The sequence below is a fragment of the Scyliorhinus torazame genome, chromosome 9, assembly GCF_047496885.1.
Source record: "Scyliorhinus torazame isolate Kashiwa2021f chromosome 9, sScyTor2.1, whole genome shotgun sequence".
Lineage (NCBI taxonomy): Eukaryota > Metazoa > Chordata > Chondrichthyes > Carcharhiniformes > Scyliorhinidae > Scyliorhinus > Scyliorhinus torazame.
In genome coordinates, this window is record NC_092715.1 from 40005333 (window position 1) to 40128547 (window position 123215).

Genomic DNA, 123215 nt, shown 5'->3' on the forward strand with positions numbered 1-123215 from the left:
CATCCATTGAAAATGGAGGTGGATACGAGCTGCCTTTGCCTTAAAAACATCACAACGTCTTCACCTTCGACAACAAGTTCTTCATCCAGACGCACGGAACAGCCATGGGGACCAAATTCGCACCCCAATACGCCAACATCTTCATGCACAAGTTTGAACAGGACCTACTCACCGCACAGGACCTTCAACCGACGTTATACACCAGATACATCAATGACATTTTTTTCCTTTGGACCCAAGGCGAAGAATCACTGAAACGACTACATGATGACATTAATAAGTTCCATCCAACCATCAGACTCACCATGGACTACTCTCCAAAATCAGTTGCATTCTTGGACACACTCGTCTCCATCAAGGACAGTCACCTCAGCACTTCGCTTTACCGAAAACCCACGGATAACCTCACGATGCTCCACTTCTCCAGCTTCCACCCTAAACACATTAAAGAAGCCATCCCCTATGGACAAGCGCTCCGTATACACAGGATCTGCTCAGACGAGGAGGAGCGTAACAGACATCTACAGACGTTGAAAGATGCCCTCGTACGAACGGGATACGGCACTCGACTCATCGATCGACAGTTCCAACGCGCCACAGCGAAAAACCGCACCGACCTCCTCAGAAGACAAACATGGGACACAACCAACAGAATACCCTTCGTCGTCCAGTACTTCCCCGGAGTGGAAAAACTACGTCATCTTCTTCACAGCCTTCAACACGTCATTGATGATGATGAACATCTTGCCAAGGTCATCCCCACACCCCCACTACTTGCCTTCAAACAACCGCGCAACCTCAAACAAACCATTGTTTGCAGCAAACTACCCAGTCTTCAGAACAGTGACCACAACACCACACAACCCTGCCATGGCAATCTCTGCAAGACGTGCCAGATCATCGACATGGATACCACTATTACACGTGAGAACCCCACCCACCAGGCACGCGGTACATACTCGTGCGACTCGGCCAACGTTGTCAACCTCATACGCTGCAGGAAAGGATGTCCCGAAGCGTGGTGCATTGGCGAGACCATGCAGACGCAGCGACAAAGAATGAACGGACATCGCGCAACAATCACCAGGCAGGAATGTTCCCTTCCAGTCGGGGAACACTTCAGCAGTCAAGGGCATTCAGCCTCTGATCTCTGGGTAAGCGTTCTCCAAGGCGGCCTTCAGGACCCGCGACAACGCAGAATCGCCGAGCAGAAACTTATAGCCAAGTTCTGCACACACGAGTGCAGCCTCAACCGGGACCTGGGATTCATGTCGCATTACATTCATCCCCTACCATCTGGCCTGCGAAATCCTACCAACTGTCCTGGCTTGATACAATTCACACCTCTTTAACATGGGGTTACCCCATCTCTGGATCTGTAAAGATTTAATCACCTGCTAATGGTCGCATTCCAAGCATTGTTTGGCATCTTTGAATTTGTCTATATATGTGTTTCTGGAACATACCTCTTCATTCACCTGAGGAAGGAGCAGCGCTCCGAAAGCTAGTGACATCGAAACAAACCTGTTGGACTTTAACCTGGTGTTGTAAGACTTCGTACTGTGCTCACCCCAGTCCAACGCCGGCATCTCCACATCTTAAAAACATCTAACAAGGTAGTCTCAACTGCTTCAGTGGGGAGGCAATTCCACAGAACTACAACCCTTTGGGTGAAGAGGTTCCTCAACTCAGTCCTAAATCTGTTCCCCCATATTTTGAGGCTGTGCCCCCTAGTTCTAGTTCAACTGCCAGTGTGATGTACCATCAATGACTACGAGACGAATGGTGAACAATTTGAGGCTTTATTGTGCTAGATGTTCAGCCTCCTGCAGCTAGAACCAAAATGGGGGCAGCGCAGGAGAGCGTACACTTTTATACAGAGCTTGCTGGGTGGAGCCAGCAAGCTGGGATTTACTGTAATGACTGGAGTACAGTGGCAGTACCGTAATACACGCAGTGTATGATCAGTGGTGTTTACGACATTCACCCAGTTTAAAAAAAAGAGTCCAGCGGGGGTGAAGCGACATTACAGGTCGAGTCTGTCAGGGGCTTTGAACCTCCGCCGCGATCGCCTCAGTCCTGGTTGTGGTGTGGGCACCGATGTGGGTACCTGCGACTCCGGGAGCGTGTTGTCCTCTCCTTCTTCACCCAGTCGTGGATTGATGGGGGGGGGGGGGAGGGCGCTGCCGGGGTGGGGGTTGCGGTGATAGTCGCTGGTGGGGGGGGGGGGTGAACGGCACAGGGGCGGGGGTGGTAACCAGAGGGGGGAGGGGGCGGTACCAGGTCGGGGGTGGTGGTGACGGGGAATGGGGAACCAGCGGGTGGAGGGAGGGAGACTGTGTCCCGGAGGGAGACTGTGTCCTGCCGCCCGTCATGGCGTGCCACGTAGGCGTACTGTGGGTTTGCATGGAGGAAGAGGACGTTTTCGACGAGAGGGTCTGATCTATGGCTCCTCGGATGCTTCCGGAGGACGGGCCCAGGAACTGTCAGCCAGGTTGGGAGCGAGACCCCGGAGGTGGCCTTCCTAGGGAAGGCAAACACCCGTTCGTGAGGGGTCTCATTGGTCGCAGTGCACAGGAGCGACCGGATGGAGTGGACCTCATCGTGGAGGACCTCCTGCCAGCGGGAGACCGGGGGACTCTTCGACCGAAGGGCCAGCAGGACGGCCTTCCAGACCGTCGCGTTCTCCCTCTCCACCTGCCCGTTTCCCCGGGGGTTGTAGCTGGTCGTCCTGCTCGAGGCGATGCCTTTGCTGAGCAGGAACTGACGCAGCTCATCGCTCATGTAGGAGGATCCCCAATCGCTATGAATGTAGGTGGGGAAATCAAACAAGGTGAAGATACTGTGTGGGGCCTTGATGACAGTGACAGAAGTCATGTCAGGGCATGGGATGGCGAAAGGGAAACGGGAGTACTCATCAATGATATTGAGAAAATACACGTTACGGTCAGTGGAGGGGAGGGGCCCTTTGAAGTTGATGCTGAAGCGCTCAAAGGGGCGGGAGGCCATTACCAGGTGTGCTCTGTCCGGCCGGTAGAAGTGCGGTTTGCACTCCGCATAGACCTGGTAGTCCCTGGTCACAGTCCTGACCTCCTCGATGGAGTAGGGCAGGTTGCGGGCCTTGATAAAGTGGAAAAACCAGGTGACCCCCGGGTGACAGAGGTCATTGTGGAGAGCCCGAAGCCTGTCTACTTGTGCGCTGGCACATGTATCGCGGGATAGGGCATCTGGGGGCTCACTGAGCTTCCCAGGGCGATACAAGATCGCGTAGTTATAGGTGGAGAGTTCGATCCTCCACCTCAAGATCTTGTCGTTCTTAATCTTGCCCCGCTGTGTTACTAAGGGAACCGACCGTTGGTCAGTGAGGAGAGTGAATCTCCTGCCGGCCAGGTAATACCTCCAATGTCGCACAGCTTCCACAATGGCTTGGGCCTCCTTTTCGACAGAGTGCTGAATTTCGGAAGCATGGAGGGTGCGAGAGAAGAAAGCCACGGGTCTGCCCGCCTGGTTGAGGGTGGCGGCCAGAGCCACGTCCGATGCATTGCTCTCCACCTGAAAGGGGAGGGACTGGTCGACTGCGTGCATCGTGGCTTTAGCGATATCCGCCTTGATGTGGTTGAAGGCCCGGCGGGCCTCAGCCGTCAGGGGGACAATGGTGGACTTGATGAGTGGCCGGGCCTTGTCCGCATAATTAGGGGCCCACTGGGCATAATAGGAGAACAATCCCAGGCATCGTTACAGAGCCTTGAGACAGTGAGGGAGGGGGAGTTCTAGGAGGGGGCGCATGTGGTCGGGGTCGGGCCCTAGGACTCCATTTTCCACAACGTAGCCAAGAATGGCTAAGCGGGTTGTGCAGAAAACGCATTTCTCATTATTATAGGTAAAGTTAAGGAGTTTAGCGGTGGAGGAATTTCTGGAGATTCGTGTCGTGATCCTGCTGGTCGGGGCCGCAGATGGTGACGTTATCCAGATACGGGAACGTGGCCCGCAATCCGTACTGGTCAACCATTCGGTCCATCACTTGCTGGAAGACCGAGACCCCAATGGTAACGCCGAAGGGAACCCTAAGGAAATGTTAGAGGCGGCCATCTGCTTCGAATGCAGTGTATTGGCCGTCCTCTGGGCAGATGGGGAGCTGGTGCTATGCGGATTTCAAGTCAACTGTGGAGAAGACTCGATACTGCGCAATCGGGTTGACCATGTCAGATATGCGTGGAAGGGGGTACGTGTCGAGCTGCGTATACCGGTTGATCGTCTGACTGTAGTCGATGACCATCCGGTGTTTCTCACCAGTCTTAACTACCACCACTTGAGCTGTTACTGGCCTCAATGACCCCCTCCCGCAGAAGCCGTTGGACTTCCGACCTGATTAAGGTCCTGTCCTGTGCACTGTACCATCTGCTCCTCATGGCGACGGGCTTACAGTCCGGGGTGAGGTTTGCGAAAATTGGGGGTGGATCGACCTTAAGGGTCGTGAGGCCACAGACGGTGATGGGGGGCAGGGGTCTGCCGAACTTCAGAGTAAGGCTCTGGAGGTGGCACTGAAAATCGAGACCCAGTAACAGGGCAGCGCAGAGGTGGGGGAGGACGTAGAGTCTGAAGTTGCTGTACTCTACGCCCTGTACCTAGAGGGTCGCGACGCAGTACCCCCGGATCTGTACTGAATGGGATCCGGAGGCCAGGGAGATTTTCTGGGTGACGTGGAGAACCGGGAGGGAACAGAGTCTTACCGTGGCTGGGTGGATGAAACTTACGTGCTCCCAGAGTTGAAGAGGCAGGTCGTCTCGTGCCGTACGGTCGATGTAACAGTCGCGAGGCCGAGACTGATCGAGGATGATGGAAGCGAGCTGTGGAAGTTGGTGGGAGGGCCGATCGGTATCGGCAGCCAGCGGACGACCAGGCGAGCAGGGGTCCTGGGGTGCGTTCCAAGATGGCGCCGAAGAACATAGAACATAGAACGATACAGCGCAGTACAGGCCCTTCGGCCCACGATGTTGCACCGAAACAAAAGCCATCTAACATACACTATGCCATTATCATCCATATGTTTATCCAATAAACTTTTAAATGCCCTCAATGTTAGCGAGTTCACTACTGTTGCAGGTAGGGCATTCCACGGCCTCACTACTCTTTGCGTAAAGAACCTACCTCTGACCTCTGTCCTATATCTATTACCCCTCAGTTTAAAGCTATGTCCCCTCGTGCCAGCCATTTCCATCTGCGGGAGAAGGCTCTCACTGTCCACCCTATCTAACCCCCTGATCATTTTGTATGCCTCTATTAAGTCTCCTCTTAACCTTCTTCTCTCTAACGAAAACAACCTCAAGTCCATCAGCCTTTCCTCATAAGATTTTCCCTCCATACCAGGCAACATCCTGGTAAATCTCCCCTGCACCCGCTCCAAAGCTTCCCCGTCCTTCCTATAATGCGGTGACCAGAACTGTACGCAATACTCCAAATGCGGCCGTACCAGAGTTTTGTACAGCTGCAACATGACCTCCTGACTCCGGAACTCAATCCCTCTACCAATAAAGGCCAACACTCCATAGGCCTTCTTCACAACCCTATCAACCTGGGTGGCAACTTTCAGGGATCTATGTACATGGACACCTAGATCCCTCTGCTCATCCACACTTCTAAGAACTTTACCATTAGCCAAATATTCTGCATTCCTGTTATTCCTTCCAAAGTGAATCACCTCACACTTCTCTACATTAAACTCCATTTGCCACCTCTCAGCCCAGCTCTGCAGCTTATCTATGTCCCTCTGTAACCTGCTACATCCTTCCACACTGTCGACAACACCACCGACTTTAGTATCGTCTGCAAATTTACTCACCCACCCTTCTGCGCCTTCCTCTAGGTCATTGATAAAAATGACAAACAGCAACGGCCCCAGAACAGATCCTTGTGGTACTCCACTTGTAACTGAACTCCATTCTGAACATTTCCCATCAACCACCACCCTCTGTCTTCTTTCAGCTAGCCAATTTCTGATCCACATCTCTAAATCACGCTCAATCTCCAGCCTCCGTATTTTCTGCAATAGCCTACCGTGGGGAACCTTATCAAACGCTTTGCTGAAATCCATATACACCACATCAACTGCTCAGGCATGACCTACCCTTCACAAAGCCATGCTGACTATCCCTAATCATATTATTCCTATCTAGATGATTATAAATCTTGTCTCTTATAATCCCCTCCAAGACTTTACCCACTACAGACGTGAGGCTCACCAGTCTATAGTTGCCGGGGTTGTCTCTGCTCCCCTTTTTGAACAAAGGGACCACATTTGCTATCCTCCAGTCCTCTGGCACTATTCCTGTAGCCAATGATGACATAAAAATCAAAGCCAAAGGTCCAGCAATCTCTTCCCTGGCCTCCCAGAGAATCTTAGGATAAATCCCATCAGGCCCCGGGGACTTATCTATTTTCAGCCTGTCCAGAATTGCCAACACCTCTTCCCTACGTACCTCAATTTCATCTATTCTAAAAGCCTGGGTCTCAGCATTCTCCTCCACAACATTATCTTTTTCCTGAGTGAATACTGACGAAAAATATTCATTTAGTATCTCGCCTATCTCTTCAAACTCCACACACAACTTCCCATCCCTGTCCTTGACTGGTCCTACTCTTTCCCTAGTCATTCGCTTATTCCTGACATACCTATAGAAAGCTTTTGGGTTTTCCTTGATCCTACCTGCCAAATACTTCTCATGTCCCCTCCTTGCTCGTCTTAGCTCTCTCTTTAGATCCTTCCTCGCTACCTTGTAACTATCCATCGCCCCAACTGAAACTTCACACCTCATCTTCACATAGGCCTCCTTCTTCCTCTTAACAAGAGATTCCACTTCTTTGGTAAACCACGGTTCCCTCGCTCTACGCCTTCCTCCCTGCCTGACCGGTACATACTTATCAAGAACACGCAGTAGCTGATCCTTGAACAAGCTCCACTTATCCAGTGTGCCCAACACTTGCAGCCTACTTCTCCACCTTATCCCCCCCAAGTCACGTCTAATGGCATCATAATTGCCCTTCCCCCAGCTATAACTCTTGCCGTGCGGTGTATACTTATCCCTTTCCATCATTAACGTAAACGTCACCGAATTGTGGTCACTGTCCCCAAAGTGCTCTCCTACCTCCAAATCCAACACCTGGCCTGGTTCATTATCCAAAACCAAATCCAACATGGCCTCGCCTCTTGTTGGCCTGTCAACATATTGTGTCAGGAAACCCTCCTGCACACACTGTACAAAAAACGACCCTTCTAATGTACTCGAACTATATCTTTTCCAGTCAATATTTGGAAAGTTAAAGTCTCCCATAATAACTACCCTGTTACTTTCGCTCTTATCCAGGATCATCCTCGCCATCTTTTCCTCTACATCCCCAGAACTATTTGGAGGCCTATAGAAAACTCCCAACAGGGTGACCTCTCCTTTCCGGTTTCTAACCTCAGCCCATACTACCTCGGAAGATGAGTCCCCATCTAGCATCCTCTCCGCCACCGTAATACTGCTCTTGACTAGCAGCGCCACACCTCCCCCTCTTTTGCCTCCTTTTCTGAGCTTACTAAAACACCTAAACCCCGGAACCTGCAACATCCATTCCTGTCCCTGCTCTATCCATGTCTCCGAAATGGCCACAACATCGAAGTCCCAGGTACCAACCCATGCTGCCAGTTCCCCTACCTTATTTCGTATACTCCTGGCATTGAAGCAGACACACTTCAAAACACCTACCTGAACACTGGCCCCCTCCTGCGACGTCAAATCTGTGCTCCTGACCTCTATACTCTCATTCTCCAGTACCCTAAAATTACAATCCAGGTTTCCATGCCCCTGCTGCATTAGTTTAAACCCCCCCAAAGAGCACTAACAAATCTCCCCCCCAGGATATTTGTGCCCCTCAGGTTCAGATGTAGACCATCCTGTCTGTAAAGGTCCCACCTTCCCCAGAAAGAGCCCCAGTTATCCAGAAATCTGAATCCCTCCCGCCTGCACCATCCCTGTAGCCACGTGTTTAATTGCTCTCTCTCCCTATTCCTCATCTCACTATCACGTGGCACGGGCAACAACCCAGAGATAACAACTCTGTTCTAGTTCTGAGCTTCCATCCTAGCACCCTGAAAGCCTGCCTGACATCCTTGTCCCCTTTCCTACCTAGGTCATTAGTGCCAATGTGGACCACGACTTGGGGCTGCTCCCCCTTAAGGACCCGGAAAACACGATCCGAGACATCACGTACCCTTGCACCTGGGAGGCAACATACCAAACGTGAGTCTCTCACGCTCCCACAAAATCTCCTATCTGTGCCCCTGACTATCGAGTCCCCAATTACTAATGCTCTGCTCCTCTCCCCCCTTCCCTACTGAGCAACAGGGACAGACTCCGTGCCAGAGGCCCGTACCCCATGGCTTACCCCGGTAAGTCCCCCCCCCCACAAGTATCCAAAGCGGTATACTTGTTTCTCAGGGGAACGACCGCAGGGGATCCCTGCACTGACTGCTTCTTCCCAGTCCCTCTTACAGTTACCCATCTATCTCCAATCTTTGGTGTAACTAATTCCCTAAAGCTGCTATCTATGACCCCCTCTGCCTCCCGAATGATCCGAAGTTCTTCAACTCCAGCTCCAGTTCCCTAACTCGGTCTTGGAGGAGCTGGAGATGGCAGCACTTCCTGCAGGTAAAATCAGCAGGGACACTAACGGCATCCCTCACCTCAAACATCCTGCAGGAGGAACATTGCACTCCCTTCCCTGCCATCGCTCTAACTTTCTACCAAGATCTGGCTAACAACTAAATTAAATTTAAAAATAATAATAATAATAAAATATGGTACTTACCTCACACCAATGGGTTTTATTATTAGGTTAGAGGAGGAGGGCAGGTGGGAGACACTACACGTGTAGTGTCTCGGGTTTCCTCTCCACCAGAATTTATTCCCAGAAGTCCGCGGGTCGAACTTCCTGTTCCCGCCTTAAACACTAAAATTTTTTAAAAAACAGCAAAGAGGGACCAGGTAAGTGTTTACCTGAATACTCACCCACCAGCTGCCTCTGCATTCCGCTCCCGCTGAAACTCCAAGATCTGCTCCTCCCAGAAATCACTTGCGCACTGCTCCCGCTGAAATTGACTCGCCTGCTCCTGTGAAGGTCTCCCAGAAATCACTAACGCACCGCTCCCGCTGAAATCGACTGGCCTGCTCCTGCGAAGGTAAGTGTTTTTAAAGGAGAAACTTACCTCCCAGAAATCACTTGCGCACTGCTCCCGCTGAAATTGACTAGCCTGCTCCTGTGAAGGTCTCCCAGAAATCACTAAGATGGCGGCTCCCACATGGCGGACGACATTCAAGATGGCGGCGCCCACGGGCTGCACGTGGTTGGCAGCTGCAAAGATGGCAGCGCCCCTGGATCGCATGTGGGGGGTGCAGCAATGTTGGGCCTGGAAACGGCAGCTACCGATCGGGCCTGACAAACGGAGACAAAGTGGCCCTTCTTTTCACACCCGTTGCAGGTCGCGCTCCGTGCTGGGCAGCATTGTCTAGGGTGCTTGTTCTGGCCACAGAAGTAGCATTTGGGGCCTCCGGAGTTAGCTGGCTGCCGCGCGGCGCAGGCTTGCGGTGCACCCGGGTCGGATGATGGTGGGGCCCATGACGCCCACGAGGGTGCAGCGCGGTCGGAGGTATAGGACTACAGATTGCGGGAGGCCACTTCTAAGGAGTTAGCGAGCTGTACAGTCTCTGTAACGACAAGTGTACCCCCCTCTAATAATCGCTGGCGGACGTAATTGGACTTAATGCCCGTGACATAGGCGTCTCTGATCAGTTCTGTGTGTTGGACTGCCGACACCACCTGGCAATTACAGTTTCTGCCAAGTATCCGCAAAGCACGCAGGAAATCGTACTGGGACTCCCCTGGGAGTTGCCGTCTCGTGGCCAGGAGATGCCTGGCGAACACCTGATTAACAGTCTTGATGTACTGCCCTTTCAACAGTTCCATCGTTTCCGTGTAAGTGGGAGCGTCCCGAATGAGGAGGAAAACTTGTGGGCTCACCCGTGCGTAGAGTGTTTGGAGCTTCTGTGGGTCTGAGATGACTTCTGTGGATGCGCCGAGATATCCTTCAAAGAAGGCTAGCCAGTGCTCGAAGGTGGCTGTGGCGTCGGCTGCGTGAGGGTTCAGCTCCAGGCGATCCGGCTTGAGTAAGACGTTCATCTTCAAATTCTAGCACAATAAATTGATGTACCATCAATGACTACAAGACGAATGGTGAACAATTTGAGGCTTTATTGTGCTAGATGTTCAGCCTCCTGCAGCTGGAACCAGAATGGGGGCAGCACAGGAGAGCGCACTTTTATACAGCGCCTGCTGGGTGGAGCCAGCAGGCCGGGATTTACTGTAATAACTGGAGTACAGTGGCAGTACCGTAATGCACGCAGTGTATGATCACTGGTGTTTACCACACAGTGGAAACAACCTCCCTGCTTCTATCTTATCTATTCCCTCCATAATGTGTCCACTGCACTGGTAAGGTCCTCAACGAATTCCAATCAATTAGTTAAACATGACCTGCCTTTGACGAGCCTATGCTGCATCTGTTACCCGCCTGTTGCTCTGGCTATCACCCTCTTGGCCAGGTCGTTACTGTAAATGAGAATTGTTTCTCAATTGACTTATCTGGCTAAATAAAGGTTAAACAAATAAATAAAGAAGTGTACCTAAAAGTCTTTGTGACTAAAGCACAACACATTGATTATGGAGGCGTCTGTCGCGCGCCGGCTGTTTGAACGTATCCCCCCCCCATTTGGCCCCACGCCCGCGCGACCCCGCGAGTGAGTCCGTTATTTTTGAATCGGAGCCGCAGCCGCATGCGCAGATTTGGACGTTTCGGCCGGTTTCCGCAGCGCATGCGCAGAGCCGGCATCCGGTTGCAATGGCTTTGGCGGCTTGTCCCAGCGCAGGCGTGGTGCCGGCTCCTCCAGTTTGACTTGTTTGGCGGGCTTTCCTCGGGTCTCCCTGATTGAGCGGTCACCATGGTGGAGGGACCCGGCTGCACGATAAACGGGGAGAGAATCAGGAGCCGAGTGAAAGAAAGGCAGCGGGTTGTGGAACTGAGAGGGAGTACGGTGAGTCCAGATAGAATTACATCAGCGCACACATTGTACAGACGCAGTCTCTCGCAATGCAGGATAAAAGCAAATTACTGCGGATGTTGGAATCTGAAACCGAAAGAGAAAATGCTGCAAAATCTAAGTAGGCATCTATGGGGCAGCACGGTAGCCTTGTGGATAGCACAATTGCTTCACAGCTCCAGGGTCCCAGGTTCGATTCCGGCTTGGGTCACTGTCTGTGCGGAGTCTGCACATCCTCCCCGTGTGTGCGTGGGTTTCCTCCGGGTGCTCCGGTTTCCTCCCACAGTCCAAAGATGTGCGGGTTAGGTGGATTGGCCATGATAAATTGCCCTTAGTGTTCAAAATTGCCCTTAGTGTTGGGTGGGGTTACTGGGTTATGGGGATAGGGTGGAAGTGTTGACCTTGGGTATGGTGCTCTTTCCAGGAGCCGGTGCAGACTCGATGGGCCGAATGGCCTCCTTCACTGTAAATTCTATAAGGAGAGAAAAGAGCTAAGTTTCAAGTCCAGATGATCCTATGTCAAAGCTTTGACAACAGCTTTGACATAGGGTCATCTGGACTTGAAACTTAGCTCTTTTCTCTCCTTACAGATGCTGCCGGACAGCTGAGATTTTCCAGCATTTTCTCTTGGTTGACGATATGCAGATTGTACAGACCCGGTGCGCAGACCGCACAGACACAGCCCGCTGGTGTCGGAGAGATCTAGGTGTACAGGTCTACAGGTCACTGAAAGGGGCAACACAGGTGAAGAAGGTAGTCAAGGTGGCATACGACATTATTGCCTTCATTGGCCGGGGCATTAAGTATAAAAATTGGCAAGTCATGTTGCAGCTGTATAGAACCTTAGTTTGGCCACACTTGGAGTATAGTGTTCAATTCTGGTCGCCACACTACCAGAAGAATGTGGAGGCTTCAGAGAGGGTGCAGAAGAGATTTACCAGGATGTTGCCTGGTATGGAGAGCATTGGCTATGAGGAGCGGTTGAGTAAACTCTGTTTGTTCTCACTGGATCGATGGAGGTTGAGGGGTGACCTGATCGAGGTCTACAAAATTATGAGGGACATAGACAGAGTGGATAGTCTGAGACTTTTTCCCAGGATAGAGGGGTCAATTACTAGGGGACATAGGTTTAAGGTGCGAGGGGCAAGGTATAGAGGAGATGTACGAGGCAAGTTTTTTTTACACAGGGTTTTCTTTACACAGAGGGTATGTGGGTGCCTGGAACTCGCTGCCGGAGGAGATGGTGGAATCAGGGACGATAGTGACGTTTAAGAGGCATCCTGACAAATACATGTATAGGATGGGAATAGAGGGATACGGACCCCAGAAGTGGAGGAGATTTTAGTTCAGATGGGCAGCACAGTCGGCGCAGGCTTGGAGGGCCGAAGGGCCTGTTCCTGTGTTGTACTTTTCTATGTTCTTAATAATGAGAGTATCTTACCGCCCCTCCCTGTACGTTGGTACTGAGGGGAGGGTACCCTACTTCTCCAATGCAAAATTAGTGTTTGTACTGTTTGGCTTGTATATATTTTTTCCTGTTTTAATAAAAAGTATGCTCCTTACCCCTTGAACTTTGTTTTCATCCAACTCCAAAATCACTAGTTTAGCCAATCAGGCACTAAGTGGCTTCTCCTTTGATAAACCTCAAATACAATGCTTTGGAAACTGGATTAAACCAGTTGCACAGTTAACCAGCTGCAGCTGAGAGTGACTCAGCTGACTCCAGTTTCAGGAATGAGACTAAACTACAAACTACTAGGTAGGGCAGCACGGTAGCACATGTGGCTAGCACTGTGGCTTCACAGCGCCAAGGTCCCAGGTTCGATTCCCCACTTGGTCACTGTCTGCGGAGTCTGCATGTTCTCCCTGTGTTTGCGTGGGTTTCCTCCAGATGCTCCGGTTTCCTCCCACAGTCCAAAGACGGGCATGTTAGGTGGATTGGCCATGCTAAATTGCCCTGTCCAAAAAAGGTTAGGAGGGGTTATTGGGTTATGGGGATATTGGCTTAAGTGGGTCAGTGCAGACTCGATGGGCCGAATGGCCTCCTTCTGCACTGTATGTATCTATGTATTGAAAGATTGTGAGTCAGCAAAACTGACAAGAGTTCAATGTGTTGGAGTGTGTGGTCATTTCATGTTGGGCCTCAATGATGGGTTACAGTGTTTAATAAATGAGATGCTAGAAACTGGAAGCCAAGAGAGATTTGAGGTACATTTTGTGCGCGGCACGGTAGCGCACTGATGCATCACAGCACCTGGTTCGACTCCTGGCTTATGTCACTGTCTGCACGTTCTCCCCGTGTCTGCGTGGGTTTCCTCCGGGTGCTCCGGTTTCCTGCCACAAGTCCCAAAAGACGTGCTTGTTAGGTGAATTGGACATTCTGAATTTTCCCCCTGTGTACCTGAACAGGTGCTGAAATGTGGCGACTAGGGTAACTTCATTGTAGTGTTAATGTGACCCTACTTGTGACAATAAAGATTGTTATTATTAAAAGGCTAATGTTAGCCTTCATTTCAAACCAGCAGGATTACAAAGAGGTGGAATTTGTGCTCCAGTTGTATAAAAACTCTGCTTTGTCTCCATCAGGAGTATTGTGTTTAGTTCTGCAGTACTTCACAATTAAAGAATTTGATGGCATAAGTAGAGAGAAACTTAGCCTGAGAGAGAGTCAGGAACAAGGAGAGCAATCTTGAAATTAGAAGTGGGCTGTTCAGAGTTAATATTAGGAAATGCTCTCTCACAAAAGTTTTAAAAAAAATTTAGAGTACCCAATTCATTTTTTCCAAACCAATTAAGGGGCAATTTAGTGTGACCAATCCACCTCCCTGCACATCTTTGGGTTGTGGGGGTGAAACCAATGCAAACACTGGGAGAATGTGCAAATTCCACACGGACAGTGACCCAGAGCCGGGATCGAACCTGGGACCTCGGCGCCGTGAGGCAGCAGTGCTAACCACTGCGCCACCTTGCTGAACCGCTCTCTCACAAAAGTTAATAAAAATCTGTTACTCTTTCCCCTAAAAGACGTTTGAGAGCAGGTAAATAGAAAATTTCTGAACTAATATAGTTAGATTTGTTTGGCAAAGGTACTAGGGGACCTGGAGTCAAAGTGGGGAAATGGAGTTACGGTGCAGATTTTAACTTGAAGCACTGCTTTACCGCAGTTCCTGTGCCCCTAACTTTTGCTTTTAATTTGGATAGATGTATGATTTTAAAACGGGGACAAAGTTAAGCTGCTTCATTCAAAGGATTGGATAATTCAAACCCTTTAAGCGTGATAAATGAATTTAGAATTTTGGAAGACTAATATGCATCTAACTTCTAAAATAATATATTTTAAAAAATAAATAAATTTGGAGTACCCAATTATTTTTTTCCAATTGAGGGGCAATTTAGCACGGCCAATTCCCCTAGCCTGCACATCTTTGGGTTGTGGGGGTGAGACACACACAAACACTGGGAGAATGTGCAAACTCCACACGGGCAGTGACCCGGGGCCGGGATCGAAGCTGGGTCCTCAGCGTTGAGAGACCGCAGTGCTAACCGCTGTACAACCGTGCTGCCCCATCTAACTTCTAAAATATACAATACTCAGCAGGTTAGGCAGCATTTGGAGGGAAAGAGAGATTAAAACTTAATGTTTCAGGTCAATGATCCTTCGTCAGAACCGAAAAGGAGATGTTTTTGTATGCTTTCCTCCAGATCACTCAAGTAAATGGACAGGTTTCCTATCAGGATGGAATCCAACAGCTCAAAGGAAAGGTTTACACTGGTGTGAAGACATTGGGCAAGGAACTTTTCATCTGTTTTGGCTTAACCACGTTAAGGTAGTATATCTTGTAGGTTTTTTTTACTTCGACTGCATGAAATGCATTCTTGTTGAAAGAGTGCATTTATTGTGTCAACCCCATTCTGTAATTATAACATGGTAGAAAATTCAGCCATTTCCTTGGCTGACTTCATTTTTATTGTCTCTACTCAGCCCACTGTAATGGACAATTATTCACTGGTGGCTGTGCTCTGGGCTGTTGCTCCTGTTCATCTACCAGACTAGAGGAGCCATACGTAAGCAGCTGGGAATTTCAAAAAGAGAAATACAATTGTCCCTCTGGCATGGTGGCACAATGTTAGCATTGCTGCCTTACAGCACCAGGCCCCTGGGTTCAATTCTGACCTTGGGTGGCTGCCTGTGGAGTTTGCACTTTCTCCCCCGTGTCTGCGTGGGTTTCCTCTGGGTGCTCCGGTTTCCTCCCACCGTCCGAAGATGTGCAGGTTAAGTGGATTGGCCATGCTAAATTGCCCTTTAGTGTCCAAAGATGTGCAGATTAGGTGGGGTTACAGGGATAGGGCAGGAGGAGTGTGCCTAAGTGGGGTGCTCTTTCAGTGGGTCGGAGCAGGTGGGCCGAATGGCCTCTCTCGACACTAGCGAATCTATGGTTGTATGTATATGCAGGCCTCATAAAATAAATGAAAAGTGCTCGGGGTTATCGAGTGAGCAAGACATTTTAAAAATTGCTATGATCGAGAGAATAGTATGCTTGATATGTTTGTTTACTACGCCATTAGGAATCCTTAATAGATGAAAATGTACGTGCAAGGTATTGCTGATTGTCTCTGGCAACACATTGTTTTACTTATCATGCAGCGAGTGCAGGTTAGTTAGAACATGTTTTGAATCACTGAAAGAAACATTGCTAAATCCATTCTTTGACGATGTGTTTTAAATTCAGTGCCAACTGCAAAAATGATACCGTGATGATGCTGCTGATAAATGGTCACTGGAATATGTTTTCCTGCCTGTGCTTTGGCTTGTATTGAATATAGAACTTAAATTTGCCTGATTAAAGTCCTGAGATGTAGCTCAAACAGTGCCAGCTCCAGAGCATGTCTTTAATACTGCATGGTTTTAGATCTGTCTTGTTCCACTGAACCTTGATGGTCTAAAATTGCAGCCTCAAGCTATTTTGTATTTCCACTGTTTGGGTTGCATTGTATATTTAGAATGAAATGACGTGAACGTTTTACGGCAAGCTCTAACTTGGCCTCTTCTGTGCAGAAAGGTAAAATATTCCAATAAATTTCTAATACGCTGAGTCAATGAGCCTATTCTGTTCTGTACAGAAGGTATTAAATAAGGTGAATTTGATCCTTTGGTCACTGTGGTAGAACTCTTGCCTGGAGGCAGAAGGATGTATATTCAAGTCCTACTCCTGGATTTTCAGAACAAGTATTGTACTGAAGGAGTTCTACACTCTCAGCCTTTTATATGTGATAAATCAGTGGTTCACAGTCTGCTTCTGTTGGATGTAAAAGATTCCATGGCACTATTTTGAAGAAGAAATTAGAATTCTTCCTGGTGGCACCTGACCAATATATATCCTTTGAACAGATTATCAGAGTAATGGACATGGCGATGGAAGAAAGGTCAAAAGGGATGTAAAGACATTTAAGAAGGAAAATGGGGATAAACTAACCAAACTTGGAGAGAATAAAATCCTTGGTTTGGTTAAATTGCTTCCCTGAATATTAAGTTAAGGAAGAGTTAGCAGAAACACTATTACATATTCATGAAAAAGCCACGAGTGGAGGGAACAAGATGGCATTGGTTGCGCTGGAGTGTGCCCATACGACTGATGGGTCGGCTGGGACGAGAGGGCACCTAGGGGTGTGGCCTGGGGGGGGGGGGGAGACCCAAACGACCCGTACCCCTAGGTTCACAGCGGGCAGACACCAAGGCTGAGGCAATGGTATTCAGTGTCCGTCCACCCCGACACCACAGCACCCCACCCCCGGTCAGTGGCACAACTGTCAGAAAACTATGGCAATGTTGAACATTTTCTGTACCCCCTCTCTCCCTCAGTAGCCACTATGCCTGTTTCACGATTTGTAAAAGCACAAGTGAACCTCACCGCCGGGGAATTCAGCCCATTTCATAGAATTTACAGTGCCGATTTGGCCCATCGAGTCTGCACCGGCTCTTGGAAAGAGCACCCTACATAAGCCCACACATCCACCCTATCCCAGTAACCACAGCTAACATGTTTTTGGACACAAGGGCAATTTAGCATGGCCAGTTCACCTAACCTGCACATCTTTGGACTGTGGGAGGAAACCGGAGCATTCGGGGGGAATCCACGCAGACATGGGGAGAGCGTGCAGACTCTGCAGACAGTGCCCCAAGCTGTGAATCGAACCTGGGACCCTGGAGCTGTGAAGCAACTGTGCTAACCACTGTGCTACCGTGCTCCCCATTTGAGGCGGAGAATCACGGAGGCCCTGTAGAATACCGGGTTGGGCCCACAAATGATATGCCAAAGCCATTCCCTGTACGTGCATTCTGGAAAGCATTGAAGCCACTGTCGAGGTGACGGAGAATTGTGATTTGGTGTCAAATCGGTGCTCGCCACGATTTTAGCGTCTGAACCGATTCTCTGTCCAATCGCGTTTCCCGATTCCAGAGTCGGCCGACAAGAATCCCGCCCAGTATCATCGGGTTTCCAAAACGCTTCATTAATAGAGGGATAGCAGAGTAGCGGATGTTAAACTTATGCTGAACCCTGGTCAAACTACTCCTGGATTACTAGAGATCATGAAAGCAGTGTTGGAATTCAATTATTTCTTCCTATTTGCACTCGCAAGTTCTCTGAATTAGCAATCACATCTCTATCTGTGCTTCTCTCTGAATCTACAAAGAAAATTGAAATAATTGTCGGAATATATATCGTTAAGTTTGCATATTGTGCAGTAATTTGCATTTACACTTCCAAAATGTCTCCCGAATGCTTCATGAAATGAATTCCTTTTTAGAATAGAGTAACAGTAATATAGTCTAAACTTGGAATAGACCCGGAACTAAGTCTGGAACACTTATAGTTCCGTGCCAAAGTCTAGTATACACTAAGGGAAGAGGTAGAGTTTGACTTCACAGGTGATGCTAACCAAAGAATTCAGAAATAAAAGCAAAATACTGCGGATGCTGGAAATCTGAAATAAAAACAGAAAATGCTGTATGAGCTCAGCAGGTCTGGCAGCGTCTGTAGCGAAGCGTCATTTGAGGCGTGTCTAGCAGAGTGTTCCTCGATGGCTGCATTGGCGAGATCATTCAATGGCACTTAGTGCCAAAGGTGAGCTCTGCACTATTAGTGCCTGTCTCGCCGTCTGATTCACGCCTCGGCTTTTCTCTGATAAGGAGTAGCTGCTTTTAAACTCTTCCCTCACCACTTACTCCCAGTCAACACAAAACATGGCAGCGCGCAGACCTGCCCCTCGCTTTGGGGATGCTGACATGGCCAGGTTTCTCAACGCTGTGAATGACAGGCGGGGCATCCTGAGGATCAGCAGCAATTCTGCCTGGGAGGCTGTAGCAATGCCTGTCAGTGTGGGCAGCATGACCAGGAGGTCTGCCGTCCAATGTTGGAAGAAGATCAATGGCGTCCACCAAGCTGCAAGGGTAAATTACCACAACTCCTGTCATAAGTTCCACCTGTCTCCACCCCCCCCCCCCCCCCCCCCCCAAACTGGCTGACACATCGCACCGTCTCCACATCCGATCTTCGCGCTTAGAACGTGGAACATTACAGCGCAGTACAGGCCCTTCGGCCCTCGATGTTGCGCCGACCTGTGAAACCACTCTAAAGCCCATCAACACTATTCCCTTATCGTCCATATGTCTATCCAATGACCATTTGAATGCCCTTAGAGTTAGCGAGTCCACTACTGTTGCAAGCAGGGCATTCCACGCCCTTACTACTCTCTGAGTAAAGAACTTACCTCTGACATCTGTCCTATATCTATCTCCCCTCAATTTAAAGCTATGTCCCCTTGTGCTAGACATCACCATCTGAGGAAGAAGGCTCTCACTGTCCACCCTATCCAATCCTCTGATCATCTTGTATGCCTCAATTAAGTCACCTCTTAACCTTCTTCTCTCTAACGAAAATAGCCTCAAGACCCTCAGCCTTCCCTCATAAGATCTTCCCTCCATACCAGGCAACATTCTGGTAAATCTCCTCTGCACCCTTTCCAATGCTTCCACATCCTTCCTATAATGCAGCGACCAGAATTGCACGCAATACTCCAAATGCGGCCGCACCAGAATTTTGTACAGCTGCAACATGACCTCATGGCTCCGAAACTCAATCCCTCTACCAATAAAAGCTAACACACCGTACGCCTTCTTAACAACTCTCTCAACCTGGGTGGCAACGTTCAGGGATCTATGTACATGGACACCGAGATCTCTCTGCTCATCCACACTGCCAAGAATTACCATTAGCCCAGTACTCTGTCTTCCTGTTATTTCTTCCAAAATGAATCACCTCACACTTTTCTGCATTGAACTCCATTTGCCACCTCTCAGCCCAGCGCTGCAGCTTATCTATGTCCCTCTGTAACTTGTAACATCCGTCCACAACTCCACCGACTTTAGTGTCATCTGCAAATTTACTCACCCATCCTTCTACACCCTCCTCCAGGTCATTTATAAAAAAAGCAGTGGCCCCAAAACAGATCCTTGTGGTACACCACTAGTAACTAGACTCCAGTGTGAACATTTCCCATCAACCACCACCTTTTGTCTTCCTCCAGCAGCACAACCCCTTCATGCCCAGGTGCAGTGCCCATCCATGCCACCTACAGACGACCCGACCCATCAAGCGTGCGGCTCAAAATACCCTCTCTTTGTTCTCACAGGAGAACTCTGGCTCTGTAAAGACTTAATTACCTGCAAATGCTCGCATTCAAAGTATTGTCTTGCATCTTTGACTTTGTCCATATAAATGTTTCTGGAATCTACTTCTCCATTCACCTGAGGAAGGAGCAGTGCTCTGAAAGCTAGTGATTTGAAACAAACCTGGTGTTATAAGACTTCTTACTGTGACCACAGGAGAAGATAGCCCATTATAAGTTGGAAAGGGCCATGACTGGGTGGGGGGTAGGGTGGAATTGCCAGAGATCTGTGTCCTCATTCCCTATGAGGAAAGGACCCTGGAGATCGAGGGAGGGTTGACCAAGGAGAGACCAGTCACCAACAGCAAGGTTGGGCTGCGCCACAGAGGTGAGGATCCACTGCCCTTCACCTCAATGACCTGTCTCGAGTTCATGTCAGGCAATATGGTCCATTGTCTTGCAGAATCTCCATTCTGATAAAGCTGGGCTAACCACAATCGTCGTAACCCCCCTCCCCTCACCACCACCCAAGAGACCACCTCGGAGGAGAGCTCCGAGGAGACCACCATTGAAGCGTCACAGCTATCACCCCCACCTTCCTCCAGCGCAGAGTGACATTAGTGAACATGCTTCTGGGGCATAATCTAATGGATCACCACACAGTAGCTGATGCACATCAGGTGGAGACAGGAACATCCGAGGGAGACAGCAGTAGGAGGTCTACTGGAACCCAGGACTCAGCTGGTTCCCAGTCAGATGTCGAGCTTCTGGGCAAAGTTATCCCATAGCTGATTGGAGGAGTCCCAAAGGCTTCAGGTGCAGGAGATGGTGCCAACAATCCATGGCACTGAAACCCACACTAAGGGTCACTATCTAGCTAGGAGGAATGGTAATGTCAAATGTTCACTATTAAAACATGTTACACCTGATACATGTGACACCTCTGTCACATTAATCTTTACATTGGCTCCACCTTCACCCCTAACCACTGTTGTCCTTCACTCCCCCTACCAGCCGTGCAAAGTGGTCCAAGATCAAATGTCCCCATGCAGACTCTTTTCAGAGGATGGGTGTGAGTGCACTGTCAGCAGAAAGGCAGGAGTCAGACTTTTGCAGAAATTGAGGAGCACTGGAGCTTTCCTCGCAGCGAGTTATCGTCACTCTCCTGGGAAATGCGAGTTGATTGGGGGAGGAAGGGAATTGGAGGGGATAGGGAAATTGTAGAGGGGGGCGGTTGAGCTGACGGACACCGCCTCATCCGATGCAAATCTGTTGAGAATGAGGATCTCCCTGGTCGTCCGGGCAAGTCGGACCCTGGTCGACGCCTGTTCTCCATTCTCCAGTTCCTCCCCAGGCTCATGCTACAGCCGCTCCTGGTCTTCCTCAGACGAGGCCACATGTCCCTCCTTCTGCAGCATGTTGCCCCACTGCAGTGCCAGGTTGTGCAGGGCACAGAAGGCCACCACAAAGCGGGAGACCCTCTGGGGAGTTTACTACAGGGCACCACCAGAGCAGTCCAGGCATCGGAACCGCCTTTTCAGCAGTCCGATGCACCGCTCAATGACAGCATGGACGTCAACATGGGTCTCGTTATAATGGGTCACTGTATTGGTCTCAGGCCTCCACACCGGCGTCATCAGCCAAGACCTCAATGGATATCCCTTGTCCTCCAAAAGCCAACCTGTCATCCTGGAATGGTCCTCGAAGACACCGTGAATCTCTGAGTGCCCCAAGATGAAGCTGTAATGATGCTCCCTGGGTAGCAGGCACACACTTGCATGATACGGAGGAGGTGATTGCACACAATCTGAACATTCAATGAGTGGAACGCCTTCCTATTAATAAAGGACACTCCCTGATGCTCCGATGCGCGCAGGGAGACTTGTGTCCCATTGATTGACCCCCTAGACCTGGGTATCGCGGCGATGAGAGAAAATCCTGCAGCCTTGGCATTGTGGTGGGCTTGGTCCAGCTCAAAGGTGATAAAGTCTGATGCCCTTTTCTTCCCAGATGCACCTGTGGGCTATAGATTATGAAATGTCCCACAGGTCCCACTCGAGTCATGGAATGAACCAGTGGCATAAAACTTGAGGACTTCAGTGACCTTCACGGCACCGGGAGAGGGTGCCCCCCTTCCTCCACGGGGTGCAAAGTCTCTCTCCTGAGACTGAGTCTTCTGCAGCACATGCTGTCCGTCAACTCATTGAAAGACCAACGACGTCTATACGCCTTGGACTGTCACTGGCCTCTCCCTCTGAGTTCCTCCTCAATCTGATAGGATGCCTCCTCCAGTCTGTGTCGTTGCTGCTGCCTCCTCCAGCGTCTGGCCGTCTGGGCTCCCACCAGCAACATGAGAACAGCTGGTGCGGGACCGACACTAGCAATCACTTTGGTATCTGTAAGGAATTGGAGAAAAAGATAGACCGACAATCGGTTGCTTCCACTGCAATGCTGAAGCCCTGCTCTTTAGTGTTGTTTGCCACTGCCTCTATGGTGCTGACACTCCTAGAGTTCAGACACAATGTTCAGGCATCAAAGGTTGCTTGAAATGCAATGCAGTAATCATCCTCTGAGACATGGCACGTGTGCCTTCAAGGAGGCATTTGAGAGTTGAGAATATTTTGTTTATTAAACAAGCAACAGTAAAAAAAATTTAAATCAACGACTTAATTCTCCCACTGTGTACCCGACCAGGCACCGAACGTGGCGACTGGGGACTTTTCGCAGTAACTTCATTGCAGTGTTAATGTAAGCCTACTTGTGACAATAAAGATTATTTTAAAAATAACATATCGCACTAACCATTAAACGACAAGGAAACATCACCATTCCATATTGGTACCAATACAAAGCTATATCAGCTCATTTTCACACAAAGTAACAGACACATGGGGCGGGATGCTCCGTAGCCCGACGCCAAAATTGTGAAGTCCCAAGATGTATAGGCGTCGTTGGTCTTTCAATGAGTTGACAGCATCTTCTCAAGGACAATTAGGGGTGATCAACAAATGCAGGACTAGCCAGTGGCATCCAGTGAAAGAATAAATAATAATGTACAAAAACCGTGGGTCATTCCAAAACACGTCTTGGGAAATAAACAGCAAGATCTGACCAGCATCATTGAACTGTTTCAGTTGGTGGCTAGAGTTTTGCGAACCTGCAATAGTTTTGGTTCTGTGTTTTTATTTTTATTATTTTTTTAAAACCTGTCTCTATTTGTGCTTGTTCAGCAAGAATCAGTTATTCAGTAACAAAGACCGCTTTCAGTATGATGTTTCAAGAATGTGTTCAAAGTTTAACTGTTTTTATCTTCCAGGAACCTCCCATCTAAGGCAGCTCAATGACACTGAGCGCTTGGAATCCAAATTAAAAGACCAAAATGAGCACCCCTTTAGGAAGCAAAAATAGTCTGCATCTTTGCTCTTCACATGTGTGCACATATAATTCCTTTAGTTCCTGCTTAATGTCCACTCTCCCCACTGTGAAAAATGTAGAATGTAAGTTTGTGATTCAACTTTGGAGGTGATTCTCCAGCTGCTCTTGCACAGGCGCAAATCCCATTATAGCTGGAGACTCTCGCGAGAGGGACCATAACAGGATTTGCGGCAGGGAGATCTCACTTTGAGATTCGTCCACCCCTAGCCGGCGAGATAGGGCAGCATGGTAGCACAGTGCTTCACCGTGCCAGGGTCCCATGTTCGATTCCCGCTTGGGTCACTGTCTGTGTGGAGTCTGCACGTTCTCCCCGTGTCTGCGTGGGTTTCCTCAGGGTGCTCCGCTTTCCTCCCACAGTCCAAAGATGTGCAGGTTAGGTGGATTGGCCATGCTAAATTGTCCCTTAGTTTCCAATGGTTAGATTGAGTTATGGGGTTGCAAGGTAATGGGCCTAGGTAGAGTACTCTTTCAGAGGGTCGGTGTAGACTTGATGGGCCGAATGGCCTCCTGCACTGTAGGAATCTATGATTCTATCCAGATTTTTTTTTTGTTTTTGGAGAATTGTGCCCAAAGACTTGAACCTTTGCGAGATCATCTGCAGACCTGTTCAAGGAAAGTTCTGGTGCACTCATCATTTGGAATAACTGTTAAGTATCTAATTTATATGCCATTCCAGGGTGCATTTTGGAATGCATGGTTCAATGTGGATCAATTCATCTGAGAGAAAGCAAAAGGATGGAGCTCTAGCAGTTCTGGAAATCCAGCTGACCAATGATTTGATTTGTTTCTTTGACTCCACAATGGATGTCAGGTAAATGTCTATGAACTTAATTTTCTGGTTAAATTTTGTGTTTTTCTTTTCATCAATTTCTGTGTTACCTTAATCTCTGATGGAAATAAATTACAAATTTGTTTTCAAAATGATTTGACTCCAGATTGCATTTCACATGTCCATCAGTATGTGTTTTAAGTTCTCCATATTTATTTCCTATGTCCGGGTCTAAACATGATTCAACAAGTCAATTATACAAATATACATCTGGCTTCTTAATAGTTATGCAACAATTTACAGCACTATTACTAACAATCGAGCGAACAGTGTTCAGTCACAACAGATTAAGTAGAAGTTACAACATGGAATCGGGTCTTTTTTAACATGAGTTTTTCCTCTATGTGCCGTGTTCCCATATGCCCACTCTGTTCCCATTCTGCTTTCTTGCAATTACCTCTTTGTCCTATTCTTAAATGTGTGCATTCCACATATCATAACTATTTTAGAAAGATGTTTTGGTCTGTTTTCTGCTCTATTTTGCAAAAGGTGAAGTCACACGGGATCAGGGGTGAACTGGCAAGGTGGATACAGAACTGGCTAGGCCATAGAAGGCAGAGGGTAGCAATGGAGGGATGCTTTTCTAATTGGAGGGCTGTGACCAGTGGTGTTCCACAGGGATCAGTGCTGGGACCTTTGCTCTTTGTAGTATATATAAATGATTTGGAGGAAAATGTAACTGGTCTGATTAGTAAGTTTGCAGACGACACAAAGGTTGGTGGAATTGCGGATAGCGATGAGGACTGTCTGAGGATACAGCAGGATTTAGATTGTCTGGAGACTTGGGCGGAGAGATGGCAGATGGAGTTTAACCTGGACAAATGTGAGGTAATGCATTTTGGAAGGGCTAATGCAGGTAGGGAATATACAGTGAATGGTAGAACCCTCAAGAGTATTGAAAGTCAAAGAGATCTAGGAGTACAGGTCCACAGATCACTGAAAGGGGCTACACAGGTGGAGAAGGTAGTCAAGAAGGCATACGGCATGCTTGCCTTCATTGGCCGGGGCATTGAGTATAAGAATTGGCAAGTCATGTTGCAGCTGTATAGAACCTTAGTTAGGCCACACTTGGAGTATAGTGTTCAATTCTGGTCGCCACACTACCAGAAGGATGTGGAGGCTTTAGAGAGGGTGCAGAAGAGATTTACCAGAATGTTGCCTGGTATGGAGGGCATAAGCTATGAGGAGCGATTGAATAAACTCGGTTTGTTCTCACTGGAACGAAGGAGGTTGAGGGGTGACCTGATAGAGGTATACAAAATTATGAGGGGCATAGACAGAGTGGATAGTCAGAGGCTTTTCCCCAGGGTAGAGGGGTCAATTACTAGGGGGCATAGGTTTAAGGTGAGAGGGGCAAAGTTTAGAGTAGATGTACGAGGCAAGTTTTTTACGCAGAGGGTAGTGGGTGCCTGGAACTCACTACCGGAGGAGGTGGTGGAAGCAGGGACGATAGGGACATTTAAGGGGCATCTTGACAAATATATGAATAGGATGGGAATAGAAGGATACGGACCCAGGAAGTGTAGAAGATTGTAGTTTAGTCGGGCAGTATGGTCGGCACGGGCTTGGAGGGCCGAAGGGCCTGTTCCTGTGCTGTACATTTCTTTGTTCTTTGTTATTTGTTATTTCTTTTAAATTCCATTTAGTAAGAAATGTTCCTTTGTTTTGGCCCTTCAGTTAGTTGAATTGTCTGTTTCTATCTACTTTGTCCATCCCTGCATAATTTTAAACGCTTGTCAAATTACCGAGTAACCCATAAATTAATTCCTTCATACCTACCAGTACCCTAGTGAATCTATATTGTGCCCTCTCCATTTCCTCAATAGTCTATAATGTAGAGCCGGTAGCTCTATAGAAGTTGTTTAACTGCGGCCTGAATAAGAATTTATATAGATTCACCATTACATCGTGGGCTCTAACTTCCAAGCTCCCCAGTATCGGATTTGAGAGGCACCCAGAGATACGCTCGGAATCCCTCTCTGAGCTTCCCAGGTAAGGCCTTGCAAGGCAATTGCCCAGAAGTACAAATTTTCTCTGTGCTTGGAACCATCCAAAAGTGCAATTTAAATTGCAAACTTTGGATAGTTCCAGCTGCGCTACACAAATAGTCACCCAGAAAAAGTTAGAAGAGTTAAAACCTCTTCTAACTTCTGGGTAACTATTGTAATGATTGACACTGACACCTGGACTGTTTTACACCTCCTCCGAGATGTTGGAACTTCATTTTCGCACAAATGAAAATGGCAGACATGATGGGCAGAGTGGGGTAGTATGAAAAATGTCAGATTGGAATGGCAAGATAACTTGAAAGATAGATATCGAAAGAAAAATTGCAGAAAGGTGATCAGAAAAGGCAGACTGAGAGTAATGTATCTTAAGTTTGCTGATGATGCAAAACTAAGTGCGAATGCAAAGCTGCAAGAAGGAAACAAAGAGGCAGCAAAGAAATACAGGTTAAGTGAGTGGGAAACAAGGTGACCGATGGAGTAAAATGTGGGAAAGTGAGGTTATTCACTTTGACTGCGAAGGGCATGTTCTGAGGATAATGGGCCGATCATTTGAGACTGAGATAAGGAAAGATTTCTTCACTCAGAAGTGTGAATCTTTGAAATTCTGCATTCCAGAGGCTGAGGTAAACATGTTTTTGGTTTCTGAGTGAATCCACAGAGAGGTGGAGCGGGTGGGAAAGTGGAATTGGAAGGGAAAAGAAGCATTAGGTTTGAAGGAATTGAAAACTAGCTGAGATTGAAGACTTGTGTAGAAAATCTGGTGCAATAAATACCTGACTATGTTCTACATTGAAGGAAATTTAACATTAATATTCTCTATTATTTATCAGGAGCACATCGGATTGTGAGCAGAAAGTAAAATTAATGGAAGAGCTGGATGTTTGTTCAGTTAATTTTAATTGCTCACGAGCTGAGAATGAATTGAAGAAACATGGTGCACGTATGATCTGTGATGTGCTCTTGGACCAGACTGTGCTTCCTGGAGTGGGAAATATCATCAAAAATGAATCAATATTTGATAGTAGCTTCCATCCTGCAGTAAAGGTAAATGCCTCATGTAGCAGAGTCTATTCAAAACTAATGTGCATGTTTTAGGCCACGAAAAATTAAATTAAGTAGTGACTTCATTTGAAAAGTCTTTTAAACGCAGAGTTGGTAATATTCTCCTCTCAAACATCTATTTGTATTTTATTTTCTCTCCTAAACACATTCAAGTAATCTTATCACCCACTGAGACAGGGGAAAAACAAATCAGAAAGTATGTAAACCTCACGTACTTCTGTTGTTACGCGGCAGGTTTGGGGTGCCCCAGTTTCATCTGTTAATGAGGCTCCGATCCTCAAGTTTTGAGAGTCATTTGATTTTGGCTCTCTAGGTCTCCCAAAGCTAGGGAAACCCAGCACTTAAAGAGAGGCCAGAACAAATAGACCAAGCTTTTTGACAACACTTGAGGAGCAGGACCCCCTGCTCATAAATTCGGCAAGATCTTGTGTTTCCAAGATTTATGGATTTCGCCCCGCAAAGGCCCGTTTGCTACCTCCCTGTAAATATTGGCTATTGAGTCCTGTTGAGCATTTGTCAAGCAATCTTCCAGTAGCTTGCTGAAGTAAGCTGGCCTTAAACTACATTCCAGCAGAGCTCCATACATGTGCTTTTAGCCATGATTACTAGACAATGATCCAGTGCGACTGAGCATGGTAAACTATCCTCCTCATCCATTTTGTACAGTCTGCAGCTTTTGGTTTAGTTGACAATGCCCTGTCCTTCAATGACGTTCTCTTGTCATCAATCGGGGTGGTATGCCTGAATCTGATTCCATTCTTAGCTGTCCAGTCATAGGCCAAGAACCCCAAAGCATTCCTAGTTCGCCTCCCACTTTCACCCTCCTTAAACTCAATTTCATCCCATATCCCAACTCACACAATGTCCAGTTCACCAATCACCCCTGTGCTCACTGACCTTGATTGGCTCCAGGTCCAACAATATTTACATTTTGAAATTTTACCCTTGTTTTCAAACCTCTTGGTGCCTGTGCCTCTTCTTATCTCTGCAACTTTCTCCCGGCCTAAAATCCTCCCATTTTAGCACGACATCTGTTGCATGTGATAGTGCCACCATTTCATAACCGCTGACCCAGATCTTAATTTTCCATCTCAGTTCTTCACTACATAAGCCCCAAGGGCATCAAAGCTTTGGTGAGGAATTAGTCAACACTTCAAAATCCGGTCAGATGATGAATGTTACAACACTAGTTATGTATTTATTACAATTCAGAAGAAAATGAGCCAGTTCCATTTGTCTTTCAATTATTTTGTTAAATCTATGCCTCAAATGCAATTTATAAATGAGTGGCATTCTCATGCCATTTGTTAAACTCTTCAATGTTTGCTTAACCACTTGTCAAGTTCTCCATGCATAAACATGTTTAATTTTAAATACAAGCTAACATTCTTGTGTAGACCTGTTTATAACCCAATTAGCTGATTTTAAAGTTTATTATTTTAGTCAATCTTGACTGAATTCTGGATAGATTTACAACGCTGCTGTCACAGAAATTAAGATTAAAGAGATTGTGAAGCAAATGACGTTCTATATTTTTAAACTCTCAAAGAGGTCAAGGACATTGCCAGCATGATCTTTTCCTTTTGAGTTCAAGTTGATTGCAATAGACTAGGTTATTGTTCTATAGCTAACAACAACTTGTATTCATATAATACTTTTAACATCGTAAATGTCCCAAAGCAGAGCATGAAGAGCAAACCCGTTTAAGTTGCTTGCGGGATCCACGTTAGGTGGTGAGGACATGAGAGGTGAATTGGGGGAGGGGGGGGAGGGCTAGGGTTAATGGGGGCAGGAAGGTCCTTTGGTCAAAGGCACTTGGTGTGTGAACAAGGGACCCAGCATTAGAAATGGGGGTGGGGGGTGAGACCCACCCCTGCTCTTGCTGTCAACAAACACCCCTCAGCCCCATCCTCTTCCACAGACCCCACCCTGTGCTTCTTCTCATCACCCCCCTCACCATCACTCGCCTTTGGCCGGGGATTCAGCAACAATGCTAGGTCTTGGGTGGGTGTAGTAGCCAGGTGGCACCGGCAGCTCTCGGTGGGCAGGAATTACACCTCCAGGGTCATTGATCCTGGGAGAGGCCCACTTCTATACAGTTAAATGCCAAAGTGGCGCTTGATACAGCGGGCCCTTCCTTTAAAGAGGCTTGAGGCTCTTTGCCGGATCTCCAGCCTGCAGACAGGACCCCTGTCGCCTCCATTAAATATTGCCTATTGTGTAGATTTACCTGAGCCACAAACCAGTTTGATCAGTACCTTTTAAAAGTCACGATTACTAAATATTGTTTTTTTAATAAACTCAGATGCAAAATAATGTAAATCTCTGAAGGAGTGACAATTGACTAATTCATTTTTGTACCTGACTTCTATCACCTTTTTTCTAGAGGTAGCCTCTGACCACTGTGCCGGTTAAGCTGGGCAGTAGAGTGTATTTCCAGATTTTCAAAAGGCTGTTAATGTGAAGTCAGTTAGTTTAAAATCAAACTTGAATTGTCACTGATTTATAAACTAAATCAGTATCTGAGATAACACGGTAGCACAGTGAGTAGTACTGTTGCTTCACAGCTCCAGGGTCCCAGGTTCGATTCCTGGCTTGGGTCACTGTCTGTGCGGAGTCTGCACGTTCTCCCTGTTTCTGCGTGGGTTTCCTCCGGATGCTCCGGTTTCCTCCCACAAGTCCCGAAAGGCGTGTTAGGTAATTTGGACATTCTGAATTCTCTCTGTGTACCCAAAGAGGAACTTCATTGCAGTGTTTTAAAGTATGCCTACTTATGACAATAAAGATTTTTATTATGTTCTTTCCCATAGATTTGGAGGTTATCAGCTGAACAAATCCACCACCTTGTAAAAGTGACACGTGACTTCACAATTCTGTTCTATAAAGTAAGAATCTACCTCTATTCTTTGCAAAAATCAACTCAATTGTTACATTGTCTAACTCAGTTGCTCCCTCTAGTTGAAGTTGGAAAAACTTTCACTTCCACCTGAGCAATGTCTTGTATAGTTTATTTTAAATACTATTCAAGCCGAAAGTTCAGGCATGTCTTGTGGTATCAATGAAGCAGATACAATGGGCGAATTTCTCCGTTTGAGAGACTAAGTTTTGCCGCTGGGACTGAATTGTGTATAATTTATGTTCTCGTTATGGGGTACTATTCGATAAGCTAATCAGGATATGCAATTGGACCAGCACACTGCCCGTGCAATGTCCGAGCAATTCCCGGTTCAGCAGGCTTTCTATCCGCTGGGGCTGGAGTTAGTGCTAAAGGGCCTGGAGAATGACTCCCATATCAGTGCCAGGCGTGGACCTCTATTTTAGCTGGATGCCTGATTCTCCGCCCAACCATAGTTCGCATTTGCGGCATCACGAGGTGGAGAATTTCACCAAATGTGATGGTTCACATCTTTACTTTTCCACATATCTTTGCCAAACCACTTGGATCAGAATTCAGCATCATTGAGTCTTGCACAACACATGAATGGTTTAGTCAAAAATTGTTGAAACTTTAAAATAATCTTGGTGTTTAGATCTTGTCAAACAACTGTTAAATTGTTTTTATGGACAAATTATAATATAAATAGGGATCATTAGTCATTCTGCTTAATTTCCAAGATTTGTTATTTTTTTTGAGGCTTGGCGATTCCAAAGCTGATCTTTATTTTCTTCCAGCTCAGATACCTAAATTCCCTGTGGAATGTCTCGTACTAGATTTAATAATGAGTTAAGAACCACAACTACTTAACAATCTGATGGTAAGGGGACCTTCTAGTAACAAAATATGAACTTGTTATTAATTTTGAGTGGGAGCAGGTAGAATCTCCAATCAGGGTTTTAAATTTAAGGAAGGCAAACATCAGGAAATAAATGAATTACATTAAACAGGGTGTACCTATTAATGAGTAAAATGGCAGTCAAAATTTGGTCAGTATTCTAAGAAGTATTTGCACAATAAAAAATATTCTTTCATGCCTGTAAGATGCACGAAATTCACTTAGAAACTATGATCAACACACATTAATTTTTTTAAAATAGTTTCCAGGTAAAGAGAAATGTTAACACAATTGTACAAAATAGTACAAATCTAACACATTGGGAGTGTTATAAAAAGCAACACAAAAAGCTATGCGCAGATTGGCTGTGGCATTTCCTACATTGGCAGAGCACCTATGCTTCAAAAATCCCCGTTGTGCTGGCCTGAGGTTGTGAAAGGCACTGTATAAATGCAAGATCCGTTTTCCTTTAGGTTCAAGTGAGACTACAAGGGAAATAAGAAATTGACAGAATTATCAAATTAATAATATTTCATATTCCGTTTCACAGTAAAGAGGAAAAGTATAAAAGAGCAGGGAATTAAAAGAAATGAGTGAGGCAATCACAAATGCACTAGCTATAATCTTTCAAGAATTATGCATTTGTGTTAAAAAGTTGCAAATGTCAATCCAGTGTTTAGAGAGAGGGAGAAACATGGAAGCTACAGACCTGTCAGTTTAACGTAAGTTGTGGGAAATGTATCATTAGGAGCAGAATGGTTAAACCCTTGGATAAATATGAGATGATAAAGAATCAGCATGGATTTAAGAAAGGTAGGTGCTCGATTAATCCAATTGAATGATTTTGAGGAGAGCACTGGCATGTGTTACGACACCCTGGGCCAGTGCACGGTCAATTCCAGCCCCAGTTGACCCGGAGTCACAACACAAGTGAAATACCATATTTGGCCATCACCAAGCCTACATGTTTATCATCTCTGCTCTAATTGAACTTTCAATACTACTGAAGATCAATCCATGCCATTGTCTCAGACTCGGGTTACTCTGGTGTCCTCCTTGCTAGATTTTCAAACTCCTTTCTCAGATTACAACACATATAAAAACTGCCACCTATGTTCCATCGTACATTCAGATCCCTTCCCCTGTTATAATTGTCAGCTGTAGTTGATAATAGCAGTCACTGGAGTGATTTAGCGGTCTTGTTGTGCCAGTCTTAATGTGAGACAAGGCGGTTGAATCTCACGAGAAAACTCGCAAGATTTGCGACGCTCAAAATGTCTCGCAAGATTTAACGGAGTCTTGCGAGGCATCCTGATCTTGATCTCACCCTCACTGCGCGTGATCCAGATCAGCATATTTAAATGAGTCACTAGGCTCAATTAAATATGCGTCCTCTGGATTCTCCCGGTAACTGGGACCTAACAGCTGCGCCTGCGGGATGTTGCCAGAGTGACGTTTAGTACTACTTTGCACAAATATACACAAGTCATAATGGCACCTGGGGGTTTCCAGGCCTTTGGAGACCCCCGCATGGACAGGGTGGCACCCGGGCACCTTAGCACTGCCCCGAATGGGGGGCGGGGGGGGGGGTGTGGGGGGAAGCTTTACAAGTAAGATGTTCCCAGGGACCTCCCTAAGGTTGGGGCGGAAGGGCGCTCGAGAACAGGGAGGGGGAGATCGGGGCAGCGAGACATCGGGCACCCATGATCTGCGAGGAGCCTTTCCTGCTGGGCTCGCCCGCTGGAAATGACTCTTAAGTCCGGCCTTGGCAGAGAGAAACTACTCAAGGCTAAAACAAAATGGTACAGTGCCGTTGAATAGCAGGGTGTTTCTTGGCACAGGAGCTGCTGAGAAACACCAAGCCAAACACGCCCAAACATAGACATTTTTGCGGTTAAATCACACCTCTTGGATGGCACAGTGGCTAGCACTGCTGCCTCACGGCGCTGAGGACCCGGGTTTGATCCCGGCTCTGGATCACTGTCCGTGTGGATTATGCGCATTTTCCCCGTGTCTGTGAGGGCTGCACTCCCACAACCCAAAAAGATCTATGTCTATGTGCAGGGTAGGTAAATTGGCCTGCTAAATTGCCCTTTAATTGGGGGGGAAAAAAAGAATTGGATATTCTCAAATTGAATAAATAAATCACGACTCTCATCTCTGAGCCAAAGGTTTTGTGGTTTAAGTCCAACTTCAGAAATTTGACATTCCAGTGCATTAATAAATTACATCTGCATTGCAGGCTTTCAGGTGAGGCATTACATCAAGACCCCATCGAGCCTCCCCGAACAGGCGCCGGAATGTGGCGACGAGGGGCTTTTCACAATAACTTCATTTGAAGCCTACTTGTGACAATAAGCGATTTTCATTTTTTTCATTTCATCTGTCTAGTCTTACTTAGGCCCTCTTTTTTTTTTCCTCAGCAAGTCGATGACTGTACGAGTACTGCTTGCTGCTTTGACTTGAAATCAATTTTGATTCCAACATCCTACTCTCCCAATGTCCAACCATTGCCACTCTTTTTTCCTTTAGTTCTATGAAACTTGGTCTTTTAATCTCTCCTGCCCTCTACACTCCTTCTTTGTTATTCCTCTCTCCTTTCAACAGCATAAAATCCATCCCATTTCTACCTCCCTTCAGTTCTGAAGGAGTTGTATTTGACTCAGAACATTAACTATGTTTCACTCTCTATAGATGCTTCCAGAGCTGCTGAATTTTTTCAGCACTTTGTTTTTGTTCCCCATCTGTTCCCTTAGGCCAATGTAAAAAGACCCCAAGACAATGGGCGGGATTCTCCTGTCGCCGACATCGAAATCGCGTTCGATGATCGGCCAGAAAATCCCCGTTTGCGACGAAATCGGGGGCTCTGCCACTTTTGCGATGCTCCGCCCCTTCCAAAGCAGCGTACTCTAGGAGTACGCCACACGACCCCCGAATGTTGCCAGAGGCCCCCCCACCCCCACCCGTTGCTCCGCCCCGACCGGTCGAGTTCCCGATGGTGTGGGTTTCTCATGCTATTTTTTTTCGGGAACTCGGTCCAGCGCCGCCACAATCGGGGGAGAGCCGATCCGGGGGAGTTGGCAGGGGCTGGGGGCACTGGTGTTGGGTGGTCCAGGGGTGGCGAGCCTGGCCAAAGGGAGGACACTATTTGGCAGGCCGAGTCCGCGCGCAGCCGGCGCCATGTTGCACGGCGCAGCCGCTACAGGCTGCCGCCGTGCACATGCGCGGTCACAGACCCGGCAATTCTCCGGCTGTATCGGCGGCTGGAGCTGTCACCATGGCTAATTCTTGTCACCCCCGTGGGATGGATTTTATATTTATTGGAGGGGATAAGCGAGGAAGAACAGAAAATTAATGGTTTTCACATGCCTGCCCCTGCCATCTCAAGTTCATTCAATCAATCATCGAATGATCATTTAGTGGCCATCCGGCTGGAAGGACCGGCCAATTAGAGGAGAAAAGTTGGAGGTGGGATGGGGCTCCGCACCCAGTTGGCATTGATGACACCTTCCAGCAGTTCCGGTGACGGGCCTTTTCATCCACCCTTGTGCCATCTTCTTATAGCTATTGTAAATTACCCCCAAACTTCTTCATGATTTATGCCTGAAAAATGTAGCGGGAAATGAAACATTGTTATTGGGTTGTTGATAAGCTTAATAGCTTGTTAATTAGTCATTTCAAAATGGCAGAGACCTGCCGATTTCTGCACCCGTTTCTCCTCTGTAATTTGGGAGACTGGTGTGGTAACATCATATTGTAGGGGTGGTGGTCATGGCAATGCTGTCATCAGTTGTTTACATTGGAATCAAGTGTGAGAAAAAGGTGAAAACATTTATACGTGGTATGTATTAAAATTCAGATTATGGCCTACTGTTTTTTTTATTCGTTCATGGGACGTGGGCGTCGCAGGCTGTCTCCGCATTTATTGCCCTTCCCCAATTGCCCTTGAGAGGTCATTGCTGTGGGTCTGGAGTCACATGTAGGCCAAACCAGGTAAGGATGGCAGATTTCCTTCCCTAAAGGACATTAGTGAACCAGATGAGTTTTTATGACAATCGACAATAGTTTCATGGTCATCATTAGACTTTTTAAAATTTGAGATTTTTAAATTCAATTCAAATTCCACCATCTGTCGTGGCGGGATTCAAAACCGGGTCCCCAGAGCATTGCTCTGGGTCTCTGATTTACTAGTCCAGTGACAATACCACCACACTACCGCCTCCTCTTTTGAGAAAAATACCGGATATCTGCTTGTAATTGGTTCAATATGTGATCTTATATTAACCACTGGAAGGAGATTTGGTTTTTCATCATCAGTCCAAACTATACTGTGTTATGATTTAATTATTTTTCTTCTTAAATTTTAGTGTCGTAAGACGGGCTCAGCCTTGTATAAGCATTTAAAAGTATACAAGCGTTCCTCATGTGGACGGTGCAATGGCACAGTCACGGTCTGCCGCCTTGGTGAGAATAAGCGAATGACGTATTTCTGCTCGGACTGTCAGAAGGAAGATCCCTGTCAGGTTAACATTAGGTACTACATACATTATGTCCAAAATATATTAAAGTACCTTGTACGATGGACACACATCTGGAAAGCTGAGCTAAGACAAGGCAATGTAAACTTGATTCCCATTTTGAAATTGTAATTTAGATCAATTTTAGATCAGACCACACAACATTGTGAACTTGGCCGACTTGAATATTTGTAGAAACTTATTTTCACTTTTAATCTAAGAAATATAGAGCAGTCCTTCAATATATAGTTATCTTCCCAGTTCCAATTAACAGTTCAAAATCCTGTAATTTTCATTCATATTTCTCATTCACCACTACTTTGTCAATTTGACTGCTCTTGTTTTGTCTTCTGGTCATTTTTGGTTATTCCCAATTTCTTTGTATTGTGTACCATCTTTTATGTAACATTTATCCAGATTTCTTGTGACAATATTTTGTGACCTGTCCAAATGTTGTAAATCTCAATTGATTGTGGCATCACATAAGGACAGTCCAACCAACCAGTCCAATTTATCAATTGCCTTTCTTTCCTTTTTCTCCTCCCTCCTGAGTTCAATCATTTTCTTCTTACTATTCATTTATTGTTAAGGGTTGCACTATTACCTACACCAATGGGGTGAACAGGTTCATAGATCATAGAATTTACAGTGCAGAAGGAGGCCATTCAGCCCATTGAGTCTGCACCGGCCCTTGGAAAGAGCACCCTACTTAAGTCCACGCCTCCACCCTATCCCAGGAACCCCACCTAACCTTTTTGGACACTAAGGGCAATTTAGCATGGCCAATCCACCTAACCTGCACACTTTGGACTGTGGGAGGAAACCGGAGCACCTGGAGGAAACCCACGCAGACACGGGGAGAACGGGCAGACTCCGCACAGACAGTGACCCAAGCCGGGAATCGAACCTGGGACTCTGGAGCTGTGAAGCAACTGTGCTACCGTGCTGCCCGACGGTAGCACAGCACAGTGTTATAACTAGCCACTGCGTATAATTTTCCATTTTCAGTCTGCTGTCATTGGCAGTTACTACCCATTCTTAGTTGCACCTGAGAAGGTAGTGGTGAGTCCTCTTGAATTGTTGAAGTGTGTGGTGAAGATGTTTTCACTATGATGTCAGATAGGGAGTTCTAATGGTAGAAAAGTTACAGCACAGAAGGAGGCCATTCGGCCCGTCTTTCCCATGCCAGCCCGAGAACACCCAGGTGCCTTTTCTAATTGCACCTTCCTGCACCCGGTCCGTAGCTTTATAGCTTAGAGAACTTAAGGTGCAGGTCCAGGTACTTTTAAAAATAGTTTAGTGTCTCTGCCTCCACCACCAACTCTGGCAGCGAATTCCAGACACCAAGTACCCTCTGCGTAAAAAAGTTCTTTCTCATATCCCCTCTGCATCTTCTACCTCTTAACTTGAATCTATGTCCCCTGGTTCTAGAATTCTCCACCAAGTGAAACAATTTTATCCTGTCCAGTCTATCTCTTACCCTCATAATTTGTACACCTCATTTAAGTCACCTCTCGGCCTTCTTTGTTCCAAGGAAAATAACCCCAACCTATCTAATCTCTCCTCGTAGCTACACTTTTCTAGCCCTGGCAATATTCTTCTAGACTTCCTCTGCACTCTCTCCAGAGCAATTACGTCCTTCCTGTAATGCGGTGACCAGAACTGCACACAATACTCCAGTTGTGGCCTCACCACTGTCTTATACAATTCCAATATTTCCTTACTTTTATATTCTATATCTCTGCAAATGAAGGAGAGCATTCCATATGCTTTCTTAATGACCTTTTCTACTTGAACTGCAGTCTTTAGGGACTTGTGCACTTGTATGCCAAGATCTCCCACTTCATAGATTTCATAGAATTTACAGTGCAGAAGGAGGCCATTCGGCCCATCGAACCGGCTCTTTTGAAAGAGCACCTTACCCAAGCCCACATCTCCACCCTCTCCCCATAACCCAGTAACCCCACCCAACACTAAGGGCAATTTTGAACACTAAGGGCAATTTGTCATGGCCAATCCACCTAACCTGCACATCTTTGGACTGTTGGAGGAAACCGGAGCACCCGGAGGAAACCCACGCAAACACGGGGAGAGCGTGCAGACTCCGCACAGACAGTGACCCAAGTCGGGAATCGAACCTGGGACCCTGGAGCTGTGAAGCAATTGTGCTAACCACCATGCTACCGTGCGGCCCTTCATCTACCATTCTTTAGTATATTCCCATTTATTGTGTACGTCCTATAACTGACCTCCATAAATGCATAATCTCGCATTTCTTTGTGTTAAATTCCATCTGCCACTTTTATCGCCCACTCCACCAACCCATCTATCTTTCTGGAGATTGTAACTATCCTTTACACTGTCCACCACTTGGCCAATCTTTGTGTCATCTGCAAATTTTCCAATCGTGCTCCCCACGTTCACATCCAAATCGCTAATGTATAAGACAAACAGTAATATTTGGATCCAATGACAACAAAGGCATGCTGGAATGCATCTGAGTCCGGGATGGTGTGTGGTTCGAAGGAGAACTTGCATGTTGCTCCATCCAGCTATATCCTTATTGTTCAGGTTATTCATGAAGGCCCCGCCTTCTCAACCTTGCCCCTTACAGAGGAATGGTGATCCTCAGGTGAAACCACCACCAGTCAGCTCTCCCCCTCAAAGCGGAAAGCAACCTATGGTCATCTGGGTCTATGGCGACTTTACCTTAAGTGGTGCGGGCTGTGGGTTTGGGGTGTGCCTTGGCGAGTTGCTGCCATACCACTCGTTGGCACACACGACATCCACGATGTGTTCTCGGTAGAGGAAGTAAATGTTTAGGCGAGTGGATAGGTGCCAGTCAAACAAATAGCTTTGTCCAGAATGACATCAGAATTCTTGAACATTGTTGCAGCTACACCCATTTAAGCAAATGGAGACTTGCACCTTGTATGTATGCAGAGGGTTTGGTAGCCAGCAGGTCAGCCATTTGCCATAAACTACCCAGCCTCTGATCTGCTCTAATAACTATCACGTTTCTGTAACTTCAGTCCATAAGTGCCCACGGTGAGATGCAAGATCACATCACAAGATAAATACAAGTGGGAGGTTTCCATTGTCTTATTTTAGTTCATCCATCCAGAAAGACCCTATTGTCTCCTCTTCCTCTCCACTGCAACACCCGTTGAGTTGCACTTCTACTTCTTTACCTGGACGACCATTCAATATATTGATTGCTTTGTGCAAAGAGAAACTTCCTGAAATCTGCTGCATTTAAAGTTATGTGTATTCTATTTTGAACAGTACACGTATAGACATTCTATATATAAACTGGTATTGCTGGTGTTTGCCAAGCTTAATGTAATGTTTTAAATCAGCAGTTTATGTATATTTTTTGTATTTCCAAGCACCACCTACATTTAGGGCATTATTATTCTAGAAAATCTTCATTTCAATAATTCCTATTGTAAATGGAGTGTTACATTTTTATTTTGAAAATTTCTACTTTGGTCACAATGACAACCATTTTTTCTAATCCTTTTTTAAATGTCTTATTCTCAAGCAATAGATTGACGAAACGGAATAGCCCGATAGGCTGGGCAGGTGGTTTTGAAAATCATTCCACTGACACCGTTGCCAAAAAAGAGGAGGAAGAATGGACATGTTCACTTTGCACATTAATAAATGCACCATCAGCCATGTCATGTAATGCTTGTTTGACGCAGAGGCCTGTCAGTAAGTATCGTCTTCAGCAAGTGAACCAAAACAATTTCTGTTTTCAAATTAATTTAACAGTTGTACATTTCTCCAGTCTCTTAACTCCCTGTGTCACAGTCAGTATCTGTCGAAAGAGATGTATTATTGTTGGAAGTGTGACATAAAACTTTGCATGAACTTGGCCACAATGTTTAAAAAGGTCAATTATGCTTCTCATAATGTCGAATTTTATTTACACATGAACAAAACATTAATGACTCACTCATATTAATGACAATTTTGTCCACCTCTGGGACTTAGATTTAATAGTGTATGGTATTATTAATAAATGAACAATGTAAACTGTTCAATTTGCAACTAAGTCCTTCTCTTATATTTTGTTGGACTGAGTTTAACACTAGTGAGCATCTTCTTGCTCACAACTAAATGCATCTATACAATCCCCTTTGCCACCTGATGAGAACATACAATATTTAACTTGCAGAAGGGAGTTAAAAACACTCACTTTAATAATATTGATATTTCTGTTCAGTAATGTTTTCCTTCCAAAATGTTAACGGTGTCTTCTCCATCTTTTAAAGAGGAACCTCTTCAGATGTCTGATTTTAACACTGATCTCATAAAATACCCATGCAATAGTTTTGGTAAGCCTCTAGTGGAGTGGAAGCTGAATCGGAAGGCAGCATTTGGTACGACAACACTGGTTCTCACGTCTCTCAGGAGCCCTGGAAAGAGCCACAGATCCACTTTCTCAGCAGGCAATGAAATGAGAGGGAAGACGCTATTAGCATTCGGAAATCCTTCACGTCAACCTTTGTCTTCGATTAACAATCATCCTGCAAATGAAATGAACTCAAACCTCTGGATGAAAGGTCCCTTTAATGACGATGCCAGCAATCCAACATCATTAGGTTGCACCAACCAAAGTTTATTCCACCAACCTCCCAAAAGAATGAAAAAGGACCATGATTCAACATTTGACTCCAAATCAAGTTCTACAATTTCTGTTTTCAGGTGAGTCCATGGACTTGTGTTTAAAATGGAACTGCAGGTGGCAGAAGGTTGCTGTAGAATGTCACTATTGAAGTAAGATAACTGCTTGGTAGGAGTGGCTGGCTTTCACACTTCCAGCAGTATTTTATTTAAAGAGAAACGGCAATCCTAACAACTTTCCATTGCTGCCTTTGATCAAATAGTATAGTGGATACATATATCCTTCTGTTACTTGATTTTGCAAAAAATGAATCAAGACAGTGCCCTTAATTAGTGAACGTCATAGCTAATATCTGAACAGCTTTTAATCTAATTGGCACAGAATTTGACATACTGACCAGGTTATTTCACACTTCCCTTTGCAGGTAATACCTGCACATCAGATTTTAACAGCTCTTGTGTTTTATAAATGGAAATTTTTAATTGCACATGTATTTTTTCTTATGTTGGCAGATTATCAGATGTTCTGTCAACCGTATGTTGAAACATTATTACTCCTTTTAAAAGTACATTTAGGACATGACAGCTCTTTGCTTTAAATAAACTTAAGAGAAAATTAAGAGTAGTTTTCAATTGTGCTTTCATAGCAGAGAGGCTTGTACGATCTTCATTTTCAAGATAGATGTCTGTTAGATGAAAGCTTCCTTGATTAGCTCGACTTAAATGGACTACTTGGGAGATGATAAAAGAGCTTGAAATTATACCACAACCATAGGGTGTCCAAAGCACTTCACACGCAATGGATTACTTTCAAAGTTCTCTCGCAGTTTTGTCGGTAAATGTGAGCTAATTTTAATACAGCAAGGTCACAGAACGGAAAATGAGATAAATAAACATGAATATAACCTCCTTTTGGGGATTCTGAGAAAGAAGGAAACAAGGAGAATTCCTGTTTTCAAAATAGTGATGAATAGCGAGCCTCAAAGCAGATACACAGGGCCTAAAATTTATGCCTCATTCAAAAAACACCATTTTGGGCAATAGTCGGGTGCCATGGTAGTAAGTGTGACTTGAATCCATAATCCTCTGAACCAAAGTTAACTGATCACAAAAGGAGCTATTGAAGAGCTACAGTTGTTTTTGGGTATCCCTTGGCTAATAGCACAAAGGATTAATAAAAAAGGAACAACTGACCTAAACTAATAATAACAATTTTTATTATTGTCACAAGTAGGTTTACTTTGACACTGCAATGAAGTTACTGTGAAAATCCCCCAGTCGCCACACTCCGGCGTCTGCTTGGGTGCACTGAGGAAGAATTCAGAATGTCCAAATTACCTAACAGCGCGACTTTCGGGACTTGTGGCAGCAAACCGGAGCACCCGGAGGAAACCCACACAGACACGGGGAGAACGTGCAAACTTTGCACAGACAGTGACCCAAGCCGGGAATCGAACCTTGGACCCTGGCACTGAAGCAACGGTGGTAACCACTGTGCTACTGTGTCACCTATTTGAAGATAATCATTCCAGTTTTACGATGGAAGTGTTGTGCTCATCTAATTTATTGGATTATTTTGAGGAGACATCAGAGTTGGTGATGTGCGACAGACAGTCAATATGGGATTTCAGGAAAGCATCCACCTGACAGGCTATTACTGAAGGGACAGATGCTGGAGTAATGGTAATGTTACTGGGCTAGCAATCTAGAGGCCAAGGTTGATCTTCGCGGGGCCGGTTCAAATTCCGCTATGGGACCTAATGGAATTTAAAATCCTTTTTTAAAAATAAATCTGAATTGAAAGCTTTCTCAGTAATGAAACTATGATTGATTATTTTAAATGACTCATTTGTTTCACTAATGTCCTTTCATGAAGGAACTCCACCCTTACCTGGTCTGACTTACATGTGACTACAAACCCATAGCAATGTGGTTGCCGCTTAACGAGCAACACCCACATCCCCATGAGCAAAGAAAGAAAGGCTGATGGGATAGATATTGATGTATTAAAATAGACTGGTAAATGGTTGGTAGCCAACAACGATTAGCAGTATATGGATAGGTTATTAAAAGTACACCAGGGTAATGTACATGATAGTTAGTCGAGATAGACTAAAGATCGCCCCTGCCTGGGTCTCAGCTTCCTATTGCTACTTATTGATCTCCAAATCTATATGGACATCGCTTAAAGACTGATTCGATCTAAATGTGACTCAGCTCAGGTGTATTTAAGGTACCATAGATACTGCAATTTTATGTTATTTCAGTATGAATGTTTTACATCAATTTCCAAGCAACATGATTTCAATAGGGGTGATATGGATGAAGATTGCTGAGCGATCTGGGCTGGAATTTTCCAGTCGTTGTGATTCACATTTCCCGCTGGCACCGCATTCCTGTCAACTGGTTTCATGGCGGCATGGGGTGGTTACAATGGGAAATCCCATTGACAAGCAGCGGGAAGATAAAATCTCGTTGCCAGCGAACGGCCCGCGAGAAAGAAACATGTGGCTGGCGGCCTGGAGAATCCCTACCCTGATATTTTCCTAGTTACAGCTGAACTAGTTTACTGGCAGGAGAGAAATTACTACAGGAATAGTTTAAATATCAAGGGTTTGTAATACGGAATATGCATTCGCCCCTTAGTAAATCTGAATGACAAAGTAACATCTTAGGCAGAATAATTCTAAAATGACATGTTGAATTATTTGCAGTCCAGTGATTTGCTGCAAAATGTTAATATTTATCAAGCTTCGGCTTGCAGTTTGTTTTTCCAGCAGGCATTAAGCCCTGAAATTGCACAAAGAGCAGTTTTATTGAATGATTTTGATTAATAATGTGGTTGAATTAATAACAACGAATACTGTGTTCACAGGGACCCTGTTAATATGAATGACGATGCTTCTGCTGCTGCAAATTCTCAAATCCCAAGTTGCAAAGAGCACAGTCGCCCCTGCACATTGAGGGTGGTTAAGAAAGAAGGCAGCAACAAGGGGAGGCAGTTCTACACATGTTCCCTACCTCCAGAATCCAAGTGTAACTACTTTCAAGTGAGTATGTTACTGTGCTCGAGTGGATTCATTATTATGTCCCCACAATAAATGGCAGGATTCGGGAACCATGGATGACAAGGGAAATTGTAAGCTTTTTAGTCAAAATTGTAGTCAAAAGGAAGCATTCGATAGATCTAGGCATCTAAAAACTATCAAAGCCCTTAAGTACAGTGCAAGTAGGAAGGAACTAAAATGTAGAATTAGGAGGGCTAAAAGGGGCCATGAAATGTCTTTAGCAAACATTGTCAAGGAGAATCCCAAAGCTTTTTATGCACATATTAGGAGCAAGAGGGTAGCAGGAGAAAAGAGTAGGCCCATTTGAGGACAATGGAGGGAAGTTATGCATGGAAGTGGGTGAAATCATTAATGAGTACTTTGTATTGGTATTCAGCAGGGAGAAGGACATGACATGTTGAGGTCAGTGATAGATGTGTGAACGCACTTGAGAATGTCAATATATCAAAGGAAGAAGTGTTGAGTATCCTAAATTGCATTATGGTAGACTAGTCCCTGGGGTCAGATGGGATCTATCCCAGGTTATTGCAAGAGGCAATGGGTGAAGTAGCTGGGCCCTTAAGAGATATCCTCACATCTTCTTTGACCATAGGCGAGGTTCCAGAGGACTGGAGAATAGCCAATGTTGTTCCTTGTTTAAGGAAGGAAGCAGGGATAATCCAACAAATTATAGGCCGGCGAGCCTGAATCAGTGGTGGGGAAGCCTTTGGAAAAGTTACTGAGGGACAGGATGTATGCACATTTGGAGGAAAATGGACTAGTTAGTGACAGGCAGCATGGTTTTGTACGGGGAAGGGCATGTCTCACCAACTTGATTGAGCTTTTAGAAGAGGTGACAAAGAAAATTGATGAGGGAAGGGCTGTGAATGTAATTTATATAGACTTAAGTAAGGCGTTTGACAAGGTCCCACATGGCAGACTGGTACAAAAACTAATATCGCGTGGGATTTGGGGTGGGCTGGCTAGATGGAGACAGAACTGGCTCGGTTATAGAAGACAGAGTAGCGGTGGAAGGGTGTTTTTCAAAATGGAGATCTGTAGCTAGTGGTGTTCCGCAGGGCTGTGTTAGGACCTTTGTTGTTTATAGTATATATAAATGATCTGGAGGAAAATGTGGGTAGTCTGATTAGTAAGTTTGTGGGTGACACAAAGATTGGCAGAGTTGCTGATAGTGCCGAGGATTGTCAGATAGATTGGAGACTTGGGCACAGAAATCACAGATGGAGTTTAATCCGGACAAATGTGAGGTGATGCATTTTGGAGGATCAAATCTAGGTATAAATTATACTGTAAATAGCAGAACCCTTAGGAACATTAACACACAGAGGGATCTGGGCGTACAGGTCCACAGTTCCCTAAAAATGGCAACACAGGTGGCCAAGCTGATTAAGAAGGCATATGGCATGTTTGCCTTCATCAGCTGGGGCACTGGGTACAGGGGTTGGGAAATCATGCTGCAGCTATCTAAAACCTTGGTTAGTCTGAATTTGGAGTATGCGTGCAGTTCTGCTCACCACATTATCAGAAGGACATGGAAGCTTTGCAGAGAGTACAAAGAAGGTTCGCCAGGATGTTGCCTGGTCTCGATGGTGTTGGCTATGAGGAGAGGTTGAATAAAGTAGGATTATTTTCACTGAAAAGACCGAGACTGAAGGGAGACCTGATAGAGATCTACAAAATTATGAGAGGCATAGACAGCGTGAATAATCAGAGGCTTTTTCCAAGGATCGAAGTGTCAATTATGAGGGGGCACAGGTTCAAGGTGAGAGGGGGAAAGCTTAAGATAGATGTACGGGGTACTTTTTTCATGCAGAGTGGTGGATGCCTGGAACACACTTCCAGAGGATATGGTGGAAGCAGGCACATCAGCAGCATTTAAGAGGCATTTGGATGGTACATGAATAGAGAGGAAATAAGAGGGATACGGACTGAGTAAGGGCAGACGTTTTTTTTTTAGTTAGGGCATCGTGATTGGCACAGGCTTGGAGGGCCGAAGGGCCTGTTCCTGTGCTGTACTTAGTTCTTTGCTCTTACCTGATATAGAAGTGATACTCCTGGGTGATTGAGTCCCCCAAATATCCTGCTAATAGCTGCTCCAAATGTTATGTACGCTGTCAATATCCACTTTCACATCTCCTCGCTTCCTCTATCTGTTCATTCAAAGGTTCCTGACATATCTACTTGTGATTCAAGTCACTGGACATACCATTGATTGAAGAATGACATCAAAATGCTCCCCACAGTGACATTCACAATCCTACTATTTCAGAGCTAGTGTTGCATTCTACATGTGCTATGCCTAAGATTACAGAACCTTTTTTAAACAAGTAGGTTCGGTACTGATTTTCACATCAACTGCTCCACTAAGATCAGCACTGCATAGATTGCTGCATGTGAAGATACACTACCATTTAGCACTCCCCCTTGTAGCTTGGATCTGGTGTTGGCTACTGGGGGAACCAATATATGGCTTACATTCTCAGTTTTGTGTCAGATTTGACAGCTGATATCGCAGACAAGCGAATTAAAGACAGAAAATGCTGTTTAAACCCAGGTCTGGCAGTATCTGGAGAGTGAAAAGAGTCCGTGTGACTCTTCTTCAGAACTAAAGAGAGGGAGAAATGTGATGGATTCTGTACTGTTCAAGATGGGATGGAGCAGGTGGAGAAAAAAAGGTAGAGATAGGTGTATGGGGAACTTTCACTGATGAGAACAGAAGAGCTATGATGGAAAAATGCCACTGGCTACCAATTTTCTGTGAAAATCTTACAAATAATCAAGAATACTAGAAATTGAGGTTACACTGTATGGCTTATCAATTTAAGTCATCCAGTCAGATCAATAACATTGTCACATCAAAGCAACAACCGTACTAACACTAGCTGTTTTGTTTTATTCGTCTGGATAAATATGGCAAAGAGTCTATTAATGTTATCAGTAATTATAGATGTCCTGCATTGAGTAATGTTGAAACATTTTTCTTTTGAATAATATGTTACAACCCGAATTTAGTGTAATCACAGTTCAATGGAGATTCAGTCTTGATACGTTTAATAGTTACCATTATACTGAATGGCCTCAAGAGGGCACTTCAACTCCATCCAAAAACCTAAAGGTGAATAACTGCAGTGTTCAGATTGACTGTGACTTGTGCCCCACATTAGATATATTTCTACACAATTTGCTTTAAACATCAGCGGTGTCATGATATGCAAACATGCAACCAATGAACACTCAGAATAGGACACAACCAATGGGCAGTCAGGACACTCAGTGGTGGCATCACCACAAGGGGGCATGACATAAACACTATAAAAGAGATGAGGCACTCACACCCTGCCTCTTTCCACAGACAGACATCTAGAGAGTTAGACAGGGTTGATTAGCAGCATCACACCCCAGCATGTGGCTTAGAGCAAGCTGGTACAGTTAGACTGAGTTACTACAGTTAGATTAGCAGAGTCGAACTCATTTGAGAACTGTGTTAATAGTTCAATAAACACATTGAACTCATTTCAGAGTCTGGAGCATCCTTTAGTTAAGACTGCATCAAGTAGCAGCCTGCGTTATCCAAAGCAGCATAACACAAGCGGCACTGCAGTTTGACTGTTGAATTGAACTATTTAAAATGATTTTGAAATTGCAGTAATTGCTGTCTCTCCAGTAGGTAATGAATGTAGTCCATTAATAGACGACAGTACATGGTGTGAAACAGTGTTTCAACTATTTATAATTTAATTATATTTGTTCAGTTTAGTTACATGTGATTTGTATATCAAGCTTGCAATTCAAAAGGATTTTACTAATTAGCTGAAGACAATAATTTTAATTGTGCACTTAGGAACATACTTCCATACTTATGGAATTGTACTATAGTATTAGAATTGTCTATCAATCACATTATACAGAATACAAAATCATTCTTCGAGCCCAAAATTAAACATTTGAAATAAAAAATCGATCAAATAAGAATAATCCTCTGCAAAACATAATAGTTTATATGTTGGAGGTGAAATAACGTCAGGATAACAAATGCAAAACTGTTATAAACATTCTGTAATTGGAAAATAGTGATGAGAATTTTAAAATAGATGCATTGCTGAAACTAGGGCTATTGTAGGTCAGCAAGCATTTTAGTTATTGGCGGTGGTTTGTTAAATGTTGACAGTAAATCATTGTAAGCTTTGCAAAACCCTAGGGCTGCTGATACTCTCAGAATGGCTTTCAACTACGACATACTGGTTCCATGTTTTTTTGTCGGAAAATACAGAAGTTAAATACAGTTAGCACATCTGTATACACTTGTGTCACGCAGTTATCTTTTTTGTACAGCAATGTGTATAGAGATTGACATTACAGTAACTACTTTGAAGTATTTCCAATTGACTTTGTAAACGTTAATGTCACTAAAGGTTCAGGTAGACAGGACTACAATTTAACTATTGTATGCAGATTGTGTTGAGAGCATTAACGCAGCTTTGTATTTCATAGTGGGCTGATTTACATTTTCCATTCTGCAATCATGGAAAGCGGTGCATCATGAGGACAGTGCTGAAACTTGGGCCTAATAATGGGCGTACTTTTTATGTGTGCTCACAAGGAATGGGCAAACAGTGTAATTTTTTTCAATGGACGAAGAATGAACCTGGTGTCACGATCTTTACAGGCAACTGAACGACGACCCGTGTATTGCTGAGGCAAGCACTTATGGAATTGTTTCACTGACCCAAGCACTAGAAAATGATGAAATTTAACATAGAATTTACAATCAATCTTTCAATTGTAATTTTTAATGTTTTCATAAAAGCGTGTAGCTATTTTGCTGGATCTTTATTTTGAATTAACATTATGATAAAACCTCCAGACATCCTCCCTTCCAGTAGACCTGCATAATGAAGCTAGATCATTGGGATTCTGTATTTCGGGTTGGATATGCATTGATCTGGAATCCACCCCATAACAAATGAGCAGCAGATACTGATACATTGTCCACAGTGTCATCAAGTACAGTTCACTGCAAAATGTAGATCTTTTTGTTGGGGATGGCAGGGGTTGGGGGAGAGAATGGATGTCCAGATGGGCAGTTGCAGGATGTGGTTAGGAGGTAGTGAAAACAGATCGCAAAAATGTAAGGGTATAGATGGGGAAAAGGTTTATTAGTTATTTTTCACGGGTAAATTTTCCATGCTTCGCGGATGTACAAGATCTAACTGACAAGATCATGATGGAGTTGGTCACTTTGGAAATGGGCTCCACAGAGATATCAAAGCCTAAAGCTACATCACATTTGACAGCAAAATTGGATATAAACTAATGACATTGCCTAGATTATTTTAAACCTTGAGAGAATGGCAGAACCAAAAAGAGTGACCACAGTGGATGAGGTTTGAAGGCAGAAAATGTCTGTCTTCAGAAAAATGTGTTAACATGGCAACAATTTTTGGACAACGTAATATCTTTTCAAGATAAAAAAATTATAAATGCAGCTAAGCTTTAATGCAGCCATTGTCCACGCCTGCTAATTAATCCATTTTTGTAACTGTTAAAAGACTAATTATTTGAATTAAGAGTATAAATTTAGTGATTAAAACTTTGAGTTATCATTTGGACTGAGAGGACATTTTATAGGGACGATTAGGCAATTTTTCAAATCTTAAACTTAAATTATTAGTTGCTGGTAAGATCCTGCTTTCTGTTGTCTTCCAAAGGATTTAACATTACTTGGATGATACTTATGATTTAGTGCAAATGATTCTTTTCAAAACCATTTTTAAGTGGTTTTATAAAAAATCATGTCTATAAAATCTGGAAACTGCAAACGTTTTCATTCAGCATAGCAGGATAATTCTTTAAAGATGGTTTATGTTAAATTAATGTCTTGTTTTCCTTATTCTGTTTTTCTGTAGCTGACATGCTTCAATAGTTGACGTGATTCTCTTTGTAACCTGGTTTTTCTATGTATCTTTGCAAGAAAGTATTAATAAATTGGAGAATGAGTTTTAAGCACCATAATTATAGAGGTTATTAATAGGTTTAAGAAGTAATAGGATGTGAGAATTCTCTGAACTCTGATGTCTGAAGTTTCAAATTGTGACATAATTCGGGAGTTATGTACCTCTGGGCTTTTGTGGAATTCGCCCTGCACCTCCTGTGTGATCTCTCCCATATTTAATTCAGAAGGGTCTTATCCGGTCTTCCTCAGCTTCAGCTAGGGCATATGAACTTTAGTCCAACTTATCAGATAAAAATCCTGCCTTCATTTCCCCATTACAAATTATTTAATGATCCCAGTTCAAAAGAGTCTTTTGGTCCTGTGAAAGAATTTTCTATGAAATTAGTTTGGAATATAATTACACAGTAATTCCAAATAAAATTTATCTAATACTCCAATTGACCCTTTGTTCATGAAAGAAATATGAAATTTAAATTGTTCTATTTATCCTTTCAATACCTTGATATGTTCTCTGCAAATTAAGTCCATATTTTAAAAGTAAGATTTGGATGGCCACTGATTTCTCTCAATTAGTTAATCATATTCCAGATGGACTTTATTGGAATTGGTGAGCATCACCCTAAAAGATGTGCGGTGTTGTTTGTTATTTGCTTAAACCAAGCACAAAATCTCACTCTGCCTAATTCAGTATTTATTGATATGATGGGCGGAATTCGCTTCTCCCCCCTCCCCACGCCTGGTGGGAGAATCGCCGGGGCGCCGCACAAGTCCCGCCACGCCGCCCCGGCACCCACGAGTGATTCTCCCACCTCCCCCCCCACAAAACTGGTGCCGCGGGAATCACAGCTGGCCGCTGGGAGAGTCGCCGCTCGCCATTTGTAACGGGCGAGCGGCGATTCTCCGGCCCGAATGGGCCGAGCAGCCTGCCCAGCACGGCGGCTTCCCGCCGGCGCCGTCCACACCTGGTCGCTGCCGGCGGGAACAGTGCGGGAACGCTAGTTGGCAGCCTGTGGGGGAGGGAGGTTCCTGCACCGGGGGCGGCCTCAAAAGGGGTCTGGCCCGCGATCGGTGCCCACCAATCGGCGGGCCGACCTCTCTGAAGGAGGACCTCCTTTCCTCCGCCCCGCAAGATCCATCCGCCATCTTCTTGCGGGGCGGCCTCGGGGAGGACGGCGACCGCGCATGCGCGGGTGACGTCATTTACACGGTGCGGCTTTTATGCGGCGCCACGGCCCGGCGCGCGTAAATGACGTGACGCCGCTCCTCGCCCCCCCCCCCCCCGGGGGTGGAAGAATAGGGGGCTGGGAGTGGCCTCCAACACCGGAGTGAAACACTCTGGTTTTCACTCCGGCGTCGGGACTTAGTCTCCCGATGGGAGAATTGCCCCCATTGTGTCTTCTGATTTGTCACACTGTTTGTTTGATATTCATTCCTAGGTGAGCTTCATTTTCCTCCCGATGAAACATTGGGAACACCAAAGCTATTGTCCTTGGACAGTCAGAGTCCATTCTCATCCATCCCCCTTCCTAGTCTATGTCACATATTGATTAAGAATGCCCTTTTTGACTATGAGCAGAGTTTCCTTATGTTGAAAATGAAATGAAATGAAAATCGCTTATTGTCACAAGTAGGCTTCAAATGAAGTTACTGTGAAAAGCCCCTAGTCGCCACATTCTGGCGCCTGTTCGGGGAGGCTGGTATGGGAATTGAACCGTGCTGCTGGCCTGCCTTGGTCTGCTTTCAAAGCCAGCGATTTAGCCCTGTGCTAAACTAGCCCCTATGCTGCATCCTCTCCAGCATGAACACACACCTACTTCAACCCTGTTACACCATCTATCTCTGCCCTGACTCAGCTTATCTGTTGCTGGAACCCTCATCCATGTTTTTCCCTCCAGACCTGACTATTCCACTAATCTCCTGACTGGCCTACCATCTTCCACCTTCCATAAACTTGAAATCATTTAAAACAAGGTCTTGTCTGCCCTTCGTACCCATGTTTACTGACGTACATTAGCTCCCCGTCCACTATGCCTTTTTCAAATCCTGATCCCGATGTTAAAATATCTCCATGGCCTTTCCCGTCCACCCAACCGGTCTGCAGTCCTACAACCCTCTAGAAACTCTGTATTCTTCCAACCCTTGTGTATCTCACTGTGGCAGCCAACCAGGCTTAAAGCTCTGGAATTGCCTTCCTAAACCTCAATTTTTCAAGATTTAAAATTCTCCTTAAAACCTACCACTTGAAACAAACTTTTCATCATCCATTCTAATATTTGAGGCAATGTTTGCCTAATTGTTGCTTTGGATGTTTCCTAGTTACTTCTACTTTATAAATGAGAATCTCATGACTGGGAAATGAGTTCCGGAGCATATTTCTTCAGTTTAGCTTCTTGTAAACCAGGAGAAGGAGAGGAGCACGGGCATTAGACCAGGGATTCAGAAACTGTGGGTCGTGACCCAGATTAAAAGGGCACGATTTCCCAGGCAGAAATGGCTGCTTTCTGACCGCTGCGAGACCCCTTTAAATTCCCTCATTAATAACTTAAATGGACTAATCTCTGAGGCCTGTTTGCTGCGGCTGCAAAAAACTCTTGTGAATAAGTTCATTTTCATTTTTTTCGGGGGAGAAACCCTGCCTTTTCATCAACTCTTCCCCCTCCTCCCCCCCCACAGGGGAGATGGGAAGTGTGGAGGTGTGGAATTAGGAGTGGGAGATTGGGTACGCTCAGCTCCTTTTTCACTCCTGCACAGTAACCAAAACCGCGCCCTCCCCCCACAATTTAACCCTGTTCTAGAACATAGTGCATCGAGTCTGCACCAACCCACTTAAGCCCTCGCTTGCACCCTATGCCCGTAACCCAATAACTCCTAACCTTTTTGGTCACTAAGGGCAATTTATCATGGCCAATCTACCTAGCCTGCACATCTTTGTACTGTGGGAGGAAACCGGAGCACCCGGAGGGAACCCACGCAGACACTGGGAGAACGTGCAGAGTTACTGTTACTTATCTTTCATACTTTGGTATGATGACACAAAGGGGTTTCCTCTGACTTAAGTGCTTGAAGCTGCTTATGAAGTTTATTCGGTTTCTTTGGTCTTATACTTATAAAAGAACTGAAGCTCGAAGGAACTGGGGCTTCGGAGCCATGCAGATTTCCAAAAGAAGGACATGTTAACAATGAATTGTATTCTTCCTTCTCTTCCTTGCTGCGATCTTGATCCATTTAGGGAACCTTTTGTTGGACGTGTGGTGAGGGATCCGCCTCCAGGAATGGAAGCTACTCCAATTAAGAAGAGTAATCCGAGGAGAGTAAAATGAAATTGAACACCAATGCAAAAGCAAAATACTGCAGAAGATGGAAATCTGAAATAAAAACAGAAAATGCTTGAACTACTCAGCAGGTCATGCAGCATCGGTAGAGTCAAACAGTTATCTTTTCAGGTCAATGACCCATTAGAAGGTCATCGACCCAAAACTTCAGCTTTGTTTCTCTGTCCACAGATTCTGCCTGACCCATTGAATAATTTCTTGGGGGATTGATATTATACCATTGTATAAAATAGATTTCTTTCAAAATAAGTTATTTCTTTTTAAATTTTTTTTATTGTTTTCAATTGCAAGGGCTGAGCTTACATTGACATGGGGGAAAATAACAGAATTAATTAATGTGGTAAATGGAGAACTACATAAATGTTGCTTAATAATTGAAAACAGAGGGCAGGACATACGTTAACTCAGAAGTTTGCGTACTACCAGGTCCAAATGTGCAGAACAGCTGCAGTGCATTTGAGTCATAGAGGCCCACAGCACAGAAAAGGCCCTTTTGTTCCATCACGTCTGCGCCAGTCAGAAATAACCACCCAAGTATTCTAATCCCATTTTCCAGCATTCGACCCATAGGCTTGTGTGCCTTGGCATCGCAAGTGCACATCTAAATGTTATGAGGGTCTCTGCCTCCATCCCACCACTCTGGGTGAAAATGATTTTCCTCTCATCCTTTCTGAACCTCCTGTCCGTTACCTTGAATCTATGCCCCATGTCATGGATTCGTCCAAAAAGGGGAAATGTTTCTTCCTGTCTGTCTATGTCCCTCACAATTTTTTTCATCTCAATCATGTCCCCCCTCAGTTTCCTCTGCTCCAAGGAAAACAACACCAACTATCCAACCTTCATAGCTACAACTCTCCGCCCCAGGCAACTTGGTAAGTCTCCTCTGCACCCTTTTCAGTGCTATCACATCCCTCCTTAATGTGGATTCCAGAACTGCACAATATTCTAGCTGTGGCCGAACCAACGTTTTATACAGTTCCAGCATAACCTCCCTGCTCTAAAACTTTTTGCCTTGGCTAATAAAGGTAAGTATACCATATGGCTTCTTAATCACTTCATCCACCTGCCGTGCTACCTTAAGTGACTGGTGTACAAGCACACCAAGATCCCTCTGATCCTCGGTGATTCCCAGGATCCTGCCGTTCATCATGTATTGCTTTGCTTTGTTTGTCCTGACAGGTGCATCACTTCACACTTATCCGGATGGAATTCCATTTGCCACTGATTAGCCCATCTGACCAGCCTGACTATATCCTCCAGTAATCTTTTTTTTTTAAATTTAGAGTACCCAATTAATTTTTTCCAATTAAGAGCCAATTTAGCGTGACCAATCCACCTAGCCTGCACATCTTTGGGTTGTGGGGGCGAAACCCACGTAAACACTGGGAGAATGTGCAAACTACACACCGACAGTGACCCAGAGCCGGAACTGAACCTAGGACCTCAGCACCGTGAGGCAGCAGGGCTAACCCACTGCGCCACCATGCAGCCCATCCTCCAGTAATCTAAGGCTATCCTCACTATTTACCACCCCAACTTGCTGATCAATCCTCCAACATTCAATTCTAAATTATTCACATAAACCACAATCAGCGAGGGCCCCAACACTGATGCTACGGGACCCCACTGGACACAGGCTTCCAGTCAGAAAAAACCCTCGACCAACCCCCTTTGCTTCCTGCCACTCAGCCAATTCTAGATCCAATTTGCCAAATTCCCTTGGAGTCTATGGGCTCTTACCTTCACTATCAGTCTCTCATGTGGGACCTTATCAAAAGCCTTGCTGCAGTCCATGTAGATTATATCAAATGCATTTACCTTATCTAAACACCTTGTCACTTCTTTGAAAATCAAAGTCAAGTTGGTCAGAGATGACCTCCCTTTAACAATATAATATAACTTATTGAATGCTTGAGTTCATAGAATCCCGACAGGGTGTTTTCAGCAACATCTCTATTTGCATGACCATCTCAGTGCTTGCTTTTGAAATAAAACTTATGACAACAAAGCTTATTGAGGTACCCTCAATAATGACACTTAGAGATTAAACTGTAAAGAAGGCTTTATTAGACTAATAACTATGCTAGAGATGAGAGCTGACTGTTATAGACCATGAGGCAGCCCTTATGTATGGCTCCCAGATGGGCGGAGCCAGAGGCGGAGTTCCCAGGGTTACAAGCTCGGTCTTAAAGGGGACATCACCTTACATGATGATAAGGCAGTAACCGTTCATCACATTCACCCTCTGTTTAAAAAGGAGTCCGGCGGGGGTGAAGTGCCATCATAGGTCCATCCGTCTCGGTGGCCGGATCGTCCACCGGCTCATTGTGGATGGCTTGCAGGTGGTCCTCCTGCGCGTTGGCGCATGTGCCGCGGGACAGGGCATCTGGGGGCTCGTTGAGCTCCCCTGGACGGTACTTGATATCGTACGAGTAGGTGGAGAGTTTGATCCTCCACCTCAAAATGTTATCGTTTTTTATTACAGGCCACGTGGCGCAGGCCTGTAATACGGTTGAGTCTGAGGAAGTCCGGGGGGGGGGCTGGCAGAGTCCGCGGGGTACGTACCCAAGTTATGACGGGCCACCTCCAGCGAGGAGGCGAGCGTTAGCGTCTCCTGGAGGTCTTTTGCCCCGTTTTCGAGCAGCCGCTGCCGGATGAAGGTCGAGCGGATGCCGGACATGAAAGCGTCCCTGATGTGCAGGTTCATATGGACTTCCCCTGTCACATCCTGATGGTCACAGTCCCTGGCAAGCACGGTGGGTTTCTCAACAAACTCGTCGAGCGATTCCCCCGAGCGCTGCCGGCAGGTAGAGAGTAGATGCCGCGCGTGCACCTCATTGATGGGTTTGACAAACCGCTTGCGGAGCAACTCGATCGCTTCCTCATAAGTCGTCGCCTTTTCGAGCGTGGCGGAGATTCTGTGACTCACCCGGGCGTGGAGTAGACGCAGCTTGCATGGCCCCAGGATGGGAGTCTGCGGAGTCCAGGTAGGCCTCGAAGCACCGCAGCCAGTATTAAAAAGTTTCCTTCGCCTCCGGCGTTCGTGCTTCCAGATTGAACTTCTCTGGTTTTAGGCCTGCGTCCATCCTGAATCTAGTTTAGTCTAATAAATTGAGGTACCCTCAATAATGACACTTAGAGATTAAACTGTCAAGAAGGCTTTATTAGACTAATAACTATGCTAGAGCTAGAGACGAAAGCTGACTGTTACAGACCATGAGGCAGCCGTTATGTATGGCTCCCAGATGGGCGGAGCCAGAGGCGGAGTTCCCAGGGTTACAAGCCCGGTCTTAAAGGGGACATCACCTTACATGATGATAAGGCAGTAACCGTTCATCACACTTATGGAGGGTGTTATACTGTAACTAATCATCTCTAATGTATATATTTGTAAATTGCAACATGCAGGTGCAGTCACACTTCGAGGGCAGTCTCATTAAGTTCTATTCCCAGATGTGTTTATGTACCCAATACATTGCTCATCAGGTAGCTAATCTTTGTTAGTGTGAGTGTCTTTTTCAAAAGTTAAACTTCAGTCAACTAACAGGCATTTGTGAAATGCAGCTAAGGTGATCCTAAGCCAGTACAGCTCAAAATAGTGTGCGATATTTGACAGGTTGGCCTTGCATCTCCTTCTTAAAGCACTCTGGGAACAGTAGGCTGACTTGATACTTCAACTGTTTTGTTGATGAAACCGGCTTTTCCATTGTTGGGTTTAAATTACATTTTATATTCATAACATCCCCATAAGGCCGTGGATGTATCCATTCAAATGTAATACTTGAAATCAACAAAATGTTATTAGGTAGGGGATTCTAGGGATATGGCTCTCAGGCGGATAAATGGAATTGAGGTACAATCAGCCATTATTTACCAGAATGGTGCCTCAGGCTCAAAGCTCTGAAAGGCCCCCTCCTGTTTCTATAAATCTTGTGTATTTGCTAAAATTAGGGATGAATATCTGCTATTAGTACAACTTTCGTGCATTCCTAATTGATGAATCCTAATTTGGAATAGACTGTTTGGTCCCCTCAAGCCTGCTCCGCCAGTCAATAAAATTAAAAAGGGAAGTCAATCTAACTGAGCCTTAAAATATTCAATGACCCTGCCTCCTCCACGGTCTGGAGAAGACAATTCCACAGACTCTCAGTAAATAGTTGAGGTCCCAGCCCTGATCCCAACGGCACTCTACTTGTTACACGTAGCAAGACGGAAAATGGCACTTTTGTGCCTGCGTTTCCAGTTAGCTAACGTATCCTCGATTTATATTAATATATTACCCCACAGGTTCCCCTTTATCCACATTACTTAGAACAAAGAACAAAGAAATGTACAGCACAGGAACAGGCCCTTTGGCCCTCCAAGCCCGTGCCGACCATGCTGCCCGACTAAACTACAATCTTCTACACTTCCTGGGTCCGTATCCCTCTATTCCCATCCTATTCATGTATTTGTCAAGATGCCCCTTAAATGTCACTATCGTCCCTGCTTCCACCACCTCTTCCGGTAGCGAGTTCCAGGCACCCACTACCCTCTGCGTAAAAAACTTGCCTCGTACATCTACTCTAAACCTTGCCCCTCTCACCTTAAACCTATGCCCCCTAGTAATTGACCCCTCTACCCTGGGGAAAAGCCTCTGACTATCCACTCTGTCTATGCCCCTCAATTTTGTATACCTCTATCAGGTCTCCCCTCAACCTCCTTCGTTCCAGTGAGAAGAACTCTCATAGTCCTTTCTCAAAACCAGGTTGATTGTGCCTGATTGCATTGAGAGGTTCTAAATTTCTTGCTGATTTAGGATAAATTTCAAAATATCTTACAACAGGCAGGTAATTTAATTGAATTGCAGAGTAATTAAATCGCTTACAGGCCTTTCGTGCCACATAATGTTAACAGCCCAAGATTATAGTAGTGCTGGATTTTGACCCTGGGACCTCAATGTACATTACAGTACCGGTATTAACTGCCTTAGTGCAAAGTTAATGCAAGGACAAATGCAGGTGCTAGACTAATTACACATTCAAATAAGGGGTCTAATATCTGCTTCAAATGTGTGTTCTTTGAACAATTATGGGTGGGTGTCAGTAGAGCCGCGAAGCGATCGGTTGCTGCGTCCCGCGGTGGTCCCGATTGTGAGACACTACTGCCTTTTAAATGAGAATGAAATTAGACTGTGTGCAGTCTTCTGGCCATACATGGTAGCAGTGGATAGGTCACATGTCCTGCATGCACATTTGATGTCAAGTGCCCTGAATGCATGTGCTTTTAGCACCAAATCAGAGGGGATTTTCCATTTTCTAGCTGCTAACTAGCAAGTAAGGCAACAGAACTGTGAAGATGGATCATTTTGTTACAAGAAAGAGGCAGCCAGCGATACAAACAGGCAAAGAACCTACTGACCAGGATCTCGCATCTGAATCTGCTAGAGAGAGCTGCACAGGAGAGTCCAAGGCAGGACAGAGCAGTGCTTGTGTTAGTTCTGCAGAGCTCCAGGTCCTCTGGTTGACAGTCTACAGAGAAAAAACTTAACTCTGGAACAAATCAGTATAAAGATGATTCCTTGAGGTGTGGTTTTATCAATTGTGCCAATGCAAATAAGGATACAAAGCCTATTGAAAAACACTACATCAGTACGTTGATGCTTAGAATCCTTACATGGCCACAGAAACACCTGAAAAGGCAGCGCACTGTTTCATTTATCTCCCTATGGAATGGATTTTCATTTCCATTTCCCGATCCTGCTTGAATGAAACATAGATCAAGGGCAGCATGGTAGCATACTGATTAGTACTATGGCTTCACAGCTCAAGGGCCCCAGGTTCTATTCCTGGCTTGCAAAGCCTGCACCTTCTCCCCATGTCTACGTGGATTTCCTCCCGGTGCTCGGATTTCCTCCCACAGTCCAAAGATGTGCAGGTTAAGTGGATTGGCGTTACTAAATTGCCCATAGTGTTCAAAAAAGGTTACGTGGGATAGGATGGAGGTGTGGGCTTAGGTGGGTTGGTCTTTCTGGTGTGGACTTGATGGTCCGAATGGCCTCCTTCTGCACTGTAAATTCTATGTCTAACCTGGAAATGCTAGAAGTGGGAACAAGAGGCGATTTGGAAGAGGCAGCCAATCATGAGGCCATCTCCAGGAATCCCGTCCAATTAAGGATGGAAAGGTGAGCTTTGCATCTCATCACTGCTCCAACTGGATGTGTCCAAGGCTCTGGAGTCAACAGGAGAGGTGGAGGCTTCCCGTGTAGATGGAAAAATGAGAGGCTCAAAATTTTATGTTTAAGAAAAAAATGCGGCCATAGCTGCCAGTCCAGCACTGGTGGAGGGCAGCACTCCACGAAATTGCCTAAGCTGTGACCCTTCAGTAATTGCAGGTTTGGGGAGGGTGGTGGGGGGGATGGAAATTAAGTGAGGCATCACCGCCCTCCATCCATCCAATGGCATTTGGCCTCAGCCAAGGGGCCCATATGCTTATGGAAAAGTACCCTGAATAGGCATTTCAATTACTTTAATTTAAATCAACACCGGCCACCCACCGGGGCTGGTTTAGCACACTGGGCTAAATCGCTGGCTTTTAAAGACGACCAAGGCATGCCAGCAACCTGGTTCAATTCCCATACCAGCCTTCCCGAGCAGGCGCTGGAATGTGGCGACTAGGGACTTTTCACAGTAACTTCATTGAAGCCTACTTGTGACAATAAGCGATTTTTATTTTCATTTCATTCAGTGCAAAATCTATCAACCCATCTCTGAATCAATAGACCTTTCAGAAAAAATCTAGTCTAAATGTTTACAGTACACCTGTGATATTTTAGAAACTTAAATCTTCATGAAATTAATTGCTCTCGTCTATCAATTACATCATTTTGTACCAAATTTAGCAGATTGCAGATGAATTTTAGCACTATCTTTCAGATTTATCAATTAATTGCAAACATAGATAAGCTGCAGCACTGGGCTGCGAGGTGGCAAATGGAGTTTAATGCAGAAAAGTGTGAGGTGATTCATTTTGGAAGGAATAACAGGAAGACAGAGTACTGAGCTAATGATAAGATTCTTGGCAGTGTGGATGAGCAGAGAGATCTCGGTGTCCATGTACATAGATCCCTGAAAATTGCCACCCAGGTTGAGAGGATTGTTAAGGCGTACGGTGTGTTAGCTTTTATTGGTAGAGGGATTGAGTTTCGGAGCCATGAGGTCATGTTGCAGCTGTACAAATGCGGCCGCATTTGGAGTATTGCATGCAATTCTGGTCGCCGCATTATAGGAAGGATATGGAAGCATTGGAAAGGGTGCAGAGGAGATTTACCAGAATGTTGCCTGGTATGGAGGGAAGATCTTATGAGGAAAGGCTGAGGGACTTGAGGCTGTTTTCATTAGAAAGAAGGTTAAGAGGTGACTTAATTGAGGCATACAAGATGGTCAGCGGATTGGATAGGGTGGACAGTGAGAGCCTTTTTCCTCGGATGGTGATGTCTAGCACGAGGGGACATAGCTTTAAATTGAGGGGAGATAGATATAGGACAGATGTCAGAGGTAAGTTCTTTACTCAGAGAGTAGTAGGGGCGTGGAATGCCCTGCCTGCAACAGTAGTGGACTCGCCAACACTAAGGGCATTCAAATGGTCATTGGATAGACATATGGACGATAAGGGAATAGTGTCGATGGGTTTTAGAGTGGTTTCACAGGTCGGCGCAACATCGAGGGCCGAAGGGCCTGTACTGCGCTATAATGTTCTATGTTGGTTTTAAGCCCTTCAAGGTCTTTCAAAAGGATGCATCTCAGAAGCTTTAAATGCAGTTCACAACCTGTTCCAAGGCTGTCAATGGATTGTAAACCATAAAATGAAACTGGTCAAGTCCTGGAGATTTACTGCATGCAGCACCTAAAAGAAAAAGGACAAGTTCAGGAAAACTCAGTTACGGTTAATGTAACTCAATAGAAATGTCAGCCTGTTATCTTGAGCTAGGTGGTACTTATTTCTAATAATGTTAAGTGGTAAGCATTTAAAAATAAATTAGTGAATGTATTTCAGCTTTGTCACAGGAAAAAGCGTTATTATTTGAAAAAAGTAAAAGTAAATTTCCAGTGATTGTACGAGACAATGTACCAGCTGAAGATCTTTTCTCCCCCCCACTCTCCCCACCATTTTACAGACTTCCACAGCTCCCATTTAAACTCATTCAAAACCATTCCCTTAAACTGAGTTAAAAATCAGGCCCATTACGTCTTCCCATATAGATTCAAAAGTAGAAGTATGCATAACTCGACAACATTCCTTATTAATAACGTTAAACGATTCAAATGAAATGTTGAACTGGTCAAAACTGTAGCTTCACAGAAGACTCGGTTGGCACTGCTACTGTTTGAGAAAGATTTATTTCATTTTGGAGTGTTCTATTAGCAATCCAGCTAATAAAAAACAAAATCGGAAAGATGGTCCAGTAAAATCACTCAATCTATGTCGATCAAAATTTAGTTTACATCCAGAATATCATGCTGCCAAAAATAACTCTGGCAACACCTTCAATAACCTGACTCCAGCATAGACGTTTGATAAACTTACTTCATACATCTTTCTCAGGGTGATACTTTTTGTATCAAAATATTTGATTTTCAGATTCCGAAATACTCTATCCCCAGCAGAGAGTGAATAGCACGAGACCAGACTAATCTAGCCAGTTGATTACGAATTCAAATAGGTTCATTTCCAGGTTTTCTGACTAGGCATTTCTCACCTGTGTTTCAATCTTACATCATGGAGGCATGATATAGAAAAACTACAAATAGTTTCCCGTTCTTTATTGAAAACAAAATTGCACTTGCACATTCCTTTGTACAGAGAGTTACACGTGCTGAATTATGCATATTGCCTCACAGATCAAAATCTAATTTCAGGTAACCAGAGGGATTTTCCACAGTACTGCATTTCTGTTTACTTTACTGGAGTGCAACTATATTTTTTCAGCGAAAGTGATTGAGGCACTATCAATTGGACAAAAGACAATAGTTGAATCCAACTGAGGCTTTATTGCTATCAGATGTGTGGCCTCCCACAGCAGCTGGCGAAATTGCTGCTGGCTGGAGGACACGCATATTTATACAGGCAGGGACTACCGGCGAACCTGTAGTACAGGTCCTACCGTACATCACCTAATACAGGTGCAACAGTGGTTTACCACATTCACCTCCCGTCAAAAATTGAGTCTGGCGGGGGGGGGGGGTGCATAACTATATACAACAAAGGTTAATATTTACAAGATTTGAGCAAACAAATGTCCGGTGGACCGGTCAGAGGTTTAGCCGGTCCGGGGCCTTGATGTTCCTCTGGGAGCGACGCAGTGGTGTCAGCGCTGATCTGGTCGATGGTGACGCCGGGAGTGTGCCAAAATTTTCTTCATCGTCAGGCGTGGGCAGGGGGGCGACGGATGGTCCTGGGGGGGTGCTGTTGGGGGAGAGGGGGGAGGGGGGCGCCGGGGGCAGAGGAGGTGTGTGTGTGGGGAACCTGCTGGTGCCAGGTCCCTGAGGGAGACAGTATCCTGGCGGCCATCGGGGAACGCCACGTAGGCGTACTGGGGGTGTGCATGGAGCAAGTGCACCCTCTCCACCAACGGGTCCGCCTTGTGGAGTCGGACGTGCTTACGGAGAAGCACGGTTCCCGGAGCTGCGAGCCAAGTCGGGAGCGACACCCCTGATGTGGACTTCCTGGGGAAGGCAAAAAGACGTTCATGGGGTGTATTGTTCGTGGCAGTGCAGAGTAATGAGTGAATGGAGTGGAGTGCATCAGGGAGGACCTCCTGCCAGCAGGAGGCCGGGAGGTTTCTGGACCGTAGGACCAGCTGGACGACCCTCCATACCGTCCCATTCTCCCTTTCTATATGTCTGTTTGCCCGGGGGTTATAGATTGTCGTTCTGCTGGAGGCGACACCCCTGCTGAGCAGGAACTGACGCAGCTGATCACTCAAGAATGAGGATCCCCTGTCACTGGGGATGTAGGCAGGGAAACCGAACAGAGTGAAGATTGTGTTGAGGGCTTTAATGACGGTGGCAGACGTGATGTCGGGGTATGGGATGGCAAAAGGGAATCTGGAGTATTCGTCAATCACACTGAGAAAATATGTTTGACGGTCGGTGGAGGGGAGGGGGCCTTTGAAGTCCACGCTGGGGCGTTCAAAGGGGCGGGAGGCCTTCACCAGGCGTGCGCGGTCCGTCCAGTAGAAGTGCGGCTTGCACTCCGCACAGACCTGGCAGTCCCTGGTTATTGTCCTTATTTCCTCGACGGAGCAGGGCAGATTTTGTACCTTAATGAAGTGGTACAACCGTGTGACTCCTGGGTGACAAAGGCTGTCGTGCAGGGCCCGGAATCGGTCTACCTGTGCGCTGGCACATGTAGCTCGTGATAGGGCGTCTGGAGGTTCGTTGAGTTTGCCGGGGCGATACATAATCTCGTAATTATAGGTAGAGAGATCGATTCTATACCGCAAGATTTTATCATTTTTGATCTTGCCCCGCTGTGTGTTGTTGAACATGAAGGTTACCGACCATTGGTTAGTGAGGAGAGTGAATCACCTGCCGGCCAGATAATGCCTCCAATGCCGCACAGCTTCAACGATAGCTTGGGCCTCCTTTTCGACGGATGAGTGACGAATTTCTGAGGCATGAAGGGTGCGGGAAAAGAATGCCACGGGCCTGCCTGCCTGATTAAGGGTGGCGGCAAGGGCGACGTCTGATGCATCGCTTTCTACTTCGAAGGGCAGCGTCTCATCTGCAGCGTGCATTGTGGCCTTGGCAATATCAGCTCTGATCCGGGCGAAGGCCTGTTGGGCCTCGGCCGTCAGGGGAAACTGGGTGGATTGTATGAGTGGGTGGGCCTTGTCCGCATAGTTTGAGGGCCTTGGGGCAGTGGGGAAGGGGGAGCTCCATGAGGGGGCGCATGCGGTCGGGATCGGGCCCCATAAATCCGTTCTGGACCATATAGCCGAGGATGGCTAAGCAGTTTGTGCTGAACACGCACTTCTCCTTGTTGTAAGTGAGACTTAGGAGAGTAGCGGTGTGGAGAAATTTAGCAAGGTTGGCGTTGTGGTCCTGCTGATCATGGCCGCAGATGGTGACGTTGTCTAGGTACGGAAAGGTGGCCCGCAACCCGTACTGGTCGACCATTCGGTCCATCTCCTTTTGGAAGACCGAGACCCCGTTTGTGACGCCGAAGGGGACCCTAAGGAAGTGGTATAGGCGGCCGTCTGCCTCGAAGGCGGTGTATGGACAGTCCAATTTACGGATGGGGAGCTGGTGGTAGGCCGATTTCAGGTCCACCATTGAGAAGACCCGGTACTGCGCAATCTGATTGACCATGTCAGATATGCATGGGAGGGGGTACGCGTCGAGCTGCGTGTACCGGTTGATGGTCTGGCTGTAGTCCACGACCATTCGGTGTTTCGCCCCAGTTTTAACTACTACCACTTGAGCTCTCCAGGAGCTGTTGCTGGCCTCGATGATGCCTTCCCGTAGCAGCCGCTGGACTTCGGACCTGATGAAGGTCTTGTCCTGGGTGCTGTACCGCCTGCTGGTGGCGACGGGTTTGCAATCTGGAGTTAGATTGGCAAAGAGGTAAGGTGGGTCGACCTTCAGGGTCGCGAGGCCACACACAGTAAGGGATGGTAAGGGCCCGCCGAATTTCAGATTTAGGCTCTGGAGGTTGCACTGGAAGTCCAGGCCGAGGATTAGTGCAGCACAGAGGTTAGGGAGGACGTAGAGGCAGAAGCCGCTGAATTCTACGCCCTGGACCATGAGCATGACCGTACAGTACCCCCCGATCGCTACGCAATGGGATCCGGAGGCCAGGGAGATTTTTTGGTTGGCAGGGTGTATCGTGAGGGAGCAGCGCCTTACCGTATCTGGGTGTATGAAGCTTTCGGTGCTCCCGGAGTACAGCAGGCAGGAGGTTACATGTCCGTCAACTTTCACGCTGGTGGATGCGTTGGTGAGGTTATGCGGACGAGACTGGTCGGTTGACATGGAGGCGAGTATTGGTTGATCGTCGGAAAATGGGGCAGCTGGTGAGCCCGGGTCCTGGAACGCTGGTGGCGCCCACGTGCTGAGGGGTAGACAAGATGGCGGCGCCCGAAGATCTTGAGGGTTACAAAATGGCGGCGCCCATGGAACGCACGTTGCGGGGGTGGAACAAGATGGCCCATGGCGGCGCCCATGGAACGCACGTGTTGCGCGGAAGGGAAGATGGCGGCGCCCACTGGCCGCACGTGGTCTGAGGGGGAGGATGGTGGCGCCCATTGTCCGTGACCGAAGGGGGTGGGGGCGATAGCGGCTACTGAGCGGGCCTGGCACACCGCGACGAAGTGGCTCTTCCCGCAGGCTTTACAAAGGGTAGCTTGGGCCGGGCCGCGTTGGCGGGGGTGCTTCTGTTGGCCGCAAAAATAGCATTGGGGGCCCCCGGGGTTCGCTGGCTGGCGTGCAGCGCAGGCGTATTGGGTGGGCAGCGCCCCCGCTGGAGCGACTGTCTGTGGGGTCCACGAAGCATAGGAGGGGTGGGCCGCGCGGTTGGAGGTGTCGGACTGGATGTTGTGCAGGGCGACCGTCATGGAGAGCGCTAGCGTTTTAGTCTCTGCGAGGTTGTGCGTGGCCCCTTCTAGGAGTCGCTGGCGTATGAGATCTGACCCAATTCCAGTCACTAAAGCGTCCCGCATAAGGAGGTCTGAGTGTTCCGTGGCCGTAACGGCCTGACAGTCACAGTCCTGGACTAGTGGGATTAGGGCCCGCCAGAAGTCTTCTATGGACTCACCAGGGAGTTGAGAGCGAGTGGCGAGTGCGTGCCTGGTGAAGAGCGTGTTCGCTTTCTGTGCGTAGTTGTCCTTGAGTAGAGTCATGGCTTTGGCGTAGTTCAGCGCGTCCTGGATTAACGGAAAGACTTTGGAGCTCAACCTGGAATATAAAATCTGAATCTTCTGAGCCTCCGGAACAGGGGTCGGTGCCGCGTTGATATACGCTTCGAAGCAAGCTAGCCAGTGCTGGAAGTCCTTTCTGGCGTCGCTTGAGTGAGGATCCAGCTGCAGGTGATCCGGTTTGATACGGAGGTCCATCCTTAGAAACTGATATCAATAAATTGAGGCACGATCAATTGGACAGAAGACGATAGTTGAATCAAACTGAGGCTTTATTGCTATCAGGGGCGAAATTCTCCCCAAACGGCGCGATGTCCACCGACTGGCGCCCAAAACGGCGCCAATCAGACGGGCATCATGCCGCTTCAAAGGTGCGGAATGCTCCGCATCTTTGGGGGCCGAGCCCCAACATTGAGAGGCTAGGCCGACGCCGGAGGGATTTCCGCCCCGCCAGCTGGCGGAAACGGCCTTTGTTGCCCCGCCAGCTGGCGCAGAAATGACATATCGGGGCGGCGCATGCGCGGGAGCGTCAGTGGCCGCTGACAGTTTCCCGCGCATGCGCAGTGGAGGGAGTCTCTTCCGCCTCCGCCATGGTGGAGACCGTGGCGGAGGTGGAAGGGAAAGAGTGCCCCCACGGCACAGGCCCGCCCGCGGATCAGTGGGCCCCGATCGCGGGCCAGGCCACCGTGGGGGCATCCCCCGGGGCCAGATCGCCCCGCGCCCCCCCCCCAGGACCCCGGAGCCCGCCCACGCCGCCTTGTCCCGCCGTTCAAAAGGTGGTTTAATCCACGCCGGCAGGACAGGCAATTTATCGGCCGGAGAATCCAGCGGGGGGGCCCGCCAACCGGCGCGGCCCGATTCCCACCCCCGCCGAATATCCGGTACCGGAGACTTCGGCAACCGGCGGGGGCGGGATTCACGGCAGCCCCCGGCGATTCTCCAACCCGGCGGGGGGTCGGAGAATCGGAGACTGACGCCCCAGATGTGTGGCCTCCCACAGCAGCTGGCAAAATTGCTGCTGGCTGGAGGACAGGCATATTTGTACAGGCAGGGAGTACCGGCGAACCTGTAGTACAGGTCCTACCGTACATCACCTAATACAGGTGCAACAGTGGTTTACCACAGTGATTCCTAGCTTGGGGAAATGGCTATACTCCCAAGTAATCTAAACAAACAATCATATATAGAAAGCTTGAGAGAATTCTTCCATTATTTAAGGTTGGACTTCCTGAAATAAAATAGATTTTCAAATTTCAGTACAATTCATTTGGCTTTTATTTGCCAAAATTGGAGCGATCAGTTGGTCTGTAAATGCAATGCCATACTTGCTGACCCTAGCCATGATCAGAGTAGCATTCACCCTCAAAATCACAAGATCACGGTCTTCAAGGTTGACACTCCTCCACCAGTACCATTTTGAGTGGCTGGTGGAGATGCAGGTTGTGGCTGCCAGGGTGACCAGGATCGGGGACATGGTGAGTGCCGGAGGAGTGGGCTCGGTGATCACCCTGCGATTTGGCACGTCATGCAGCGATGGATGTCCAGCTCGTGGCCAATTCATTCCACGACCTCAAAACGGTTGTGCTCAGATCTGACGGCACTGGTGATCCCGAGGATCGCAGGTGTGCGGTGGACTCCTGTCTGACCCGAATCGCCTCACGGAAATGCACTGTGAGGAGGGGTTTTATGTGTAGCCTGCTGCTGCACACTCTTCACTTCCTTGCCCTCGCCTTGCTGAGCCTTATTGCCATTCAGCGGCGGAGGTCCCTTTACGGAGTCCGTTGATCTTGGGGGCCTGGGGTGGAGGGTGTTGCACGCAGCAGTCCCATGCAACCATCGATTGCACTGGTTCACGGACTCCCAAAATGCCATTTTGTTTTTTTCGGCCTTGTGGAGTCCACGAGCCAGGTACATGTTTTAGGCTGCACCCTTTTTTTTTTAGTTTTTGACATACCTTTTATTACAATTTTGATTGAACTTCAGCCCAATGCTCATAATGATCTAGTCACCCAATGCGGAGGGGGGTGGGGACCGCCTCGTGAACCTGTACCTGGCAAAATTCACTATAAATAGGTCCAGGCAGCGGGCAACAGAGGGGGTCATCCAGCCTGACGGTCTGCCCCTCTTCCGTGGCTTCATTCGCAGCCGGGTGTCCCTGAAGATGTAGCATGCGGTGTCCACGGACAGCAGGCCTTCAGTTGACCCTTTTAATCACCTTTTGATTTGATGTTTTAAGTTTCATGTGCTCTTTGATTTCGTTAAGGCAGTGTCCCTGTAGGGAGCAGCCCTTTTTAATTTGTCCCTCAGTTTGTTTGTTTGTTTTAGTTTAATTGGTTTAACTTAAAATATTTCAAGATTGACATATCAGTGCAATACTACACTGTCAGGAGTGCTATTTCAGATGAAACCTGGACCCCAACTGCCTCCCCAGGTGGATGTGCAAGTTCCCAAGGCGCTATACAAAAAGCAAGAATCTTTCTTGGTACCCTGGTTAATATTTATTCCTCGGGCAGCATGGCGGCGCAGTGGTTAGCACTGCGGCCTCACGGCGCCAATGTCCCAAGTTCGATCCCGGCTCTGGGTCACTTTCCGTGTGGGGTTTGCACATTCTCCCCGTGTTTGGGTTGGTTTCGCCCCCACAACCCAAAAATGTGCAAGCTAGGTGGATTGGCCACGCTAAATTGCCCCTTTATTGGAAAAAATGAATTGGGTACTCTAAAGTTTTTTTAAAAATATTTATTCCTCAACAAACATGATCAAAAGATCCAAGAAAGCAAACACATTTATGTAGTCCCTTTTATAATGCCATAAAACTCTTCACCGCCAAGTGCAGTCAGTGCTTTTCTACTGGAGAGAATTTGGTTATTTACCTTGTTTTTTTGAGCAATATCATGGTTGCCGCACAACATACATACATATATCAAAAATACTTAATTGGCAATATTTTTATTGCAGGAGTTCTTCACGGTGGTTTCCTAAGCATGCCCATCTTCAGAAACTTCAATCAGAAGTGAGGATGCTAGCTGGCGATGGCACAATGTTCAGTACCATTTGCAATTCCTCAGATACTGAAGTAGCCTGGGCCTCCATGCAACAAGACCTCGACAATATTCAGGCCTGAGTGTACTTGCAGGTAATGACCATCTCCAACAAGAGACAATATAAATATTTCCCCTTGATATTCAAAAGCATTACCATTGCTCAATACCTCAGCATCAATATCCAGGGGGCTACCGTTGACCAAGACTTAATTTAACCAGCCAACAGTATAAATACAAAGGCTACCAAAGGAAATAAGAGGTTGGGAAATCTGTGGTGAGTAACTCACCAAAGCCTAACTACCATCTACAAGGCACAAGTTGGGAGCGTGATGCAATACTCACCACTTACCTGGATGAGTGTAGTTCCATCAGCAGTCAACAAGCTTGACACCATCCAGATCAAAATCAGTCTTCCTGATCAACACTTTATCCATCACCTTAAACAGTCACTCCCTATACTGCCAGCACAATGTAGCAGAAGTGCGTACCATCTACAAAGATGCATTGCAGCAAGTTTCCAAGCTCTTGGCAGAACATTCCAAACCAGCTAGAAGGACAAGGACAGCAGGTGAATGGGAACACCACCACTTGCAAGTTCCCCTCCCAAGTCACTCACCACCCTGACTTGGAAATATATCCATTGTAGCCATCTGGGTTGGCCACTTCCCGTTTACAAAATGGACACTTTGCAAAGATTGCAGGGAAAATGGACAATACTGAGAAAGCAAGCAGGTGCAGGGTTTGTCTGTTGATTGGAGCCGCAGCTCCCAGACAAGACCAAAACTGCAAAGCCATTACCATACTAATGAGCCATCCCCGGGGACAAAAGAGTAACATCTAAGTAAACGATACCAAGGCAGACACCCCGGCGCCAGAGGGGGGACCAGAACAAAGCAGGCCAACGGCCACCTAGGACACGCCCAGCCATCAGGGCACCTACCCCTCTATTGGAGGAAATCGATAGGAACGATTGGGAAACAGCCCAATTAATTGGGTCCAAGTTCAAGGCCCGCCCAAAAGCGCGCAAAGCCCCTTTTGGGTATAAGAAGGAACCCCCAAGAGAGAATCGCTCTCTTGTGGCTCCGGCTCTCACCAAGGAGAGACCTGCCCAACAGCAACATCAGAACAAGTAAGTCCAAGGTCAACGCACGGTACAAGTCAGATGCTCTTAGCTGTTATTCCATACCAGTTCGACCCCAGTAGCCTCAAAACCGATCAACGGCCATTGTTCCTCTGACCGAGTGGACACCTGAAGCTAAGTATAGGCTTTAGCAGTAGTGATAGTTTAGTCTGTAGAGTTTTGTGCATGAGTATATTTGACTGTGTGTGTAAATAAATAAGCATTGAGTTTGAACTTATTAACTGTATTGAGTCTTTGATCAGTATTCGGTTTTGAACCTTGTGACGGTATCGAAAGATACCTGGCGACTCTAGAGCAAAACGTAATTAAAATTAAGGAAGGCGACCATATTGGCTGCCATCTTCAGAGCCAAATTAAGAGAAACGCAATTAGCAACACCATGTTCCTTCAATGTCGTGGGTCAAAACTCTCCTCAACAGTGCCATTGGTGTCATTACACCACAAGGATTACCACCATCTCAACAGCAATTAAGAATGGTCAACAAATGCTGGTCTTGACAGTGATGTCACATTCCATGAAAGTCTAAATAACTCAAATTGTAAGTTGTTTCACGAATGATCATCAGTGCAATTTAATGGGATTGATGCGGAAATTAATGGGATCGAAGACAGACAAATCTCCAGTGCCTGAGAATCTTCATCCCAGAGTACTTAAGGAAGTGGCCCCAGTGCATCCATTGGTGGTCATTTTCCAAAATTCTTTAGACTCTGGAATTGTTCCTGCAGTTTGGAGGGTGGCAAATATTATAATAATAATAATAATCGCTTATTGTCACAAATGGGCTTCAATGAAATTACTATGAAAATCCCCTAGTCGCCGCATTCTGGCACCTGTTCGGGGAGGCCAGTACGGGAATTGAACCTGCACTGATGGCCTTGACCTGCATTACAAGCCAGCTGTTTAGCCCACTATGCTAAACCAGCCCCATATATTCCCACTATTCAACCCCGCTATTCAAAAAGGGAGGTAGAGAGAAAACAGGGAACTATAGGCCAGTGAGCCTAACGTCAATAGAAGGGAAGTTGCTGGAGTCCATTCTCAAGGATTTCACAGCACAGCATTTGGAAAGCAGTGGTGTAATCAGACAAAATCAGCACGGGTTTACAAAAGGAAAATCATGCTTGACAAATCTACTAGAATTCTTTAAAGATGTAACTAGTGGAGTTGACCAGGGAGAACCGGTGGATGTGGTTTGTTTAGATTTTCAGAAGACTTTCAACAAGGTCTCACATAGCAGATTAATAAGTAAAGTTAAAACAGATGGGATTACAGGTAGTGTCTTGAGATGGATAAAAAGCTGGTTAGCAAACAGTAAGCAAAAGTTGGAATAAGTGGGTCTTTTTCTGATCAGCAGGCAGTAACTAGTGGAGTACCACAGGGATCTGTGCTAGGGCCCCAACTGTTCACATTACATATTAATGATTTGGACGAGGGAACAAAATGTATGATCTCCAAATTTGCCGATGATACAAAGTTGGGTGGGAGCATGGACTGTGAGGAGGATGCAGAGATGCTTCAGCGGGAATTTGACAGGCTGAGTGAGTGAGTGAGTGGGCACATGCATGGCAGATACAGTATAATGTGGATAAATGTGAGGTTATCCGCTTCGGTTGAAAAAGTAGGAAAGCAGATTATTATTTGAATGGGTGTAAACTGAGAGAGGTGGATACTCAGCGAGACCTTGGTATCCTCGTGCATCAGTCACTGAAAGTAAGCGCACAAGTACAGCAGGCAGTAAAGAAGGCAACTGGTACATTGGTCTTCATAGCGAGAGGGTTTGAGTATAGGAATAGAGATGTTTTACTGCAATTGTATAGGACATTGGTTAATCCACACCTGGAGTATTGTGTGCAGTTTTGGTGTCCTTATCTGAGGAAGGATGTTCTTGCTATGGAGGGAGTGGAGCAAAGGTTTACCAGGCTGATTCCAGGGATGGCGGGACTGTCATACGAGGAGAGACTAAATCGGTTAGGATTATATTCATTGGAGATTAGAAGAGTGAGAAGGGATCTCTTAGAAACGTACAAGTGTCAATAGGGTAGATTCAGAAAGAATGTTCCCGATGGTGTGGGAGTCCGGAACTAGGGGTCATAGTTTGAGGATCATGGTATTCTTAGGACTGAGGTGAGGAGAAATGTCTTCACCCAGCGGGTGGTGAATCTGTGGAATTCGCTACGACAGAAAGCAGTTGAGGCCAAAACGTTGTGTAATTTCAAGAAGGAATTAGATATAGCTCATGGGGATAAATGGATCAGGGAATATGAGGAAGGGGGGGAAGGCGGGATCAAGGTATTGAACTTGATGATCAGCCATGATCATAATGAATGGCAGAACAGGCTTGAAGGGCTGATTGGCCTCCTCCTGTTTCTAATTCCTATGTAAAGCTTCTGTAGAGCTTGCCAGTTTTGTAAATCTCATCTATCAGTAGCACCTCCCACATAAATGATACCATAGATCAGCAGTACAGCCGACTAAAAGTAGTTTTAGATAGCAGTGGGTCAAAGCTCAACTTACAAATTGCTTCAAAGTGCATTTTAGAGTTCAGTTTTATTAATCTAGCTCCCCAATGTTGCATAGGCTTGAAATTAAGAAATTTTGGAAAGTCACAATTTAATGTCTCACTGGACATAGTCATCAATGTTTAAGATAATTTAAATCTTGCAACAATTGTTCTCAAACTGTCTGAATTCAATCCGTTTTTTTAGTTTTACCCTTTGGATTCATTCAAAATGCCCTTTGTCTAACTCTCAGTTAGTGCCACGTTATCAACAAAATAAACAAACGGTTAATCTGAATGTACCTTCGCCGTCTGTAACACTAGTCTTTCCATCTTCTCACTCTAGCAACATTTCTGTTTTTTATGAGCCAGTACCCTGGCTGTAGTCAGATCTTCTACTGAGCTCAGTACATCTTCAATGTGACTTCTGGGATCGGAACTCAACAATTTGGCATTACATTCCAGGGTTCTGTCCATTGAGTTTTCTAGCTTCACAATATTTCGATATGGTGAACACTCGAAAGTCCAATAGTATCTTTAGGTATCTCATTGTACTTTTTGGTACAAATAGAATCATAGAATTTACAGTGCAGAAGGAGACCATTCAGCCCATCGGGTCTGCACCGGCTCTTGGCAAGAGCACCCTACTTAAGCCCACAGTCCCACTCTATCCCCGTAATCCCACTTAATCTTTTTGGGCAATTTAACGTTGCCAATCCACCTAACCTGCACATCTTTGGATTGTGGGAGGAAACCAGAGCACCCGGAGGAAACCCACGCAGACACGGGGAGAACGTGCAGACTCCACACAGACAGTGACCCAAGCCGGGAATCGAACCTGGGACCCTGGTGCTGTGAAGCAACTGTGCTAACCACTGTGCTACATGCTGCCCTTTTCTACCTCCAATATCCAATAGCTCCTTTTCTACTTCCAATATCCACTGCCGTGCATTGTCCATTGTGAATTTCATTGATCACAGTTCAATCCGATGGAGCCTTCTTTTAAAGGGTCCAGACTGATTTTTCCAATTCCATCCCAGACCCATAGATATCCACTTAACACCACTTTCATATTTCAACCTAAATCCTCTTACAATTATCCTCTTTTACCTTTCTACGTAGCCTACCCTTCACACTAACTAATCTTACTTTAGGAAAAACGCATATGGGCGGGATTTTCCGTGCATCCCCGCCAAGGCGGCCCCCAAATGGCCGGTGGTCATTGTCAGCAGTGTTTCCCCATTGAATGCACACCTCATTCAACGGTGAGGGTGCGCCGTCAGCAAGATCAAAAGATCCCGCCAATGCAAATCGCCAGAAGATTCCGGCTGTTGTCTCTCACAGGATTTCATGAAATGCCTTTTGAGTGTCTGTAAGACCAAAGGAAATAGCAACAGGAGTAGGCCATTCGGCCCCTCAAGCCTGCTCCACCATTCAATAGGATCATGGCTGATCCGATAATCTTCCCATCCACTTTCCCCATAACCCTTAACTCCCTTACTGATCAAGAATCGATCAATCTCAGCTTGAAAAATACACAAGGACTCTGCCCCCACAGCTCTCTGTGGCAAGGAGTTCCGAAGACTCACAACACTCAGAAGAGTTCCCTACTCTTATACTCCAATCCCCCTTGAAATAAGTCTTACAACACCAGGTTAAAGTCCAACAGGTTTGTTTTGATGTCACTAGCTTTCGGAGCGCTGCTCCTTCACCTGTGGAAGGAGCAGCGCTCCGAAAGCTCGTGACATCAAAACAAACCTGTTGGACTTTAACCTGGTGTTGTAAGACTTCGTACTCTGCTCACCCCAGTCCAACGCCGGCATCTCCACACCTTGAAATAAGGGCCAACATTCCTTTAGGCTTCCTGATTACTTGCTGCACCAGTGTACTAGCTTTCTGTGTTTCATGCATTAGTACCCCAAACCTCTTTGTGTTGAAGCTTTCTGCAGTTTTTCTTCACTTAAGTAAAACTCTCATTTCCAAAATGATCAACTTCATATTTCCCCACAGTATACTCCAGTATACCTTTTGCCCACTGACTTAACCTATCAGTATCTCTTCATAAACTGCCTGTATTCTTCTCACAACTTGCTTTCCACCTATTTTTGTGCTGTCGGCAGATTTGGCTACAGTACATTCAATTCCTTCTTCCAAGTCACTTATACTGTAGATAGTTGTAGTTCCAGCACCGATCCCTCTGGAACCCGGCTGGTTACTGATCGCCAACCTGAAAAAGAACCCCTTATCCACCCTCGCTGTTTCCGTCACATTAGCCAATTCCCTATCCATGCCAATACACTCTCTCCAATACCATGGGCTCTTACCTTATGACTTAACCTTTTGTGAGGTACCTTGTCGAACACCTTCTGGAGATCCAAATACAGCACATCTACTGGTTAATTCTATTTACTCTGGTTGAGATTGCCTCAAAGAAACGAATAAATCAGACACAATTTCCCTTTCATGAAGCCATGCCTACTCTGCTTGATTAGATTATGATTTTCCAAATGTGCTGCTATCACTTATTTAATAGTTCTTTCTGGTGCCAGTGAGCTAGACAGCTGGTTTATGATGCAGCACAAGTTCAATTCCCGTACCAGCTGTGGTCATTCATGAAGGCTACCGTCTCAACCTTGACCCTCGGCTGAGGTGTGGTGATCCTCAGGTTAAACCACCACCAGTCAGCTCTCCCCCTCAAAAGGGGAAAGCAGCCTATGCTCATCTGGGACTATGGCGACTTTACCTTTTACCTCGTTGATTCCAATATTTTTCCAACAATAGATGTTCTGCCAATCAGCCTATAGTTACCTGCTTTTTGTATAGACGTGTCACGTTGGCAGGTTACCAATCCTCCAGTACTGCTCCAGAATCCAAGGATTTTTGGAAAATTGCAACCAATGCATCCACTATCTCTGTAGCTACTTCTTTTAGGATCCTAGGATGCAAGCCATCCGGGCCAGGGAACCTAGCTGCCTTTAGCCCCTTTAGTTTGTCTAATGCCACTTCTCTAATGATGGTGATGGTATTTAATTCCTCCCCCATATTCTTTAGTATTAATGGGATGTTTGAAGTAAGTAGGGGGCATAGGTTTAAGGTGAGAGGGGCAAGGTTTAGAGTAGATGTACGAGGCAAGTTTTTTACGCAGAGGGTAGTGGGTGCCTGGAACTCGCTACCGGAGGAGGTAGTGGAAGCAGGGACATTTAAGGGGAATCTTGACAAATATATGAATAGGATGGGAATAGAAGGATACGGACCCAGGAAGGGTAGAAAATTGCAGTTTAGTCGGGCAGCATGGTCGGCACGGGCTTGGAGGGCCGAAGGGCCTGTTCCTGTGCTGTACATTTCTTTGTTCTTTGTTCTTTGTACCACCATAAAGACTGATAGAAAATATCTGTTCAACTCCTTTCTCTCCCCAGATTCACTTTCTAAGGGACCTGGGACACTTTGACCTCTCTTTTACTTTTTATATATTTAAAGAAGCCCTGGTCAGTTTTTATATTCCTCGCTAGTTTATTTTCTCTCTTTTTAAGTCCTCCTTTGCTGGATTCTGATTTCTCCCAAACTTCATGGGTCTCACTAAATTTTGCCTTCTTATATATGCTTTTCCTTAACCTCCTTGGTCAGCCAAGGTTGGTTTATCCCTCTCAGATTCTTTCCTCCTTACTGGGATATATTTTTGCTGAAAGTCATTAAGTGCCTTTTTAAATGTTTGCCAATACTGGTCTACTATCTTTCCTGATAATCTATCCACCCAGTCCACTTTAGCTAACTCTGTCCTCATTTCATTGTTATTCCCTTTATTTAAGTTACCCTGGGCTTCTGGATTACTAGTCCAATGACATTACCACTATGCCACCATTTCCTCCTGAATAAGGGTACACATATAAACATGCCAAGCCCTTGCAGACTTTTACAATATACTAATAATAATCTTTATTGTCACAAGTAGGCTTACATTATCACTGCAATGAAGTTACTGTGAAAAGCCCCTAGTTTTGCAGATATTCTACTCAATATATAGTTAAGTGGAAGATAGCTTTAAGTTCCTGGGAGTCACCATTAACAACAGTCTGTCCTGGTCCACTCACGTTGATGCAACAATCAAGAAAGCCCAACAACGTCTCTACTTCCTACGGAAGCTAAAGCAATTCGGCATGTTTGCATCGACTCTCACAAACCTCTACAGATGTGCCATAGAGAGCATCCTATCTGTCTGCATTACAGCCTGGTATGGCAACTGCTCGGCCCGAGATCGCAGGAAACTACAGAGTGTGGTGAACTCAGCCCAACGCATCACACAAGCTTGCCATCCTCACATTGATTCTATATACACCTCCCGCTGCCTCAGAAAGGCAGAGACCCCTCACACCCAGGCTTTGCCCTCTTCCAGACTCTTCCATCAGGCAGAATATACAGATATCTGAAGACCCGCACATCCAGACATAGGAACAGCTTCTTCCCCACAGTTACTAGACTCCTCAACGGCTCTACCTTGGACTGATTTGTTCCTTGTAAGAACACTATTCACAACGCCCTATGCTGCTCTTGTTTGGCCTTGTTCTGCAGTGTAACCAATTGTTATTTGTTGATGCACCACTGTCGATGTATTCTTTTGTCTACTGTGTACGTTCCCTTGGCCGCAGAAAAATACTTCTCACTGTACTTCGGTGCATGTGACAATAAATATAATAATCGCTTATTGTCACAAGTAGGCTTCAATGAAGTTACTGTGAAAAGTACCGAGTCGTCACATTCCAGCATCTGTTCGGGGAGGCCGGTACAGGAATTGAACCCGCGCTGCTGCCTTGTTCTGCATTGCAAGCCAGCTGTTTAGCCCACTGTGCTAAACCAGCTCCTTATAAATATAAATCAATCAAGACGTGTTTCCTCAAGGTTGTTTATTTCCTGTACGGCTTTAGCCTTACTCTCAAAGAACAAGTTTCACGCTTATTCTTTTAACAGATTTTCTTTCAAAATCTTACCGTAACCCCCGGTTCTGTTAGCACAAATAAGTGCACCAAAAAACTGTGGGTAATACATCTGAATTCTTGTAATAGCCTTCTGACAAGCTGTGGCTGGTTCAGTCCCCATTCTCATATATTCCACTGCTTGATAACTAAATTGGAGAGACAAAAACACCAAACTAAGATAATGTCCATGTTGGAAAGAGTCAGCAAACAAAAAAAACAATTTAACTAAGCATATTTTCTGCAAAAATAGGCAATAAGTATTAAATGTTGTACAGTCGAAAAAATTACTTCTCAAAAATTAGTCCGGCAGAATTTAAGGCCTTGCTGTGGAATTGTGGGGGGGGGGGGGGGGGGGCATAAAATGTGGCGAGCTGTTCAAAGTTCCATTGACTTTGGCAGGAATGGAAGATCCCATGGTGGGGAGAGGCCTTGAACAAGATGTTCACCATACAGAACTGAAAGGTAATATCCATCAGGAAAGATCAGAAAGGCATGGGATTCTCACTGAATGGTGCTTTAGTAAAGGACTTTAAAAATATGAAAGAGTTTGAGAACCGTTCCGACTTTGGGTGTGACCAAAGCTAATGGCCATAAATATAAGACAGTCACCACTAAACCCAAAAGGGAATTCAAGAGAAACTTCTTTCCCCAGAGAGTGGTTAGAACCCAAAAAGATGTGCAGGTTAGGTCGATTGGCCATGCTAAATTGCCTTTAGTGTCTAAAATTGCCCTTAGTGTTGGGTGGGGTTACTGGGTCATGGGGATAGGGTGGAGGTGTGGTCTTGGGTACGGTGCTCTTTCAAAGAGCCGGTGCAGACTTGATGGGCCGACTGGCCTCCTTCTGCACTGTAAATTCTATGATTCTACATGTTGCCCTGGGAGAGCAGGAGGAGGAGCATGCCAGGGAGGCGGCGGAGGCTGCCGCAGAGGAGCGTGCCCAAGAGGGGCAGGTGGCAGCCGCCCTGGCTGGAGGGCCGTCCGCCCGACAGGATGAAGAGGAACACAAGGAGGGGGAGGAGGTGGTGCCACGGCGACGGAGACACCCGATGAGGCCCCGTGAGTACCGGCCCCGCTCGTCGTACCAGGACCTCACGGACCGGGCATGTAGAAGGAGACTCCGGATGAGCCAGGAAACCGTCGCCCATATATGCCACCTGATGGCACACCTGGCACCACGTGGCACTGGGGGAGCACACCCTCTCCCCGTGGCCGTCAAGGTTACGGTGGCCCTGAACTTTTATGCCACGGGGTCATTCCAGGCGCCGAGTGGGGATCTGTCCGGCATCTCGCAGGCATCGGTGCACCGGTGCATCCGGGCAGTGACAGACGCCCTATCTGCCATTGCGGACTGCTACATCCAGTTCCCAGTGGACTGGGCCAGCCAGGATACCCGGGCTTCGCTGCGGTGGCTGGGATTCCCATGGTCCAGGGTGCGATCGATGGGATGCACGTCGCCATGCGGCCGCCTGAAGATAACAGGGCTGTGTTCACGAATAGGAAGGGGACCTAGTCCATGAACATCCAGGTGGTCTGCGACCGCCGCATGATGATCCTGCACGTCTGCGCCCGGTACCCGTGCAGTGTTCATGACTCATTCGTATTGGTGCAATCTTTCCTCCCTGGCATGTTCGAGGGGACCCCCCCCCGGCTGAGGGGCTGGTTGCCGGGTGACAGGGTTTACCCGTTGCAGTCGTGGCTGATGACGCCTACACGGAGGCCACAGACTGACGCAGAGAACCGCTACAACGATGCCCATGCAGTGACCGGGGGTGTGATAGAGAGGTGCTTTGGGCTGATGAAGATGCTTCTTAGGTGCCTGGACCACTCTGGAGGGGCCCTCCAGTACCCGTCAGATAGGGTCGGCCGCATCATTGTGGTGTGCTGCGTCCTGCACAACATAGCCCAGCAGAGGGGCGATATGCTGCAGGCAGAGGAGGGGGAAGGGGAGGAGCAGCAAGACGAGGCGCAGACCTCCCCAGATGAGGCGGATGGGGGCAATGGTCAGGACAGACGGGCTGGACATGGACGAGAGGCTGCCCACCGTTTCCGGCTGGGCCAGCGGGCACGGGACAGGCTTATAGCCGCCCGGTTCACTGACTCGGGGGACGTGGGAATCGCCGAGCATGAGCACAGACTGCACACCACGGCACCAGCCGACCACCCTCACCCACCCCCACCCACCCACCAGCAACTACCCTCACCCCCCCCGCATGCACACCACCCCTCCATTGCACATCTACCTGTGGCACAATGGGCCGGGCTCACACAGTTGCCGGTGGACGCGTGCCTATTGCAGGCCATGGAGGATGACGACAACCCGCTCTGTGATGAGCTCCAGGCTCTACATCATTAGACAATGTCTGACCCATGGCCACAGTACCACCCTCCACCCGGACCGTCCCTGCATGTGGCCGTGACACTGCAGCGCACAGTCCCGTTGTCTGCCTGGGGGAATGACGAGGGTGACCCGGGGGGGGGGGGGGGGGGGGGGGGGGCACACTCGCCGGAGGCTGACATTCTATCACCCCTCACACACACACTGGCTGCGGCTCGGGCGATTAGGATGGCAAGCTGCCAGCCTGTCCTGCCCATTGCCCACCAGATACACCTGGGACGGAAGGGGTGTGGGGGGGGGGGGGGGGGGGGGGGGGGGGGCAGTCCGAGGTGTCGCGGTGTTCCGGGATCTCCCCTACAGGGGGACCCGGAACGGGCCTCAGCACCTCCTCCTCGCTCGGGGAGCACGATGGCCCCCGGGCCTCTACATGGGTGGGGGATGCGAATGGACCGACCATCCGACCCCTCCCCCCCCCCCCGACACCTGGCGCTGACAGTCCTGGAGGCCCGCCCTGGTATTAACAAAGGCCTGCACGTTTGCAGCCATGGAGCTCAGGGAGTTGGCCATCCCTGTCTGTGTCTGGGCGACGCCAGCCAGCACCTGGGCAATGGCGCCGATGCCCTCAGCGATGGCCTGCTGAGACTGGGCCGAGGCCTGCTGGGACTGGGCCATGGCGTTGAGCGCCTCTGCGATCCGCCTCTGGCTCATGGCTTCCTGTGAGAGGGCAGCCATGTCCTGGGCCACAGACGCCGTCTGCACGGAAAGCCCCAGGCCTTGCATATTGCTCCCCATGTCTGACACCGTCACCCCCATTGCCTCCACTGCGGACGCCACCCGTGCGGTTTCGGCCTGGTTGGCACGCAAGACCGGCACCACTCCCTGTTCCTGGACGCGGGTGGACTCCTCCACCTGCGTCTGCCGCAAGCCGGCCGTCACCCCCTTCGATCGTTCCTGGGTCCGTGACTGCATTGGGTCTAAGGGTGGGTGTGGTAACTCCAGGAACCCAGGACCCATCTGGGCGGCAGATGGTTGCTCGCGTCGGGATGCCCTCCGACCGCCCGGCCCCTCGGCTGCTCCTACCTCCACCTGCTGTACCGATACGGCTGTGTTGTGCGCACCAGTGAGTGTACCAGAAGCCTCATCGCTAAAGTGCCCAACCGAGGTGAGCGTTTCTGCGATGGTGGAGGATGTAGGAGATAGCAATGACGTTGTGTCGTGCTCAAAATACAACCCAAAGTCAATGGTCCCTGGGGTGGTGGTTCTTGTCCACCCGTCCTCTGTGTATCAGTGTCCTGTGTGTCAGTGTCCAGGGTAGGGGTGTCCAGGGTAGGGGTGTCCTGGGTAGGGGTGTCCTGGGTAGGGGTGTCCAGGGTAGGGGTGTCCTGGGTAGGGGTGTCCTGGGTAGGGGTGTCCTGGGTAGGGGTATCCTGGGTAGGGGTATCCTGGGTAGGGGTATCCTGGGTAGGGGTATCCTGGGTAGGGGTGTCCTGGGTAGGGGTGTCCTGAGAAGCGGTGTCCTCAGTAGAGGTGTCCTGGGTAGGGGTGTCCTGGGTAGGGGTGTCCTGAGTAGGGGTGTCCTGGGTAGAGGTGTTCTCGGTAGGGGTGTCCTGGGTAGGGGTGTCCTGGGTAGGGGTGTCCTGAGTAGCGTTGTCCTGGGTAGGGGTGTCCTGGGTAGGTGTGTCCTGGGTAGGTGTGTCCTGGGTAGGTGTGTCCTGTGTAGGTGTGTCCTGGGTAGCTGTGTCCTGGGTAGCGGTGTCCTGGGTAGCGGTGTCCTGGGTAGCGGTGTCCTGGGTAGCGGTGTCCTGGGTAGCGGTGTCCTGGGTAGCGGTGTCCTGGGTAGCGGTGTCCTGGGTAGCGGTGTCCTGGGTAGCGGTGCCCTGTGTAGCGGTGCCCTGTGTAGCGGTGTCCTGGGTAGCGGAGTCCTGGGTAGCGGTGTCCTGGGTAGCGGTGTCCTGGGTAGCGGTGTCCTGGGTAGCGGTGTCCTGGGTAGGGGTGTCCTGGGTAGGGCTGTCCTGTGTAGGGGTGTCCTGGCTCGGCTGCGACAGGGGCCTGTGGCTGCCCCCATCGTCGTTGGGTGTGGCCCGCCGGCGCACTCGCACGAGACGGGGGCGTTGTCTCCCTGGGGTGCGCCGGGTTTGTTCCTGGCTCGTGGCCGCCCTTGATTGTTCTAGGGGCATGGTATGCCTGATGGGCCGGGTCTCTCCCTGTCCCGTGGCCGCCCTGGATCGTCCTGGTGGCGGTCGGCATCCATGAGGACGGGTGCCTCGACGTTTGGTCCTGCAATACACAATACAGCATGCATGGTTAGACACGCAGGCAGGGATCAGGGGCAAGTGGGGTATGGGGGATGGGGAAAAGGGGGGAAGGACGTGGAGGGACTCACTTGGTGATGCGCCCCTGACCTCTGCATCCACAACCTCCCGGTCCTCGGGTCCGCCTGCGAGTTCCAGGGTCCTCTCCTCATAGACGGTTAGTGGTCTCTCATCAGGTGGAACCTCTCCGGTCCTCTCACGCTCCCGGTTGTTGTGTGCGCATTTCTCCTGTGGGGGGCGGGTGGGTGGCAGGGATAAAGTGCAACAGTGTTAGGCAGAGATATACATGCAGGCCAGCGGTTGTGTGTATATTGGCAGAGGTGCGCAACCCATCCTGCCACTGCAGGCTGCATGGGTGGGTGCAGCCATGTCGGTTTCGCCTAGGGCTGTGCCGCACATCGGAGGTGGGGGGGGGGGGGGGGGGGGGGGTACTCACCCTGGCTGCCCTGACTAGGTCATTGACCTTCTTGTGGCACTGGGCACCTGTCCTTGGTGTTACAGCCACAGCGCTGATGGCGTCTGCCACCTCCCTCCACAGGCACCGGCTGAGGCGTGGAGCGACCCTGCGGCCGTGTCCGGGGTACAGGACCTCCCTCCTCTGCTCCACTGCGTCCAGGAGTGCCTCGACGTCCCGCTCCTGGAACCTCGGCGCTGTGTGGCGGGCGGCCATCTTGACGGGTCTCCGGGGGGGCGGCGTCTTTTGTGCTGTGACGCCGCGCATCCGTGACGGGTGACGCCGTCGCAAATGGCGTCATGCCGCTGCTAGCCCATTCTGGGCCGGAGAATTTAGTGATTCACGCCGTTTTTGGCGCCGGGTTCCGGCCATCGCGCCGATTATCGGAGAATCCCGCCCCAGATCTTTAAATCATTTATAGCTCAGTTAAGCTTAGAAAATGAGCCATTGGCAGAGAAAGAACAGCCACATCAGAAGGAACAGAATAGCAGACAGAACAGGTGCCCTTATGCAGGGAAATGAATAGGGAAAGATCTAATGGCGGGTGAGAACATATCAAAAACTGCAGGAACAAAGAAAAGGGAAACCAGAGCAGGGAATCTTTGTATGACAAGTGATTGGATGGTGGCCAATTTACAGCATATGACGTATTGGGCAGTTAATATTTATTTCAAAGTAGCATCTGTGCTCATTACATGCAAGAGTTAAGAAATACATTATTGATGTCCTAAGTTGTTATATCAAATATACAATTAGTTTCAAGAAAATATTAGAATGAACACTGTCGGATAGCTGCAATAGTCTACAGTCAAACACAGGACAAATTTCTCTGAAAGTAGTAAAATGGAGGCTAATATGAGGGAAGGCTTTCAACTTGATGCTCGGCTACAATCATTCCTTCTTTCATAGAACATTTGTGCAGAAGGACCATTTGGCCCATCAAGTCTGCACGGACCCACTTAAGCCCTCACTTCCACCCTATCCCCGTAACCTCCAAACCTTTTTGGTTACGAAGAGCAATTTATCATGGCCAATCCACCTAACTTGCATGTCTTTGGACTGCGGGAGGAAACCAGAGCACCCGGAGGAAACCCACGCAGACACAGGGAGAACGTGCAGACTCCGCACAGACCGTGACCCAGCGGGGAACCTGGGACCCTGGCGCTGTGAAGCCACAGTGCTAGCCACTTGTGCTACCGTGTTGCCCACAACAGACTGGATGGTGCGCATACCAATATAGTAGGCCTCTGGGAGCATGACTAAAATTCTAAATCTTGTGTGGACACTCAGGTGCAGACAGACGTCCTAGCCCTCCATAGTGCACCATAACCCTATTTTTTTGAATACCTGTTACTCACCCACATTTCCTTCTTGATGATCGTAACGCAGAAAATGTGACACTTACAAAAGACTGCTACTAGAGAAATTTATGTTGCAAATACAAGATGTATTTTTTTTAATATAGATTTAGAGTACCCAATTATTTATTTATTTATTTCCAATTAAGGGGCAATTTAGCATGGCCAATCCACCTAACCTGCACATCTTTGGGTTGTGGGAGTGAAACCCATGCAGACATGGGGAGAATGTGCAAACTCCACACGGACAGTGACCCAGGGCCAGGATTCGAACCCGAGTCCTCAGCCCTGCAGTCTCACTGCTAACCACTGCATCACGTGCCGCCCTCACAAGATGCATTTTTAAGCATTTGATTACTTATTATTTCTCCAAGCCAGTCATTTATAAACCCAGGGTCGCGATCCGCGGGTAGGTAGGGGAGCGGGTGTCGGGAGGGTCGCAGGGCCATGCATCGCGGCGTTCCAGATTGAAGAAAGAAGTGCTCAACCATGCGACTCGCTTTTAAAAATGGCGGCCTTTCCACACATGCGTGCCCCCTCAGCAGTGCGCAGGCCTGGAGCCCGGCAGGCAGAACGCCTCCTCCTGACATCAGCGCGCTGACCCAGGAGCAGACATTTTTTAAAGTCTTCCTGCCTGGAGCAGCGGCAGAGAGGTCACACATCCCGCACGCTGATGTCACGTTTTGTGGCCACGCGCGAGAGATTCCTCCATGTAGGTCAGCCAGCGTGGGTTGCGATGGATGGCCGGTTGGTAAAAATGGGTCCCGGGCAAAAAGGTTTGACAAACACTGCTCTAGGCGTTGGAGCTTCAATCACCTCACTATAATTCAAAAGCTTTAGAAACAAAAGCAAAACTGACAGGAATGGCATACCTTGGAAGAAACCGCATCATAATATCTCCAACTCCAGTAGCAGCTGCAGCCCCAACTGTGCTATCAGCATAAGCACCTGCTCCAGCAATCGGTGAATCTCCCACGCGGCTGGGAGAAATACAAACAAAATGTCCAGTGATCATTATCAGTTTGAACAAGTATACATCTGGATTGACTCCAGGGTTCAGATTCACTGTCAGAAAATATGGCAGCTTTATCATCAGCAACATCAAAGCATAAAGCACTTAGCAGGTTTGTAACAACCCCCGCCCCTCAAAGATTCTCCAATATTTGCTAGACTACAAGGGGATATACCAAGTTGACACAAGGGTTCGTCTTTGGCAATTTTAGACTCCTAACTTTTTAATTGGCACTAATGTCTGTTTCGAAATATTTTTAAAAATTATTTTCATGTTCTCTTGCAATTGTCCTACCATATTTATTGAATCTTTTGTCATGGGTGCTCCTTTTTCTGCAGTCAGAAGAATGCAGAGTTCAGCACCATAAGCACTAGACTACCATTACTTACCATCATCCTCTCAAGCCCAATGGCCATTTACAACAGCAGCCAGAGAAGGGGCTTGGCTGATTCCTCCCTTTATTTAAAGCACCAAATGGCAACCCATGCTCCAGAACCTCTGATGAAAGGGCATCAATATTTTAAACTTTGTATCGCTCTCCACAGACACTGTCTGACTTGCTGAGCATTTCCAGCAGTTTCTGTTTTTATGGCCTTTAGCAAGTAACATTCATGCCACAACTGGCAGGCAATGACCATCTCCAGTAAGAAATAATCAAACCATCGCCCCTTGACATTAAATGGGATTACTATCATGCCATCTCCCACTATCATTGGCCAATAACTGAGCGGGATCATCCTTATAAATACAAGAGCGGAGTAAGTCATCCTCTGACTCCCCAAAGCCGGTCCACATCTACAAGGCACAAGTCAGGAGTGTGATGTGATGCTCTCCACTTGCCTGGATGAGTGTAGCTCCGACAAACCTCAAGAAGCTGGTACTCCATCCACCAGCTCCAACATCCACTCTGTTCACCACTGATGTATAGTGGGCCAGCAGTGTGCACCATCTCCAAGATGCGCTGCAGCAACTCACCAAGGCTCCTTCGACTGCGCCTTGCAAACCCACGACTGCTACCACCTAGAAGGACAAGGGCAGCAGACACATGGGAACACCACCGCCTAGAGGTTCCCCTCCAAGCCACACACCGACCTGACTTGGAAATATATTGCCATTCCTTCATTGTCACTGGGGCAAAATCCTGGAACTCCCATCTGAACGGCACTGTACGTTTACCTACACCACAGACTGCAGCGGTTCAAGAAGGAAGCTCACCATCACCTTCTCAAGGGGAATTAGGGGTCGGCCACAAAACTGCTGGCTGAGCCAAAGCAATGCTCACATCCCGTGAAATAATTTTTTAAAAAGTTGCTTATAATAGACATCCCGAAAGATTGAGAGAGGTTCACTCAAAATTGCCAACATTAAGAGAATCATGGATATTGTCTTAGGTAGATGAAAGAACTGGAGGAAAAGTAGATGCCCATCGGCCCAAATGATATCTACATAAAAATCTATTGCGCAAGAGACAGAGAGAGATTTTTCACTACAAGCTCAAAATACAAGAATACATACCCTGGGATTTTGTGCGTTAGGCCATTAGTAGATGTCCCAGCAGCTATACTTCCACTCTCATCAATCACAATCATGCCTAAATTCAAAACCAAAAATCACATGAAATCGTAAACGAGTCCTCGACCCTTCAGAGCAGCATGAAGAGTTTGCGTGCCAGCTTTCCACATGTTCACACCACATCAACATTTACCAAAGCAAGAACTTACCAATGGTGTCATGGCTGTGAACATTAATCAGCTCCGCTGGCATCCCACGGTTTTTTGAACGTATCCCCTTCACTGGCTGGTACGGCCCACAGGACGTTGCAGCATCTGGGAAGACATTCTGTGAAATCCAAACAATTTTTCCCGCAGTATTACCTGTCAGTAATGTACAATTCTCATTTCACAGCTGGCATCCCATCTTAAAAAGCATCTAAAATATTTAGTAACATTTGTCCTTTGCAGTGGCGACACTCACCTTCCAGAAATTGGGCTGGCACTTCTTGCTCAGCCATTCTGCGTGCATAGACAGAGATTTATTTGTCGTTAAGTCTTCACTTAAGAAACCCATATTCTGAGCAAAAATTGATGCTGTTGGAAAAATATTGTATTTATGTGAAAGGTTTTGCTGTCTGGATGCATGAATGTTAATAGTTAAATATACATAACACATTCCTGTTGTAATGAATCTTCTAATTCACTACCTTTCAGACACAGATGTTAAAGTGCAGAAGTTACGCTACAACCACACTGGTCAGATGCGGACACACATGAGCAGCATACCTTAGGAAGATGTCAAAAATTACTTTTATTTATTGAGTGGGCTGAGGCCATAGAATAAGTTTGAAAGAAGACTGAAGTGAGTCACAAAATGGCTGAACACCTACACTTGACACTTTACAAAGCTATCAGGATGGAGATGGGCTGTCTCGAGATAGCCTGCCCAGGATAATAATAATATTTTATTGTCACAAGTATGAAGTTACCTTGAAAAGCCCCTAGTCACCACATTCTGGCACCTGTGCGGGTAAGCTGGTACAGGAATTGAACCCACACTGCTGACCTTGTTCTACATCACAAACCAGCTGTCTAGCCCACTGAGCTAAGAAGCCTAACTGAATGTGAATTGCCATCACCTGAGTTGCTCCAAAGACATTCAAACATAATCTAGTTTTGGGAGGGCCACGAAGAATCCAGCACGAGTTGAGGGATAGAAAGAAATAACATTTATTTACAATAACATACACATATATATATATATACACACACACACGCAGCCGCAGCAGCCACAGCAACAGCAGCAGAGCAGCAGCAGCTCCTTTGCTGCTCACTCTCCTCCAGCTGGTTCCAAACTGGCCAGCTTTATTTATGCAGGGAATCTGCTAATGATTTCTCCGACCGCCCCCACCCCCCCAATTGGGGAAGCTCATGCTCCCAAAGGATTGTGGGATTTCCATTAGTCCCCAGCCAATGGTAAGCAGGCAGGTTATAACATCCCACCCCCCCCCCCCAAAGTCTCAGGAATCCACCAAAGACCCTGTGGAAGGAGGGCGCGGACTCGTTTTGCCGCAGGCCGGACACCATTTGTACGAGGCGCTGGATCGGGCGGCGTGAAACGAGACGGAGAACGACGCTTCCGTGATGAACGGCGTAACGGTTGTACATCCACGGCCCATGGACCCAAGGATTCCCCCTCTGAGGCGTCCTGTGTCTCCATCTCGGAGTCGGAGTCCGCTGCCTCCGTCATCACGCCGTCTCTATCTCCACGCGGTTCTGCAATGACCTGCGCAGGCTTTGAGTGAGGCACCAGAGGAAGATTGTGAGGAATACTTTCCACTGTGTCTGGTCTCTGTGGCTGTAGAAATGAGCTCCGGGGGCAGGGAATCTTTGGAAGGGATGGTCTTCTGGACTGAACATGGTCTACATGCTTGCGCTGGAGACAACCCTGGGCTTGCACCTGGTTAGACATAGGGCCCGTTTGGCAACAGATTACGCCAGGGACCCACTGGGCACCACCAGCAAAATTCCGAACGAACACTGGGCGCAAACTGCCGAATCGGCCGATGCCGAGAAAAACCATGTGACTGCCGTTCTTGTGTGCGGCGTACTTTTGCGCCAATATCCGGGAAAACCATACTAAGGCGAGTACGAAGTCTCCGGCCCATTAGGAGTTCCGCAGGAGCTACACCAGTCACCGCATGTGGGGTGGTCCTCTCTGAAAACAAAAAACGAGCCAGTCTCGTGTCCATTGACCCGGAAGATTGCTTCTTTAGGCCTCATTTGAATGTCTGCACTGCGCGCTCCGCCAACCCATTTGAAGCCGGGTGGTATGGGGCGGTGCGGATATGGCATATGCCGTTCATCTTCATGGACCTCACAAACTCCTCACTTGTGAACGGAGTGCCGTTGTCCGTGACCAGCATCTCGGGGAGGCCATGCGTACTGAAAGACAAACGCGCCTTCTCGATTGTTGCGCAGGATGTTGTGCCTACCATAGAACATAGAAAATAGAACAATACAGCGCAGTACAGGCCCTTCGGCACACAATGTTGCGCCGAAACAAAAGCCATCTAACCTACACTATGCCATTATCATCCATATGTTTATCCAATAAACTTTTAAATGCCCTCAATGTTGGCGAGTTCACTACTGTAGGAGGTAGGGCATTCCACGGCCTCACTACTCTTTGCGTAAAGAACCTACCTCTGACCTCTGTCCTATATCTATTACCCCTCAGTTTAAAGCTATGTCCCCTCGTGCCAGCCATTTCCATCCGCGGGAGAAGGCTCTCACTGTCCACCCTATCTAACCCTCTGATCATTTTGTACGCCTCTATTAAGTCTCCTCTTAACCTTCTTCTCTCCAACGAAAACAACCTCAAGTCCATCAACCTTTCCTCATAAGATTTTCCCTCCATACCAGGCAACATCCTGGTAATTCTCCTCTGCACCCGCTCCAAAGCCTCCACGTCCTTCCTATAATGCGGTGACCAGAACTGTACGCAATACTCCAAATGCGGCCGAACCAGAGTTCTGTACAGCTGCAACATGACCTCCCGACTCCGGAACTCAATCCCTCTACCAATAAAGGCCAACACTCCATAGGCCTTCTTCACAACCCTATCAACCTGGGTGGCAACTTTCAGGGATCTATGTACATGGACACCTAGATCCCTCTGCTCATCCACACTTTCAAGAACTTTACCATTAGCCAAATATTCCGCATTCCTGTTATTCCTTCCAAAGTGAATCACCTCACACTTCTCTACATTAAACTCCATTTGCCACCTCTCAGCCCAGCTCTGCAGCTTATCTATATCCCTCTGTAACCTGCTACATCCTTCCACACTATCGACAACACCACCGACTTTAGTATCGTCTGCAAATTTACTCACCCACCCTTCTGCGCCTTCCTCTAGGTCATTGATAAAAATGACAAACAGCAACGGCCCCAGAACAGATCCTTGTGGTACTCCACTTGTGACTGTACTCCATTCTGAACATTTCCCATCAACCACCACCCTCTGTCTTCTTTCAGCTAGCCAATTTCTGATCCACATCTCTAAATCACCCTCAATCCCCAGCCTCCGTAATTTTCTGCAATAACCTACCGTGGGGAACTTTATCAAACGCTTTGCTGAAATCCATATACACCACATCAACTGCTCTACCCTCATCTACCTGTTCAGTCACCTTCTCAAAGAACTCAATAAGGTTTGTGAGGCATGACCTACCCTTCACAAAGCCATGCTGACTATCCCTGATCATATTATTCCTATCTAGATGATTATAAATCTTGTCTTTTATAATCCCCTCCAAGACTTTACCCACTACAGACGTGAGGCTCACCGGTCTATAGTTGCCGGGGTTGTCTCTGCTCCCCTTTTTGAACAAAGGGACCACATTTGCTGTCCTCCAGTCCTCTGGCACTATTCCTGTAGCCAATGATGACATAAAAATCAAAGCCAAAGGTCCAGCAATCTCTTCCCTGGCCTCCCAGAGAATCCTAGGATAAATCCCATCAGGTCCCGGGGACTTATCTATTTTCAGCCTGTCCAGAATTGCCAACACCTCTTCCCTACGCACCTCAATGCCATCTATTCTATTAGCCTGGGGCTCAGCATTCTCCTCCACAACATTATCTTTTTCCTGAGTGAATACTGACGAAAAATATTCATTTAGTATCTCGCCTATCTCTTCAGACTCCACACACAATTTCCCATCCCTGTCCTTGACTGGTCCTACTCTTTCCCTAGTCATTCGCTTATTCCTGACATACCTATAGAAAGCTTTTGGGTTTTCCTTGATCCTTCCTGCCAAATACTTCTCATGTTCCCTCCTTGCTCGTCTTAGCTCTCTCTTTAGATCCTTCCTCGCTACCTTGTAACTATCCATCGCCCCAACTGAAACTTCACACCTCATCTTCACATAGGCCTCCTTCTTCCTCTTAACAAGAGATTCCACTTCCTTGGTAAACCACGGTTCCCTCGCTCGACGCCTTCCTCCCTGTCTGACCGGTACATACTTATCAAGAACACGCAGTAGCTGATCCTTGAACAAGCCCCACTTATCCAGTGTGCCCAACACTTGCAGCCTACTTCTCCACCTTATCCCCCCCAAGTCACGTCTAATGGCATCATAATTGCCCTTCCCCCAGCTATAACTCTTGCCCTGCGGTGTATACTTATCCCTTTCCATCATTAACGTAAACGTCACCGAATTGTGGTCACTGTCCCCAAAGTGCTCTCCTACCTCCAAATCCAACACCTGGCCTGGTTCATTACCTAAAACCAAATCCAACGTGGCCTCGCCTCTTGTTGGCCTGTCAACATATTGTTTCAGGAAACCCTCCTGCACACACTGTACAAAAAACGACCCATCTATTATACTCGAACTATATCTTTTCCAGTCAATATTTGGAAAGTTAAAGTCTCCCATAATAACTACCCTGTTACTTTCGCTCTTATCCAGAATCATCTTCGTCATCCTTTCCTCTACATCCCTAGAACTATTTGGAGGCCTATAAAAAACTCCCAACAGGGTGACCTCTCCTTTCCTGTTTCTAACTTCAGCCCATACTACCTCGGAAGAAGAGTCCCCATCTAGCATCCTCTCCGCCACCGTAATACTGCTCTTGACTAGCAGCGCCACACCTCCCCCTCTTTTGCCTCCTTCTCTGAGCTTACTAAAACACCTAAACCCCGGAACCTGCAACATCCATTCCTGTCCCTGCTCTATCCATGTCTCCGAAATGGCCTTAACATCGAAGTCCCAGGTACCAACCCATGCTGCCAGTTCCCCTACCTTGTTTCGTATACTCCTGGCATTGAAGTAGACACACTTCTAACCACCTACCTGAACACTGGCCCCCTCCTGCGACGTCAAATCTGTGCTCCTGACCTCTATACTCTCATTCTCCCTTACCCTAAAACTACAATCCAGGTTCCCATGCCCCGGCTGCATTAGTTTAAACCCCCCCAAAGAGCACTAACAAATCTCCCCCCCAGGATATTTGTGCCCCTCAGGTTCAGATGTAGACCATCCTGTCTGTAGAGGTCCCACCTTCCCCAGAAAGAGCCCCAGTTATCCAGAAATCTGAATCCCTCCCGCCTGCACCATCCCTGTAGCCACGTGTTTAAATGCTCTCTCTCCCTATTCCTCATCTCACTATCACGTGGCACGGGCAACAACCCAGAGATAACAACTCTGTTTGTTCTAGTTCTGAGCTTCCATCCTAGCTCCCTGAAAGCCTGCCTGACATCCTTGTCCCCTTTCCTACCTATGTCGTTAGTGCCAATGTGGACCACGACTTGGGGCTGCTCCCCCTCCCCGCTAAGGACCCGGAAAACACGATTTGAGACATCACGTACCCTTGCACCTGGGAGGCAACATACCAAACGTGAGTCTCTCACGCTCCCACAAAATCTCCTATCTGTGCCCCTGACTATAGAGTCCCCAATTACTAATGCTCTGCTCCTCTCCCCCCTTCCCTTCTGAGCAACAGGGACAGACTCCGTGCCAGAGGCCCGTACCCCATGGCTTACCCCTGGTAAGTCCCCCCCCCCACAAGTATCCAAAGCGGTATACTTGTTTCTCAGGGGAACGGCCGCAGGGGATCCCTGCACTGACTGCTTTTTCCCAGTCCCTCTTACAATTACCCACCTATCTCCAATCTTTGGTGTAACTAATTCCCTGAAGCTGCTATCTATGACCCCTTCTGCCTCCCGAATGATCCGAAGTTCTTCCAACTCCAGCTCCAGTTCCCTCACTCGGTCTTGGAGGAGCTGGAGATGGCAGCACTTCCTGCAGGTAAAATCAGCAGGGACACTAACTGCATCCCTCACCTCAAACATCCTGCAGGAGGAACATTGCACTCCCTTCCCTGCCATTCCTCTAACTTTCTACCAAGATCTGGCTAACAACTAAATTAAATTTTTTATAAAAAATAATAATATAATAAAATATGGTACTTACCTCAGACCAATGGGTTTTATTATTAGGTTAGAGGAGGAGGGCGGGTGGGAGACACTACACGTGTAGTGTCTCGGGTTTCCTCTCCACCAGAATTTATTGGTGAGGGTCTTCCCAGACGTCCGCGGGTTGACTTCCTGTTCCCGCCTAAAACACTAATTTTTTAAAAAAAACTGACTCACCAGCTGATTCTCCCGCCGAAATCGACTGGCCTGCCCCTGCAAAGACAAGTGCTTTTAAAGGACAGACTTACCTCCCAGCAACCACTTCCGCACTGCTCCCGCTGAAACTGACTCACCAGCTGATTCTCCCGCCGAAATCGACTGGCCTGCCCCTGCAAAGACAAGTGCTTTTAAAGGACAGACTTACCTCCCAGCAACCACTTCCGCACTGCTCCCGCTGAAACTGACTCACCAGCTGATTCTCCCGCCGAAATCGACTGGCCTGCCCCTGCAAAGACAAGTGCTTTTAAAGGACAGACTTACCTCCCAGCAACCACTTCCGCACTGCTCCCGCTGAAATTGACTCACCAGCTGATTCTCCCGCCGAAATCGACTGGCCTGCCCCTGCAAAGACAAGTGCTTTTAAAGGACAGACTTACCTCCCAGCAACCACTTCCGCACTGCTCCCGCTGAAACTGACTCACCAGCTGATTCTCCCGCCGAAATCGACTGGCCTGCCCCTGCAAAGACAAGTGCTTTTAAAGGACAGACTTACCTCCCAGCAACCACTGGGAGGTAAGCCTGTCCATCTTATGCACGTCTAACCATTTAGCATGGGCATCGATTAATAGAAGGAACATGGATCCTTGAAAAGGGCCGACAAAATCCGCATGCAAGCGTGCCCAAGGCCGCCCTGGCCAGTCACAGTGATGTAGGGGCACGGCCTGCGGAAGCTTCTGATGCTCCTGGCAAATGGAGCAGTTTTGGGCCACCTTCTCAATGTCGGTGTCGAGGCCTGGCCACCAGACATAACTCCGGGCCAACATTTTTATTTTGGTCACACCAGGATGCCCATTGTGCAAGTCTCTTAGTATCAGCTCCTGTCCTTTTTCCGGGACAATCACACACGTCCCCCACAAGAGGATACCGTCTTCCACGCTAAATTCTGATAGCTTGGAGGAAAATACGCCTGGGAGCTGTCTATGCTGCCCACCATACGGGACTATGTGCCGAACCTTTGACAGGACTGGCTCCGTCTGGGTCCACTCACGGATCTGTGGTGCCGTGACAGGCAAGGCGTCCATAAAATTTAGGGTTGCAACCACCTCACCGGTCGTGGGGGTCGACATGGGGCCGGTCGATAAAGGCAATCGGCTCACTGCGTCGGCATTCGCTATAAGACCACAAGACCATAAGACATAGGAGCGGAAGTAAGGCCATTCGGCCCATCGAGTCCACTCCGCCATTCAATCATGGCTGATTTCAACTCCATTTACCCGCTCTCTCTCCATAGCCCTTAATTCCTCGAGAAATCAAGAATTTATCAACTTCTGTCTTAAAGACACTCAACGTCCCGGCCTCCACCGCCCTCTGTGGCAATGAATTCCATCGACCCACCACTCTCTGGCTGAAGAAATTTCTCCTCATCTCTGTTCTAAAGCGACTCCCTTTTATTCTAAAGCTGTGCCCCTGGGTCCTAGTCTCCCCTGCTAATGGAAACAACTTCCCTACATCCACCCTATCTAAGCCATTCATTATCTTGTAAGCTTCTATTAGATCTCCCCTCAACCTCCTAAACTCCAATGAATATAATCCCAGGATCCTCAGACGTTCATCGTATGTTAGGCCTACCATTCCTGGGATCATCCGTGTGAATCTCCGCTGGACCCGCTCCAGTGCCAGTATGTCCTTCCTGAGGTGTGGGGCCCAAAATTGCTCACAGTATTCTAAATGGGGCCTAACTAATGCTTTATAAAGCTTCAGAAGTACATCCCTGCTTTTATATTCCAAGCCTCTTGAGATGAATGACAACATTGCATTTGCTTTCTTAATTACGGACTCAACCTGCAAGTTTACCTTTAGAGAATCCTGGACTAGGACTCCCAAGTCCCTTTGCACTTCAGCATTATGAATTTTGTCACCGTTTAGAAAATAGTCCATGCCTCTATTCTTTTTTCCAAAGTGCAAGACCTCGCACTTGCCCACGTTGAATTTCATCAGCCATTTCTTGGACCACTCTCCTAAACTGTCTAAATCTTTCTGCAGCCTCCCCACCTCCTCCATACTACCTGCCCCTCCACCTATCTTTGTATCATCGGCAAACTTAGCCAGAATGCCCCCAGTCCCGTCATCTAGATCGTTAATATATAAAGAGAACAGCTGTGGCCCCAACACTGAACCCTGCGGGACACCACTCGTCACCGGTTGCCATTCCGAAAAAGAACCTTTTATCCCAACTCTCTGCCTTCTGCCTGACAGCCAATCGTCAATCCATGTTAGTACCTTGCCTCGAATACCATGGGCCCTTATTTTACTCAGCAGTCTCCCGTGAGGCACCTTATCAAAGGCCTTTTGGAAGTCAAGATAGATAACATCCATTGGCTCTCCTTGGTCTAACCTATTTGTTATCTCTTCAAAGAACTCTAACAGGTTTGTCAGGCACGGCTATCTGGGTTTCTGGTTTGTTCTCCAGAGAATACTCGTAGGCTGCGAGCAACAAAGCCCAGCCCTCCAAAGGAGGCTCAGAAGATACAAATCCTGTATTCAAGGTTGAGCTCAAACGTGTTTCCGCTGATCCAGGACGCCCAGAACTACGCGGACGCCATGGCGCTCCTCAAAGAAAACTACGCACAAAAAGCGAACACACTCTTCACCAGGCATGTACTCGCCACTCGCTCTCAACTCCCTGGTGAGTCCATAGGAGACTTCTGGTGGGCTCTAATCCCACTTGTCCGGGACTGTGACTGTCAGGCCGTTACGGCCACCGAACATTCTAACCTTATGCGCGATGCTTTTGTTACGGGGATTGGGTCAGACCTCATTCGTCAAAGACTGCTTGAAGGGGCCACGCTCGACCTAGCGGAGACGAAGAAGCTAGCACACTCCATAACGGTTGCCTCACGTAATGCTCTGGCCTACCACTCCGGCCGCGCGGCCCATCCCTCCTATCCCTCGTGGACCCCACAAACGGCCGGGGCTTTATCCAGCCAATACGCCTGCGCCACAGGCCAATCCGCACACCCCGGGGGTCCCCGATGTTACTTCTGCGGCCAGCAGAAGCGCCCTCCCCAACGCTGCCCGGCTCACGCTGCCATTTGCAAGGCTTGCGGCAAAAAGGGCCACTTCGCCGCGGTGTGCCAGGCCCGCGCAGTCGCCGCTATCGCTCCCTCCTCCCGACCCACACACAATGGGCCGCCATCTTCATCCCGGACCACGCGCGGCCAGTGGGCGCCGCCGCCTTCACCTCCCAGGGCCACGCGCGGCCAGTTGGCGCCACCATCTCCGCCTCCCGTGGCCGCGAGTGGCCAGTGGGCGCCGCCATCTTCCCCCCCCAGTCCACGTGCGGGTCATGGGCGGCGTCATCTTGTCCAGCCTCCGCAACGTGCGGCCCATGGGCACCGCCATTTTGTCCCCCGCAGGATCTTCAGGCGCCGCCATCTTGTCTTCCCCACGGGGCATGGACGCCGACAACATTCCACGACCTGGGTCCCCCAGCAACGACCAACCGCAGCTCGCCTCAGTGACGCTCAACCAGTCCGCACAACCTGGCCACCCCTTCGACTACAGTAAAAATCAACGGCCACGTGACCTCTTGCCTGCTGGACTCCGGGAGCACTGAAAGCTTCATGCACCCGGATACGGTAAAGCGTTGCTCCCTCGCGGTCCACCCCGCCAATCAAAGAACCTCCCTGGCCTCCGGATCCTATTCCGTCGCGATCCGGGGGTTCTGCACAGTCACTCTCATGGCCCAGGGCGTAGAATTCAGCGGCTTCTGCCTCTACGTCCTGATCTCTGCACTGCACTACTACTAGGCCTGGACTTCCAGTGCAATCTCCAGAGCAACACCCTCAAATTCGGCGGGCCCCTACCACCCCTCACTGTGTGCGGCCTCGCGACCCTAAAGGTCGACCCACCCTCCCTCTTTGCTAATCTAACATCGGATTGCAAACCCGTTGCCACCAGGAGCAGATGGTACAGCACCCAGGACAAGACCTTCATCAGGTCCGAGGTCCAGCGGTTGCTTCGGGAAGGCATCATCAAGGCCAGCAACAGCTCCTGGAGTGCCCAAGTGGTAGTCGTTAAAACTGGGGAGAAGCACAGAATAGTCATGGGCTACAGCCAGACCATCAATCGGTACACGCAGCTCAACGCGTACCCCATCACACGCATATCTGATATGGTCAATCAGATTGCGCAGTACTGGGTCTTCTCAACGATAGACCTAAAATCCGCCTACCACCAGCTCCCCATTCGTAAATCGGACCGTCCATACACTGCTTTCGAGGTGGACGGTCGTCTATATCACTTCCTCAGGGTTCCCTTCGGCATCACTAACGGGGTCTCGGTCTTCCAAAGGGAGATGGACCGAATGGTCGAACGGCACGGTTTGCAGGCCATCTTTCCGTACCTGGACAACGTCACCATCTGTGGCCATGATCAGCAGGACCACGATGCCGACGTTGCTAAATTCCTCCACACCGCCACCTTCTTCAACCTCACCTACAACAAGGAGAAGTGCGTGTTCAGCACAACCCGCTTAGCCATCCTCGGCTACGTGGTCCAGAACGGAGTACTGGGGCCCGATCCCGACCGCATGTGCCCCCTCATGGAGCTTCCCCTCCCCCACTGCCCCAAGGCCCTCAAACGCTGCCTGGGGTTCTTCTCCTACTACGCCCAGTGTGTCCCAAACTATGCGGACAAGGCCCGCCCACTCATTCAGTCCACCCACTTTCCCGTTATGGCCGAGGCACAACAGGCCTTCGCCCGTATCAGAGCTGATATAGCGAAGGCCGGGATGCACGCAATAGACGAGACACTGCCCTTCCAAGTAGAAAGCGACGCATCAGACGTCGCACTTGCTGCCACCCTCAATCAGGCAGGCAGACCCGTGGCATTCTTTTCTCGCACCCTTCATGCCTCAGAGATTCGGCACTCGTCCGTCGAAAAAGAGGCCCAAGCTATCGTTGAAGCTGTGCGGCATTACCTGGCCGGCAGGAGTTTCACTCTCCTCACTGACCAACGGTCGGTAGCCTTCATGTTCAACAACACGCAGCGGGGCAAGATCAAAAACAATAATATCTTGGGTGAAGAATTGAGCTCTCCACCTATAATTACGAGATTCTGTATTGCCCCGGCAAACTCAACGAGCCCCCAGACGCCCTATCCCGAGGAACATGTGCCAACGCAGAAGTAGACTGACTCCGGGCCCTACACGGCAGCCTTTGTCACCCGGGGATCACACGGTTGTACCATCTTGTCAAGGCTCGCAATCTGCCCGACTCCGTCGAGGAGAGTCACCAGGAACTGCCAGGTCTGTGCGGAGTGCAAGCTGCACTTCTACCGGCTGGACCGTGAGCGCATGGAGAAAGCCTCCCGCCCCTTTGAACGCCTCAGCATGGATTTCAAAGAGCCCCTCCCCTCCACCCACCGTAACACGTATATCCTCAGTGTGGTGGAGGAGTACCCCAGGTTCCCCTTCGCCATCCCTGCCCCGATATGACGTCTGCCACCGTCATCAAGGCCCCAAACACAATCTTCGCTCTGTTCGGCTTCCCCGCCTACATCCACAGTGACAGGGGATCCTCATTCATGAGTGATGAGCTGCGTCAGTTCCTGCTCAGCAGGGGTATCGCCTCCAGCAGGACGACCAGCTGTAACCCCCGGGGAAACAGGCAGGTAGAGAGGGAGAACGGGACGGTTTGGCGGGCCATCCAACTGGCCCTACGGACCAGGACCCTCCCAGCCTCTCGCTGGCAGGAGGTCCTCCCTGAGGCACTACACTCCATCTGGTCGCTACTGTGCACCGCTACGAATAACACACCCCATGAACGTCTTTTTGCCTTCCTCAGGAAGTCCACATCCGGGATGTCGCTTCCGACTTGGCTCACAGCTCCAGGACCGGTCCTGCTCCGTAGGCACGTCCAACTCCACAAGGTGGACCCGTTGGTGGATAGGGTGCACTTGCTCCACACCAACCCCCAGTATCCCTACATGGCGTACCCTGACGGCCGTCAAGATACTGTCTCCCTCAGGGACTTGGCACCAGCAGGTTCCACACACACCCACCTCTCCGGCCCGGCGCCACCCTCCCCTCCCCTGGCGCTCCCAACATTAACCCCACCAGGACCATCCCTCCTTCCCCTGCCCACGCAAATGGATGAAGAGGATTTCGGCATGCTCCCGGGGTCGGCCAACATCAGGCCAGCACCGACGTCGCCAGCATTGACATCGCCGCCACTGCCATGTCGCTCCCAGCGGAACGGAACGGCACCAGACCGGTTGAATCTCTAACTGGCACCGGACTTTCAAAAGACATTTTTTTTTTCTCCTAATAAAACACTGTACATAAATTCACTACTGTATATAGTTCTCCACCACCTCCGCCGGACTCATTTTTAACAGGGGGTGAATGTGGTAAACCACTGTTACCTTACATCACCTAATACAGGTGTAAGACCTGTACTACAGGTTCGCCGGTAGCCCCTGCCTGCTGGCTCCGCCCAGTAGGAGAAGTATAAATATGCGTGTCCTCTAGTCAGCAGCCATTTTGCCAGCTGCTGTGGGAGGCCACACATCTTACTGCAATAAAGCCACTGTTGTATCCAACCTTAGTCGTTATACAATTGATCGTGCATCAATCACATGTGATGAGCAAAGGCTTTCCAGGATCACAGTGGGTTAGTAACCCAGATGACGACAATTGTTGTTTTGCCTGCCGGAAAGCGGTTTGTTGCGGCTGACCCCAAACCCAGGTGTGATTATTGTTTAGCAGAAGGTGCGACGGGGCCAGCGTAGTTGCCAGATTGGGGAGGAACTTCCCGTGATAGTTTACGAGGCCGAGAAAAGAACGAAGATGCAAAGTGTCAGTCGGGATGCGGGCCTGTTGAATTGCGCGCACCTTCTCTGCGATTGGGTACAAACCTTTGCGGTCCACCCGATAACCAGGTAGACTACTTCCTTCGCCTGAAAGACGCACTTTGTGCGACATAAACGGACTCCAGCCTCCGAAAATCAACTAAGGACAGCCTCCAAATTTTCCAAATGTTACTGCTCCAACGTCCCTGTAATCAAAACGTCATCCAAGTAGACAGCAACATGTGGTAAACCTCTCAAAATGCCCTCCATGACGCGTTGAAAAATAGCGCAGGCAGAGAATACTGCAAAGGGCAACCGTGTATATTCATACAGGCCCCGGTGTGTATTAATCGTTACATATGGCCGGGAGGCAGGGTCCAGCTCCAACTGTAGGTAGACGTGACTCATATCTAATTTCGTGAACGAGAGTCCGCCTGCAAGCTTTGTGTAGAGATCCTCTATGCGAGGCATTGGATATCAGTCGAGCCGGGAAGCCGTATTCACTGTAAGTTTATAGTCGGCGCACAAGCGAACTGTGACATCTGGCTTCATTACAAGTACAATTGGTGCTGCCCAGTCAGCGAAACGGACGGACCAGATAATACCCAAAATCTCCAAACGAGTGAGCTCCCCTTCTACCTTCTCGAGCAAGGCGTAAGGCACCGGGCGCGCCCGGAAATAGCGTGGCATGGCTCCTGGTTCGACTTGGATACGGGCTATGGCCCCTTTTACTTTCCCCAAACCGGGCTGGAATACATCTGGGTAATGTCCTAGCACCTCAGTCAACCCTCCAGAAACTGTTTGGAGGATGTGCTGCCACTGCAGCCGCAAATGGCGCAACCAGTCTCGACCCAACAGGCTGAGCCCATGGCCGCGCACCACGATAAGTGGGAAACACCCCTCCTGGCGTCCGTAAACAACAGGGGTCATCATAGTTCCTGCAATGTCCAATGGTTCCCCCGTGTAGATGGCCAACCTGGCCTGTGGGTCGGTTAATGTAAGGGTCTGTATACCCTGCTTGATGCAGTTGAATGTCTTCTGGGTGATCATGGAGACCACTGCGCCAATGTCCAACTCCATCTCAAGCGGGTGACCATTGACCCGTACTGTCACCTTAATGGGGGCCACACGGGGAGCTCCCACACAATGCAGCTGCAGGCAGTCGTCCTCTGTCTCCACGTCCTCGGGAGTAGTCGCTGCAGGTTCATCCACATGGTAGGTACGGCCCCTGGGCTGGCCCCAGTTTCGGTCGGAACGACAGTGCCTCTGGCGCCCCCAGGACCGGCGTCCGCGACGGGGTCGGCGCCTACAAGTCTGACACGGACATGGACCCTCATCCATTGGTTCTGGAGAAGGCTCCCATCGGGGAGGAATGTCCGACGGCCACTGGCGTCGATCCGGACGTTGCCTTGCCCAAGGTACCGCAGGGCTGCAGGGGGATGCTTTCAGACGGAAGGGGTTGCGCCCCAAGGCATGCACCTCCATTCTCTGTAGCTCCTGCATTACCTGTTCTGCGCTCACGGGACAATGCTATTTGAGTGGCCTGTTGAAAAGTCAATGTTGGCTCAGCTAACAACTTTCTCTGGGTGGCCGCATTGTTAATACCACAAACCAAACGGTCGCGTAACATTTCTGACAAAGTCTCACATAGTCACAGTACTCCGCAATCCTACGTAGCCTGGATAGAAACTCGGCAAGGGATTCTCCTGGTGTCCTGTATTAAACCGGTAACGTTGGACTATCGTGGACAGGGTTGGGTTAAAATGTTGCCCCACTAAGTTCACAAGTTCAAACGTTTTGCTGTCCAGCGCAGCTGGGTACGTAAGGCTCCTAATCACCCCAATCGTATGTGGGCCACAGGCGGTGAGCAATATGACCACCTGGCGCTCGTTTTCGGTGATATTGTTTGCCTGGAAATAGTAATGCATCTGTTGTGCGTACTGGTTCCAGTTTTCCAGCGCAGCATCAAAGACATCCAAACGTCCGTACAGAGGCATGGTGTAATAGAAAACAACTTCCAACCTGTATCCAACAAAAATCCAGGGAGGTGGCTTCAGCAGTGTAGACAGCTATTCACTTTAATCCTCATCGCCAGTTTTGTGAGGGCCACAAAGAATCCAGCACGAGTTTGCTGCTCCTCTCCTCTTCAAACTGGCCAGCTTTATTTATGCAGGGAATCTGCTAATGATTTCTCCGCCCCCCCTCATTGGGGAAGCTCATACTCCCAAAGGATTGTGGGATTTCCATTAGTCCCCAGCCAATGGTAAGCAGGCAGGTTATAACATCTAGTTAATCAGGTGAGCGAGGACCAGGCCGTTAAGCTCAAATCACTTTGGACAACAAATCCGGCGGCGAAGAGGGCCACAGCGACTATAGAATCACTATTCAGCCCATCGAGTGCACCGATCCTTAGAAAGAGAACCCTACCTGGACCCACTCCCCCACCCTATCCCTGTAACCCCACCTAACCTACACTTTCAACACTTAAAGGGCAATTTTGGTTTGGCTAATCCACTTTTTTGGACTGTGGGAGGAAACCGGAGCACCCGGAGGAAATGCACGCCGACACGGAGAACATGCAAACCCACACAGTCATCCAAGGCAGCAATTGGACCCGGGTCCCTGGCACTGTGAGGCAGCAGTGCTAACCACTGTGCCACCCCAAATCACTTTGAACAATCAGTGTCTCCTGCCAATTGGCCACTGATACCATTCGGCACATGCGTATTGGTCTGCGCATGCACAGAAATCCAATGACATCACCCCGCTATGTCCAGCCTGCCAGTATGCTCTGCTTATGCATCAATAGTGTCACTCTGCACATCTGCCTGGTTGTGCTGTTTCTGGAAAAATGTTGCTACAATGAAATTATGTATTTAATATTCTTGCACAAAATTGTTATTTTGTTCACAGGATGGGGTTATGATAGTAATTTCTCATAACTCTAACTTTAGACAAAAGTGCAGGCTCATTGTAGCACGTGTTAACTATTCACACTGCTGGCCCCCTTTCTGGCATGCAACCAGACAGAACATGGGTTTGCCTGCTGCCTGCCTAAATGGGACCATGCGTGGGGTGATTACAATTACTCATCCCACTTCCCAGGCTGAAATGAAATTATCGGCAACAGTGTAAAGTATTTCAAATACTGAAAATTATCCTGAAAGGCACAGAACAACATCTGATTCAATAGAAATGATCAATAAACTGGAAGTGTGAATGGCTAAAATAGTGGACGTAACAGTTTATTCTCAGATTTAATTCTTAGTTTCCCATTTAGCATTAGTGAGTGCAAACTCTGTTTTCAGTGCCAGACTTTCTCAGGTGACAACCTCAATGCCGGTACATAAATTGAATAAAAGAAAAGCAAGCATTTGGTTCTCAGTACCAGATCAGAAGAGCAAAACAAATAACTTGTCAGTAGTAAGAATGTTAAAGGCAGCAGGGTGGTGCAGTGGTTAGCACTGCTGCCTCATGGCGCTGAGGTCCCAGATTCGCTCCCGGCCCCGGGTCACTGTCCGAGTGGAGTTTGCACATTCTCCCTGTGTCTGCGTGGATCTCACCCCCACAACCTAAAGATGTGCAGGGTAGGTGGATTGGCCACGCTAAATTACCCCTTAATAATTGGAAAAAAAATAATTGGGCACTTTAAATTTATTTTTAATAAGTAGTAAGAATGCAAAGTCCCAGGCAAGTGACCACAAGGAAGCGACGACGGATTAGAAAAACACAATATTTATTCACCTACAAAATACACTCCTCCTCCCTGAAGGGCCTCCCGCGCCTGGCCCACACTCGGGCCGGGTATTTATGTCCCAAGGTCCTCTAGGTTAAGGGTGTAGCTTTGCCCTCTCATCTGGGGAGATCATACTCAGGTGAGGTCACGGGGAACCTGATGGTGCAGACCCCATGGCCTTGGGTCGGTTATAACACCCGTCACCGACCCCCCATGTCCGACACGTTGTTCATCTCCATTCCCTGGAGAGGGAAATTTCTTCGCCCTCTTCGCTCGGGGCTGTCTCTCAGGCATCCGGAGGGTTGTAACGGACTGGGGAGTGACATTTTCAGGCCGCACGTCTGGGTGGTTCTACCATGCTGGTGTCGGCTACCGCCACCAGATCTGTTGTGACTTCTGTTAACTGAGTCTCCATGTCAAACTCGGGGTTCGAGGACTCAGCCTCCCGCATTTCCAGGTCACGGGATGTATCTTGCTCACAAACTGTTAATAGCGGCTGTGCTGGAGGCAGAGGTACCACTGGCCATGGGAGCTCTGGGCGGCATTTGAGGACCAGCTGGGTGTGGCCGCAGAAGTGACCCACATGCCTATTTGACTCCTTTCCTTGTTCACATACTGAGTGCAAGACCGGTCCTGATAGCTTCACCACTATCCCCGGGATCCATAATACGCCGTCGGTGAAGTTCAGACATAGACCGAGTCGCTGCAGAAAATTCCCTGACTGGCCTGGGTAGCCTTCTGTTGGAGTGCTCCTGCCATTTGTGAACTTTTTCTCAATGACGGCCAGAACGAGGCTCAACAGCGTGCACGGCCGATGGCCCATTGGCAGCTCAGAAAGTGCTACTCCGGTAGTGATGTATGGCGTGGTGTGGTAGTAGAATAATAATCGGGCCAGACGGGTCTCCGGAGAACCAGAGGTCGCTTTCCGCATCTCTAACTTAAAAGTCTGTACCGCCAGTTTGGCCAATCCGTTAGAGGACGGGTGGTAAGGTGCATTCCTTACGTGGCGGACGCCGTTCATTTTCAGGAAATCCCCGAATTTCGCACTCATGAAGGCTCTGCTGTTGTCTGACACCAAACTCTCAGGAAGTTCACGGGTACTGAAAGTTTGCCGGAGCTTCTCAATTGTGGGTCATGATGTCATCGTGGACATCCATCCACTTCGAGTGGGCATCTTGAATGAGTAAAAACATTGCTCCTTGGAAAGGTCCCGCAAAGTCCCACATGGAGGCAGGACCATGGTCTATCCGGCCAATCCCATCCTCATCGCCAGTGTAAAGTCCCAGGTGAGTGACCACAAGGAAGCAATGATGGATTAGAAAAACACAATATTTATTCATCGATAAAATACACTACTCTAAGTTGAGGATGGTAGCTCCGCTCCCTCATCTGGGGAGATCATTCTCAGGTGAGGCCACGGAGAACCTGATGGTGCAGACCCCATGGGCTTGGGTTGGGTTTTGAAAGGATTTGATGAGAAATATGTATGTGTTCATACAATTTGCAAGTAATGTGTGTCTATGAGAATTGCCTTTATATTTGTATTTCCTTCAATGCATTAGTTACTGGAAAATGTTCTGCTTTTAATTGAAGCATTAATTGCTGGCACTGCTCACTAGATGCTTTTGAAAATGTCAGGCCTGTTTTGTAATTCGGACTGAACGGCTGGTTTTGTTGCAATAGAGTTGAAGTGATTGAAGAAAGCAAATGGTAAAATTTGGCAGCCAACTTGGGCGGCATGGTAGCACAGGGGTGTGGTAGTATGTATTAGGGGTCATGTGGGACTGGAAGCCCCAATGTCATTGGCTGACAGATCCCGGGTCCTGGTTGGCCGTTGACCTTAAGAAGCCGGAGTCCTCCCCCGCAGGCCAGTCTACTACCGAGCTGCGGGGGAACAGACACGCTTAATAAAGCCTCATCGACTTCACTCTATTTGTCTCTCGGAGTCTTTGTGCGCTACAGTTTATTAAGCGTGCCTAAAAAGGACTATGGAGCTCAGGATCATCCCGGAATGCCTGAGGATCAGCCCCCACGCAGTGAACGCGGCAGCAGCTTTCAAGCATTGGCAGACTTGTTTCGAGGCCTACCTCAGAACGGCCACCGGCCGGGTCACAGAAGACCAAAAACTACAGGTCCTGCACTCGAGGTTAAGCACGGAGATTTTCTCTTTCATCGAAGACGCAGAGAATTTCCAGACGGCGTTCGCAGCACTGAAAAGTCTCTATGTCCGCCCAGTAAACCAGATCTACGCTCGCTATCAACTCGCAACGAGACGGCAAAGTCCCGGAGAATCGATAGATGAATTCTACGCCGCGCTACTAATTTTAGGACGAGCCTGCAGCTGCCCGCCGGTGAACGCAAATGAACACACGGACATGTTAATGCGCGATGCTTTTGTGGCAGGTATGAACCCCTCCCAAATCCGCCAAAGACTTCTAGAAAGAGTCGCTAGGACTCTGAGGCACGGGCCCTAGCAGCCTCCCTAGACGTGGCCGCGCGTAATACCCGCGCCTACGGCCCCGACCGCGCGGCAGCCCATTGGGCTCTGTACGTACCCGTCGCGACAAACCCACCTCCCCCCCCCCCCCCCGGACACCCCACAGGCTTGCGCGGTCCAAACGCCAAGTCGCACCGGGGGCGCCCGCTGCTATTTCTGCGGCCAGGCGAAACACCCCCGGCAGCGCTGCCCGGCCCGCGCAGCGATCTGCAAGAGCTGCGGGAAAAAGGGCCATTTCGCGGCTGTGTGCTGGTCCCGCGAGGTCGCCGCTGTCCCGGGAGAACAGGGAGCCCTGCACGCCGCTTACGCTCCCCAACCCCCCCCCCAGCGCCCCATGTACGACCCGCAGGCGCAGCCACTCTGGGTCCCGACCACCGCGGTCCCGGGAGAACAGGGAGCCCTGCACGCCGCTTACGCTCCCCAACCCCCCCCCCCCGCGCCCCATGTATGACCCGCCGGCGCTACCACTTTGGGTCCCAACCACCGCTCTCCCCGGAGAAGAGGGAGTTCTGCGCGGCTCTAACGCCCCCCAAACCACCCCCCCCCGCGCCCCACGTATGACCCGCCGGCGCTACCAATTTGGGTCCCGACCACCGCTGTCCCCAGCGATGAGGGAGCCCTGCGCGTTCCTAACGCTCCCCAACCTCCCCAGCGCCCCATGTGCGACCCGCAGACGCTGCCATTTTGGGTGCCGGCCACCACGAGGGGAGGAAGGGCGCCGCCACCTTGGACCACCCCAGACCTGTACGACGCATGGGGGCGGCCATTTTGTCCACCCCCGCCGCCATCTTGTGACCCACCAGCCATGTGCGATGTATGGGGGCAGCCATTTTGTTCATCCCCGACGCCATCTTGGGCGGCAACAACGGACCCCAGTGTCGACGGCTCCACGGGGTTCGAGGAAGACGCTCCACTACTACAACCACGTCTCGCTTCAATAACGCTCGACCAAGCTCGGCCCCGGACACTCCAGACGACGACGACAACGGTGCTAATAAACGGGCAAGAGACACCATGCCTAGTCGACTCCGGGAGCACGGAGAGCTTTATCCACCCCGACACGGTAAGATGCTGTTCCTTGACCACCTATCCCAGCGCACAAAAGATTTCCCTAGCTGCAGAATCCCACTCCGTACAGATCAAAGGTTTCTGCATAGTTACCCTAACGGTGCAGGGGAGGGAGTTCAAAAACTACAAGCTACACATCCTTCCCCAACTCTGCGTCCCCACATTACTGGGATTAGACTTCCAGTGCAATCTACAGAGCCTTACCTTCAAATTCGGCGGCCCAATACCCCCACTCACTATCTGCGGCCTCGCAACCCTCAAGGTGCAACCCCCGTCCTTGTTTGCGAACCTCACCCCGGATTGCAAACCCGTCGCCACTAGGAGCAGACGGTACAGCGCCTAGGACCGGACCTTCATTCGGTCCGAGGTCCAGCGGCTACTAAAGGAAGGCATAATCCAGGCCAGCAATAGTCCCTGGAGAGCACAGGTGGTAGTAGTGAAGACAGGGGAGAAGAAAAGGATGGTCATAGACTATAGCCAGACCATCAACAGGTACACACAACTAGACGCGTACCCTCTCCCCCACATATCCGACATGGTCAATCGGATTGCCCAATATAAAGTCTTCTCCACCGTGGACCTCAAGTCCGCCTACCATCAGCTCCCCATCCGCCCAAGTGACCGCAAGTACACAGCCTTCGAGGCAGACGGGCGATTATACCATTTCCTAAGGGTCCCATTTGGCGTCACAAACGGGGTCTCGGTCTTCCAACGAGAGATGGACCGAATGGTTGATCAACACGGGTTGCAGGCCACGTTCCCGTATCTCGACAATGTAACCATCTGCGGCCACGACCAGCAGGACCACGACGCCAACCTCCAAAAATTCCTCCAGACCGCTAAAGCCTTGAAGCTCACGTACAACGAGGACAAGTGCGTTTTTAGCACCAACCGGCTAGCCATCCTGGGCTACGTAGTGCGCAATGGAATAATAGGCCCCGATTCCCAAACGTATGCGCGCCCTCATGGAATTTCCCCTCCCGCACTGCTCAAAAGCCCTGAAACACTGCCTGGGGTTCTTTTCATACTACGCCCAGTGGCTCCCCCGGTACGCAGACAAGGCCCGCCCTCTAATACAGACCACGACCTTCCCCCTGTCGACAGAGGCTTGCCAGGCCTTCAGCCGCATCAAAGCGGATATCGCAAAGGCCACGATGCGCGCCATCGATGAGTCCCTCCCCTTCGAGGTCGAGAGCGACGCCTCCGACGTAGCACTAGCGGCCACCCTTAACCAAGCGGGCAGACCCGTGGCCTTTTTCTCCCGAACCCTCCACGCTTCAGAAATCCGCCACTCCTCAGTGGAAAAGGAAGCTCAAGCCATAGTGGAAGCTGTGCGACATTGGAGGCATTACCTGGCTGGCAGGAGATTCACTCTCCTCACCGACCAACGGTCGGTAGCCTTCATGTTCGATAATGCACTGCGGGGCAAAATCAAAAACGACAAGATCTTAAGGTGGAGGATCGAGCTCTCCACCTTCAACTACAAGATCTTGTATCGTCCCGGAAAGCTGAACGAGCCGTCCGATGCCCGATCCCACGGCACATGTGCCAACGCACAAATTAACCGCCTCCAAACCCTCCACGAGGACCTCTGCCACCCGGGGGTCACTCGGTTTTTCCACTTTATCAAGTCCCGCAACCTCCCATACTCTTTAGAGGAGGTCCGTACAGTCACAAGGAACTGCCACATCTGCGCAGAATGCAAACCGCATTTTTTCAGGCCGGATGGTGCGCACCTGATTAAGGCTTCCCGCCCCTTTGAACGCCTTAGTCTGTATTTCAAAGGGCCCCTCCCCTCCACCGACCGCAACACATACTTCCTTAATGTGGTGGACGAGTACTCTCGCTTCCCATTCGCCATCCCCTGCTCTGACATGACCGCGGCCCACAGTCATTAAAGCCCTGAACACCATCTTCACACTGTTCGGTTGCCCCGCATACGTCCACAGCGACAGGGGGTCCTCTTTCATGAGTGACGAGCTGCGCCAGTTCCTGCTCAGCAAGGGCATAGCCTCAAGCAGGACGACCAGCTACAACCCCCGGGGGAACGGGCAAGTAGAGAGGGAGAACGGCACGGTCTGGAAGACCGTCCTACTGGCCCTACGGTCCAGGGACCTCCCAGTTTCACGGTGGCAGGAGGTCCTTCCGGACGCTCTCCACTCCATCCGGTCGCTATTGTGTACGAGCACTAATCAAACGCCTCATGAGCGTCTCCTTGTCTTCCCTAGGAAGTCCTCCTCTGGAACGTCGCTGCCGACCTGGCTGGCGGCCCCAGGACCCATCTTGCTCCGAAAGCATGTGCGGGCACACAAGGCGGACCCGTTGGTCGAAAGGGTTCACCTCCTCCACGCGAACCCGCAGTACGCTTACGTGGAGTACCCCGACGTCCGGCAGGACACGGTCTCCCTGCGAGATCTGGCGCCCGCCGGCAACACACACACACCCCCGACACCATTCACCCAACCCCCCCCCTTCCTGCCACCACCACACCCCGCGACCGCCCCCTTCCCAGGAGGATCGGTCCCCCTCCCCCCAGGCCCGACCAAGAATAAAGCCCAAGCTGAAACCGTAAGGCTCCCGGAGACGACAACACCGGAACAAACACCACCACCACCACCGGGGCCGAGGCGATCGACACGGACGACCAGACCGCCTGACCGACTCGTGGCGTCGATCTAAATCAATATATGGACTTTTCACAAGAACATTTTGCTTTTTCTCCCGATACCTTCTGTAAATAGTTGAAACAGGACAAAATTGTACATACTGTATTGCCATATGAATGTTTTCCTCCCAGGACCAGCCCTGTAAACCCTTACCACCATGCGAAGCATCACCCCGCCAGGTTCATTTTTGACAAGGGGTGAATGTGGTAGTATGTATTAGGGGTCATGTGGGACTGGAAGCCCTAATGTCATTGGCTGACAGATCCCGGGTCCTGGTTGGCCGTTGACCTCTAGCTCCGCCCTGAAGGCGGAGTATAAGAAGCCGGAGTCCTCCCCCGCAGGCCAGTCTACTACCGAGCTGCGGGGGAACAGACACGCTTAATAAAGCCTCATCGACTTCACTCTATTCGTCTCTCGGAGTCTTTGTGCGCTACAAGGGGTTAGCAAAGTTGCTTCACAGCTCCAAGGTACCAGGTTTGATTCCCGGCTTGGATCACTATCTGTGCGGAGTCTGCACTTTCTCCCCGTGTCTGCGTGGGTTTCCTCCAGGTGCTCCGGTTTCCTCACACAGTCCAAAGATGTGCTGGTTAGGTGGATTGGCCATGCTAAATTGCCCTTAGTGTCCAAAATGGTTATGTGGGGTTACTGGGTTAGGGTGGAGGTATGGGTTTAGGTAGGGTGCTCTTTCCAGGGGCCGGTGCAGACTCGATGGGCCGAATGGCCTCATTCTGCACTGTAAATTCTATGATTCTATGATTTCCAAATTGTGTGAAAAAAGTGTGCAGAAAGACCTTCAACAGGTTTGACAGCAATTTTCAGTGAAGGAAAAAAAATTAAGTGCACCACACCCAGTATTATATTGTATTTCTCTGGCATCATCGAAGACACAACAGCGTTTCCATGGATTCATTAAAGCTTGTGTCAACTACCCGTTTATCTCACTGAATTAGATAAAGATCTGCTTCTAATTTAATTACTAACATCTTTCATAACATTTTGGAAAAGCCTGGTTTACTCTTCTTCCATTTTAATGATCCGTTTTATATATATATATATATATATATATATACTGTGGCGCAATGATATGATTGATCATAATTTATTCATGGTTCACCATTTTAATGATGACCAGAATAATTTCCAAGTCGTTAGACCCAATGCAAAGGTCATTCTGCCTTCCAATACTGTTGATAGTACGGGGACTAGTTTTAAATTAACAATGCGTGTATATCCATTTGAAGAGTGCACAGGCCAACTCTGGAAACACAGAGAGGTAAACTACCTGACAACTTGAAAATCAAGTAATTATATCCCTAACTTTAAAACGCACTCCAATAAAAACTTGCAGCTGTTTTTTTGACTTGGACTAGTCTATCCATCGATTTTGGTAAATATATTTCGAATGTGTAATTTTTGAGTCTTGAATTTATCATATTTTAAACAATCAACTTTTATTAATTGCTTCTCACAGTGTTAAGACATGGCTGAGTGACCAGCAAGCTCAACTATGGGTTCAAGGCCGGAGCACAAAATCTAAGCTGACACTCCAGCGTAATACGAGAGGTAAATACTGACGGAATGTCTGCTCTCAAAAGGATATAAAAGGCACTATTTTTGAGATAAGGAAAGTTCATTCTATCCAATATTGATCCCTCAAATCAATCCTATAATCCGACTATCTGGCTATTATCATATTTCTGTTTGTGGACTTTCTGTGCACATTTCCCACATCAGCGGTGTATTTTGAAGCATCTTCAGCTCATGAAAGAAAACAAAGAAGAACAAAGAACAATAGAGCACAGGAACAGGCCCTTCGGCCCTCCAAGCCTGCACCGGTCTAGCTACCACCCTTGGCAAAAACCCTCAGCACTTCCTTGTGCCGTATCCCTCTATACCCATCCTATCCATGTATTTTTCGAGATGACTTTTGAACGGCGTTAATGTGTCTGCTTCCACAACCTCCCCTGGCAATGCGTTCCAGGCACTCACTACCTTCTGTGTAAAACACCTGCCTCGCACATCTCCTCTAAACTTTGCCCCACGGACCTTAAATCTATCCACCCTAGTGACAGACCCCTCCACCCTGGGAAAGAGTCCCTGCCCATCCACTCTGTCCATGCCCCTCATAATCTTGTAGACCACTATCAGGTCCCCCTTCAACCATCGTTGTTCTAATGAAAATAGTCTGAGTCTATTCAGTCTCTCTGCATAGCTAACACCCTTCAGACCAGGCAACATCCTGGTAAACCTCCTCTGCACCCTCTCCAAGCTTCCAAAATCTTCTGGTAGTGTGGCGACCAGAATTGTGTGCAATATTCCAAGTGCGGCCTTACCAAGGTTCTATACAACTGGAGCATGACTTGCCAGTTTTTATACTCGATGCCCCGTCTAATGAAGGCAAGCATTCCGTATGCTTTCTTGACTACCTTGTCCACTTGTGTTGCCACTTTCAATGATCTGTTTTGCCATTTATGGTATATTTCCCCTCTATGTTAGACCGACCAAAATGCACTACCTCACATTTGTCTGGGTTAAACTCCATTTACCATTTCTCTGCCCAAGTCTCCAACCTATCTATGTCCTGCTGTATCCTCTGACAATCCTCAACACTATCTGCCACTCCACCAACCTTGGTGTCATCCGCGAACTTACTAATCTGACTAGCAAATAAAATTAAAGCTTTTTCTCCTCCATCAAAGAACAACAGGGACCAATGCTTACCTGACTCCCCCACTAACAGAGAGTGACTGCTGTGTTCCATCACTGCTCGAGCAACGCTGATCGCACTTTTAATTCTTCGAATTTGCCCAACTCCTCCAACCTCAATGGTGTTGCTGAACAGTTAAAAATAGCAATAGTAACAAACCTCAATGCCATCTATTAAAAACGTGTATAACTTTTCACTCCCCTATATTCCCAGTCTTGTTTTAATGTTCATGTCTGCTAAATTTACGTTAAAACCATAAAAGTGGCACAAATAACATCAGCTCGGAATACTTCCCTCTCCACAGTGGGACTAGGCAGGGATGTCCTATGTCCCCCCTGCTGTTTGCACTCGCGATGGCCATCGCGTTAAGACGTTCGGGGGTATGGAAAGGGATAGTGCGGTGGGGGGATAGAGCATAGGGTGTCCTTATATGCCGATGACTTGTTATTATACGTGTCGGAACCGAGTGTATAAATAGGGGGAATACTGGAGCTGCTTCAGGTGTTTGGGTCCTTCTCGGGGAACAAATTAAATCTAGACAAGAGTGAATATTCTGTGGTGTCTCGGCCGGGGGTGGGGGCAGGGGTGGGAGGCTTCCATTCCGTAGGGCGGGGACTCACTTTAGATACCTGGGTATGCAGGTTGCTCGGGATTGAGAGGGGCTCCATAGGTACAACATTTCTAGTTTGGTGGGAAGGATGAAAGCTGATCTGGCAAGGTGGGATGGTCTCCCTCTGTCACTGGTGGGTCGGGTACAGGCGGTTAAAATGAATGTGTTGCCGCGATTCCGGTTTATTTTCCAATGTCTGCCAATTTTCCTGCCAAAGGCATTTTGTAGAGAGATTGAAGGGATGATTACCTCGTTCATATGGGGAGGGAAGGTGCCAGAATTAGAAAGGTTCCTACTACAGAGAGGAAGGCAGGCAGAGGGTTTGGGTCTTCCGAACCTGATGTATTATTACTGGGTGGCGAATGTGGAGAAGGTGCGGAGCTGGGTCAGAGGGGTGGATTCCCAGTGGGTCAGAATGAAGGAGAGTTTGTGTAGGGGGTCGGGATTGAAGGCGCTAGCAACAGCGCCACTCCCGACAGCCCTGGGGAAATACTCAGGGAGTCCGGTAGTAATAGCTTCATTGAGAATTTGGAGTCAGTTCCGCCAGCACTTTGGGTTGGGGGCAGGGTCAAGGGAAATGCCGATTCGGGGGAACCATAGATTTGAGCCAGGGAAGTGTGATAGAAATTTTCGGAGTTGGGAGGAGAAAGGAATTCGGACACTAAAAAAGATTTGTTTCTTGGAGGTCGGTTTGCAGCATTGAACGAGGTGGGAACGAAGTATGGGCTGGAACAGTGGGAAATATTTAGATACATGCATTGAAATGCCAGAAAGGAGATACAGAGCTGATTAGTAGAACCAGCTTCCACATTGCTGGAGGAGGTGCTGACGACATGGGGATTGGAGAAGGGGGTAGTATCGGCGGTTTACGGGGCTATTTTTGGAAGAGGAGAAGGCACCGCTGGAAGCGATCAAGGCAAAGTGGGAGGAAGAGTTGGGAGAGGGTATGGAGGAAGGCTACTGGCATGACGTGCTCCGGAGGGTAAACACTTCCAGCACGTGTGTGAAGTTGGGGCTAATACAGCTGAAGGTGGTAAATATAGCACACTTACAAGGGCGAGAATGAGCAGGCTTTTTGAGGAGGTAGAAGAAATGTGTGAACGTTGCAGGGGAGGGGGGGGGGTGCTAACCACGTTCATACGTTTTGGTCTGGTCCAAAGCTGGAGGACTACTGGAAGGAGGTTTTTAGGGTAATCTCTAAAGTGGTGCATGTGAAACAGCACCCAGGCCCTCGGGAGGCCATATTCGGGGTGTCGGACCAGCCGGGGTTGGAAACGGGTGCGGAGGCAGATGGTGTAGCCTTTGCCTTGTTAATCGCCCAAAAGCGGATCTTGTTGGGATGGAGATCAACCTCTCCACCCTGTGCCCTGGCGTGGCAGGGGGACCTGTTGGAATTGTTGACTCTTGAGAAAGTCAAATTTGAACTGCGGGAAGGATGGAGGAGTTCTACAATTCATGGGCGTTGTTCATTATGCACTTTCGAGAATTGGATTACATCGAACATTTGGGGAGGGGGGGGGGGGGAGGGGGACTGTATGTGTTAATGATGACTATGGGTGATTCCTGATTCCTTTTTGTCATTTGTTTATGTTAACATGTGGGCTAATGTTTGGGGTTTGGTGGGAGGATGGGATCGTTGTTATTGATGTGGGGATTGACATTGCATTCGTTACTGATTGTTGTTTATTGTTGGATATAAATTTGGGACAAAATGTGAAAAAGGAGGGGAATAAAAATATATTTTTTTGAAACCATACAAGTGAAAGCTACCACAGTCCCAAAGCACCATAGGCTGCTCTGCCCTTTGAGAGAGAGTGAATTGACGGTGGTGGTTTAACCGGAGGGTCATCAGACCTCAGGCAAGGGATAAGGTGGGGCCTTCATGGTAAGCTCAGCCGGTACAGGAATTGAACCCACACTGTTGGCATTGTTCTGCATCACGCACCAGCCATCCGAAAACCATAATTTTTAAATCATGCCACAACTTGGAATTGAGCGTACAAATCACACAACCAGAATCTGAACTGGTCCAGCCATATAAATACTGTGGATACCAGGGCAGGTCAGAGACTGTGAATTATAAGTGAGCAAGATGTCTCCTAACTCGGTCCCAAAGCCTGTCCACCATCTACAAGGCACAAGTCAGGAATGTGATGCAATATTATCCACTTGCCTGGATGAGTGCAGTTCCAACAACACTGAAGAAGGTTGGCACCATCCAGGACAAAGCAGCCCAACGATAGGCACCCCATTCATTACCTTAATCCCCTGCGCACTGTGGCTCCAATGTGCACTATATATCAGAATCACTGCAGAAACTCGCTAAGTTGCCTTGGTGACAGGATCTTGCAAACCCTTGACCTCTTGAGCCTGAAGGAAAGGAGAACATAGCCACCTGCAAGTTCCCAAGTCACACGCAGTGTGGGATTTGCAAATATATCACCATTTCTTTATCGTCTGTGGGTCAAAAACCTTGGAACTCCCTCCATGACAGTGGTGTGTGTGTGTATCTACACCACAGGGGCTATATTGCTTCACAACTATCAAGGGCAATCGGCTATGGCAATAAAGGTGACCTTGCCAGAAATGCTCACATCTCATGAATGAAGTGAAGAAACATGCAACATTCATAGAAAGTTTCAATTAAATTAAGATTTAGTTCAAAACCATATCCATGAGGGAGAGTGTCAGAGCTAATTTTGAGATCTAGAGAGGGAAGGCATATTCCATTGTTGTAGCGTCAGCGATGAGTTCACTTGTAGAGGCTTCAGCCTCCCTCGATGGCAGTGGACAGCACTCAACTGAGCCTACAATGGGCACCTTGCCAACCTGCTCTATAAGTGGAAGATGAGGGTTGACTGCAAGTGTGATTACGGCCATAAATCCAATGCCATGGAATACAGCACTAAGATCTGCAACAGGCAGCCTGTATCTGCCCCTGGTATCTCAGGAGGAGCTCTTCACTCCATACAAAAAGCAGTAATCGTACACCGCCCATCACAAGTGCAATTCATTGCACAATTGGTTCACAAAGTAACATTATAAGTAGTTCAAATTCCCAGTGTGCTGCAGTAGTGAATTACCCGTTCATAATCATAGCATCCAGTGTCGTCTCTCCGTGTTCATCTGGGTTTCCTCCATACCCCACAGTGCCACGGCACTGATCAACCTCACACTGACTGCAACCTTTCTCCACGGCGTCCAATGCTGAACCCCCAGACTGAAGAGTGTCCCATGCTAAATTAGATAAAACAAAAAGAAACTTTCAGTGCTATGGAGATAGACGGAGCTGGAATTGTACTAACTGGATTGCTCAATGGAGAGCTGGCTGGTCTCCTTCTGTGCTGTGAGTAACTTTATAATAAATGCTTCTTACATTTATCTCTCAATTGAGATGACAACAAAACGAAAATTACAAAAAGCAACTTTCACAGGGAAGAGAGGTTAGAACTGGTTTATGCATAATTAAAAGATACATTTTATTCCGGCAGCAAAAGTTAAGATCAATTTCTCGTCCCAATTTCTGATTTTGATTTGATTTGATTTATTCTCACATGTACCGAAATACAGTGAAAAGTATTTTTCTGTGGCCGAGGGAACGTACACAGTACGTACATAGTAGACAAAAAGAATAATCAACAGAGAACATTGACAAATGGTGCATCGACAAACAGGGATTGGTTACAGTGCGGAACATGGGGCCAAACATAGCAAATACATGAGCAAGAGCAGCATAGGGCATTGTGAATAGTGTTCTTACAGGGAAAAGATCAGTCCAAGGGAGAGTTGTTGAGGAGTCTTGTAGCTGTGAGGAAGAAGCTGTTCCTTTGTCTGGATGTGCAGGTCTTCAGACTTCTGTAGCTTCTGCCTGATGGAAGGATCTGTAAGAAGGCAATGCCTGGGTGGGAGGGGTCTTTGATAATGCTGTCTGCCTTCCTGAGGCAACGAGAGGTGTATACAGAATCAATGTGGGGGTGGCAAGCTTGAGTGATGTGTTGGGCTGTGTTCACCACATTCTGCAGTTTATTGACAGGCATAGGAATCTGGGTGTGCAGGGCCATGGCCACTGAAAGTGGCAACATAGGTGGAGAAGGTAGACAAGAAGGCATACAGCATGCTTGCCTTCATTGGCCGGGGCATTGAGTATAAAAAATTGGCAAGTCATGCTGCAGCTGTATAGAACCAGGGGCAAAATTCTCCCCCAACGGCGCGATGTCCGCCGACAGGCGCCCAAATCGGCGCCAATCAGACGGGCATCGTGCAGCCCCAAAGGTGCGGAATGCTCCGCATCTTTGGGGGCCGAGCCCCAACATTGAGGGGCTAGGCCGTCGCCGGAGGGATTTCCGCCCCGCCAGCTGGCGGAAATGGCGTTTGTAGCCCCGCCAGCTGGCGCGGAAATGCGGCGTATGCGCGGGAGCGTCAGCGGATGCTGACAGTTTCCCGGCGCATGCGCGGGAGCATCAGCGGCCGCTGACAGTTTCCCGCACATGCGCAGTGGGGAGAGTCACTTCCGCCTCCGCCATGGTGGAGGCCGTGGCGGAGGCGGAAGGGAAAGAGTGCCTCCACGGCACAGGCCCGCCCGCAGATCGGTGGGCCCCGATCGCGGGCCAGGCCACCGTGGGGGCACCCTCCGGGGTCAGATCGCCCCACGCCCCCCCCAGGACCCCGGAGCCCGCCCACGCCGCCTGGTCCCGCCGGTAAATACCAGGTTTAATTTACGCCGGTGGGACAGGCAATTTCTGGGCAGGACTTCGGCCCATCCGGGCCGGAGAATTGAGCGGGGGGTCCCGCCAACCGGCGCGGCCCGATTCCCGCCCCTGCCCAATCTCCGGTACCGGAGACTTCAGCGGGGGCGGGGATGGGATTCACAGCGGCCAACGGCCATTCTCCGACCCGGCGGGGGGTCGGAGAATGACGCCCCTTAAGTTAGACCACACTTGGAATATAGTGTTCAATTCTGGTCGCCACACTTTCAGAAGGATGTGGAGGCTTTGGAAAGGGTATAGAAGAGATTTGTAATAATCTTTATTAGTCACAAATAGGCTTACATTAACACTGCAATGAAGTTACTGTGAAAATCCCCTAGTCATCACTCTCTGGCGCCTGTTCGAGTACACAGTGGAAGAATTCAGAATGTCCAATTCACCTAACAAGCACGTCTTTCGGGACTTGTGGAAGGAAACCGGAGCACCCGGTGGAAACCCACGCAGACACGGGGAGAATGTGAAGACTCTGCACAGACAGTACCAGGAGGAGTCTTCTGGTTTGGAGGGCATTAGCTATGAGGAGAGGTTGGATAAACTCGGTTTCTTCTCACTGGAACGACGGAGGTTAAGGGGCGACCTGATAGAAGTCGACAAAAATATGAGGGGCATGGACCAGAGTGGATAGTCAGAAGCTTATTCCCTGGGTGGAAGAGTTAATTGCTAGGGCACATAGGTTTAAGGTGCGAGGGGCAAAATTTATAGGTGATGTGCGAGGGAGGGTTTTTTTTTTTTTACACAGAGGACAGTGGATATCTGGAACTCGCTGCCAGAGGAGGTGGTGGAAGCAGGTACGATAGTGACATTTAAGAGGCATCATGACAAATACATAAACAGAGGGATATGGACTCTGGAAGTGTAGAAAGTTTAAGGTTACATGGGTAGCATGGTCAGCGCAGGCTTGAAGGGCTGAAGGGCCTGTTCCTGTGCTGTATGTCTCAATCATCTTTATATGTTGATTTTATACGTATTGCAGCTGTATTAGTTAATGTTTGTGTATCTCTTGTACGTTTAGTTATTTGTTTTAAGTAACTTGCTTCAGGCATCAGCAGTCACGAAGAAGTTACGAAAAGGTATGTGAACTTTCAGAATTCTAAAGATATATCAGTTAGGTCTTTTGGGACATGAGCCGAAAAGGAAATCAATCATTCGGAAGTAACACGACACACCCTCTTATCAGAAATAATCAGACACATATATTACCTCTTGGTTGTGTGATGAATGTCGGAATTTTACATATATTCTATTGCAGCTATTTGGTGCAGTAAGGCTTAAAAGTTTAGGTTAGTAATGTTTTTAAAATAAATCCTGGTTTGAAAGACAGTTTTGGAGCCAAAGGTGCAATTAAAGCATCGTAAAAAGCTTGGGCTAATGTAATGTAGTTTGGATAAAATTCAAATATTTTTTAAATTCAGAGTACCCAATTATTTTTGGGAAGCACACAGGTGTTTTCTTTAAGTTTAAAAGTGCTATGTAAATTCCAGTTGTTTCATTGGTTTATAGAGATGGAGAAGGTTACAGAAATAAGTCAGGCGAGGCTATGCATGGATGAGAATTTTATAACGGAGGCATTGTTGGTTCCAGTGCCGATGGTGGTCATTGACCACAGAGCTGAGCAATGGACGGGGCCTGGTGTGAATTAGGATATTGAAACAGAGTTGTGGACAAGTTCAAGTTTACAGAAGTACATGTAGGGCGATCAACAGTGCCTGATTTGACGGGATAATCCCACCTTTGAGCTGGTTGTCCTGGGGCGTTTGACACTGGGACGCACTCCTCTTCGATCTTCTCTCTGGGAACCTGACACTCCCCCCATCCCCTGACAGGTTCATGCCATTGCCAGAGTCACCCTAAAAATTTGCCACCGAGAGTTGATCACCCTAAGGGTAAGGTGTGGGAATAATCAATCAGCCATAATAACTTACACCCACCCCCAATGCTACCAACCAGCAACAGATTTAAAGGTAGTAAATGATACGCTTAATGTAACTGTTGGCACTTCACCCCAACCTCATGTTTGTCTAGTGTCATGCTCACCGCAATTCTTAACCGTGGTCAAAATTTAACTCCCCGATGGCACGGTGGCGCAGTGGTTAGCACGGCACCAAGGATGCGGGTTCGATTCCGGCCCTGGGTCACTGTCCGTGTGGAGGTTGTACATTCTTCCCATGGGTCTCACCCCCACAACTCAAAGATGTGCAGGGTAGGTAATTGGCCACGCAAAATTGCCCCTTAAATGGAATTTTTTTTTAAAGTTAACTCCCGAAATGGGCAGCACGGTAGCCTTGTGGATAGCACAATTGCTTCACAGCTCCAGGGTCCCAGGTTCGATTCCAGCTTGGGTCACTGTCTGTGCGGAGTCTGCACATCCTCCCGTGTGTGCGTGGGTTTCCTCCGGGTGCTCCGGTTTCCTCCCACAGTCCAAAGATGTGCAGGTTAGGTGGATTGGCCGTGATAAATTGCCCTTAGTGTCCAAAATTGCCCTTAGTGTTGGTTGGGGTTACTGGGTTATGGGGATAGGGTGGTGGTGTTGACCTTGGGTAGGGTGCTCTTTCCAAGAGCCGGTGCAGACTTGATGGGCCGAATGGCCTCCTTCTGCACTGTAAATTCGATGAAATACCTGGACTAAAATGTTCATTTTTAAAATGAGCAAATAATGCAGAAGCTTGCAATAACTCTGACTGTACCAGTGCAAACATGCACAGAAATGGGACTAGTTTGCAAAGTTTGCTTGCACTTACCTCGCTGCACAGCGTCATGGTAAGGCCAGGTATTGATGACAAGGGGCAGCTGGGCGGCCGCCAGGACACAGCAGGCGCTGAGCAGCAGGATCAGTGGAACGGAGCCCGGGAATCCCATCGCACCGCCAAGCCCGTTCACAGCAAAGCCCACGCCTTCAATCACTGCTCAGTCCCTCAGGATCGCTTCCTATTCCAGTCACGTACTGTAGCTGCAAACGGACGGCGAGGGAAGCACTACTTCTCTGTAAAAATCAAACTGGCTGATAAGCCAGTATTTAACTACAATTTGCTCCTCCCCACCTCTCATTCTCTCTCACACCATCCCTCCCACTGTCGTTATCTCATTTGAAGGTGAAGGTAAATGTGTTATTGACACTTTCATACCAAATTTCATACTTCTTTGCCAGAATGATTTGACTTTTCTTACAAATATTATACTCCTCTGGCTCTCCAAGTTAATTAAATTGTTATTCTATATATAGAGTTTTCCAAAATCCTCCTCGTTAATTGGTCGGTGTCTTCCAACAACATGGTAAAAAGAGATTATTTAGCCCCCAAGGTTCATTAAGACTTGCAGATTGGAATGCGGAGTATACTTTCAAAATTTGCTGTGATACCAATCTTGGGAGGTAAAGGATTGAGACAAGCTAGCAGAATGGGCATTCATTGAATCCCTACTGTGCAGAAGGTGGCCATTCGGCCCATCGGATCTGCACCGGCCCTCCGAAAGAGCACCCTACCCTGGTCCACTCCTCCATTTACCCTGCCCTATCCCCATAACCTAACCTGCACATCCCTGGACACTAAGGGGCAATTTAGCATAGTTAATCCACCTAACCTGCACGCCTTTGGACTCACCCAAGGCCAGAATTGAACCCGGGGCTGAGGGACCTGGAGGTGCTGACCATTGTTAAGGCATCACTGTTCGTAAATGCTGAGCTGCCCAAGTCCCAAAGGGAAACCAGCTGCCAAAATGATGTTTTCAATTTGTATGTTATGAGGAGATTTCCTGAAATCAGGAAATGATGTCTCCAACCAGTTGACATTTGAGATTAAGGTAATTGTTTGTTAATTAAATAAATTACACTTAAACACAAGTATGGCTTTACACAGTACAGTTCCATAAAGCTCTTAGCTTGAACTACACTTAGAGCTAACCTTTCTTTTTCTAAGGGCAACAGTCTTTACAGATTTCAGAATTCCAGTAACTTTACCATACTGATGTTCTTGGAGGATCCTCTGAGCACTACCATCTAAAAGGACAAGGGCAGCAGATACTTGCTAATGCCACCCACCTGGAAGTTCCCCTCCAAGACACACATCATCCTGACTTGGAAATTGATTGTCAGTTCTTCACTGTCGCTGGATCAAAATCCTGGAACTCCCTTCCTAATAGGACAGTAGATAACCTACACAGATGAACTACAGCAGTTCAAGAAGGTAACTCACCACCACCTTCTCCAGGACATTTAGAAATGGGCAATAAATGCTGGTCGAGCCTACATCCCGCAAAAATGATTTTTTTTTAAAAATCTGGCCTCGTCTGAATTGTGTTTTCTTTTAGCTATTACCAGCCACCATATTATCTGCTGGGAGATATTACAGCATCCATACTGTTTTCTGGGAGAGCTGACCAGGTGCCACACTATCGTCTTGGGGATCTAGACAGTTACACCCTCAGACAAGCTTCCATGAATTCTTAAATGCGTTCCTTCCCTTTGATCTTTCTACTCCCTATAGTTTCACACAGGCTCTCAGAACTTTTCTTTTCCCAGGCTTGATCAAACTCCTTTCTTCAACTTTATGGCTCTGATATTTCAAAAAGTAACCTAACCATATATTTGCGTCACTTACTTACAGTTTTATAATTTGCATATGTTCCCCTTTTAACTAAAACAACTCACTTCATACTACTTTCATTGCCTTATGTAATTTCTTAATTATATTCCTCTTAGTTATTTCTGTCATTAATATATCAAAATCACTTCTTACTGATGTGTACACCCTTGCCGTCTCTCTGTCTCCTAATCCGATTACACTAATCACGCCCTAGCCAGCCTTTTTCCAGTATATGCGAAACATGACAGTGTTATTTATTAGCAACAGAAAAATATATTAATTCCTTGTTTTCCCGACAGCATAAATCTTTGGGGTTTGACATTGAGAAAGTGTACTAGATTCATAGAGTTTTACAGCAGAGGAAGAGGTCCTTTCATCCACCATGTCTGTGCGAGCCATCAAACACCAATCTATTCTAGTCCCATTTTCTAGCACTTGGCCCATAGCCTTGTGTGCTATGGCATTCCAAGTGGTAATCTAAATGCTTCTGCAAAAGTTGTGAGGGTCCCCGCCTCCACCACCCTTTCAGGCAGTGAGTTCCAGATTCCCACCTCTCTTTGGGTGAAAATGGTTTTCCTCAAATCCCCTCTGAACCTCCTGCCCCTTTCCTTAAATCTATGGCCCCTAGTTATTGACCCCTCTACCATGGGGAAATGTTGCATCCTATCTGCCCTATTTATGCCCCTCATAATTTTGTACACCTCAATCAGGCCCCCCCCCCACCGCCTCTGTCTTTTCTGCTTCAAGGAAAACAACCTCAGCCTAACCAGCCTCTCCTCATAGCTGAAACACTTCAGCCCAAGAAACATTCTGGTGAATCTCCTCTGCATTTTTCCTCGAAAAATCACATCCTTCCTATAGCGTGGTGACCAGAACTGCACACAGTACTCTTAGCTGTGGCCTAACAAGCATTTTATACATCATAACCTCCCTGCTCTTATATTGTTTGCCTTGGCTTCTAAAGGCAAATATCCCATATGCCATCCGAACCACCTTATCTGCCTGCTTTCAGGGATCTATGGACATGCACCCAAGGTCCCTCTGGTCCTTTGTATTTCCTAGAATCTTACCATTCATTGTGCATTCCCTTGCCTTGTTAGTCCTCACAAATACATATCCTCACACCTTTTAGGGTTAGATTTCATTTGCCACTGGCCAACACGTCTATATCTCACTGTATT

At 48.0% G+C, this 123215-nt stretch overlaps 2 protein-coding genes across 7 annotated transcripts; one reads left to right on the top strand and one right to left on the bottom strand.

The window, feature by feature from the left end:
* The first annotated feature begins 10933 nt into the window (after window positions 1–10933).
* Window positions 10934–69699, top strand: neil3 (nei-like DNA glycosylase 3). 5 transcript variants are annotated; one of them, XM_072515800.1, is made up of 10 exons: window positions 10935–11126; window positions 14835–14959; window positions 23911–24045; window positions 26903–27116; window positions 29945–30019; window positions 35275–35441; window positions 38969–39141; window positions 39705–40137; window positions 42932–43106; window positions 68260–69699. In XM_072515800.1, exons 1-10 carry the CDS (start codon window positions 11034–11036, stop codon window positions 68281–68283), a joined length of 1614 nt encoding a protein of 537 aa, XP_072371901.1. In that variant the 5' UTR covers window positions 10935–11033; the 3' UTR covers window positions 68284–69699. The 5 variants fall into 5 exon arrangements, with proteins under 5 accessions (XP_072371903.1, XP_072371901.1, XP_072371900.1 ...); XM_072515799.1 differs by lacking the exon at window positions 68260–69699 and adding an exon at window positions 45289–47779; XM_072515798.1 differs by lacking the exon at window positions 68260–69699 and adding an exon at window positions 47616–49136 and having other exon boundaries at window positions 10936–11126.
* On the bottom strand, window positions 52130–120447 carry LOC140429163 (N(4)-(Beta-N-acetylglucosaminyl)-L-asparaginase-like). Of its 2 annotated transcripts, XM_072515803.1 has the most exons (10): window positions 120196–120447; window positions 115775–115928; window positions 112096–112208; window positions 86400–86512; window positions 86147–86264; window positions 85941–86016; window positions 84286–84393; window positions 76967–77100; window positions 60217–60293; window positions 52130–52442 (listed from the first exon to the last, which is right to left on the bottom strand). In XM_072515803.1, the coding sequence occupies exons 1-10, from the start codon at window positions 120311–120313 to the stop codon at window positions 52251–52253; spliced, it is 1203 nt and encodes a 400-aa protein (XP_072371904.1). In that variant the 5' UTR covers window positions 120314–120447; the 3' UTR covers window positions 52130–52250. The 2 variants fall into 2 exon arrangements, with proteins under 2 accessions (XP_072371904.1, XP_072371905.1); XM_072515804.1 differs by lacking the exon at window positions 60217–60293 and having other exon boundaries at window positions 52290–52442; window positions 120196–120445.
* Window positions 120448–123215: the final 2768 nt, after the last annotated feature.

What these genes read in the sequence shown, in the direction of transcription:
- neil3 (XM_072515798.1), top strand. Translation starts at nt 11,034, where the DNA reads ATGGTGGAGGGACCCGGCTGCACGATAAACGGGGAGAGAATCAGGAGC. An exon ending in TTTGACGCAGAGGCCTGTCA is followed by an intron (nt 39,142 to 39,704) that starts GTAAGTATCGTC and finishes CATCTTTTAAAG; the next exon opens with AGGAACCTCTTCAGATGTCT. An exon ending in CCAAGTGTAACTACTTTCAA is followed by an intron (nt 43,107 to 47,615) that starts GTGAGTATGTTA and finishes TGTATTTCATAG; the next exon opens with TGGGCTGATTTACATTTTCC.
- LOC140429163 (XM_072515803.1), bottom strand. Translation starts at nt 120,313, where the DNA reads ATGGGATTCCCGGGCTCCGTTCCACTGATCCTGCTGCTCAGCGCCTGC. An exon ending in GATGCTATGATTATGAACGG is followed by an intron (nt 112,209 to 115,774) that starts GTAATTCACTAC and finishes TTAACTGTTCAG; the next exon opens with CAACACCATTGAGGTTGGAG. An exon ending in TCACAGCCATGACACCATTG is followed by an intron (nt 86,017 to 86,146) that starts GTAAGTTCTTGC and finishes TTTTGAATTTAG; the next exon opens with GCATGATTGTGATTGATGAG.